The sequence below is a fragment of the Schistosoma haematobium genome, chromosome 3 (genome assembly GCF_000699445.3).
Source record: "Schistosoma haematobium chromosome 3, whole genome shotgun sequence".
Lineage (NCBI taxonomy): Eukaryota > Metazoa > Platyhelminthes > Trematoda > Strigeidida > Schistosomatidae > Schistosoma > Schistosoma haematobium.
In genome coordinates this window covers 45,548,122-45,692,300 of record NC_067198.1, presented here as the reverse complement: position 1 = coordinate 45,692,300, position 144,179 = coordinate 45,548,122, and the positions used below count along the sequence as shown (strand labels likewise).

At 36.1% G+C, this 144,179-nt stretch overlaps 1 protein-coding gene across 5 annotated transcripts; it reads right to left on the bottom strand.

Moving 5' to 3' along the window:
- Nucleotides 1–45,897: 45,897 nt before the first annotated feature.
- CBLL1_2 (Cbl proto-oncoprotein, E3 ubiquitin protein ligase-like 1) lies at nucleotides 45,898–133,441 on the bottom strand. Of its 5 annotated transcripts, XM_051213975.1 has the most exons (38): nucleotides 133,246–133,441; nucleotides 133,041–133,208; nucleotides 131,596–131,970; nucleotides 130,431–130,560; nucleotides 127,988–128,163; nucleotides 127,327–127,540; nucleotides 126,245–126,483; nucleotides 123,948–124,130; nucleotides 120,971–121,101; nucleotides 118,950–119,194; nucleotides 116,345–116,644; nucleotides 115,777–115,856; nucleotides 113,973–114,440; nucleotides 111,946–112,155; nucleotides 109,021–109,333; nucleotides 107,926–108,305; nucleotides 105,185–105,382; nucleotides 102,043–102,166; nucleotides 101,189–101,304; nucleotides 98,359–98,784; nucleotides 96,957–97,254; nucleotides 94,875–95,183; nucleotides 91,747–92,430; nucleotides 88,993–89,365; nucleotides 84,707–85,118; nucleotides 82,620–83,399; nucleotides 80,362–80,754; nucleotides 76,686–77,093; nucleotides 74,437–74,730; nucleotides 70,490–70,821; nucleotides 68,422–68,852; nucleotides 65,529–65,915; nucleotides 60,017–61,113; nucleotides 57,033–57,199; nucleotides 52,331–52,845; nucleotides 50,713–50,799; nucleotides 50,604–50,665; nucleotides 45,898–50,080 (listed from the first exon to the last, which is right to left on the bottom strand). In XM_051213975.1, the coding sequence occupies exons 1-33, from the start codon at nucleotides 133,417–133,419 to the stop codon at nucleotides 61,055–61,057; spliced, it is 9,810 nt and encodes a 3,269-aa protein (XP_051069997.1). In that variant the 5' UTR covers nucleotides 133,420–133,441; the 3' UTR covers nucleotides 45,898–50,080; nucleotides 50,604–50,665; nucleotides 50,713–50,799; nucleotides 52,331–52,845; nucleotides 57,033–57,199; nucleotides 60,017–61,054. The 5 variants fall into 5 exon arrangements, with proteins under 5 accessions (XP_051069997.1, XP_051069996.1, XP_051069998.1 ...); XM_051213974.1 differs by having other exon boundaries at nucleotides 45,898–50,665; nucleotides 50,709–50,799; nucleotides 57,033–60,891; nucleotides 60,937–64,264; XM_051213977.1 differs by lacking the exons at nucleotides 57,033–57,199; nucleotides 60,017–61,113; nucleotides 65,529–65,915; ... (29 more) ...; nucleotides 133,041–133,208; nucleotides 133,246–133,441 and adding an exon at nucleotides 53,265–53,293 and having other exon boundaries at nucleotides 45,898–47,631; nucleotides 49,090–50,080.
- Between the last annotated feature and the right edge of the window lie 10,738 nt (nucleotides 133,442–144,179).

The window sequence follows — 144,179 nt, the reverse complement described above, 5'->3', positions numbered from 1 at the left end:
CATTTCTTGTTTGCTCTAACATTATCAACTATGCTTTTTAAAGGAGATTCTCATGGACAGAAGACAAACTTCAATATGAATATAAAACACAGTTGGAACTGTTCAGATATTACCCCTTTGGGAATACGAACTCCAGCAAATTCACAAATCTATTTGACTACTATCATTATTGTTGATGGAAATCACACCATCACTCAAATGAAACGGATGTGAATAGAAACATTCACTGATGAGCAAACATTGAACCTCGAATCTGGGTAGTAATCCGTCATGTTTTCTTTCCACGGTGAAGAAGGAAGTGTGCATTTTCAATATCAACATTTCAATGAGACTTGTTTATTTGTTTTGATGAACAGAGAGAATTATATCAATACAATGGAGATTATTGTAGATGATTGATTAAGTTTCTTAGTTGACCTCTTGGAAATAACACATGGATCAGACAGCAGAAAGATCAGGTCAAAGATATCTGTTCACAGTTTGAAATATACATTTCATTCCTCTCAAAATATAGAAACAGTTGAAATTTCTGAGTAATCTATGAGTTCATTTGACGCAACTGTATGAGAAGAAATGGGAGAAATCATAGGTGAACACTATGTGGTGATCGTTATTCAAAATAATCCTTAACTCCCCATACTGTTTGTCCTGACAACTTTCACTAGATAACACTCCAACGGCATATTAATCATAAGGCAAATACAAAGGGTTAATTACGTTAATTACTGCACCACACACAGATAACCAAAATTACAACGATGTTAATCAAGCACGAAAGATTAGTGCCGAGAAGCAAGCAGGCAAGCGAGTGAGCGTGCGAGTCGAATGAGCGAGTCAGCGAGTCAATGAACAAAATTGAAATGTACATATATACACATAGTGAACTGAATGAATCATGGAATCAATTCAGCGACTAATAGTAAGGCTAGCAGCATGAATATATGCGTAGGCAGCAAGCAACGCTCAAGCATACATATTCATGCAAGCACAATAATAATAAAGGTCCGATGGCATAGAAACTTTGTTATTATACGAATGTCTCTATCCTGTAAAAATGTGTTAACAAAAGGGCTTAGCGAAATTAAATGCGAACAAACTCAATTACACATGAGCTGCTATCACTACGTCATACTGCCTACACAAAATGATTAGTCAGTCGAATTCCACTGATTCATACCGGACATATTCAAATTCACTTCAATGATATCCTACATCATCAAATTGATGGAGTGTTCATTAGCAGCTCATTGCATTCAATCCTGGCATGTGTGTTTATGAGATATATAGAACAGACAGCAGTGAAATCAGTGATCAATTAGACACAGTTTTATGTCACTTATGTGGATGATACATTTGTGGCGTGTAATACATAACAGTTTGCTTATTTTCCTTGCTTCAATCGAAAATACGAAATTTGTAAACCATTCACTATTCATTCAAACACAGTATTCGCAGTGATTTTCTCGTTAAACATTATGGAGTTTCACCAATTCATAAAGACCAGTATTTTGATCCATCAACGAACAACATGTCTGTATTCATTTTATCACAAGTAAAACAGAACAGACATTTTGGTTCTCACAGATTTCGCTCACAATCGTTTAAACAAAAAACAGGATGATTTCATCAATGGGGTGAAATAACGTTCTGTTAGATGTATCATTTCATTCTGGTTAGCGCTTTTTAGCGAGTTAGTTTTCTACGGGATGGGGACGCTAACCCCATGCCAAACCCTCCTCCTTTATCCGGGCATGAGATGTATCATTTACTGTTGAAGCATTCATTGTGTTTTGCCAGACAACATCACAGACGTGTATTCCACAATGAAATGGGAAACCAAAACGAGATTTTGTCAACATTATATTTATGAAAAACATGGCTTCCGAGATTTTAAGTTCTAAGATTGTGATGAACAGAACACCCAAGTTGATAGCAAAAACTCTGGAATCAATCAATGGATTCCAGAAATGTTTCACTTTATTGTCGGCAGTGTCACATGCTCAGATCCTAAAAATGTGGAATTAATAGATTTTACACAAAATGGAATACATATTACAACAAATCACATAGAATTCGAATATTTAAAAGAATTGTCTGCAATCACAGGAATTCATTCCCGTATGAACAATGAATTCATCATGTATTTTCGTCAATAGCCCATCTTGTATCCCATCTTGTTAAGTAAATGATTTCGACGAGGTTCGTTTAGAATTTGATGAATATGAAGATCGTCATAACTAAGAATAGAGAAATGCGTGGATTAGATCAACACGGACACACATAGGCTGAGATTGTGTTCTCGACTCTAAGAATAGGGTTACGAGAGAAGGACCGATGAGGATTTAGAACAAATACACGGTTCTTACTGATGTTTGAGGCGACATTGGTTTACCATTCGATTTTGTCACGTGATATTTGAAGACCCATAGGACATAACAATTTTCGATCGGAATTATTTGCTCTGACTGCTCAAAATTACGTATTCATTAGTCCCCTTTTATAAGACGTCTTACGTTCAACTAATTTGTAAATAACCAATAATTACAAACACTTTTCTCTGATAAACAAAGTCAGACAGATTAACATGTCTGTTGTTCCCAAGTCGCACTCAAAGCCATCACATATCCTCATTGCCTATTTTACCTCGATTTGTTTACTTCAATTTCACAGATGCCTGAGTTCATGTCACAGTGTTCGATTGACGCGTGGTACACACAAGAAGACAAACACTTCTTCACATCATCATCGACAGATGAAATGGAATCTATCAGTGCCTTCGACTGCAGTATAACAATCTAAAGCAATTTGACAATTTGCAGAAATCACGATTCATATGATTCCCTGTGTTCAGTCTGCAGATCTCTACTTGATTATGTTGTACAATCAAACAGTGAGATTCGGAACAACATCCATCCATGGAGTTCATACATTACCACTTATTATACACATAAATACGATAATCGGATCCAGTCAATAAACATATTTAAGCAAATTTACGCCATTTCCATTCACATTAACTCTATCCAATGAAGGAATTGAGACGTCGTTATTCATGAGTACGTGAGCATTATCGTAAAGATGTTCTCCTTTTGAAGTGTATTTGTAGCGTGGCGTCGAGTTGAGGTTAACTATGAACACCGCTACCAAGAAACACGTACCAAATAGATCAGAAGGCGTAAGAAGCTCGTTCCAAATGACTCCATAAAATCCCCGAGAAGCCGAATACCAGAAGGCAATTAATGGACCAAGTCGAGGTTTATTTGCTGGCGATCTCGTGGCATCGAAAGGATACCGAGATCGTGCCAGGATACAACCTTGGTTACAGAAGGTAACCGAATTCGCGCGAAGTTACAATTGAAGTGTGAGTATAATAATGGAAGCACAAAATAACTATCATTAGCACAGTCAAACAAAAGCACATTAAAACAGTCACTGGTACACTTGGTTATAATAATAAGCGTTTTTATTAAACCAGTCGTGTTCTCGTGATAAATATGAGTCACTACATATTTATGAGAAGAGAATATTTCAGTAGTCGATTCAATACTGGAAGTTTCAGTTCCTTCTCGCTCTTCGATCATGCCAATCCGGTTTATGATTTCCATTAAACTTCAGTGTTGTGTATGGTTAAACATTCGTCCAGGAATAATTTGTTACATTCACAAATCTGCATAAATCATAAAAAACAACACCGGACGCCATTGTTCTATTCGATCTCTTCAAACAAACACATGTGAAAAACCCATTTCACACTTATCATGAAACATTTCAAAATAACACCTCAAATTATCAAAGTAGTTCCAATCAGTCATTTGAACTTCCTTCAATCAACGTAGAAAACACAATGTTCAATTCTCACTAACACATTGCATCAGGTACATATACACACTGTGAACATACACATACTTGAGAATACATGTGTAGGGAATAACACACTCGCATACACACACACACACACTTGGAACTAATCATATCTCGTATTTCAATTATCAACTTTGAAAATCGTATGTAGAAATATTACATTTCACAGACAACAACCCACATCGAATTCAATGTTCCCTCATATCACGTTGAATAATGATCAGCTCATTATTATTAATGATCACGCAATGTTGCAATTAATTACTGAAGTTGTAACCTGAGATCGATCAGTCCATCAATTCGGGAAAGTGTACAATATTCAATGTGTTTCTGTAATCACTAATCCATCTCAGTAGATATATCAAACTAACGAGGATCGGAAGGAATTGTGGATCTACTGAACAATAGGAAGTGGATATGTGACTGGAATATATCTTCAATTGATTTCTTTCAAATATTTCAACCAGTATCTTTGCCACATGCACCAACTTACTGTACTCACACATCAAATTACCCTAAAGAATCTTCTACCCATTCATATTGCATACAGTGTTTAACAGACATCATCAGCATCATCATGCATACTAGATATTCTTGTTTCAATGCAGTCAATTAGTTGAAGGTGCTCAGTCAAGCACAGTGATCATTTGCACCGACCGCTACCTGAGATTTCTCTGTCAGGCTGTATGAATCCAGATGATTAGTGTAAAACCAGTCAACCACTATCCACTTCCAAACATATTGTTAATTCCACACGTCAACAACTTCTCACATTTTACTCAATCAGATTCGATGTTTGAAAGCACATGAAATCACCATCGTCTGATTGTGCTACATTAGGTCATCTTCACGTTTATCCATCTTTCTACTTTACACCATCTGGATATGTTCGTTGAACTGTCGATAAAAATGAGTAAATGCTTAAATGGATGAAATCAGAGATAATCAAAATACCATGTGAATATATCGAAAATTCATAAACATCAACAGTCGAGAAAATCATTATCTGAAACTGAATTTGTGGTGTCTAGTTCTATATGAAGTCCACAAGTTTTAATCTGTTTTCCAGATTGACCAACTCATTCATTCGTCTTAACTCACATTTTCAATTTGTCAATTATTCGCTCATTCACTTTGACTGATTTTATGTGAGCGTATGTTTGAGTATATCGTCCAACCCATTCATCATCATCATCATCATAATCATCATCATCATCATCATCATCAACATCATCATCATCAACATCATCATCATCATAATCATCATCATCATCATCATCATCATCATCATCATCATCATCATCATCATCATCATCATCATCATCATCATCATCATCATCATCATCATCATCATCATCATCATCACTGGTCTGCAGTTTACTCTTGTTTAGCCACAGAAAGTGGATCACTCTTTGAAAAAAGGGACGAACACACTTTCTGTGTCCAGTCTGCCTCTCCACTTCATTTATCTCATTCTGTTTCTGCACCATTATTCATTCTCATATTTCACTCACTTTTCACAATTATCATCCAATGAGAAGGAAGTCGATAATTGTATACGATGGTAGGCGGCATGCTTATCACATTGTTAGTTCTATTCATATTTAAATTGCACATTTCATTTCGCCAACCACACTACACTCTACCATTCAGTATATCAAATACTCTTCCGTTATGCTCCCAGTCAATGTGAAATTGATCAATCCTCTCATTGCATACAATATCAGTAGTGACTGGCATTATATTGAATGAATGTGTTTCACGGGCTTCCGTTTTCAATGTATATTGTCAGTTTGCTCCCAGCCGTGTGCGTATGGGTGTGTGTGTTTAAGTGATGGAGGAAAACAGAAAGAAATGTAGAGAGAAAGAGAGAGAGATTACCAGTGGTGTAGTTTGAATGATACTTCCGTTCTCTTCATTCGAACGTCTATCTATTTATCTATCTATCCATGTTTCTATTTAACTACCTATCTATCTATCTATCTATCTAACTATCTATCTATCTGCTTATCTACCATGCTTGTGACAATCTCATTGATGGAATACAAAGAAGGTAACAGATAGGATGAATTGATTTCCGGTTTATTCATTTACTTGTTTCAATCAATTCATATGAAAATTTCAATTTGAACATTTGTGTGGTATGCATGTTGAAGAAAATGTAATGTGATCAGATCACTCAGAGACTAAATCTCATCCCTTGTTCATGTATCTTTGAATAATGGATTGGAATTTCGTGATGATGCGAATTTTGATCTCAGTGCTCGAAACAATATCGAGAGTGGAAAGACACTAGATTTCCACTAGCAAGATTTTCACCACATTATATCAACTAAACACTCAACACCGTTTTCGACATTCCACTGATTACTCACAAAATATTCAACAACATAATAAGAATACTGAATGAACACTGTCCTAATTTACACTCCTTCCACTAACATCCATTCCACTGACACGAGTGTTGGATGGATGACGATGTGAAAATGGAATGATGGGGATTTGTAGCTGAACACAGTTAATCGATAGGATCCCCGTATGCCAAATATCAGAAGGCATTTGATGGCTGTAGTCGAGATGTATTTGTTGGCGATCTCGTGGTATGGAAATAATACCGAGATCGTGACAAAAGAGTACAAGTGGAACTACTGACCAAACGTAAGTTCGTTACTTACTTACTTACGCCTGTTACTCCTAATAGAGCATAGGCCGCAGACCAGCATTCTCCAACCCATTCTGTCCTGGGGCTTCTTTTCTAGTTCCGTCCAATTCTTGTTCATTTTTTCCATGTCTGTCTCCATTTCCCGGCTTAATGTGTTCTTTGGTCTTCTTCTTCGTCGCTTCAGCCTTGAGGATTCCATGTAAGGGCTTGTCTTGTGACGCAGTTGAGTGCTTTCCTCAATGTGTGTCCTATCCACTTCCAGCGTTTCTTCCTAATTTCTTCCTCCACTGGAATCTGGTTTGTTCTCTCCCATAGTAGGTTGTTGCTAATAGTGTCCGGCCAACGGATCTGAAGTATTTTGCGTAGACAATTGTTAATAAACACCTGTATTTTCTGGATGATGGCTTTCGTAGTTCTCCAGGTTTCTGCCCCATACAGTAGAACTGTGTTGACATTTGTATTGAAAATCCTGACATTGGTGTTGGTTGACAGTTGCTTTGAGCTCCAGATGTTCCTCAGTTGTGAATATGCTGCTCTTGCTTTGTCGATCCACGCCTTCACATCTGCATCAGATCCACCCTGTTCATCAATGATGCTGCCCAAATATGTAAAGGTTTTTACATCTTCCAAATCTTCTCCGTCAATTGTGATTGGATTGGTTCATTCTGTGTTGTATCGGAGAATCCTGCTTTTCCCTTTGTGTATATTGAGAACTTCTGCTGCTGAGGCTGCTGCCACACTGATCGTCTTCTCCTGCATCTGTTGTTGCGTTTGGGATAGAAGGGCCAGACCATCTGCGAGGTCCAGATCGTCCAACTGCATCCTAGATGTCCATTGTATCCCGCACTTCCCTTCAGATGTTGACGTCTTCATGATCCAGTCGATCACCAGGAGAAAGAGAAAGGGTGAGAGTAAGCAACCTTGCCTAACACCGGTCTTCACTTCGAACGACTTTGTCAACTCTCCTCCATGCACAATTTCGCAGTGTAATCCATCATATGAACTCTGTATGACATTGACTATCTTCTGAGGCACGCCGTAGTGTCGAAGAAGTTTCCATAGTGTTGTTCTGTCCACGCTATCAAATGCCTTTTCGTAGTCAATGAAGTTGATGTAGAGTGATGAATTCCATTCAATTGATTGTTCCACAATGATCCGTAGAGTTGCGATTTGGTCTGTACACGATCTATCCTTACGGAATCCTGCCTGTTGGTCACGAAATTGGGCGTCTACGGAGTCCTTCATCCTGTTTAACAATACCCTGTTGAAGGATTTTCCCGGTATTGAGATAAGAGTGATGTCCCTCTAGTTATTACAGTTGCTCAGATCTCCTTTCCTCGGTATTTTGATCAGAAGTCCTTCTTTCCAGTCTTTTGGTACTTGTTCCTCATCCCAAATCCTATTGAAGAGAACGTGAGTTCGTACAAGGTCACAATCAACGGAAGTATGTATGTATTTAGCACAGTTAAACAAACAAGTGCAGTAAAACAATCACTGGTACAATCGGTTAAAATATTAATTATTTCCATTATACCAATCGCGTTCTCTTCATAAAAGTAAGTCACTAAAATCGTGTTCGACATTCAACTGATTACTCACAAAATATTCAACAACATAATAGGAAGACTGAATGAATATTGACCTAATTTACACTCCTTCCACTAACATCCATTCCACTGACACGAGTGTTGGATGGATGACGATGTGAAAATGGAATGATGGGGATTTGTAGCTGAACACGACGATGAATATACAGCATTTTCATGCTGTCACTTTCGAGTTATTCAGCTGACCAAGTTTCACAAGTGATTATCTGTTCATCCACCATCTGTCTCATCGATTATTAATGTGTTTTCCAGTCAACAGTTGATGTTTAATTCAGGTCGCAAATAGAACCAGATCGATTCTGAAATCGATTCGACTGAACTAACCGGCTAATGATCAACATAATTTCCCTTATTCATCTAAAATCTATGAAACTGTGTATTCAAACTGTATTGTGCCATCTGAAACAACAACAACAACAAAACACATTCATATTGATCATGGTGGATAAGCGAGTGAGAATGAACATCTCGTATGTGTGTAACATCTAATTTGAAACAGCTGTTATTCTTATCAATGTCTATACATAGTTGATAATTATTGTATGTAGAAGAATGAATATATATCAGTGTGAAAATGTGTTTCACATTAACCAATTCACAGTAGGCATTATCATCAATTCTGTGATGGTGGTGATGATGATGTTAATAATAACAAGACATCACGCTTTTAATGTGTGTGTGTGTGTGTGTGTCGATATTCAGTTCAATATTCATTGAAGAGGAAGCTGTAACTTGCAGTAAGTCAAATACAACGGGTATTTATACCACAGTAGGTCAACAAATGGCAATTCATAGGATTACATATATAACAAAGTGGTGGTTGACATGATAACAATGTGAATAATCAATGGAGAAGTGATCGATTGGACAACAATTGCACTAGTTCATTGATTAATTTCCATTTCACTGTTCAATCAGACATAAGAGATCCGACACAGGAATACAGCGCAATTATTTGCACATCCAATATTACGTCAACATCACATCACTGACATCACTGATCAGTCACACAATTCGTATATGAAAACATGAGAGTGATGAACATGCTTCAAAGTTGCATACACGTGGAACGATTCTAATTTCAACTGGATTTTCATAACAGCAAAATTTTCTAACACAGGAACTACATGTGTCATCATCATTTGATAATATCAGAACAGCAATGAAATTTGATTAAAATACTAAACGATCCCGCCCTTCCACTGAACAATGTCGATCAACATGGAAATATTTGATGCTGATCGGTTGTGAATTCGTATCACGATGGATTCACTGACAATGAATTAACATCTAAACAGTCATTACCATCGATTTGAACGAACTCATTTAGAAATGATAATTTCCTATGAATATCACCGTCACACAATTCACGACTTACTTGTATCTCTTAACGATCTACAAGAAAATCGACACGATCATTTACAATCTGTTAAATAGATATGATAATTTGCAGCTGACAGATTTTGCATTGAAAGTGTTTCACTCTATTCATCAGTGCAACAATATATGATAGAAATACTTAGCTTTCCATTCTACATCAAGGAAAACACACATCAATCATCAACAAAACACTACACTACATTCTTATCGCTGTCCCACTCACTAAACAAAAACACACATTCAGTATTACATAGTTCAAAAATAAACAAGGCAAATCGTGAATTACACTTTCCAAATTCATCACCAATATTCCTGAGAGAAATTTGAATTTCCGAAACAAAATATGACTCGACTAATGCAATTACGCTGGACATAATGTGGGCGAGCGAGTGAGTGAGTCAGTTAGTCAGTCAGTGCGTGATGAAGATGAGGAAGGAATTAGGTGCAGAGAGTGACTGAGAGTGGGAGAGATGAACAGAAACAAGGCTGACTGATCAGAATTCACATGTTGACAAGATAACCATTTCATCTAAACTGTTGCATGTTGTGTATATTCAGATATAAATTGGTATCTATCCATCGAATCAACATGGGAATGAATCAATAGAGTTTTGACTATACAATTTTTTACACAAATGTCAATGTCACATTGACACACTGAAAACAGATGTGTGATACATTGCTAGTGGTGTCACCGATCTTGTGGTTTAATCAGCTGTAGTATGTCAGCATTTCTACACTACATCTACACCAAGTAGCATTCATTGCATCCACATTGTATTCCATATCAATGAAATCTTTTAGTCGAGAATTAATCAATTCAATACGTATCCTCCATACATCTGTAGCGTGGTGTCGAGTTGAGGTTAACTATGAACACCGCTACCAAGAAACACGTGCCAAGTAGATCAGAAGGCGAAGGTCGAACGTAACCAAAGAAACCCATAAAATCTCCGAGGAGCCAAATATCAGAAGGCAATTAATGGACCAAATCGAGATATATATTTGCTGGCGAACTCGTGGTATCGAAAGGATACCGAGATCGTGCCAGGATACAACCTTGGTTACAGAAGGTAACCGAATTCGCGCGAAGTCACAATCAAAGGGTGTGAATATCAATGGAAGCACAAAATAGCTGTCATTAGCACAGTCAAACAAAAGCACGTTAAAACAAACACTGGTACAGTTGGTTATAATAATGATTGTTTTTATTAAACCAGTCGTGTTCTCGTGATACATGTGAGTCACCACACATCTCACAAACTCACATCAATAATTCCTCTAAAATCCTCTAACATTATATCAAACTATAATCCACGAAAACTTGAAACATCTATTTTGCGTAGTGCAATAATCTCAGTGAATCTGAACACTTCATCACATTTGCGTTACTACATGCAATCAACATATACTGTCTCATTAAAGGTCACAATTTCTAAGAATACGTTAACACATCAAATTAAATAGTCGATTTCCTCTTGATAAACGTTGTCCCCCAACTTACAAACATACGTATTTAGATACTCACTCGCTTATGCCTGTTACACCTCATGTGTACGTGTAATCTTGATGGAACTTATGTTCCTTGACAGATTCGATCCCGTGTCACTCAGCTTTACATTCAGAGACGTTAACATTTGGCTATCTGGGCCATATGCATGAAGTTAACTAGTTGAACATTCATATCATTATAAACAACTAAGTTTAAGTTATAATTATTATACATTACAGTGGATATTACAACATATTGGTTTCATTGTATGTTATTTACTTGATAATTATTGAATAACTTGGAGTTCTCAGAAGTCTTACTAACTTACTTACGCCTGTAACTCCTCGTGAGGGAGCATAGGCCACTCTACTTCTAAATGATTTACAATTAAATTTTAATTAACATCTCTAGTGATAAATTTAACTATATTCTTTTACTAGAGTGTAGGAGAGGACAAACCAACTTCTAATGGAGGAGGAAATTAGGAAAAAACGTTGGAAGTGGATAGGATATACATTACGGAAATCATCAAACTGCATCCCGTGACAAGCCCTAACTTGGAATCCTGAAGGGAAACGGAAAACATGAAGAACAAAGAACACATTACGTCGGGAATCGAAAGCAGATATTGAAAGAATGAATAACAACTGAAAAGAATTACATACGGTTGCCCAGGATAGGGTTGGATGAAAAGTGCTAATGGGCGGCCTATGCTCCTCAACGAAGGGTAACAGGTGTAAGTAATTAAGTTTCTTCAGAGTGAGATGTAAATCACGTATTTAAGTAACGACGTTTTCAAAGGAAAATCAAGTCCCTTTCTCTAATCAAGTGTTTTCTAGAATGAAAAATCTAGGATTTTTCTATCCCAGTGAATGTAATTTTTAACATTCCTTCATTAAATTGACTTACACGATCCATTAATCGAAGAGATAATTGAATTATAATTCGATTTGAATATATCCCATGACCATTCAATATCTGAATGGTGATTTTAATAATTAAATTCATGAGTCAACCTAAGTTAGACTACCACTGAAAATCTGGAAGAACCGTTTCGTCCTGGTATAGGACTCCTCAGCAGTGTGTATCCATGATCCCACATGAAGGATCTGTACTTAAAACAATTATTAACGTTTTAAAAGTAATAGATTCAATGTATATTAGTATGACAAATCATCTTCAATTCAACCGAGATGATACATTAGTAGATACATACTAGGAGACATCTCTCTTAAATACAACAATCATTTAATAAGTTATTGGATTCAGATATATCTTCTTTAAGAATTAATCGTAAGTAACTAAGCTTACTCAATTAGTTGTAAGTAAGAAAGTCAGTGGCATAAAAAAACGAATCTTTGAATAAGTACCATTCAAACAAATATGCCCTTGATCTTTCTTATCAATGAGAAGATACTTTCAATTCTAAACGGCGAATCTCATTCACAAATCAATATTAGATTACTTTAAAAAGTGATGTCAGGCTTCATAACGAAAAATAGTAGTTTAAATAGATGTTGATGTTATAGCTTGTGGCCATGTGACCATATCAGTATATGAAGTAATGATACCACCAACTAGAAAACAGTGAATTATCGACCGGACTAACGACGTATAAACCCGTACTAGAAGTCTATGGTCTTTATCGGTATTTCTTCCTGTCTAGCTCTGCCTGTAAAGTCCAGAACACAAATCTCAACCTTCACGATATGAATCATGTATTTCGAACATACTCGGTTTATATACAAACCAAACAGACCACATTGTACTATAAATTTAGAAAATACACAGTTGTACAAGATCAAGCCAAAAGTGGCTATGAATATGGGAGACTGTAATTAATAAACTGGGCATAACTCGAGAACGGCAAATCGTATAATAACAGTTCACAGGTTAAAATAAAGCTTATAATAAGAGGAACATGAGTATGCATAGTTTAATTAGTAGTTGACACTATATATGATCATTGAAATGGTTAAGACATAATAATTCATTTAGTAAATGAAGTAATTATCAGTATAAGGGTTGTGGAGATTATTAAGCTTTTGATTGAGATCATGAACCGATTGATGTTAGACCACCTTTGGAAACCTGGAAGCACTGTGCGGCCGTTTCGCCCTATTGTGAGACTCCTCAGCAGTGCTCACCTACGATTCCACTCGCGAGATTCAAACTCATAGCCTACAGTCTCGCACGTGAATGCTTGACCTACTGGTCCACTGAGCCGGCACCCAATGCTGTTCGTGTCTAACATCAACCAATCCACGAAATCGCTCAACCATCTTCCATTATACTGAGGTAGATACCTGTCTCTACTCAACACTAATTAACTCCACTGATCACGGCTTCTCACTAGAACTCCGAGAATTCTCTCACGAAGCTAGTCACTAGTGAGTACAAGTACTTGTTTACCAACCAACTTAAACACACCTATCGTTTGTATTTAAATAGACAATTCATTCAATTCTATATATATATACATATATAAATATTTGATAAAACATCTGATAACTAGATGATTCAATTCAATTGTCTCCATCATATTGTTATAGATTGTTTTGATAGCTTATCTTCATCCATCCATTGACTGATTGACTGATTGATTCATTCATTTATTATCTAATTTAGTTTATTTACTCTCATGGGTAATCATTGTAATTTATTTCGATCATTTCCATTGAAATTCCATTTTACTATATTCACTCATTTACAATAAAGGATAACAGACAATTTATAACACTATCGACATTATTCTTCGTTTACCTACTAATAAGTTGAATGATAAGATCAATCATGACTTCTAAATAAATATTGAACCATATAAAAGTGCAAAAGAAACTACTGGAACATTACCAATCAAGGGAATTCGGGGACCAAGGAAAGATGAAGAGGTTGAATGAATCGTTTCTGCTTAAGTTCATAGATTGCCAATACTTTATGTAGGGCACATTACATTGGATGCACAAAGCGATCACATTCTAAACGCATCTTAGAACACTATCCGATTTGACTTTTGAAAAGGAGAATGTAAAACAATTACTAGTTCTATACAGGAAAATCTAATCAACTGTGGACATATCGCTCCAATGGATTTTACTTTTGAAGTAATATACAAAATCAAAGAACTTGGATTGAAGTGATGTCGAATCAAGCAACCCACGAAGTCAAAACCGAACTTCATGTGCAGAAACGTGCAGAAGTTATACTTCAAGACGTTTATTAAAAAAAAAATTATGATATTCTTATAACATTTTACACTCAGATTTAAAAGTATCCTTTCTAATATATACTTCTGTTAATTCGTTGTGACTGCCATCATATTTGCATGCTCTGTTCGAAACTAAACAAACTTGATTAATTATATAACTACGTGTGTTACTGTCTACTTACTTACTTACTTACTTACTTACTTACTTACTTACTTACTTACGTCTGTTACTCTTAATGGAGCATAAGCTGCCGACCAGCCTTCTCCAACCCACTCTTTCCTGGGCGTTCCTTTCTAGTTCGATCCAATTTTTGTTTATTCTTCTCATGTCGGTCTCCATTTCTCAACGTAATGTGTTCTTTGATCTTCCTCTTTTCCTTTGGTCTGCTTAGTGCTATAAAAAAGATATAATTACGATGACTGTAATAGTTATAACTTTGATCTTCAGTCGTCAGTAATAAGAATAGTAGGTTGGTAGACCAATGTTAATTCTGATAGTTAACCTTCTAGTGAAGGTTCAACTTCTCCTCGGAAATGTTCACTGATGGGACTGATACCACTTATTTGAGTAAAGCATTCTAATCATTGATCCCTTGATGATGATGATGATGATGATGTCTAAAAACTTCATATTTTCAACAAGCAAATATAAGGTAACCATCATATTGTAAAAGTCAATGATTCAAATTATAAACATCATTAACTGAACTGTCATATCACTTATTGTCTAATCAATGAGGTTCCGTCGATAATAGTTATTACTCATAAGACATTGATCAACTCATTCTAATACATTTCGTTTGTAGAGGGAGAAATTCAATCTATTTTTTTGTATGAAATAATAAGTCAACATGTAATACTGAATTCCAAGAAGTATAACCTCTTTGGTTTCAATCTGAGATGGCTTCACAACTTATAGGAATAAGTGGAAAGATCTTCTAATTCACAGTCAAGTGATGATATCATACTTTAATAAGAATCTATATTTTCAGTTGAAGGATTGTAGTAACTCATCGTAAGTATATGTGAGCACGTTTTGTAGTCACTTTCATACATCTAAGTTGTATATATATATATATATATTCCTAGATTGTATTCTAATATCAAGACAATAGAATAGTTGTTTACGTATTTAAACATCAACTCTGGAATGAAGGTACATCCGGCTGACGAGTCCTAAATAGGACAAAACATGCGTCTTGAATTCCACTGCTAGCCACTATTTATCTTTGCATAAAACAAGAAGAGTTTAAAGTATCAATGTTTGTTACTTCAATCTTTTTTTATCGTTTACACACAACTTATGTTACAATTATAAGATTGGTCGATATACACAATCGCAATTTCAGATAATTGTTTCATATGAACAGAGAAACGAGAAACCGTGACAAACTGTGGAAGCTATTTTTAGGGATGTTATTTCAGTTAATTCAAAGCTTGTGAAACATTAACATTTATTTTTGTTTCAATAGTAGAAATTATGAGTCAGTTGAAGCTAGATGACCATGGAAAGCCTTGGAGCACAATCCCGACCCCTGCGTGATTCGAACCCACGACCTATCAGTGTCGCACGCAAGCACTTAACCATTAGACTACTGAGCTGTCCGGCGTCCAACAGTGTTAATGTCTAACTTCAACCAATCCACGAAATTGCGCCACCGTACACCATTGTCTTCAGTGAGTTGATATCTTACAACAGACCTGCTTGAACTCCACTGGTCACGGCTTGTCACTAGAACTCTAGGAAATGCCTCTTGAAGTCAGTCACTAGTGAGCAGATGATGAAACCGCCATCCAGTGCTTCCAGGTTTTCATGATGGTCTAGTTTCAACTGACTCATGATTTCGACTAGTGAAATCACTAAAATCTCCACAAAACCCCTTCTGATATTTGTTTTTGTCCCTAGTCTATTCTACAGATCGTTTGATGTTGATTCACTGCCATAACCCTTTTGTTCCAAAGCTATGGTAATTCAAACGTAATATTTTGTACTCTATTTTCCACTCTAATTCCCAGCTTTGGGCATAATTATATTTTCCTAATTGTATGTGGTGTGTTGTGGTCTGGTTACTCATCTATTTATTCATGAATCTTTTTACACTGATCTGAAATCTGGAACCAGATAGGAATTGAAAATAAATCGAGTAGTGTTTCAGATGACTTGTCTTCTCTCACTCGCGTGCTTGTCAGCCAATCAGATGATAGAATAGTTTTCTTGTCTCTAACCCACGTCGAACTCACGCATACTAGCCACAACGTTAAGCCGGTCAGCGTATCGCGTCAAAGTATTAATCTAAATTAGATAAGTATCCTCAACACAAAAAATGGGTAGACAGATCAAGGACGTAACAATGTTGATGCGATGATTCCCCTTCTTTGATTCTCTTTGCTTACATAATTCATTTACATCATTTGAGATTCTATGAATATGTAGTTCAAATGGATATGAATAGCTCAGTAGAAAAGATTACCAGTAGTAGGTCAAAATGAAACCATATTAGTTAAGTTAACGGTTGATGAATCCAAATATTTATTCAACTAGATAACTTCACACAGACACACATACATACATACATGGAAGTATTTAATCTATTCTACTATGAAATCATTATCATCTCTACAATTACCGATTCATAATTATTTCCGGTCGTTTTATATAAATATTAATAATCATAATCATCATAATAAATTAAACCATGAATGGATATTCATTGAATGTAATTGATGACATTCTCCTCATTGTATAAACATTGTTGCTATCCTCATAATCTTTGATAACAATATTGATGAAGGTAAACGATGATGATGATGCTTCGGATGCTTCGGATGATGATGATGATGATGATGATGATGCTTTGGATGAAGATGATGATGATATTGTTGTATGTGTAAGTGAATGACTTCCTGTAACACTACAATCCTCATCATTTCACCACATATAACAATGAAAATGATACTGTGGAACAATCATTCTATCATCGTATTCGTCTTTCTGTTGTTTCATACACTGTGAATTGCATGAAGAATTATCCATATTGTTGATGACATGATAAATGTGAGTTTGTTGATAAGTGGTAGTCAGTTGTGTCTTATGAGAAGTATAGTTGTATAAATGTGAATGAGAATACAAATGAGTGAATAGGTGTTTTGGATTTCGGGTAATTAAAACTTGGATATCAGAACATATGTTTCAAATCGGTGTACATAATTGATTGACTTGAAATCGAATGTTCAGTTAATGGACTTCATTTGTGATCACACGTGAACATCATTTACTCGATTCTTGTTTATCGTGTTGAATGATTTCATCAGACATGATAATTTACTACACGATTCGACTGTCAAAATGTGGTTTTAAGAAGAAAGAATGCATCTGTGTAGAAAAACTGGACAGTATTTAAGAAAAGAAGAACAAGTAGAGAGCAATTCACGACAGCTGAACAGGATCATGAAATGTCGAGGCATATTCCGAATACATGGAATCCAACAAGCAAGTGAAGAATAGCATTAGAGCTGAGAATAGGAAATAGGTAGATGACCTGTCAACGACAACAGAGAAGGCTTTAAGAGAAGGAAACGTGGGTGAACTATATGACACAACGAAGAAACTGGTAGGGAAATTTCGCAAACCAGAGAAACCGGTGAAGGGCAAAGAAAGGAAGACAATCACTGAGATTGAAGAGCAGTAGAATAGGTATGTAGAACACTTTGAAGAATTTGTGGATGGATCAACCACACTGGATCCATCAGACATCGAAGCAGCACACACACACGTCCAACCTCTAGATCAACAACCTGAGTTCTTCTGTGATCTGTTGTTCACAGGCCACATCGTGACACTACTGACCATTATGTAATAATCAATTGAATGAAACTCGTCACAGCTGACAGATGCACTCGAAGTGAGGACAAGTGTGTGACAAGTTACCTTACTCGAGTCCTTTCGTTTTCGTCTCGTGTTTGACCAGATTACGAAGAGCACTATATCTGAGGTGAAGTGCTGAATACGATGAACAGCTTAGGATGAACAACAGGATTTTGGACTTCACATATCACCTAGATCTTCCATTACATATAAACCAACATATGCAAGTGAATCTAGTGAGCAATTGAGAACAACGGGAATGGAAATTCTAACACAGAATCGATTGGCGAATACTTATGGTTGGCATATGCTCCTACATGAGGTGTAACAGGCATAAGCGAGTGAGTATCTAAATACGTATGTTTGTAAGTTGGGGGACAACGTTTATCAAGAGGAAATCGACTATTTAATTTGATGTGTTAACGTATTCTTAGAAATTGTGACCTTTAATGAGACAGTATATGTTGATTGCATGTAGTAACGCAAATGTGATGAAGTGTTCAGATTCACTGAGATTATTGCACTACGCAAAATAGATGTTTCAAGTTTTCGTGGATTATAGTTTGATATAATGTGAGAGGATTTTAGAGGAATTATTGATGTGAGTTTGTGAGATGTATGGAGGATACGTATTGAATTGATTGATTCTCGACTAAAAGATTTCATTGATATGGAATACAATGTGGATGCAATGAATGCTACTTGGTGTAGATGTAGTGTAGAAATGCTGACATACTACAGCTGATTAAACCACAAGATCGGTGACACCACTAGCAATGTATCACACATCTGTTTTCAGTGTGTCAATGTGACATTGACATTTGTGTAAAAAATTGTATAGTCAAAACTCTATTGATTCATTCCCATGTTGATTCGATGGATAGATACCAATTTATATCTGAATATACACAACATGCAACAGTTTAGATGAAATGGTTATCTTGTCAACATGTGAATTCTGATCAGTCAGCCTTGTTTCTGTTCATCTCTCCCACTCTCAGTCACTCTCTGCACCTAATTCCTTCCTCATCTTCATCACGCACTGACTGACTAACTGACTCACTCACTCGCTCGCCCACATTATGTCCAGCGTAATTGCATTAGTCGAGTCATATTTTGTTTCGGAAATTCAAATTTCTCTCAGGAATATTGGTGATGAATTTGGAAAGTGTAATTCACGATTTGCCTTGTTTATTTTTGAACTATGTAATACTGAATGTGTGTTTTTGTTTAGTGAGTGGGACAGCGATAAGAATGTAGTGTAGTGTTTTGTTGATGATTGATGTGTGTTTTCCTTGATGTAGAATGGAAAGCTAAGTATTTCTATCATATATTGTTGCACTGATGAATAGAGTGAAACACTTTCAATGCAAAATCTGTCAGCTGCAAATTATCATATCTATTTAACAGATTGTAAATGATCGTGTCGATTTTCTTGTAGATCGTTAAGAGATACAAGTAAGTCGTGAATTGTGTGACGGTGATATTCATAGGAAATTATCATTTCTAAATGAGTTCGTTCAAATCGATGGTAATGACTGTTTAGATGTTAATTCATTGTCAGTGAATCCATCGTGATACGAATTCACAACCGATCAGCATCAAATATTTCCATGTTGATCGACATTGTTCAGTGGAAGGGCGGGATCGTTTAGTATTTTAATCAAATTTCATTGCTGTTCTGATATTATCAAATGATGATGACACATGTAGTTCCTGTGTTAGAAAATTTTGCTGTTATGAAAATCCAGTTGAAATTAGAATCGTTCCACGTGTATGCAACTTTGAAGCATGTTCATCACTCTCATGTTTTCATATACGAATTGTGTGACTGATCAGTGATGTCAGTGATGTGATGTTGACGTAATATTGGATGTGCAAATAATTGCGCTGTATTCCTGTGTCGGATCTCTTATGTCTGATTGAACAGTGAAATGGAAATTAATCAATGAACTAGTGCAATTGTTGTCCAATCGATCACTTCTCCATTGATTATTCACATTGTTATCATGTCAACCACCACTTTGTTATATATGTAATCCTATGAATTGCCATTTGTTGACCTACTGTGGTATAAATACCCGTTGTATTTGACTTACTGCAAGTTACAGCTTCCTCTTCAATGAATATTGAACTGAATATCGACACACACACACACACACACACATTAAAAGCGTGATGTCTTGTTATTATTAACATCATCATCACCACCATCACAGAATTGATGATAATGCCTACTGTGAATTGGTTAATGTGAAACACATTTTCACACTGATATATATTCATTCTTCTACATACAATAATTATCAACTATGTATAGACATTGATAAGAATAACAGCTGTTTCAAATTAGATGTTACACACATACGAGATGTTCATTCTCACTCGCTTATCCACCATGATCAATATGAATGTGTTTTGTTGTTGTTGTTGTTTCAGATGGCACAATACAGTTTGAATACACAGTTTCATAGATTTTAGATGAATAAGGGAAATTATGTTGATCATTAGCCGGTTAGTTCAGTCGAATCGATTTCAGAATCGATCTGGTTCTATTTGCGACCTGAATTAAACATCAACTGTTGACTGGAAAACACATTAATAATCGATGAGACAGATGGTGGATGAACAGATAATCACTTGTGAAACTTGGTCAGCTGAATAACTCGAAAGTGACAGCATGAAAATGCTGTATATTCATCGTCGTGTTCAGCTACAAATCCCCATCATTCCATTTTCACATCGTCATCCATCCAACACTCGTGTCAGTGGAATGGATGTTAGTGGAAGGAGTGTAAATTAGGTCAATATTCATTCAGTCTTCCTATTATGTTGTTGAATATTTTGTGAGTAATCAGTGGAATGTCGAAAACGGTGTTGAGTGTTTAGTTGATATAATGTGGTGAAAATCTTGCTAGTGGAAATCTAGTGTCTTTCCACTCTCGATATTGTTTCGAGCACTGAGATCAAAATTCGCATCATCACGAAATTCCAATCCATTATTCAAAGATACATGAACAAGGGATGAGATTTAGTCTCTGAGTGATCTGATCACATTACATTTTCTTCAACATGCATACCACACAAATGTTCAAATTGAAATTTTCATATGAATTGATTGAAACAAGTAAATGAATAAACCGGAAATCAATTCATCCTATCTGTTACCTTCTTTGTATTCCATCAATGAGATTGTCACAAGCATGGTAGATAAGCAGATAGATAGATAGTTAGATAGATAGATAGATAGATAGGTAGTTAAATAGAAACATGGATAGATAGATAAATAGATAGACGTTCGAATGAAGAGAACGGAAGTATCATTCAAACTACACCACTGGTAATCTCTCTCTCTTTCTCTCTACATTTCTTTCTGTTTTCCTCCATCACTTAAACACACACACCCATACGCACACGGCTGGGAGCAAACTGACAATATACATTGAAAACGGAAGCCCGTGAAACACATTCATTCAATATAATGCCAGTCACTACTGATATTGTATGCAATGAGAGGATTGATCAATTTCACATTGACTGGGAGCATAACGGAAGAGTATTTGATATACTGAATGGTAGAGTGTAGTGTGGTTGGCGAAATGAAATGTGCAATTTAAATATGAATAGAACTAACAATGTGATAAGCATGCCGCCTACCATCGTATACAATTATCGACTTCCTTCTCATTGGATGATAATTGTGAAAAGTGAGTGAAATATGAGAATGAATAATGGTGCAGAAACAGAATGAGATAAATGAAGTGGAGAGGCAGACTGGACACAGAAAGTGTGTTCGTCCCTTTTTTCAAAGAGTGATCCACTTTCTGTGGTTAAACAAGAGTAAACTGCAGACCAGTGATGATGATGATGATGATGATGATGATGATGATGATGATGATGATGATGATGATGATGAATGGGTTGGACGATATACTCAAACATACGCTCACATAAAATCAGTCAGAGTGAATGAGCGAATAATTGACAAATTGAAAATGTGAGTTAAGACGAATGAATGAGTTGGTCAATCTGGAAAACAGATTAAAACTTGTGGACTTCATATAGAACTAGACACCACAAATTCAGTTTCAGATAATGATTTTCTCGACTGTTGATGTTTATGAATTTTCGATATATTCACATGGTATTTTGATTATCTCTGATTTCATCCATTTAAGCATTTACTCATTTTTATCGACAGTTCAACGAACATATCCAGATGGTGTAAAGTAGAAAGATGGATAAACGTGAAGATGACCTAATGTAGCACAATCAGACGATGGTGATTTCATGTGCTTTCAAACATCGAATCTGATTGAGTAAAATGTGAGAAGTTGTTGACGTGTGGAATTAACAATATGTTTGGAAGTGGATAGTGGTTGACTGGTTTTACACTAATCATCTGGATTCATACAGCCTGACAGAGAAATCTCAGGTAGCGGTCGGTGCAAATGATCACTGTGCTTGACTGAGCACCTTCAACTAATTGACTGCATTGAAACAAGAATATCTAGTATGCATGATGATGCTGATGATGTCTGTTAAACACTGTATGCAATATGAATGGGTAGAAGATTCTTTAGGGTAATTTGATGTGTGAGTACAGTAAGTTGGTGCATGTGGCAAAGATACTGGTTGAAATATTTGAAAGAAATCAATTGAAGATATATTCCAGTCACATATCCACTTCCTATTGTTCAGTAGATCCACAATTCCTTCCAATCCTCGTTAGTTTGATATATCTACTGAGATGGATTAGTGATTACAGAAACACATTGAATATTGTACACTTTCCCGAATTGATGGACTGATCGATCTCAGGTTACAACTTCAGTAATTAATTGCAACATTGCGTGATCATTAATAATAATGAGCTGATCATTATTCAACGTGATATGAGGGAACATTGAATTCGATGTGGGTTGTTGTCTGTGAAATGTAATATTTCTACATACGATTTTCAAAGTTGATAATTGAAATACGAGATATGATTAGTTCCAAGTGTGTGTGTGTGTGTATGCGAGTGTGTTATTCCCTACACATGTATTCTCAAGTATGTGTATGTTCACAGTGTGTATATGTACCTGATGCAATGTGTTAGTGAGAATTGAACATTGTGTTTTCTACGTTGATTGAAGGAAGTTCAAATGACTGATTGGAACTACTTTGATAATTTGAGGTGTTATTTTGAAATGTTTCATGATAAGTGTGAAATGGGTTTTTCACATGTGTTTGTTTGAAGAGATCGAATAGAACAATGGCGTCCGGTGTTGTTTTTTATGATTTATGCAGATTTGTGAATGTAACAAATTATTCCTGGACGAATGTTTAACCATACACAACACTGAAGTTTAATGGAAATCATAAACCGGATTGGCATGATCGAAGAGCGAGAAGGAACTGAAACTTCCAGTATTGAATCGACTACTGAAATATTCTCTTCTCATAAATATGTAGTGACTCATATTTATCACGAGAACACGACTGGTTTAATAAAAACGCTTATTATTATAACCAAGTGTACCAGTGACTGTTTTAATGTGCTTTTGTTTGACTGTGCTAATGATAGTTATTTTGTGCTTCCATTATTATACTCACACTTCAATTGTAACTTCGCGCGAATTCGGTTACCTTCTGTAACCAAGGTTGTATCCTGGCACGATCTCGGTATCCTTTCGATGCCACGAGATCGCCAGCAAATAAACCTCGACTTGGTCCATTAATTGCCTTCTGGTATTCGGCTTCTCGGGGATTTTATGGAGTCATTTGGAACGAGCTTCTTACGCCTTCTGATCTATTTGGTACGTGTTTCTTGGTAGCGGTGTTCATAGTTAACCTCAACTCGACGCCACGCTACAAATACACTTCAAAAGGAGAACATCTTTACGATAATGCTCACGTACTCATGAATAACGACGTCTCAATTCCTTCATTGGATAGAGTTAATGTGAATGGAAATGGCGTAAATTTGCTTAAATATGTTTATTGACTGGATCCGATTATCGTATTTATGTGTATAATAAGTGGTAATGTATGAACTCCATGGATGAATGTTGTTCCGAATCTCACTGTTTGATTGTACAACATAATCAAGTAGAGATCTGCAGACTGAACACAGGGAATCATATGAATCGTGATTTCTGCAAATTGTCAAATTGCTTTAGATTGTTATACTGCAGTCGAAGGCACTGATAGATTCCATTTCATCTGTCGATGATGATGTGAAGAAGTGTTTGTCTTCTTGTGTGTACCACGCGTCAATCGAACACTGTGACATGAACTCAGGCATCTGTGAAATTGAAGTAAACAAATCGAGGTAAAATAGGCAATGAGGATATGTGATGGCTTTGAGTACGACTTGGGAACAACAGACATGTTAATCTGTCTGACTTTGTTTATCAGAGAAAAGTGTTTGTAATTATTGGTTATTTACAAATTAGTTGAACGTAAGACGTCTTATAAAAGGGGACTAATGAATACGTAATTTTGAGCAATCAGAGCAAATAATTCCGATCGAAAATTGTTATGTCCTATGGGTCTTCAAATATCACGTGACAAAATCGAATGGTAAACCAATGTCGCCTCAAACATCAGTAAGAACCGTGTATTTGTTCTAAATCCTCATCGGTCCTTCTCTCGTAACCCTATTCTTAGAGTCGAGAACACAATCTCAGCCTATGTGTGTCCGTGTTGATCTAATCCACGCATTTCTCTATTCTTAGTTATGACGATCTTCATATTCATCAAATTCTAAACGAACCTCGTCGAAATCATTTACTTAACAAGATGGGATACAAGATGGGCTATTGACGAAAATACATGATGAATTCATTGTTCATACGGGAATGAATTCCTGTGATTGCAGACAATTCTTTTAAATATTCGAATTCTATGTGATTTGTTGTAATATGTATTCCATTTTGTGTAAAATCTATTAATTCCACATTTTTAGGATCTGAGCATGTGACACTGCCGACAATAAAGTGAAACATTTCTGGAATCCATTGATTGATTCCAGAGTTTTTGCTATCAACTTGGGTGTTCTGTTCATCACAATCTTAGAACTTAAAATCTCGGAAGCCATGTTTTTCATAAATATAATGTTGACAAAATCTCGTTTTGGTTTCCCATTTCATTGTGGAATACACGTCTGTGATGTTGTCTGGCAAAACACAATGAATGCTTCAACAGTAAATGATACATCTCATGCCCGGATAAAGGAGGAGGGTTTGGCATGGGGTTAGCGTCCCCATCCCGTAGAAAACTAACTCGCTAAAAAGCGCTAACCAGAATGAAATGATACATCTAACAGAACGTTATTTCACCCCATTGATGAAATCATCCTGTTTTTTGTTTAAACGATTGTGAGCGAAATCTGTGAGAACCAAAATGTCTGTTCTGTTTTACTTGTGATAAAATGAATACAGACATGTTGTTCGTTGATGGATCAAAATACTGGTCTTTATGAATTGGTGAAACTCCATAATGTTTAACGAGAAAATCACTGCGAATACTGTGTTTGAATGAATAGTGAATGGTTTACAAATTTCGTATTTTCGATTGAAGCAAGGAAAATAAGCAAACTGTTATGTATTACACGCCACAAATGTATCATCCACATAAGTGACATAAAACTGTGTCTAATTGATCACTGATTTCACTGCTGTCTGTTCTATATATCTCATAAACACACATGCCAGGATTGAATGCAATGAGCTGCTAATGAACACTCCATCAATTTGATGATGTAGGATATCATTGAAGTGAATTTGAATATGTCCGGTATGAATCAGTGGAATTCGACTGACTAATCATTTTGTGTAGGCAGTATGACGTAGTGATAGCAGCTCATGTGTAATTGAGTTTGTTCGCATTTAATTTCGCTAAGCCCTTTTGTTAACACATTTTTACAGGATAGAGACATTCGTATAATAACAAAGTTTCTATACCATCGGACCTTTATTATTATTGTGCTTGCATGAATATGTATGCTTGAGCGTTGCTTGCTGCCTACGCATATATTCATGCTGCTAGCCTTACTATTAGTCGCTGAATTGATTCCATGATTCATTCAGTTCACTATGTGTATATATGTACATTTCAATTTTGTTCATTGACTCGCTGACTCGCTCATTCGACTCGCACGCTCACTCGCTTGCCTGCTTGCTTCTCGGCACTAATCTTTCGTGCTTGATTAACATCGTTGTAATTTTGGTTATCTGTGTGTGGTGCAGTAATTAACGTAATTAACCCTTTGTATTTGCCTTATGATTAATATGCCGTTGGAGTGTTATCTAGTGAAAGTTGTCAGGACAAACAGTATGGGGAGTTAAGGATTATTTTGAATAACGATCACCACATAGTGTTCACCTATGATTTCTCCCATTTCTTCTCATACAGTTGCGTCAAATGAACTCATAGATTACTCAGAAATTTCAACTGTTTCTATATTTTGAGAGGAATGAAATGTATATTTCAAACTGTGAACAGATATCTTTGACCTGATCTTTCTGCTGTCTGATCCATGTGTTATTTCCAAGAGGTCAACTAAGAAACTTAATCAATCATCTACAATAATCTCCATTGTATTGATATAATTCTCTCTGTTCATCAAAACAAATAAACAAGTCTCATTGAAATGTTGATATTGAAAATGCACACTTCCTTCTTCACCGTGGAAAGAAAACATGACGGATTACTACCCAGATTCGAGGTTCAATGTTTGCTCATCAGTGAATGTTTCTATTCACATCCGTTTCATTTGAGTGATGGTGTGATTTCCATCAACAATAATGATAGTAGTCAAATAGATTTGTGAATTTGCTGGAGTTCGTATTCCCAAAGGGGTAATATCTGAACAGTTCCAACTGTGTTTTATATTCATATTGAAGTTTGTCTTCTGTCCATGAGAATCTCCTTTAAAAAGCATAGTTGATAATGTTAGAGCAAACAAGAAATGATTCCGGTGTATACAACTCCAATCAACAGTTGATTGATTTAGTTCATTGACAGTTTTATCCAGTTGACAGATTGTTTGATTCAAACACATGAAGACGAACAATGAGGAATGTTGATCAAACAGAATAATCGAAATCTCACATTATCAAGATCAATTTGACAAGTGATGAAATAAAGTTTGTTCACTGTGTCCATATCATAAAAGAAAGTTGAGTTGGCATATATATTGAAACAAAAATAGATGATAAATGCAATCCATTAACTATTCATTATTGTTTCTTATCATACCCTGTATCTCATTGTATCGACTTCCGACTAATGGATTGAAACAACGATCATTGAATACATTGAACATTTGAACAATCTGTCATTAACTCTAATGGCCATGATTGTTACCATTTACAACACATGAATAACGATACTTAGTATTACATAACACATTTAGTAAGATCAGGGAATATGTGTAGAGGGAAATAAACGAAATGAATCTTTTCATATTTGACTACAGATTATGTGTGGGAAAGTGGAATGTGAACAATGAATTAGTTAGGTGATTTACAGTACTATTACTGTACCGACTTCAGTTGGTGATGAGAAACTTCTCGATCGTGAGTCCTATCATTGTCAATGTGATCTGTATGGAAACTGGGAGTTTTGCTAAACATGATGAGAACCAGACTGTTTGTGTGTTTGTTTTACGAAACATAGAATGGTTTCATTCGATGACTTGATCATATCTCAAATTATGGTGTTTTGTTTAAGGAACGGATTCAGTTGAGTCTATCGTGTCTCAGTGTTGTGAGAGAATTCTGGTGAGACATATTTCCTTTGATTACGTGTTAGGTGACAGCGATTGTTCATGTTAAAACATGAGGAAATAAATGTTTCTTGTAGAACTTAAACCTGTGTCACCAAGGATCATTCTTATTGGAGGATAAAAACATTGGGTTTGTGCGGTCACATAAAGTGCTCATCACACCAAACTCGAATACTTAAACATCAACTTCCATTGTTGAGCCTCTAACTAAAACCTCGAATTGTGAGTTAAACATGATGGCATTCATCGGATTATTTGCAGTTATGAAGCTGCAGAACATTCCTGTGAATGTTATTCAATTAGTAATTGTTCACTGATAACTGATCACGTATAAATTATGGGGAATATTTAGAATTAGTTCAGTTCACTATTTCCACACTATTCACAAAGTAATCAACATGAGTGTAAATCTACTGAAGAATTCATTTCGAGTGAGTTGATCGATTTCCACGATATGAACATTTCAGCTTCAGTTTACAAGAACAAAATGTTTCCGGTATCAACAATTCACAATAACAAACAATAATCTCAACATACTTTCAATCAGTTCATTCAACTTTCAGTAAATCTAAACGGTTCACTTCTTCATACTGACCATGATGCTTCTATTTTCAATCATCACAGTGTTTATATAAACGAATTTGTACATTTTTGTCACCGACATGCGTAATGCCTTCTCTCTCTCTCTCTCTCTCTCGCTCCCGCTCTCGTAACACATACATACATACATGCACAAATATGTGTAATAATACAGATAACCAGTTCACAGGAATAAGAGTTGTTCACACTGTATCTGAACTGAAAGTTCATCTTGTCCATTCACAATCATTCATCAACATACTCTCAGTCATATAGATCAAATTATTAGAATATTATCTTCATTCAAACACTGTGTTTTGTATAGATTGTAATGGGGGGCAGTAAATGAAAGGGAAACTGACTTTCGATTGTTAAATTCATTCAAGTTAAATGAGCGGAAGGAATTCAGTTTTTCGTAGCGACAAAATATAAAAATCTAAGCAAAAATTAGTGGTAGCTAACAGTGGAATCTAGGACGCTCATCTCATTTTGTTTGAGATTCATTAGCTGGATGTAACTGCATCCAAGTTGATCTTCACTCGATGACTCGAACCCAGTACCATTCGCTTCAAACGTCATTGCCATATCCACTTCGTTAATAGTTGTTGATTCCTTATTTTATTTTTCATTGAAAGTGCAGTAGTCAATGAATGTAAGAATATAATGACTTATCTTCGAAATAGAACGTTTAAATGTCAGATGTGTAAGACTCAAAGAGAAGTTTCCCCGTCTGTAATCCATGTTGTGTTTGAAATTTCATTCACAAACCGTTGTAGTAAGATGACTGGAAAGTGGATCTTCTAATGCGGAAGAAACCTAACTCATTGTCAGAACTCATTCCATTTTACATGCAGTATATTTTTAATATTAATCTCTCATATTGATTTTACATGCATGACTGGAAGCATTATGTATATAAACAAAGCTGCATAGATCCCTATGGTGAAGTCGTTTGTTAACATTTGCAACACTTATTGTGCGAACCTAACATCAAATGATAAACACCGTTATTTTAGACAAACAGTCCAACTTTCAAATAAGAAGAAATTTCAGCAGTTGTGACCGTACATCACGTCCTGACAAAAGACAATTCTGAAATATCGATTGTATTTTGTTTAGTCTCTTCCGTGTAAAAGATATGAAAAAATGTTTGTTCGAAATATCTACAATTGTATGAATAGCTGAAATCATTAGAGAGAAACGTGTGATCGGACAACGTCGCAGATGATTTCAAATAAGACTGAGTTTCAAGAGGCTTCGAGATTGCTATGCAAACGTTGCGTTATGTGTGATATGTGTTAAAATTCATTTGTCTCAAATGTTGGGCAGAAAACAACTACTCAGATTCAAATGAATCTGTTTGAGATGTTTCCTGGATGTTGATTCTAACCGACTTATGTAATTAATATGAGCTTTGAACTACTAAACGCTTTGGAATATTCCAACCGTATATGACGTATCATTTCATATCGCAACCAACCTACATTTCTTAGAGAGGAACGTTTTATGAACCCATTCGGACTCACTTAACCTTACGACTGATATGTGGTGCATAAAATTGTATTTACATAGAAGACCAGGTTGTTTGTATCGACATCACGCTTTGACGTAGCTAGTCGTTCTCGTATACCAGATAGAATGTCAGACGTTCCCACGTCTTTGCTTCACTCTATGAAGCCTGTCCTACCGGTGGAGATGGTGCACAAATCATCATAAACCATCATAGAACTTCAATGGAAATGTAACTGTTATTCTTCATTTCACTACTTATCCTCATCATGCAGTCAATCGACTGTCATATTTCTAATCAATTCACATACACGATAATGTTCCCGAATATCCGATTATCATCAATATTCTGCTTTACTCGAAATCTGATCGACACAATGCAGCATCCATGTCTAACAACCCTTTCAGATGAGAATACAACTTTGTTTTTCTTTCGTTTGATAGATCATGTTACATACACACGATTGATCAAATCGGTTACGTGATTTCAACTTCAAGTCTCAAATTGATTGTCACTAATTAACATGCGTGTTTCAATCAACGATAGGGGTAGAATGAGAATGGAAGTAGAGAATTAATTATTTGCCATGTGGAAATCTAACAGGGAACAACTCATCAATTAGTTTTGATATTTTTCAGTAAATAAAACAGACTGATCCAATGTGTTCTCCAATAGATTGCGTGATCTCTCTTATTCTCACTGATATTTTCAATGAACGGTGACATGAATGCGAGTAAATCGAATGGAGATGTGAGAGGAAACTACACTAACTAATCTGGTACTGATTCCCATGATTGATTTGAAGAGGAGAAAATGATAAAAATGAGTTGTTATTATCACAATATTTGTTGTCTACTGTGACCACAATGTGAGAAATCTGTGTTCAATAATGAAGTAGAGTAAGTGAGTTGGTAATTGTACAGTAGAAGTTGTTGAGTCAAAAATTGTTGAAGGGATTCAGTCCATTAGTTCATAGGAATTTCTCACTTGTCAATTCACATCACTTACAACAACATCGGATATAGATCAGAATCTTAGTCATGTTGTGTTGTGTGCTACTGATGTTGACAGATGTATGTAGTATGTATCACCAGTCGAAAGTGGAACGTCATGAGTTAGGTAGTTGAGAATTTTGATGATAAGAGAACATCAAGAGAGTGATTGATATGGAAATGAGTGAGCAATCAATTATGAGATAACTGGTGGACATTTTAGAAATGGAGTAACTACTGTATAGTTCACAAATTTTACGATTATGTTCTCTAATTTTGTGTTCAAATGCATTTGATTGTCTCAGTCTGTGTTCTCATTCACAACAATATCTCAACCTGTCCATCTCACGTGGAAACCTTCATCCAATTAATGGATGTGTGATAAATTGAAATCAGCATTCAGTAATCTCCAATGTCAGAGATGCTTCTTGAAGTCGGGATGTGAATCGACATGAACATGTTGAATAATCTCTGATCAGTAGTTGGAATAATGAGTCAATCGAAGCTGGACCACCATGGAAAACCACCCTGATCATCACTAGAAATTTATTAGAATCAACAATTCAGTTTCATTATTACTATTTTCATGAGATTTATTTCTCACCACCACATCACATTTGCATTAGATTAATGTGCTTTTAATTGTTACCAACATGAAACATGAAATTTATATCGTTGCGTGTCACACAAATAAAGAAGCACTAAGTTGATTCCACACTTGAAAACACCACATGACATGACATCCATCGAATTCATGCTTAGTTAAACAACCCGTCGTCAAACAGGTATGCACGTTAATCTGTCAATATTCTTACAAACTACTTGACAGTATGAAGCTTTGATGAGACTAGTAGTTAATCGGACAGGTTGATGAAATGGGACATGGAATGATGCTCTTCAGAGAAACACTGTTTAAGAAACTATGAATGAATATACCTGTTAACAATCTATGAAAAATTCATGTGTTCTATTATGATAGTATTCTGTAAGAACAAACATGTTTATCTCTGTGTATGTTCACGACTATCAGGGATTGTATGTGTGCGTGTGTTGCAAAATTGTTATCGTTGTGATGACCATGTAAAAACAAGTGAATAAAGCCTCGATTCATCATTGTTGTCATGACAATTCTTTGTCTGACTTTTTATCCCCAGTGTTTTTTTTAAAACAATTTCATTGCATGTTTTATCTGTGAGATTGTTTAAAATGAACTTGTAATTCAGAGAATAACTCCCGCCCCAATTTATTCCCTTCATTCAATTATTTAGTTAATGTGTGTGTGTGTGTGAATTATTGAGTGAGTGGATGAATGAATGTGTATAGATGTTGTGAAGACGAAACAATAATGATTCGTTCATCATCATCACTGATAGCGTTCATTCACTTTATCAACAACATAATGTTCTGTAATTGTTTATCATTAAATTATGTAATTGTTGTTTTAACATGCAAACTATTTTCATGTTAGAAGTTCAACACAATGTGATCATCAGTAGAGAGTTGTGAAAATTGTTGAGGTTTGAATGAGGTGATAAATCGATGAATTTTAGACCACCATTGAGAATCAGGAAGCAGTGGATGACTGTTTCATCCTAGTATTTGACTGGTGAGTAGTGTGCATGTACGATTCAGCACTTTGGACTCGAACCCAGGATCTTAGGCTTCGCATGTGGGACTGCCTAGTAGACCCATACTAGGACGAAGCGGTCGTTCAGTGATTCCAGGTTTTGATTATTGGTCTAACATAGATCGATTCATGATCTATAACCATTTGATCAATTATAAATTTATTTCTGAAATTGAAATTTATTAATACAAATAATGTTGCCGAATATTATATTTTCTTCAAGTGACATTTACTTGAGTTTCTAGTACTTTTGTGTGCATGAAGTTTACTGGAGGGTTAGGTAGTTTTGAGCTTGAATTCTTGCCAGCTTGTGTTTAGTAGGTATGGATGCTCTTCATTAAATCTGAAGATGAGCTATCACATATAACTTTGAGGAATGTTACAATTCAGGTAATCAGATAGAGACTACTTTTCTGTACTACTTAGATACCTTCACCGAATGATTAATGAGTAACAGATCAATGAATCTCATCATTACTGTTGGTAAATTCTGACCAATCAAGTTGTTTTATGATCACTAGTCATTATTTTAGTAACCTGATTCTCAACCGTGAGTTTGAATAAGAGAAGAAACCAGTAAAGCTACTATTTCAGTCTTTTGACATCTCTACCTTAACCATTTATTAGTTTATATACATGAGCTATCCAACTAGTACATATTCTAAACCGTAAACAGTACATGCCATTTAAGTCAGCAAACAATAGTTAGTGAGTCTAATAGAAGCATATAATAAGAAGGAATATAACCAGTAAAATATATTCTGAAAATGATTACAGAATGTATGGATGTTTATAAGCGCAAACAGTTTAATCAAGATAGTAAAATCAAATATAACAAATAGAGATATGATTTTAGATAGTTTCAAGTGTTATAGTTCAAAATTGATTTAAGTAGTATCCCAGCGGAGGAAGAAATCAAGAAGAAGCGCTGGAAGTGGATAGGACGCATATTGAGGAAAGCACCCAACTGCATCACAAGACAAACACTCACATTGAACCCTCAAGGCCAAAGAAGGTGGTGAGGAAGACCAAGGAACACATTACGCCGAGAAGTGGAGACAGACATGAGAAAAATGAACAACAATTGAATAGAACTAGAAAAGAAGGCCCAGGACAGAATGGGTTGGGGAATGCTGGTCGGCGGCCTATGCCGCATTAGCAGTAACAGGAGTAAGTAAGTAAGTTATTCATATGAATTAGACTAATATGAGATATCAGTTTAAGAATCATTCATTCTCTATAATGGATATTTAGCTAATGAATGAACAAAATACTCAAGATTATTTCCGGTATCATAAAAGATTGATTATTGTTATCTACAACTATAGAAAATAAAATAGAAACAGTAATCACTGAACAACAAAAAAGTAATAATTACCACTGTGATGTGACTTACTTATATCCATATAAGTAGTATATAATGGTGGTTAGACATAGAATGTATTTGAGTAGAAAATCGAGTGAAAAAGGATGGAAATGAAGAGCGATTGGTATGAAAATGCATTAACAATGAAATTTGAGACGATGGACTGAGATTTGCAAAAGGAACAGTCAATTTTGATACAATTGATTGATATTTTGCAAATTAACTATTTACTGTATGCAGTGATGGATAGTGTTTAGCAGTAGAATCCTGGATGCACGTTTCGTCCTATTCGGGATACACCTGCATCTCGGAGTTGATGTTCACTCTGGGACTCGGACCTAGTGCCGTTCCTTTCAAACGCCATCGCGTTGTCTACTTAGCTAATAGCCCTGATAGCCATTTGCTTCTGCAATAGGGTGAAGGTTAAGTCCACTTCTTGTTGTATTACTTGAATCTTCCCATTGATGTTTAAGACTTCAATTGATCAGTCTCTTATTGGCACATGTACATACTGTACGTATTCCCTCGATATCGCCCTAATTCACAAGCATTGTAAGCAAAGATGGGTAGCCTGTAGCAGTGCAATCCAGTTTGACGCGCGTTTCGTCCTATTTGGGACTCGTCAGCTGGAATCCACTGATCAGTTGCTGTTCTAGATAACAGTGAGAAGATTCAAGTAAAGTGACATCAAGTGAATTTAAGTTACGTACTGTTGCTCTATTATTAAGTATTGACAACTCAGAATGAATGACTTTTAACCTATGACTTACTTTAATTTGAAAAAAAATGATACAGGAATAATGTAGTTTGAGTAACATAACTACGGCTCTTAATGCTTAGATTTCATTGAACAGTGAACGTGTGTTCATAAGTGAGGGTCTGCGTGATCATCGTAACCAATGGTTGGAGACTCTGGGTGACATGGCTCAGAATCGTTTACAATGACGGCGGTGTATAAACTCCTTGCCTTCCCTTTAATAGTGAGATTAAAATTACTTTATACCTTTGTTTCTACCAACTAATTCTTTCTTCCTGTATCCTTATATCCTTATATGCCATCTTTCTTTTATACATTACTATCACTGAATTGACTACTTCTATGAATTCGGTGTTCATCTTGTTGAGCTAATGAGGTATGTCAACTTGGACCGATGTATATATGTACATGATCCTACGTTGTAGATCACTGACTGACTGAAGTTTAAAAGAGGAATTTGGCGTGCTTAAAATCTGATAACATCCTTATCGATGTAATGTGTTTTAGTTGTGATAAAACTATAATTTGGTCCAATTATTTGATCATTTAACTGGATAATTAGTTAAATCATCTATTCGTTAGGATCAAGTAGATAAATAGTATGAAACCTGATAGTCTATTTTATCCTTTGATAAATTGATTAAAGTTAATTATTAACAATTTGTCTAATTCTATATAAGATAATTTCATGTTCACTATTTAGATATATTCGCTTTTAATGGTTGAGATCATGAGTCAGTTGAAGCTAGAACACCATAGAAAACCTAGAATCACTAAACTGCCGTTTCGCTCAATTTCCTAGATTAGTTGAAGTAAGACATTAGAACCAATGGATGCCGGCCATCTCACTGATCTAGTGGTTAAACGCTTGCGCGCGAGACTATTAATTCCTGGTTTCGCCTCTCGCAAGGCGGGATCGTGGATGAACACTACTGAGGAATCCTACAATAGAACGAAACGTTCGTCCAATACTTCCAGGTTTTCCATGATGGTCTAGCTTTAGTTCATTCATGATCTCAATTATTAAAATGACTATAATATCCATAAAACCTCTTCTGATATATTCGTTTCTTACAATGAGTTTGGTAATTTCAAGTAACAGATTACCCTTAAAACTATTACCTCTATATATCTTTACAGAAATGCTTGTTGTTGTTGTTGTTGTTGTGACTAAATACAGTAAAATAATCAGTTAATTGTTTATTTGCTTTTCTTTTCAATTTATTTTTTTCCAAATGAAAAAAAACAGTGTAACCCCCTCTTCCGACACACACACACACACCCTGTTTTTCGTTTTTTTTTAACCGTAAATTTGAACTTTTGTATTTCAATTATTGTAATGTGAATAGAGAAAAAAAAATTTTTTGTTTTTCTTTTCTTGTTGTATTCCTTCTTCTAATTTTAATCAAGCTGTTAATATAATCTTAATTGGATTGTTTGTAAGCAGGAATAAGTTAATCAATCAGTTAGCTACAATGTAGGACCAAGTGTATATATACATTAGTCCATGTTGCCATACCTCATTAACACAACAAGATGAACACCGAATTCATAGAAGTAGTTAATTCAGTCGTGGTTATATATAAAAGAAAGATTGCATATAAGGATATAAGGAAACAGGAAGAAAGAATTAGTTGGTAGAAAGAGAGTTTAAGGGAAAACAGAGTGTGTATACACTTAAGACATTGTGATCGATTCTGAGCCATGTCACACAGAGTCTCTAACCATTGGTTACGATATTCATGCGGACCCCAACCAAGTAGTTTGCATTTTCCAACATGGCTCAGACTAGGAGTTAGTGACTTCAAGCATCGATGCCATGTTTTGGTTTGGCCACCCCTACCTTTCTTCAAAACACCCACAAAACTAGTTAGCATTGAGCGTCGTGGTAATCGGTGTTCAGGTATACGCAATAAGTTGTAAAAACAGATCCATTAACTAGTTAAATTTATCTTAACTTTCAATCAATTGATTATATAGTTGAAATTTACTTCACTTTAGTCTGAATAACTAAATAGTTGTCAGATTGTGGTATGTGTATATTTTATTTTATCTAAACACATAAATAATCGTACAAAGGGGCAGCGAATACATATGAACTACACAAGTCACTGGATTTGTATCTGGGCTGTGATACTGCCCGGGTGTTCAGACCGAAACATTTGGATTTCCTAAAGGGCCACACCCTGAACCTGTGACCTAAAGGTCTAGTCCACAAGGCAGTGGAGCAACGTAATGAGATGCAGTCCCATGGTTACCGGTGGCCAACAGTTGGTTCATACGCCATTTGTTACCTCAGGATACTAGAGCCCATGTGCACCATTGGTTTTTAATCAAGGTTTTTCAACTCCCCCTGGGTGGACCCTTCGTGTCTACAAACTGGGTTAAAGTGCCGGAAATTCGCTTTTCGTCCTCTCAATTTCGTAAACAACACCCATGATTCGAGAAGGCAGTGAGTATGACTTCTCTATCAGTGATTGTATGCACGAGCCATGTGAGAGCATTTCGAGAGGTAGAGTTAACCCTCCTCACTCTCGGCCGTACCAGAGCATTTGAGGGCTATAGATGTCGATAGATATAAGTAGTATGTATCATCAATTGAAAGTGAAATGTTTGGTGGCAGAAGGTTAAATGAAGATCAAAGAAAAGAGAACGAGAACAAAGAATAATTGTTATGGAAATGAAGGAACAATGAAGTTTGAGACAATTGATTGACATTTTGCAAATAAATAATTAACTTTATGGTTTTCAGGCTTTACCAAGATTTTCTGTGATTTTGTGTTCAAGTATATTCAATTGTCCCCACTAGTGTTCTCGTTCATTACAACATAAGTAATTTGGCTTAATTTCCAGTAAATAAACTGATACCTGGTCAATGAGTTGACATTATTAAATAGATATGGTCTGAGTTATACACCACAGTTGTCTCTATCCGATCAACGATGCATTGAAACATTGATTGCTTGTAGTCAAAGTAGTGAATAAACAATAATGAGACTAAATTAAGTGTTTTGGAGGAAAGGTATAAGGTTTAGTATCACCATCAAATTATGTAACCCGAACACACAATACTTCATCTTAGTGATCACTTACACTGATATATTATACTGGATCCCATCAAAATGTATTTACTTAAGATTACAGGTGACCAGACTAAAGCATGACACTAATCTATCCAATCACTCATTGTCATTATGATAAGTGAACAGCACAATTCACCTTGATCAAACAACATATAGTGTCATAATTGTTTGTTGAATGTCTAACAGTGTGGCATGTACTACTCTTACGGACAGATACAAGTAGTATGTATCAGGAACTGATTACATAATCCGTATAATGCATTGAGATGTAGATAATATGTATATTATCAACATGAACAACTGAAGTATATTACCATTAGTTAACAATGCTTGAAAATTGTGGTCAGTGTTATTAGTTAAGCAAATCTCCTTACTAGGTACACGCTCACATACTCTCTCTAGAGGTAAAAATTTTGTTACAAAGGCTAGTGAGATACTGTCAGGTTTCCTGAACTGAAATAGTTGCAGTGTAATCGGAACTTAAATTTCGACTGTGACAGTAATCCCTAATACTAACTCCAAAACTTGACCTGAACTAATGATCTTAACTTAAACTCTTAAACCTTGCTAATCCTAAATCCTAAACGTAAGTAAAACATTTAAGTTTAAACGTCTACGAGTTATTATGTAACAAATTGTTCTTTTATATCTAGCTTGGTATTTTATAACGTTAACCAACAAAGAGTCTAAATATATCAACCAATTACTCACCTACAACGAGCCCTAAGTTATGTATGAAATATCAAGATCGAAAGAATGAATCCGTATTGTCTAATAATGTTCAAATCTCGAATCACTAGATCCTTACCATTTAGAAAAAGTGCCATCCGATCAAAAGAGTAAATATGTACTATAAATCTGAACATAGAATACATAAATCAGAAGGGAATATCCATGGTTAACGAAAATAAATCAAGCTCTGTGATTCAGAATGAGACAAACTGTTCAAGGATTAGCATATACAAGAAAGAATAAACACTATTCAAGGTGTATTGTACAAGTTTTAGACAGAGTATAGACATACACAAACTACTGAGTATTATTCAGTAGTGTAAAGTAATACACAAAAACACCCAGAAAGAATCGAAGCAAGGAAACTGGGGATAAGTATAGTTTACCGACAGACCTATCAGATTCAAAATGTCATTTATTAGCACTTCTCGTGAAATTCAAAAGGCGACAATGAGTTGCTGATATCTCATTAGAAATTAAATTTTAGTTAAAGACGCTTACACTTAGGATGGGAAGAGTAGAATGTAGGGAACATGATTTTGAAGGAAAAACAAATATACAATTAAAGGATTAATTTCAGAATTATTTATTAATTTAACTAAGAGGCAATTTACCACTCTATTTCTACCCAATACTGGTATCTGGTAGTGAAAACTATTTTTAATCATAAGCCTTAACCGTAACTCTTAATCCTAATACTCACTCAAAAAACATGAGTAAGATTTTAAATCTACACACAAAATCAGCAGTAGGTCTCATCATACACAAAGGGAAAAGCAAGATTCTCCGATACAACTTAACATCCACCAATCAAATCACACTTCACGGAGAAGCTTTACAAGATGTAAAAACATTTACATATCTGGTCAGCATGATTGATGAGCACGGTGGATCTGATGCAGATGTGAAGGCGTGCATCGGCAAAGCAACAGCAGCATATCTACAAATGCAGAACATCTGGAAGTCAAAACATCTGTCAACTAACAACAAGGTCAGAACTTTTCAATGGAAATGTCAAGACAATTCTAATGTATGGGGTGGAAACTTGGAGAAGATACAAATATTTATTAACAGTTGTCTACGTAAAATACTTCAGATCCGTTGACCAGACACTATCAGCAACAACCTACTGTGTGAGAGAACAAACTAGATCCCAGTTGAGGAGGAAATAAGGAAGAAGTGCTGGAAGAGGATAGAACATATACTCAGGAAAGCACCCAACTGAATAACAAGGCAAGCTCTCACATGGAATCCTCAAGGCTGAAGCGGGTGAAGAGGAACACCAAAGAACACATTACGCCGAGAAATGGAGACCGACATGAGAAGAATGAACAACAATTGTATAGAACTAGAAATGAAGGCCGTGGACAGAATGTGTTGAAGAATACTGTTTGGCGGCCTATGCTCTGTTGGGTGTAACAGGTGTATGTAAGTAAGTACACATAAACCAATAATCCAAAATACTAACCCGAACTTATAATTCCGATTCTTAGCTCTAAATCTTAATTTGGACTTTTTGTAATAAATCATTTGTTTATATCATCTACAATCTGACCGAATGAATATTTGCTCTACATTCTCATGATCCTGTAGTGTGGGGTCGAGTCGTGTTTGACTATGATCACCACTGCAAGACGAGTGCGTACCAGAAAATCAGAAGGCGAAAGGAGTTTGTAACCAGATTTATTCGTTGGTGATCTCGTGGTATCGAAAGTATACCAAGATCGTGCCAAAGGAAATACAAGTGGAATCAATGGGCAAACGTGCGAGCGTACAAGATCACAATCAACGGAAGAATAATGGGGGAGTAATGGATGTTTTTAGTACAGTTAAACAAACAAGTACAGTAAAACAATCACTGGTACAATTTGGTTATAATAATAATTGTTTCCATTAAACCAATCGCGTTCACTTGATAAAAGTAGGTCACTACAATCCTATTAAGAACCATTGAAGTTCATCAACAAATTAATTGATAAAACATTCCATTTAAGCCACACACACACAAAACTACTACTACTAATTAAATATCAGTAGTACTACAAAAATAACTCAGAACGGTGATATATATATATATATATATATCAATCAGAATATCATTGAAACAGAAGAATTAACTATTTCACAATCCTTGTATAGATTGATCTGATTATAGTACAATATTTCCAATGTAATATAATATGAATACAACTAATTGCATGAATATATACACTGTAATTATGGCGACTTTTGTGATACAGGAAGTTATACATTTCCATATTACAATACAATAGAGAATCGCATTATCAAATTTAATTGAATTGATGCTTATTATTTAAGCACACTACCGGAAATACATGTTATCAAAACAAACAAACAACCCAACTGATAAAGGTGGAGATTATTATTTAATAATCATTTACACTAATGAGAATATTGATATTGAAGTAAATGAAATGGTTCATTAATTCAACAATTAATTAATTGAATACACTTTAATAATAATAATAATATAAATAGTTGAAATCATGAGTCAATTGAAGCTAGACCATCATAGAAAACCTGGAAGCACTGGATGGTCGTTTCGTCCTAGTATAGGACTCCCCCGCAGTGCGCATCCACGAACTTGCCCCCCGTTAGAGTCGAATCCAGGAGCTATCAGTTGGACATTAACACCGTTGAATGCCCCGACCGTTGTTGCTACCTTGACGTGGTGGTCGGGCTTGCCTATCGTGATGACCCAACCGAGCTATACTGGCTGGAACAACCGTTCCTCAAGGTCCTACCATGCCAGGCAGGTCGACTGGTGAACGGTAAGACTAAAAGCAGCAACTCAAGGTCTGAGGGCGAAGTCGTACTGCTGACTGTAGAGGCGTGTGACAGCAGTAAGGTGTTTCCCTCGAACAACCAGCATCTGCAGCGATGCTGCCTTCCCACAAGGAGGGGTGGGGTTAGAAAAGGTCAACCCTAAAAATGCACACCTCACCTCACCTCAGGGATTTCCGTGAAGAACGGAGCTAACACGTCAAAAACCTCCCACAAAAAGGCCACGCGCGACCGGCCTCAAGCAGTTGTCCCTTGAGCACTGCGGTCACACTCTCAGGTCACTGAGACCGCCTCTAATCCAATTTCCTTTTCAGGTACCTCCAGAAGAACTCTTCCTCGGTGTGGGCAACCGGGAAGTGATAACCGCCCTCATACCTCTAAAAGCACCCAAGACCACTGTATTCATAATCAACCCTCCTCTTCAATTCCTATTATTCCTCCTACATCGACTTTCAACTATAAACTTCCTCTTTTGGCTTCCTCCTCAAGTGTCACCATAGCCAACGATTCTAGTGCTCAAAACTCTGTCCCAGGTCTACTAAAACCTCGCTCCAAACTACACATTGGAGCCTTCAAAGTACGCACCCTATGTCAGATCGGTCAGCAGGCTTCCTTGGCTAAAACCCTAGAGTCTCTTTCCATTGATGTATGCTGTGTCTCCGAGACACGCATACAGGATTCCAGTGTGGTCATTCACTTGACCTCACCTCGGCAAAACGGAGAGCCAACGAGATACACCCTCCGTGTATCTGGTGACCCGATGGCCAGTTCTCGTGGACTGGCAGGTGTAGGCATAGCACTAAGCATGAGGGCGGAACAAGCACTGCTAGAGTGGATCCCCGTCAATAGTCGTCTATGTGCTGTTCGGCTAAACGGCTCCGTAAGAACTCGGAAGGATAGGGATACACGTCGTTGCCTTTTCGTCGTTTCTGCTTACGCTCCCACTGACTGCAGCTCAGATGATGTGAAAGATGAATTTTACAGAAAGCTGTCCGAACTTCTTCAGAAAGCTAAACGCTCAGACATAGTACTCGTAGGGGGTGACTTTAATGCTCAGATAGGTAGTTTAAACCAAACAGAAAGGCATTTAGGTGGATATTTTAGCATTCCGGCACAGTGAACAGATAATGGTGACCGTCTGCTGCAACTGTGCTCAGACAATCGTTTATTTTTAGCAAACACAAATTTTAAGCATAAGGAGGGACATCGTCTAACATGGCGACCCCCTACACCAAACCAACGATGGACTCAAATAGACCATATTGCCATCAGTCATACTTGGAGAGGGTCGGTTGAAGATTGTCGCTCATTCTGGAGTACCTGCTTGGACTCCGACCACGCCCTAATACGGGCACGCATCTGCTTGCGCCTCACTGGACGCAAAAAGCCACATTAAAAAGACCCATTAGAACTGAGTTGAGTAACGAGAAAACCAAAAATAGGTTCCAAGAACAACTGAGTTCACAATTAGGTAGTTCTGAAGACGAGGCTGACCCAGATGTTGCTTGGAAAGACATACAAGCAGCTGTGGAATCAGCGGTGACATCTATTAGCGACTTAAACCACAGGGTTACGAAGAACCAGTGGATTTCTTCAAAGTCTATCACACTGATGGATTCTCGCAAACTCGTCCCATCAGGTTCCGAACATGATGAAGAGCGACAACAAATCAGATCTAGGTTAAGAAAAAGTCTAAGAAACGACCGTGAGCAGTGGTGGGCAATGAAAGCAAAAGAGATGGAAAAGGCGGCGACTATAGGGAACACAAGACAGCTTTACAGACTAATAAGAGAAACTGGAATTAATAAGTCAAGTGTAAGTGAGATTATATCGGAAAAAGACGATACTCCAATCTGCTCTCAGTCCAGACGTTTAGAACGATGGGCGGAACATTTCAGAGAACAGTTCAACTGGCCTTCAGCTACTCTACAACTACCCTCCATTCCCAGACAGCGTGAATGGAACATTGAAGCAGGTCCCCCAACTCTCGCTGAAGTTCAAAAGGCCATAGTTAATCTGAAACGAAGAAGGGCAGCTGGTCCAGATGGACTGGCTCCAGAGGTCTTTAAGGATGGTGGTCCAATTTTAGCGATTAGGTTGACTAATATTTTAGCTAAGATCTGGGAGTTAGACGTTATCCCATCTAACTGGTCGCAATCACTTATCGTCCCAATATATAAGAAAGGGTCAAAATCATCCTGTGACAACCACAGAGAGATTAGTTTAACTAATATAATATCTAAAATACTAGCCTCGATAATTATCAGACGCCTAACTAAGACTCGTGAACTGCAAACACGAGACAATAAAGCTGGCTTCAGATCTGGTCGTGGTTGCATCGACCACATATTCACCATTCGTCAGATTCTAGAACACAGGCATACTTATCGGCGTCCGACAATGGTGGTCTTTCTTGACTTAAAAGCAGCATTTGACTCTGTAGACCGCGAGATTCTGTGGCAGTGTCTGTCATTGAAATGCGTACCTCAGAAGTACATAAACCTTGTAAAGGCTCTTTACTCGAACACTACTAGTCGAGTCAGAGCTTATGGCGAACTGTCATCTACTTTTGCAACCTCAAGTGGTGTCCGTCAAGGCTGTCCACTTTCCCCATTTTTGTTTAACTTCATCATAGATCTACTGATGGAAATAACTTTCTCGTCGACTGAGTTCTCGGGTATTGATCTCCTACCAGGAGGTCCACTTATCGACTTAGAATACGCAGATGATATAGTCCTGTTTGGTGAAGAGGCTGACAAAATGCAGAGTCTTCTGGTAGCATTGAGCAACAATGCCAGAATGTTTGGAATGCGCTTCTCTCCCTCTAAATGTAAGTTGTTGCTTTAGGACTAGTCTGCGTTAACACCTGAACTAAGGATAGGGAGTGAAGTACTCGAACGCGTTGACAACTTCACTTATCTTGGAAGTCTGATCAGCCCTAATGGGTTGGTGTCTGACGAAATCTCAGCACGGATTCGAAAAGCTCGTTTGGCTTTTGCCAACTTGCGTCACCTGTGGCGAAGGCGAGATATCCGTTCATCAATAAAAGGACGAGTATACTGCGCGGCAGTCCGTTCTGTTTTACTTTACGGCAGCGAAACATGGCCATTAAGAGTAGAAGACACTCGTAAGTTACTAGTATTTGACCACAGATGCCTTAGAAATATTGCTGGCGTCTGCTGGGATCACCGGGTAAGTAATAGTGAGGTTAGACGCAGGGTATTAGGGAATGATGGTAAATCAATTGATGAGGTTATGAATCTTCATCGACTGAGATGGTTGGGCCACGTGTTACGTATGCCTGAATACCGATTACCACGACGTGCAATGCTATCCGGTATTGGAGATGGTTGAAAGAAAGTTAGGGGCGGCCAAACCAAAACGTGGCATCAGTGCTTGAAGTCACTAACTTCTAGTCTGAGCCATATTGGTAGATGCAGACTACTTGGTTGGGGTCCGCGTGACTACCGTAACCAATGGTTGGAGACTCTTGGTGACATGGCTCAGAATTGATTACAATGGCGTCGGTGTATACACTCCCTGTCTTCCCTTAAACTAAGAGATTAAAATCGCTTCATACCTTTCTTTCGACGAACCAATTTTTTCTTCTTGTACTATATCTCTATATGCAATCTTTCTCTTATATATTACCACCTTTGACCTAACCACTGCTATGAATCCGGTGTTCATCTTGTTGTGCTGATGCGGTATGGCAACCTGGACCGATGCACATATATGCCTGGTCCTACGTTGTAGCTGACTGACTGACTGACCGTTGAATGCCAGCCGGTTCAATGGTCTAATGATTAAGCACTCGCGCGCGAGATGTCGTCCCAGAGAATCATTTACTATTAAGCTTAAAATTCATTTATACTAATTTGTTATTCAAAATTACCTTTTGTTTAAATGTAATCTTTTCATGTATACAGAATTTTCACTATCACTCTTAATTAACTGGAGAAATCATCATCAGAACAATAATAACTATGAAGCATAAGATCCTGTGAGAAAACTGTAACAATTGATTATTTATAATAAAACAGTCTCTGTTTCACAATTGATTGATCACTGGGTGGTGATCAATGTCATGCTTGTCTAGTTCTTATTAGTGCAGAACGAATGCTATCGATCATGTTGCAATGTGGTCACCAATCTAGGTGACTCGACACTGCGGGCACAATCAATTGTGATTACATTTCAGTCCTACAGCAGGTTAGTCACGGCTCGGATAGCTCAGTGGTAACGTCTCTGACTGTGAATCTGGGTGACACGAGATCGAGTCCGCCAGGGAGTACCAGTCCCCTCAAGATTACAGGTACACCTTGCTGACGAGTGCCAAGTAGCACGAAACAAGGCTCCAGGGTTTCTTGTTGACTACCTCCAATCACCATCTAAATCACAGTCTCAGTTTGTCATATAACCTAAAGATAAGAGGTATCAGTAATCAACTTATTGAGATATTAAATTCTATCAATAGGCTTGTCTAATCATCTATTACATAATCAATAGAAATACAGAAAAGAAACAGATCGAATCAATCAATAATTAATAACCAATAAAAAGATGAAAGATCAAATTAAATGAAAATGATAGTTACGATTGATTAAGGAAGTTTGGTTTAAACATATTAAGTGCATGTACTCACAGGAATTCTCAAGGACAAGATTTTAAACAAGTTAAATTACTAAATGATGCCATTTATGTACTTAGTCAAGGTATTAGACTATATACCCTTATCTAGTCCAAAAGGATAGATCTATATTGGTGCGATTTCCCTATAGAATCTTAAATAGTCAGAAAAGTGCTAAGATTATTTTTTTAACCAGCACACGCCTCGGAAACTTCCCGAGCACTGATGGATTATGTATTATACTCTGACTGGATGATTACTTACACTGTTAGGAAATTAGGTATGCTTCCAGGAATTTCTAGATACCAAGGGTTACAGATAAACCAATGAATACTGTTGTTTTCTGTAGATTGACAAGCCCTGGAGTAAAGCTTCTTTCCTCAATTATAGTGACTAAAGGTTTCCCTCTTAGATACACTGGTTGATATTTGCTTGAAATCGATGGTAATCGCAAGCAAAGATTGCTTTCACTTAGTTTGGGGCTTGATATAATTCCTTACTTATAAGTCCCGAAATTTTAATTGCATCATATAAGCTTAAATTGTCTCTACCTTTGTTATTTATTCCTGACCTAACGAGATCCGTACCAATTTATATTAACGTACATTGTGTCCAACATTGTTATTTATAAAACTGGAGAACACTAAATTTATTTCATACTACATAAGCAATTATTATTGTAAAGAGCTTTGAACTGAAACCGTTTCAAACGAAGCGTATGTGAATTACACCACTGTATTGTGTTTCTAACATGAATAAAAGCTAGCAGTACATACCGAAATGACAATGATGTCAAATCTAGGACTCATCAGTTTAACATACCTGAATCCCAGTATTGATTATTCCATTATAACTACTTCAGAGTAGTATGTATTTCATGGTTTTCTTTATGAAAAGAGTGATCCTAATTCTTTAAATTCCCAGGTACTTTTACAGCTGGTGATAAATAGTAGTCTACTTGAATTCACATAGCCACTTTGCTTTTAACCAAAGATCTCGGGTTCGAACCCCACTCAACTTAATTCAGTTTCTGTAACTTGAAGCCAAGTACGTAAACTGTATTCAAATTAACGACGAAAAGATAAGTACAAGTCAAATGGACTAACATCTCCGTGTAACATATTACTTTTTTATTGGGATTTGACTAGACAAATCCAATTACAACTTCATAACACAAATGTAGTGACATTGTTTTCTCCCTCCTAAGACTAGACAGGTTGAATTAGTCGTCCCATACCTCCTTACTTGTAAACACTAAGCAAATCCTGAACAAACAGAAATATAGTCATCTAGGGTATACTTCCATATGGCACAAGAATCTATTAAGACAAATGCACTAGCCAATAGTTCATAAAACCTTGATGGGAAACAATAATTGTGATAAAAATCTTGACTACTCACAGTAGTTTGTCTTATATTACACAAAAAATACTGAAAATTGTGTTACAAAGTTACATTGAGATAATAAAAAAATTTTATTAATGTAACAGTCAAATGTATACAAGCACATTTCCTTATTGAAATGGTAAACATCTTGAGTTAAAGTTATTCTGATTATTATTACTATTATTTGCATTATTATTATTATTGTTACTGTTATTCAATACATTCGATACACCAGTAGCCAATGGATTCCAATTGGGGTTAGTAGCTCGAAGTGCATTTGTAATTAATGATGAGGCATTCAATGGATTAGGTGGCTAGGAAAAGTATTTAGAAAATATATATCAGGAGATACATGAATTACATGAAATGTTAACCATATAAATTCGAAAGTCTAGGCAAATGAATAAAGATAAAGTTACGGATAGTGTCATGATCATTAATAATGGTCAAACTAAAAAAAACTGAACAAATGTTCCATCCTTGTTTACTGCTTCTGACCGACGTACACCTATGGTCTTATCATAGTGGGCAGAGCTGATGATTAGTAGATCTAAAATAAGCCATAACTCATTTATATTACAAAGTAAGGGAATTTATTGCTTCATATTTTTCAATTCTGTCAGCACGTAGTTGATGTGATCATTATCCAATGTTATGCGAGAATTACTGCTTTAATTTCAATTGAGTTGGCTTTATAAGTTTACCAAGAACTTGCGTTTGGATCACACTTTAGTTACTTGAGGGCTGGTCAAAGTAGGCGGAACAGTGTTCAAAATTTTAATCTACTAGGTGAGAACTAAATACTTTTTAATCATCAATAAGCAGATATCAATGACATTCGATCTAATATTCAATACCTTTTCATTGAATAATGTAACCCTTTTCTTTGATGATCTACAAGTAACCCTAACCTTATACACTACAGTCTATTTATGTAAAATTTATAGTTTATAAACTGTCTCAGCTGATCCTTTACCCAGTTTTCTTAACTAACAAATTTAACTCCCTTGAAAATAATTCCCTGTTGACAATAACAATACAACAGCACTCCTGACGGTAAAAATCCTTCCGTGTTACTGAAACTGTGTGGAGAAAGAAAATTAATTGGTCGTATTTATCTTAAAAAAGAACAATTGTTATATATGCTACTTATGACCAACAACTTATGTCGATGGAATTTCACAGCTTCATCAACTAACCGATAATCAATATTCACTATCTAGCCTATCGCTTCAACATTACACCATAGCCAAACAATGCTTCGAAAATATATCTGCTATTTAAATACTAACACTACACAAATATCTTCAGTTTTCAAAGGCTGAATTTCATTAAGACTAGATAAGAGCGAAGTTTCAGGTTCAACTATGATTAAGGTCAAATGCGTAAAAACATCCTGGGCTTAAAAGAAACACCTTCCCTGTCATTTTCAATGTTATTTTTACGCCCAACCCTAGTTTATTATGAAAATTACCACTAAATATAATGAAGACAATGGCTCAGTGGATTGTATGTAGACTGGTTGAAATGTAGGTCGTATTTTAGTGGCTAAGTGTTAGCCATGAAACCTGTAGGTCCTGTTTATCATCCCTGGTGATATCGTGAGTCCGTGCTGCCAAGGAGGCGAATACTAGGACGAAATAGTTGGTTCGCTAATTTTCAATACGACTCTAAATGAGTTCAATCTCATATGAATTCAACCGACAAACAACGATATCGGTCAAAATAAGTGATTAGTAAAATGAACGAATAAAATATTTATATATAATTACCTGCATTTGATTACTAGTCAAAGATTGTTGAATCGTTGCTCCAGATAGATTATTTGTACCACCAACTACTGTCATTCCAGCAGATTTCGACTGGACAGCTGCTGCTGCTGACATCGCCGCTGAGACAACAGCAGCTAAAGCAGCAACAGCTGAAGCACCACTAAAGTTCTGATTATGCTGTGTAGACGACGATGACGGAATGGAAAGTGAATTAGCAAGAAATGCAGACGGTGGTGGTGCTTGTTGTAGTGGTCCTGGTGGTGGCGCACGAATATTCGGTGCCCCGATAGATGGTGGAGGTGGAAGTGTAGGCGGAGGACAGTTTGTGAACTGCTGAAGTTGAGGAAAATTATTAGTAACAGTGTTATTACTGTTATTATTATTGTTAGTAGTAGTACTACAACTACTATTCAGGTTGTTTAGTCTAAGCGGTCGAGGTATCCCCATAGGAAGTCGATTTGAAAAAATTGTTGAGGATGAAGTCTGTGCAGGCGGTAATGGTAAAAGACCACTGTTTTTCTGATTATTAATATAAATATTCGGTTGAGTTGTTCCACAAGTTGGTGGAATCATCGTATTCATAACTAACCTTGGTGATGGACCTAACAAAGACATTGGAGGAGGCGCACCAGTCGTTGTCTTATCTATGGATAAAGGTGTAGTCACTTGATTAGCATTTGTTGTTATAGTTTTTACAACGCCGGAAAGTAGAGACGCCTCTTCCGTAAAATTGACTTGGTTTGGCAAAGGTGTAATTATTTCTGAATGTGCGACAATATCGTTTTTAGTTATCATCGTACTATTTACATTATTACTACTGCTATTATTAGCGACTGAAGTAATTACAGTTGACCCAGTACGATGTCGATGGTCAATATGGGCTTGAAGATCACGATGACTGAGATAAGTACGCCGGCAACCATCACTTTCAAAGCACATGAATATTCCTCCGACTAAACATCGTTCCACAGTTTGTATAGACTTTTGACATCTAATGAGAGAAATATACACATTAAATTACTAAGAATGCACTGTATAGATAAATAGAAATAACTAGATTAATTACTCATTGAATAGTTATCATTGTGACCGATCAATGGAGTATATAAACCATGTGAAAGCTTTCTACTTAAACACTACTGGTAAGATTAGTTAAGAGATTTTGCGGTGCCGTGATCTCTATCCGATTTGACCGTGCGAAAATGCTGTGAGCATAAATCTTCTATTTAACTCCGTATATTACCTCAGCCAACATTCTGTGTGACAGCGGTAATACGAATGGGAGAACAGTCGCATACTAAAACACTCGGCCTCTGATTAGGCCCTTAAGTAGTACCCCAGCTAACATATAAATATGATATTGTATAATTATGAGGAAAATGATCTACCTGCTCTGCTCCATAAATAGCCAAAACAATATCTGAAAGCCTGTGTTTACTTACACTTGTTAGTCAAAAGAATTAAAAAAACTACCGACGTATGTGAAGGACAGACATAAGCACAAATCAACTCACCTATTACATTTCTTCATAAGATTCATAGCACATGTATAACACAATACATGCTTACAAGGTAGCTATTTTGGAGAAAAAAGCACATTATTGACAAAATAGACCCACCTACCAAACGTCCATAGATTACAATTGGTAAATCACAAATATCACAGAAATGAAAAACTGTATCCTTTGCTTTTTCACCAACTAACCAAACCTATTTCGTAAGAAAGAAAAATAGAAAACGGGTGAGAGAAATAAACAGGATAGATTCTCTAACTAGACAGTCATCGAAAACCAGAGAGTAACTGATGTCAGCATGATCCCAGGAATCCATGAAAGTATCCACCCTTGATCCCATTGTGAATTGAGTATTCCGGATTAGCTTCAAATTGCTTACCTGAAACTCAATGTACCACATTTCCAAATCCAATCAATTTGCGATACTACATGATCATTACTCACTGTTATCAGTGAGATGTCTCAAATTCAACTATACTAGCTACAATTTCTTACTGGAACTCAAAGGACCCATTAAAAAGCTATTCACTAGTGGGAACTTGATTATCATTATCATTAATGGCACGAAGATATTTATGGAGACAAATTTTCAGAAATCCCTCGGGCTAACAGATTCTTTTTGTCCTGATATCTTTTACAATGCAATGATACTGAACGTTTTGGATCGACATATTATTGGGATGTGATTCGTAAGTCTATGGTACTACTGGAGACCTAGCTGATGAGTGGCGAAAAAACAGGTCAAGCAACAAAGCCGATTTAGAATCTAGTCGTCATGGACCTATTATGAGATTTGCGGATAACACTAGTTTCACATGCACCATCAATATATGTAGTTCAGCAGATAGCCATAGCGAACGTAGGATCTGGTACGAACGTGCATAGGTTCGATCCATATTTCGCACCTTACGTCAGCGTAACGATAGGCGAAATTAACAAGATGGGGAACAAAGATGAGATAATATGAATGTCAACTGTAGTGGAGACCTAGACATGAGAAATATGGTGACAGAATAGTTAATGACAACGGAAAGTTAAGAATGACAGCCAAATTAATTAGTCAGTTATAAGGAACAGAAACTGGGACATATTTGCACCGATTCATGTTGAGACATTATATTAGCAGTGAGATGAAATTAATAAACAATCACAGGGTAGTAAAAGTAATGACAATACCAACGGTAGTAGAAAAGATTATGCATTAAGAATATGATTTAAGCACTGATTACGATAATCGCTACGACCCCAACAAATTTGTCTGCACTTACCTACATGGATTAATCTAAAAGTTAATGACTTCACAGACATTTCATGCCTTTGTCTAGTCGTTCAGTCTTCTAAAACCTGTTATATCCCTATTGAATGGTTGAATGCCCACAAAAAATATATGACCCTTAATTTACATATCATATTGAAACAAAACAGGGATTTTCTCAAAGATTCATGTCAAAGAAAATGAATCCACTTTCCCAATCCAACACTGGTAAAAATCTTTTCGAAAAATATCTATTCAGGATTTCATTGTACTACATTAATCTATGTGATTCACCAAACAGGCTCTAAGCACGTGTGTAGGATACACAGAGTTACTAGTAGTAGTACAATTACAGTAGTTATTCAAGAAAAAATTATACAATAGAAACAAAAGCTTGAATAGCATCATGACGTCAAAAGTTAATTGAAATAATTTCGATGTTAACAAATAGAAAAATTCAATAGATAATTACATTATTTGTCCAATGTGCACGCTTAGAACGATCCCTCGGATCTTTGACACATTTGGCGCTTGGCGAAACGTTTCTTGAATTGGGGCTGTGTGATCGTGAACGAACTGAGTGATACGAACAACTTCTTGTTCTACTTCTAAAAAACGACTTTCTTCGACTACGATAAGATCTTGATCTGGAACGACTAGCAGAACGTGAACGTGACGAGTAAGCGGACCGACCATGAGAGCGTGAACGTGATCTAGACCATGATCTGGAACGTCGACTGCCAGAATGTGAACGAGAATAATTGGAGTGACTTTTTGACCTAGTACTCCGACGTGAATGGGAACTGCGTCTGGAAAATGATCTGGTTCCTGATCGACTACGATTCGAATGTGTATAACTTCGCCGAATACTGCCACTCCTAGATCGACTTCGGCTTGCGCTATGGGTACGAGCTGTACTTCGGCTTACAGATCTTTGGGAACCAGGCGAACAAACCATTGCAAGTTGACGAAAGCCGTTCTTATTGTCTGAAATAGAAAAACAGAGGGACAATTGCAAGTAAACCCATGATTGACCTTAGTACCTCAGCTAAATTTAAACTACATTCAATTCAATCCTTAAAACTTGAAGTAGTGTAATTACACTACTTCCGTGTGTGAAGTACCATACTAGCTACTTTTACTATAAATCCAGGTTACGACTACATTATATGGTCGAAGTTCCAGTGGCCGATGTAGCGATTATACAGAACGTGAGGCGCAATTGGACTGCGGTGGTGCTAACATTCACGAACATATTAGAGACGCTCCAAAAGTCAGAAAAGGTGTCATTTAACGTGTCCACTTGAGAAAAACATGTGCAAATACAGACTAAATTACAAGTCACAATATCCATAAATACAAGAAGTGACTGATATATCCCAAACCTTACAACCAAACGGACGTACCGCAACTTTGACATTTCCCGGTCTTTTACATGGTTCCAAATAGTTCTGAATGGAATAGAAGAAGCTTTCGCTTAGTTGGCTTTAGTATCTTATAATAGTGGATCATCTGTGTCGGTAGGTAGGAACATAAGTATATTTAATTATTAAAAAGAAAAAACATTGGCAAATCATAATGAGATTTTGTCCTTAGTCCTTATGAATGTGTAGAGTTTTCTCATAAAAGACTCTTGAAGAGTCTCTTAGACTGGCTCAGTGGAAAGAGGACTCGAGCATTCGATTACTTTTGGGGAGTAGGAAGTGTGACCATAGTCTATCTTGCTATGTTGTTTCCAGTTTCTGGGTGTTACTCCCAAGGCTTTTGTTGGGACTGAGCTTAATTAGATATTTGAGAGAATGTTTAGGAGTGTTAGGCATTCTGTAGGTCCATAATTCACTTCATTGCTCAAAGTTTTAGCGATTTGAGGCACCTTTCATAAGGTTTGGATTTGAGTCCCTGAAATTATTTTGTGGCTTGCGTTTCTATATGTTTCAATATACTCTTTTCCTTTTGGAGTGGGAAAGAAAACATTCTATTTTCATACTCCAAATGAGATCATATGAAATTGTTCAAGGTTGGGTGGGAAGTTTTACCGTTGGACTGACCAAAAATGAGCTTCGATGTTACGGTGCAAGGATTACTCGAGAGGCATTCTTGGTGAGGTTAGAGTAAAACTTCAGATCACTGGGTACCAACACTCTTAAATCTTATTCAACTTGATATTATTTTAGAGGGGACTCACCTAAGTTGTATTTGTGGTTTGCAATGTCTCAGATGGATTACTTTAAACTGTAGTGACTCACTTTTATCACGAGAACACTATTGGTTTAATGAAAACAATTATTATATATACGAATATTCGTCAAGATTAGAACGAATAGTTTGACAGTTATTGAGCGCCGAGTATAGAGAAGTCATTATATGTGAAAATTATATTTGAAATATTCTCAACGATTGAATATTTCAAATATAATTTTCACATATAATGAATTATTATTATAACCAACTGTATCAGTGCTTGTTTTAATGTGCTTTTGTTTGACTGTGCTAATTACAGCCATTTTATGCTTCCATTACCTTCCAACTTTGTTCCGCGGTTTTTGGCTATGTTCGCATCTACTCCGTTCTCCTGCTTTCGCTTGTACCATTTCTTGGCACGATCTTGGTATTCGTTCGATACCACGAGATCGCCAATTGAATAAACTTCATTCAATCCGCTTTCTGACTTATTTGGCACATGTTTCTTGGTAGCGGTGTTCAAGTTAACTGGGACTCGACGCCACGCTACAACACTTTCGTGAGTTTAAGATAACTGGAAAGTATATCCATCCTAGTTTCGATGACAGACAATCTAAAATGAATATTTGGCTATCCGTAATAGCACAAGATTTGGTATGTATTTGGACAAACAGTATGCAGTGCATTTTCACATTTCGCAACTGCAACGGATCAAATAATTTTCGCTAACACTTCTGGTTGTAATAGCCGAACTCTCTAAGTTTCATACTACTGATGATCACCTTATGTTACTTTCATGATTAAACGTAAGCGCATTCTCTGTACCAAGTACGTAGTCGGTCTGCATACAGTGCAAGGTGAATATTGACAATCCTAAGTTAAAAATCTGTTGTTTACACTTATATGTTCAGAAACAGAAATGAGTCTGGGGTGATTATTCAAGATGCACACTGTTGCCATCATTAAGGAAATGTTGTGGAATGATGCATATACGACGTAAATAAATGGGTGAAATAAGATACAGACGAGACGAGTTCGTAGTCATTCAGATTATAAAACGTTTATACCTAACGATGCACAGTTTCGACATCTTATCGAAAGTCAAATCACTTGTCAAGCAACTACCTACCGGAAATAGTTTACACCAGTGTCTTAAAAATTCGGTTTTCGTATTTACATCATCGTAGTTTCTACACAAAAGGAGTCTGGAATGAGTAACAACAGTTAAGGTCAACTTAAATAAACACTTTTGCCTAGTCAAAACAAAAATAGAGTAGTTAGACGAACGAATGTTCTAAAAAAATATTACCAATTAGTCATTCAACTAATAATTGCTTATTCCGTGACCAAACCAACCGCAACAAATGGGTATTCTTATCAACACGGTAATGTAATCCTATCCTTCCCTGACAGATCGCTTACAAAGCTTACGAAAAATAGAACATAAAATTTTGTTTAATTACGAACACTTATAGTGAAATAGGATGTCACGAATCAATGGTATTGATGTCGATTCCTTATGCTAAACGCTTCTCAGACGCGTACCTGTGGCCGTTAGATGTTTTCACTTCCTACCGGGAGATACTATTGCAAGCAAGACTGACCAATCACGCTAGATATGAGTTCACTCATGACTTTACAAAAGTCACAACAATAAAAACGACCCGTAATACTTTTGACGAGGAAAAGCTAGTTATCACTTGAACACTGTATTTCCCTTAACAAATTAAAGAAATACACATAATTCTGAACTTCCAGCTCCTTTAAATTCCTTCCATTTATGCAATGCTTCATTCAACACCAAACTGGTTTGTTTTCTTCAATTTGATGAGGTATACTTGCTTAGAAATTGGCCTGATAAAAGTGAATGAGTCTAAGAAGTCATACTCGGATCGCTCCATCACAAATGAGTAAACTTCGCCAGTTAAGAACACTGTCCGTCCTGCTTCTCCTCTTCCCTTTGCCTTCTTTTTCATCACCCTCATGTAATACCGCTGACAACATTTGTGGAACATATGACTTTGTCCTGCGCCACCACTTATACTTCCAGAATTTATCTGGGATCACTAACGAGAAGCGCAAACTAATATATCCAAGTTAACGTCTTCTGTTAACTGCTCTGGACTTCACTTTCAGTTATTCCCGACCACCAGTTGCTTGTCGTAACTCAACCTCCACAAAGCGTACCAACTATCATATTAGACATTAGAGTCATACTAAAATTAATATTTGAATGCATAAGAATTTATTCCGCTCTATATTACCTAAGTACCCTACATATCAAAAGAAATGAGTAACCTAATAAAGTAAAGCCTGTAGCACCTGTAATAAATTCATCTTGCCTGTGAACTGGCATGCCTCATGTAACATACTGTTACCTGAGAATACAATATCATCATGAGAGAATATTTAGTTCTGACATGACACCGATTGTCTGCAGTCCCGGAAGAGTGCTTCGATCCACAATCAAAAATATGAAACTCCATTCAAAAACTGCAATTGGATACAAATTGCACCATCTCAAAGGAATCAAAACATCGACGAAATCTACATATGTGATGCAACATCGAAGTGACTACTTGAGCTACTTAGTGAAACCAATGCCTTTCAATTATGTCGTACTGACTTTCGCAGAAGTCTCCGTTAAGGTGATAAATTTAAATAAGCTTTCATTTACTAAAATTTTTGTGTCTGATTTTTTTTTACTTTTTGAGTTTTGGACTTGCCTAAAATATCAATTCTCTACATGGAGTTACGTATATATAAAATGTCAGTAGCCGATTGTCTATTTTCAATACACCTCAGTTCTGGTTCCTAATAATATTCATGAGACAAGTAAATTACGAAAATTCCTTTAAATCCTGTTTATTATTTGGAACCTCATTTGGAGCTTCTAAAGGGATAATAAATTGAACCAGGTATACTTCGTCCTACTTTTACATCAATTCATGTCCAGGTTTGGATAACTTCTGCATATTCTTCTTATAACTTACCAAAATGATTATGTACGATCCAAACTAAGGTTTTGACTGAAAAATAGCTGTCCAAGTGAGTTGGATACGCGCCCTTGCCCGGTTGAAACAAAAACAAAGTGTACATTGTTACCTAAATAAATATGACCACCCAGCTATTCAACCAATAATTGTTCAATTCATCAAATCTAAATTAGAATAAATAAGGAAATTGATAAAGGATGCGAGAAAATTATCAATCGCAACAAATAAATGCTATTCTATAGTGTCTGGATAGACCACGCACAGATTCGTTCAAACGATAATATTTGGTTGCTTTATAACACAGAGTGTTTCCAATTCTGAAAGAGTGCCTCAATTTACAATCAAAAAATGCACAGTTCCAGTCAATACAAGCAACACAATCAATAGGAGGAACGAACCAATATCGCTGCCACTAAGACTAAGTATCAAGTAAAACAACACAAATGCAGTTCAGGAAGAAACATCAAAACTTAGTAAAGGCGTAAGAAACATAAAATCTACATGAAAATACGAATATTAACAACTCAAACACAATCAAAAAGACTAACAAAATGTGCAACTAAAGGAATCAATAGGAACAAACTGCAAGTGTATAGATGGGAGGATTTTCACACACAAACCATTCAAAATGGATCTTACAGATTATACTTTTATTCAGGTGCTTGTAATTCCCACCGTTTCTCTTGTACTATTTTTAAGACAAAATACTTAAGATCATGTTCTCATCCATTTACACAGTAACGGCCCTGTATATTATTTATCTAGTCTCACAATGGTTTTACAAAATAAAAATTATGCAACTCATATTGATCACGAAGAATAAATTGAATGCTGGTTTCCGGAAATATAATTCGGTACGAAGTTGTAGACAGACCTTATGCTAAAACCCATTTGACAGTCCGCTACACCCACAGGTATAGTAAAATATCAGATATTTACAGACAACATTTTCAACTCTAGTTTAACCCTGATTTTGCGTCCTAGAACGCAAAATCATTAACATCACAACCATAATCCCATGAGGTTGAACCATCCGCAAAACAGAAAACAAACTGCTTAAAAACCGAGTATTACCGAATGTTACTACTTGCTATAAAATTTGAGCCGAAATGACTACCATACGTACAAGTTCGCCCATCAACACTAGTGAAACTGTTGGATTAACGTCAAAGATGATATTAACCTCATCTCTTTTTGCCACTAGAATAATAGACTTAATCCTAAATTGTAGATTCACCATCACATGATTGCGTAATCTATAAGATCTTACGTGGAAGTCACATAAGCGTCTATATTGACTTGTCCTATCGTGACAATCAGCATAATACCATTTATAGCCTCTGAGGAACGCTTTTGAACTGGAAAGCAAATAATATATTTAACACGAAAAGAAGGAAGTTACGTAGAGTGACCATGTCTGCATGGCCAAGCTATGCCATACCAACTAAGTGTTTCTGCCTCCACCGTTTCCCAACCTCTCTAAATTCTAGATGTTGAGTGTTCACCTCTTAAGCCATTGGCTGTTATGGATTTTAGATTAAAAATACATGATGTATAACATTTTTAATACTTTGGTATTAGCAGATAAATCTATGAAGTAAACAGTTTTATTAGTCCTTGACATTGACAATGGTCTCAAAACGCTTAGTAAATGTATGTATATAGCGGAAGGCTCTCGGCCAGTCATCCGCAACGGACCACATTTGGTGTGACCGACCCATGTGTTCAGTAACTCGCAGTTTTGATGGCCCAACCACGTTAGTTCAGCAACTACTTCAAAATTAGTAGGTTAACCACTGATGTTTTAGAACATTACAAAAACTTAAGAGGGGTTATACTTGAAAGTGTAGATCCAACATTAAACGAATTATACATCAACTTCGGATTATGACATAAATCGGCAACGAAAACGTCGCTATGTATGCGAGAGGTCATTGGCGAATGAACCTTGACAACGCATATTTTAAATAACTTCTTTATCTAAGCTCTGTGGATTTCCTGGCTGCAGGTTATCCTTTGTTAAAGTCAAAAACGTAACGACTCAGATTTTCAAACGATAAATAACTATAACGACAAATATTGTGGACCATACAAATCCAAACAGAAAAAAATGTGTTAAGCCAGCATTTACAGGACCATCTCTATTCTTAACAGCTCAACGATTAGCTCCTAGAAAGCTAAGATTAGCTAATATGAAGTTCACACATATAACAGGTTGTGCAGTAATCCCGTGATCGAAGAGTCCATGAGCATCTCCTTTCTTTATGGTACTCTTAATGATGTCCAACTGGTCATAATCGAATTTGCATAAAAAGCACTCAAGACCGTAACCTGACAACCGCATCATCAATATCTCGACCTCGTCTCCCAACGACCATGAAAACACTCCATAGCTTTTAACATGATTAGCCACACACAGCTTATTAGTACACAAGTTTTGTGAAGGAATCATTTCGAGTTTCTATCAGTGTGAGACTGAAAATTATTAAGTTTTGGATTGAATTTGTGAGTCGGTGAATGTTGGACCACTACTGAAAACCTAGAACCAATGGACGGCCGTCTCATCCTGGTATGGGACTCCTCATTAGTGCTCATCCATGATCCCGCACAAGAGATTACAACCCAAGACATTTGCGTCCTCGTCGATATGATTCTACGACACTGAATTCAGATATGATTCTATGTTCAAGGAACGCCTAGTCATGTATTGTGCCATATCACACTTTCAATACTATGGAAGGCCGAGAATTCACTCTCTTCATAAATCATCTCACGGTTTACTTCAGACAAACAATATACTTCCAAAACAGACGACGAAGTTGTAGGTGCCTTGTCTTGTATAACTTATTTGAAGGGTTTACAAGGGATCTACTCCCTTGAACTTGCTCATGTTATGAAAAACATCGACCTATTGCAATAGTTATATTCTACAACCACAAAACCGCGAATCAAACACGTAAGAAAAAGTAGAGAAAACTTACCTTCTGACACATATGTAGGTAGTCTAGTTCCAAATTTTATAACACAGTCATTCGTGCAAATCATTAGTATAAGCAAACTGAAAACATCACCGTCAAATTTACTTTCATTCACTCACTCACGTTCGATGAACTTCCGTTAACCATCAGTCCGAAATACACATGAATGTCAGTATTTTCACGTAATAAATGAGTAATAGATCATACGAATTAGTAGTATTACTAAGTGCTGTCACGGTTTAGTAATAAAGAAGTCGAATAAATCTCCTCGTAACTAAACAAACCATATTAAAATGTTACCAAAAAAATATTCCAGCGATAATCCAAGAAAACATAAGATATACACGAATGGAATCTGTCACTGAGTGTTGACAATAGTGGGTTTATTTACAATGGTCGCAGACTTCCAGTAAGCCTGCCCTACATTGAAACTATAATTCAGTTCGAAAGCTTCACTAACGATCCTCCCTTCGAAAGTGGTTCGTTTCATCGATTCTATGTCGGTGTGATTACCAATAAGTGATGCAAACAAGGTCTAGTATCCATTTAATTGACTGTAAAATGAGGTAGAATTTCTAACATCTTACCTGTTTGAGTTTTTTCTTCTTAATGTAAGTGCCTACAATCCTTACCTACTTAATTAAGCCAGCTACCCCTCATGGAGGAGCATAAACCTCCCACCAGCACTCTCCATCCTACTCTGTCTTGGGAAATTCTTTACAGTTGTTATTCATTCTTTTAATGTCTGCTTTCAGTTTCTGATCCAAAGTCTGCCCATGTTCACACTAACTATTATCATGGTCGACTTCCTGATATTTTTGATAAATGTCCTTTGGGCTCCATCGCAACTCCTGACACTTGTTTTTAACCACGTTCATCTTGATTTAGTAGGATCGTTAGCAAATTTAAATGGATACTCTTACTTTTCAACGTGTATGAACCATTACACATGCTGGCCAGAATCATAGGCTATCAAGCACATCACTGCTGAAACAGCGCAAGACAAACAAGACTAATATACTAATCACCTCGCCATTTCCTTCAGCTCACAATCCAGACTCGTAGCTGCTCTGAAGTGCCGGGAAACATGAAAGATATGGCTGAAAAAAATATTCGTGTACAGCAAAGAAAGTGGAAAAAAACATTAAACATTCCAAATAAAACTATACAATTTCATTACTAAATTAGCGGAACAATGTACGATAGGAACATGTGATACTCGAGTGTCCCTTAATGTCTTGACCTAAAAACAAATAAGAGGGATGAAAGGACCATGATGGTCATTAGGAAGGTTCTATTTGGCTGATTGTGAAAGTTCATGTCAGAACTATAGATTAGGTACCAATCGAAGAGAAGTGCTCCATTTGAGGTGAAGCCGATTTTTGACTGTAAGACAGTGTATATCATAAAATTAGACACTGCTATGTAGTGGACGAAAGGAGTACATAAACTAATGACGATGAATACTCTGCTAATAACCTATCACTGGGAAATTTTATACTATTATCAAAGTCAGTATATTTTCTAAACAATCACAGTTACTATTGAAGGGTTTAGTAGCACAATAGGTGTTTTGAGGCTGATACGCAGATGACTAATTCTTAGCTTCGGGATGCTATTCTGCAAACTTCTCCAATTGTTAAGGTCAAAGAAACAAATGGCTTTACAATATAATTTTTTATTGCCAATAATCACAAGCCACGACGCCACTCACACAACGATAAATTTTTTCATATATTATCGAACGACAGTAATAAGTAGCATTATTAATTTTGTCTGTCATGCTTGCATAACCTTCGCTCTACACATGTTATGCGTATGCAATGACCAACCTGGAATGAAGAGAAACAAAAGGCAAAACCAGAAATGCAGTTGCCGAAAATTTAACTTTAGCAGGAACGAACAAACTACAATTCTTCCAGTGCTCCAACTTCATTAATTGGGTCAATTTTCTACTCCATTTATCTTTGGTTTGATCAGCTGTCAGAGAAGAGAATGGTGATTCCTCACACTTGTCGCTGCAAGTTAACTAGATTTGGCGCGTGATGTAAAATTATTGGTAAACAATCTAGCTCCAGGATTTCATTGCTGAAAATAAGAGCTGTATATTTAAAAATATTTTTCTAGAATTTCTCTATCATGAGCCTGGTGATACTCGTCAAGCGGACAGGTTATCCAAGAAAGAATTTTAAATATAGTCTATTTAACTTCGTCAGGGTCAAATCTGAATCAGAGGAAGGCTTTTAGGATTAGAATCAAGGATAAATTCTGGACTACTTGCTTATCAGAAACACGTATCTGGAATTCCGTTTTTTGCCTGGTTTGCACGGGAATGCAAGTTGGAAACGGACCAGTAGATCAATCCACACTGCATAATTGTTCACGTACACGGATGAACGTTGGAAGACACGTTTCATAGGATCATTTTGAATATTAATGACAGTCAACAACCAGTTTCTACTACAAACAGGACTTCATAGTGAGAAACGTTCTCTGATAAGAGCATTTCCGAATGGGGTTCAGTGATACGAAGTAAAATGTATTGTCAAAGATATAGGCTACTAAACACATAAGTATTCTGGTAGTATCAGTTTAAGGAACACCTCAAGGTTTAATCTGTCTAAAGTGGGTAGGATTATGGAACATAATGATCTCTTTATAACAAATCCATATTTCTCAATGATAAATAAGTATTCCCCTAGGCTTGTTGTAGAGGATAGTCCCTGTTAGTAACAGAGGTTGAGCTGGGAAAAGTGAAGGGAAACTTGGTTTGTCGAACTACAAATTTTTTTCCAACACATCAAATAATAGATGATAATTCGAACCACAGGGTGTCACAGTATGAATCTTGAGATTCATACAGCTAAATATGGTTTCAAGGCATTTTTCTGTCAATCCCGAGGCCTGACTATTTTACCCGACTCTGTGTCCGTAAATTATGGTGGCATTTTGTCATAATAATCCTTCCTGACCTATTGAGGAAAATTTACTCATTTGTAAAATCATAAAACTCTCAGGTGACTAGACATGGAAAAAGAATAATATCTCCGTTCATTGATCCTAACACATGTGCTTGCAGTATATATCTTGATGTCGAAGAACCCCAATTAAAATAGGATGGTATGTGTCCGTCTAACATATCACTGCTGAGACACACATAGTTCCGTTGACAATATAAATTTTAAACTTCCGCTACTTGTTGGAAAATACAACTGTCTACGCGAGACATTTCAGAACTATTTTCCCCACCCTACTAGTAATCGGTATATTTTGTATCCACCACTAGTTTCCCTCCCCCAATTCATTTCATCCAAGCTATACCCATGAGACATTGGAAAATTAGAGTTTAGAAGACAGATGGCCGGCGAACTTCAGTGATTGCATTTCAACTACTTAAAAAAGTCGTCTTTAAAATAGATTTTATAGGACAGTGTAAAACCAAGTTAGTGTTTTACATACATTGTTAGCTATTTCGAAGATACCTTCATTACAATATGTTGAAGTGATGAAGTTTAGACAAGCTATTTTGACGACCGACTTCATAAGTCTCATTTTTCGATGTTGAACTTGTAGAGTCTCATTATTAGACTATTATTCATCTTAAACACAAAGCTCAGTATTATCGATTCGGTTTTCCAACCAGGCTTAAAGGTGTAACAAAAGTCCATTCTACTGGAAAAATATTTTATCTGTTTATTTTTATCCACCAACAAGACTTGATGAAAAGCAAACCAAGACTAATTACAATGGATTAGGTTAGAAAGGGTACGACTGAATAGAATTTACAAGGGATTCATTTTATCCATTCACTTCGTAACAAAGCTAAGCATAAACGTATATTCACTGATTTCTGTCTGAGTACATTTGACAAATCTGGAATGTGAATAACTGTCGGAGCAGAAGCGATACGCATTTGGCAGAAATCTTGACTGTAATCATTTTTCCATATTACACGTAGTAAATGATAACGCCAACCTTGTTGTGAAGCACACAAAATTTCCGGTAATGAAAATTCAAAAAGATCAGTTCCTGAATTTAAATTCGTTTCACTATTATTACTATGTAGATTAGTCGAATCCATTGTTGATTTAACTTCAATGAATATAGGACCAACAGATAGCAAACCTGATGTTTCAGATGATGTACTATCTTGTTGTTGTGAAGGTCTACGAATAATTCGAACAATATTGTTATTTATTTCATCCTTTAAGTTTTCAATTAAGTTGTCCCACTTGTTCGCATCACATTCAACTATGAAAACGGGATACAAACAACTAGTTACATATCATTAAGTAGTATAGTCTAAACACAATTAAGTCGCCAGAATGGCGTAAGAAAATAAGATGAATAAAGACACATTTATCTCCAGTATATGATATTCGGCGTTATTCAGTCAAATTGTGATACAAAAGTAGGCGATATCTAGTTACTTTTCTAAACTTTCAAGTAATTGATTTAATATGGAAACGAAGTGTAAGCCATCTTCAAATACTTCAATACTAATTGCTTAAAAAATTACAAAACTTTTTAAAATGTCGTAACAGTAGTTACCAAAATGATTGTTATTATGAACTGACATTAGATGAATAACCACTGAGAAACTAAAGAGAGGATATTATTTATTTCAACACATAAATATTGGTACAAGAGGGTACCAAATATATATGCGTCACACCATATTTGTGTGTGTAGGCTGTGATACTGCCAGGGTGCCCAGACCGAGGGCCACACCCCAAGCCTTTGACCTAAAGGTCTGATCCACAAGGCAGTGGAGCATCATGAGGAGATGCAGTCCCATGGTGGCCGGTGACCAACAATTGGTTCATACGCCATTTGTTCCCGCAGGATACTGGAGCCCATGTGCACTCCGAGATAGCTACTTTGTTCAATCTTCTGTCTGGGTTGTACACCAACCGCTTCAAATCACGAGATGAAACTCAAACGAGACAGGTTTTAAGCTGAACACAATATCTCTAAATCGCTGGATCGAAATGCAGTGATGATCACAAACTGACAAGATTTCAGTTTACATTACATGATGAATTTAGTTAGACAACCATTAAAGACAAAGAAGGACTGGATAACTGTTTTTTTTTTAAAAAAAAAAAAAAAAACTAGTAAACTTAACAACAATGAACACCTACAACACAAATATTCGTGTTTCATAGTTAGTGTTTAACTTTTTGAAGCTCTGAGTTGGCATAATAGTTTACATTGCTAACTTCATTTGAATTAGCGATATGATACAGCACACAATAGAATGACGTTAGTGGGTAACTGGATCACACTGTACATAAGTGAATTCTACTGACAATGGTTTCGCATCAGAACTCTTTTTAAATTACTTCCTAAAATCAATCGTTAATGACTACAGAAGTGCTGAATTCTTCTCTACGTTCTCAGTGGTTTTCTTACTTAGCTAATGATATCAATATTTTTAAAACAGAAAGAAAAAACAAAAACAATAGACAATAATCGATGAAATAAGAAAGAATTAATATATGATTTCAATTACCTTGAACATCTACCTCAAAGTCATATGGTTTCATTGATTCCACATCGGAATTACACCAATTACATCGAATTAATCGTCCAATACCAAGTAAAGGATGCCCAGTAGGAAATTCACAACTAGTCATTTCATCAAAATTATTATGATGAATTTGTATACGATGAATATAATCAATGAATGTATGATAAATATATAATTCACCTATACGACCAATATTAGTAGATTTGTCAGTAGTATTTACAAGCATACGATTTAAACGAGTTTTTAAATTTTCTGGAATAACAGTATTCTCATCATTGAACCAAAATGTTGTTTTATCATGAATTTGATCAATTGATTGACATGTTTCTTTAGAAAGACGAATAAATGGAGTGGTACCAGTACTAATGGCTAAATTTATTTATTGAATAGAGAAGATAAAAAATTAAAAGAAAAATGAAATCAATAGGTAGAGTTATATTATAACATCTCTTATACAATTGAATTTGGATTACGGTTAATTTTGTTAAACCATTCAATTAACTTATTTAACAGATAGTGTTATTTGGACAGAGAGGATAGCTCACTGACTCGTTCGAAGTAAAGATCGGTGTCAGGTATAAGGTTGCTTACTTTCACCCTTTCTCTTTCTTCTGGTGATCGATTGGATCATGAAGATATCAACATCTGAGGGGAATTACGGGATACAGTGGACAGCTAGGATACAGTTAGATGACTTTGCAGATGATCTTGCTCCTCTATCGCACACGCAACAATAAATGCAGAAGACGACCAGTGTAGCAGCAGCCTAAGTGCATAAACCTCACCCTACCTCAATTGTTAATTGCTCAAATATCGCTCGATGAATCATTTGCTTTCCCATATATATATGAAGATTAAATCTTATTAATTGCTTGTCTTCGATCCGATTTGAATCTGAATCCGCTTGCTCGCGTGCATTAATCTTTCTGCTCAAAATGGCTTGGCGTGTTTGTAGCTTTGTTATCTGCGCCAGCTAATAATAAACTGTATTCGGCGCTTCGTGTTGCCTTCTGAATTCATACACTGTTGGGATTCATTTAATAACGGTTATCACGGTGACTGATAAACGAACCCTAAGAAATTATCTCGAAACCAAGCTACTACAGTATAATCAGTGTTAAGTGACTATAATAGAGGACTTGACACAAGTATAATCTCGATAATGCAATGAGAAGACGAAGCTTATCAGAACTATGTGATATATTTACGCAACACATTTCGAACAATCTGATCACACACATATACTTGTTAAGACATCTTTATATGAAAATGAAAAGGTCAATTAGACAGGTTAAAGGTAAGTCGTAACAAAGAAAAATAATAATAAGGTACACAAAAACAATGTGATAACCACTCTAGATAATAGATCAATATTACCAGGGTAGGTTAAGTGTAAGGACAAATTGTTTCTGACGCATTCAGTGGGTTTCAGTTTCCGTATAGCCAAGGCTTCAATAAACCTTAATATACGTCCTTGAAGGCTTTTGTATAACACTACAAATTCTGAATTGATGTCAACCTTATGACCAGTCTCGATTAAATGTTTTGCAATGGAGGATGATGTCTGTCTATCCTGTGAACGTATTTGACCATTGGAATCCATTTGTTTCTGCAACCATTTTGGTATGTGTTCATCCACCCTTAACTGCAAATCACGATTTCTCCTCCCTATGTACGTGTTTCCACATATACATGTAAATTGATAGATACAATCGCTTACGTGCTATTCGGAATTTTGGTGAAACATAGACCTTCGTTTTTCAATAATGACAAGTTGGGCTGCATAAAATGTCCGGTTGATGGCTTATTTAAGTCTCCGTTTCAACATGAGACTATTTGTGTCGCCTCTAAATGGTAACATAATGTAGACTCGCTTTTTGGGTGCCAGAAATGTCATAGGTTTAATCGTATTGCAACCCCTCCAGAGGTTTATAAACTTTAATGAATAATCATTATTCATTAACGTATCAGTTAAGAGTTTCGTCTCTACTTCAATCATCTGTCAACATTTAAATTAAATATGAAGAACCAAGTAATTATGAATTATAAACTGAATAAATAAAACTGTACCTGGACAATAGGGAAATTTTGACTAATCAATTGGTAATTTATCAGTTAAATTAGCTAGAAAGAAATACATGATAATTTCCTGCTAATTACCACTAATAATTGAATAGAGATGATAGTACACAATTCAGTCAGTCAGTCAGTCAAATACAAAGTCGAATCCGATATGTGTATACATTGGTTCAAGTTGCTATATCCTATTAGTACAGTGAGATGAAATTTTCAAGGCAAATTTCCAGAGTAATAAAGGTAGTAACACTATCAGTGATAATAGAAAAGATTAAGCAACAAAGGTATAATTCAACAAAAGATACATTAGTTAATAAAAAAATATGGGAAACTTAGGAACTTAGAATCTAGGGTAGAAGAGGCAAAGAGTGGATGCACTTGAGCTATTTCAAACAATTTTAAACCATGTCATTTATGGTCCCTAAACATTGGTTACAATAATCATCTGTTAACACGGTTCAGTACAGTGTCAGTGTCTTCATAAACTGATACTATGTCTTGGTTTGGTCGCTATTAGCTTTCTTCCAGACAAGTTATACACCAGAAAAAAATTGACCATCGAATTCGTCGGTGGTTGGGCAAACGTAACACATGTCTTATATACTCAATGAGTAGATCAAAGATCCACCAAACATCATTTTACTTTGATCGGGAGGATAATATCATTAATTATTGACATTTGAAGTGTTTTTGAAGTACATTATATCTTTTTAGATAGAAAATTTCATCATTAAACATGCACATACACAGACATATGCACTAATAATCAATAACAACAACAAGGAAAAAAACAACATACCTTGCATAGCACTAAGTGTTGTATCATATCGTGTACTTTGTCTATTAGTAGTAGTAGTAAATGTTGATGATTTCGAAGGTATTACCTCGAAAGAATTCACTGAAATCAACGGTTGATTGTTATTAATACTTTGACTAGTTAATACTATGTTATCATCACTATTAGTACTAATACTACTAACAGATGAATCAGTAGTTTGATTATTTTGATAACATTCCACTACTTTTGACGTTAATGTTGACGACGGCGGTAGTAATGGAGGGCATAACAAATGTAATTCATGTTTAGCTTTACGTTGTTTTACACCATGTGATACAAGATAATTCTCTAATTGACTTAGAAAAGTTGAATTTAAATGTGGTTGATTTATAAAAACTGTTATATCGGTTTGAATTGATAAAGCTAAATTAATGAAACCTTGAATGAATTGCCTAGAAAATTTTAAAAAACGTAGAAAAAAAACAAAAGACCACTTTTCAGGCAATCGATCAAAACACACTGAAATTACTAAAAACCAATAGACCTGAGAAGATTTGTAGTCCAGATGATGGTTGCTTTTAACTGTGTCATCTCTGAGCTTAGTGATTAAATTTAAACTCTTACATTGTCATTCTGGACAAGATAATAAGCGCTTACTTCATGTTAAAATGAGCTGCATAATTAATCGATAAACGATAAACCAATCTGTTTTGAATGGTTGCTCTCCGACGTTTTATTAGTTTTTCTGTTTACTTCTCTTTCATTTTTTTCTGATGACTATTGGTCAGGTGATTGGTTTATCATTTTCTTATAGGTTGGTATATTTGACAAACGTTTACAAGCTTACTGATTACAAGTTGACCTGAGTTCTATGCCTTCAGAAATTCTCTGTAATCGTTTGAATTTTCTCGATTTATAACTTTATAAGCTTTCTCAATCTAATTCATTTTTGTGCACATCGATATGCGCTGATACGTGTGATATATAGTTATACCGCTAGTTGATAGATATGTATAGACAGATATAGAAGAGATCCATTTTGTTCAAGATAGTATTTATCGCACTTGGAACAATTTATTTAGTAAATGATAGTGCATTTGTCTTTTTTCGCTGCTGTGTTTTGGTCATCACAAAACGTAAAAGTTTCGGTTAACTTGTGAGCAACTTTGATTTTTAAAGGTTTTTTAGAATCCTTGTGATGATTTTTTGCAAATTTCTCATATAAGAGAATCATTTGTTTTCATGGAGATAATTTTGCGTAGTTTTGTCGACTTTCTGAACACTTTTTGACAAAGTTGTGAGCATGGCAATTTTCTTTTTACTCAGGACGGATATGAAGGCTGCAGTGAGGTTTCGAGATATGCAGTACACATCTCCCAACCATCTCAGTCGATAAACATCTGATCAAGTTTTGTCGAATGATTTGTATTCTCTACCTAGGACCCTACAACTAACATACATACATTAGTAACGCATCGAAGATATTCGTGATTGAATACTAGTAGCATATCCATACGCTTTTACCTCAAGAGAAAATGTTTTATCGAATCAAACAGGTAGAACTGTTGAAGAGTATACTAATTCAGTGATAAGTAGACAGATATTTTGTCTACAATACTGCGGCATTATGGTAGAATTTTTACTGGTTCGAGCAAAAAAACTTATAAGTATGAGGTTGTGGAGATCATTAAGTTATTGATTGAGATCATAAACCGATTGATGTTAGACCACCATTGAAAACTTGGAAGCACTGAACGGCTGTTTCGTCCTATTGTGGGAGGTTAGACATTAACACCGTTGGATTCCAACTTAGTGGTCTAGTAAGTTGAACGTTCGCGTACGAGATTGAGGGCCCTGTGTTCGAATCCCGCGAGCGGGATCGTGGATGCGCACTACTGAGGAGTCCCACAATAGGACGAAACGGTCATCCAGTGCTTCCAGGTTTTCAATGGCGGTCTAACACTAATCGGTTCATGATCTCAATAAAAAAACTTAATTAATGTCTTATTTATTGTTAAAAACAATTAAATGAATGATTAAATCACAACGTCAATCAAATAAAATAACATTCAATTATGATTAAACTAACGTTAAGCTAATCTTTTTGAGTCCACCATATGGACAGATAAAATCAATAATTTGAGATAACAACGAATTATCAATAGAATCAAAACCAATGGAATGTTTCAATAATGGATCATTCATAGAACCCAAAAGAAGATAAATTAGTTGTGTACCATGATCTGGTTGTATTTGGGATAAATTGGCAAATATATTAGCACCTAAAGTGCTGTCAAGAAATAATTTCCCATTCAATAGACAACCAATAAAACGTTTTGATAGATCTATACCTGTATTAGATAAGATTTTTGAATATAATGAAGTATTGTTAAATGATAAAGCAATATGTAGATGATCAACCTGAAAAAAAACAACAAATGAACAAAATGTTGAAAAGAACAAGAACAATGTTATCAAAACTGTTAGGAGACAATTTATTGAATTAATTGTCGAAAAAGCTAAGACAATGATCGGGATGTACCAATTTTTTAATAGGTTCATCAGCGTATTTTTCAAACTGCCTGATTTGGAAAAAGACAACATATGAGGCTTTTTTATGGTCTGTTGCTACATTGACGTGGTGGTCGCGCTTGCCTATCGTGATGAACTAATCGAGATATACTGGCTAGAACAAACGCTCCTCGAAGTCTTACTATGACAGACAGGTCGGTTGAAGAACGGTAAGACTAAAAACAACAAACCCAAGGTCCGAGGACGAAGCCGTACAACTGACTGTACACAGGTGTGACGACAATAAGGTGTTCCCTTCAGACAACTAAGAATAGCAGCGATGCTGCCTTCCCACAAGGAGGGGTGGGGTTGGAAAACGTCGACCCTAAATATACACATCTCGCCTTATTCAACAGATATTCGTCTCCAACAGTTAGGTCTCAACAAGTAACAGAGCTAACACGAAAATCACTCACAAACAGGTCGTGTGTGACCGGTCTCAAGTAATTATGCCTTGGGCACTGCGGTCATGCTCTCAGGTCAATAAGACCACCCTTAATCCAACTTCCTTTTCAGGTACATCCAGAAGAGCCGTTCCACGGTGTGGACAACCGGGAAGTGATAACTGCCCTCATATTTCTAACAGCACTCAAGACTGACTGACTGATGGTCTGACTGGTCAAGTTAAAAATTTGTTACCTTTGTTAATAGTTTAAAGACTACTTTTAACTATATAGATACGCTGTAAAAGATGTAACCTTGGGAATGAAGTCTTTTCAATAATTTCCATTATATAATTTTACTGGCGGCTTAAGTTTTGAAAATTCTAATAATCTGGAAATCAACTAATAAGTTGGTAACTCACGTATTAAACGTACAGAGATTAGCCGGTGTAGAAGTGAAGGGTAGTTAAACCAAAATAATGAGATCAGTTGACAGTTGGTCTAAGCCTAACTAGTACACATATATTACTTGGTTGGAGTTAACAACAAAACTGTGGTTGGAGACTCGACACAATATATAGCTCAGAATCATTTACAATGGCGTAGATACATTCACTCTTTATCATCCTCACAAATCTGAATTCCTCTATACGAAATTTTCAATTCTATCTTTTTTAACTATACTCCCAGTGTTTAGTCTTTTTTATTATCATAGTCACTAGATTACTTCAATCTCTTTTGCTATTGACATTGTTAATCTCATTTCATCGCGTTCATGTGTCAAGGCAAATTGTCCGATGCCGAAGTGAATAAGAAAGCTTTAGGTGGTGAAGAAAAGTTACTTAATGAACTTATGTCAATAAAATAGACATAGTCACCCGTTGAAGTATAATATAATCAGAAAGAGTGGACATAAAATTCCTGCCTTCTCCAAAGCCCTAGAAACTAGTAGTGAAGATCCCATATGAAATATGCTTCAAAATACATTACTGTAGACAAAAGAGATAAAGTATTAATATTAAAATTAAGAATAAACTAATCAATGATTTAATGGTAATAAAGTTATCATCAGTGTCCAAAAGCTCACGATTCCATTGTATAAATTATCGTTAAAAAATAGAATACTGATCAATGTGTTTAAGGAAATTTGAAACCTAGAAGTTTGGATACAAAATTTATCATTTGAAACTTAGACACAAATAAATCACCACACATAGTCCGTCCAATGAATACGAAAACTGAACGTCAGCAACAAATCACGGCTTAGTTTAACAACCGACCGTAGCTGCTAATATGACGTGATGGTCTGGTTTGCCTATCATGATGACTCAACCGAGCTATACTGGCTGCTCCTTTAGGTTCTATCAAGCCAGGAAGGTCAGTTGAAGAACTGTAAGACCAAAAGAAGCAACCTACGGTCCGAGGACAAAGTCGTACTGCTGGTTAAAGAGAGGTGTGACAGCAGTAGGGTGACTACATCGGACAACCAGCAACTGCAACGATGCTTTTTTGTCACAACGGAAGGAAGGGGTTAGAAAAAATCGACCTGAAAACTGTCACACCTCATTTTACCTCATGGATTCCAGTCTACCGCGGTTAGGCTTTTTGAAGTGTGGAGCTAACACATCAAAACTTACCACAAAAAGGTCGTGCGCGACCTACCTCAAGTAGTTGTCGCTTTAGTTCTGCAGTCACGCTCCCAGTTCACTAAGAGAACCACTAATTCAACTTCGTTTTCAGGTCTCTCAATAAGGAATATCCTTCCACGGTGCGAGCGATCAGAAAGTGACATTCGCCCTAATACTTCTTACCAGCACCCGAGATCATCGTGATTGAATTAAAACCCCATTCAGTTGAGTAACGTTGATCATCATACCTTATTTTTTTTTTCCAGACACTAATCGATTATATTTGTTTGATGTTGGTGTAAGACTGATATATGATGACAGTGGGCTTGAACATTTATCAGAGACTGTCTGGATACGCGACATTTAATCGATTACCCCCATGGAATCGTTCATTTAAGTTAATAGATATAGCCTCTAAAGAACGGCATTTCGCACAGTGATCATCCAAAGGTTACAATTAGGCAGACATAAAACGACGACGAGATATCTGAAGAACTGGAAGTTTACGAACTTAAACAGATTTACTATTGGTTGGTTGCTAAGTGGTGACTTATGTTATATTTGTCGAGTTATTCAGTATTAGTCGGATTTTATCTATTAAATTACAATGTAGTTACCACCCTAAGTGTTTCAAAAACGCATGAATTACATTTTATTGTTAGATGATCGAAGGTAGTTGGCGGGAAACTACCTCCTAACATTTCTATCGGTAATTCAAGCAATTAGAACGGAAGTAAGGCAAATCCATCATAAGAATGGAGAGCATTTTAAATATTGATGTACCTTGAATTTTGTAAATTACAGTTTTTATGACCGCATTCTATAATGTTTGTTGTATGGAATATATAGATTATTAAATATAATGGTGCATGATACAGTGGGACAAGCAGTGTAGAAGTATGACTTTTAGGGTTACCATAAGGAGGACGATTATTTGTATTGTTATTGTATAATAAGTGTACGTGTGTAATGTATTTCTATATTTTCCTATTTCTAAGCTTTCGTTTGACCGAAAATTGTTGTCGAATATCTTATTGTTCAAGATTTACGATCAGTTAACTTTTCCCTCATTACTCCGGTTTTTTTTATCGTTTAAGACTAAAGTTAAGTACACATTGTAATTCCTTAATTGTCTTACTGTGAAGCCAGATATGTCAGGTATATTATTCTATGGGTTTTATATCATAGTTGAATTGAATACAATAGAGAACTGATCTGCTTTCTATCCACGTCTTCTGATTGGCCACTAAATCAAAAGAACTTCGAAGAACAACAGAAGTTAAGGTTTTGCTTGCCATTTATTGGAGGATGTGCGTCAATATATAATACAAATGCCTTTATATCGTCACATCCAGATCACACAGTATCACTTAATAGAGTCCAAGTAAGAAATCTTTCTTTTCCCGACATAACAGTAAATATAATTTAACAAATTTTATGATATAAAACCTTACCAGAAAAGCATTAATCTCTTTTGATTCCAAAATTCCATTCACTATAGTTTGATCGATTGAATTTTCTGATGTATTAGTATGATAATTGGTAGTATTTGATGAAGAATGAATGGTTGAACACCACCATAATAGAATTAAACGCATTAAACCCTTTAAAAACATATCTAATGCACGACATGGTATCATGAAGGTATCAGTTTTAAAACTGCTAGTTGGATTAGAATAATAATTAATAGTATTAACTTGATGATGATAATGATGTTTGATGGATAATTCACTGACATGATCAATGACCTGTGTATACAAGATAAGAAATTTTTAAAAAAAATGACAATCCAGTAAACATTTGAAATACAATGAAACAGTCTTTCTTTTTCTTGTAATGATTTTGTTAATGTGAACAACACTGGATTTGCTCATTTAATGAATGTACATACTCTAACAATTAATTACCAACGTAAAACTTCTGTCTGCTTATAAACTAGCTAATTAAGAACGCCATATCAACTAATTAAGTACTCTCTGTCTTCCCTTAAACTAAGAGATTAAAATCGCTTCATATCTTTCTTTCTACGAACTAATTCTTTCTTACTGCACTATATCCTTATTGCAATCTATCTTTTATATATTACCACAACTGAATTAACTGCTTTTATGAATCCAGTATCCATCTTGTTGTGTTAATGAGGTATGGCAACTTGGACCGATGCATATATGTGCCTGGTCCTACGTTGTAGCTGACTGACTGACTGATTAATTAAGTACGTTATATTTTTTGTGACCCATTAGACTCACGTGATTTATGTACATATCATACAATGAAGTAATCTAGTTATTAGATCTTAATGTGTATATAACTAAGACATTTGTGATACAAAACTGAGTAACACGTTTATGATTAGGTATTTATAATTTAAAAATGACACGAAAGAATTTTGTGTTGATGATGACGTTCAGAAGAAGAACGATGAAAGCTTCACGACCAAAACATCGAGATCAGAGAACAAAACTGCATCAAAAACGTCACGAAAATTAATGAGCCAAATGAAAGTATACAATTTAGATAATATAAGAGTGTCCATTGTTTATTACACGATATATAGAAAAAATATATAAAACTGATCGTTCAAAAAACAGTTTCCAAGATTTCACAATTTCATTTTTTTTTTAAGCACATTCATCTAACACTTGTAAACTATTAGCTGAATGGTTTTTTGATATCCTAATCTAGAGATGTGAATGGTCTGTTGATGGGAAGATGAAAACAAAGTTGATGAAGAAAAAACAAGTCAACTAGAAGTCTGTATAATCGACTCTACGTTAAACAGTGTTAGACAGATTTAATTGATTCCAATGAAAAATGAAACCTATGATTTAAGCACTTTAAACATTTTCTAGATTCGAAGAAAGATGAAGACATTCTCATTGATAATTATTGGCATAAAAACAAATGACACTGAAATGCTGAGTTATTTAGACTGATACAATACAAATTCTAGACAAATAGAATCTGATTCGTACGAATTTGACTGAAAAGCGTGACATTAATCAATATCTAACGCTATAAGCACTCAATAACTCCGCGGACGAGTTCTCCGAAGATGAACAAAGGCTGGAAATACTTCGTTCAATCAATGTTCGAAAGCATCTTCCTAGAGAAACTAAGGAAACGATGAAGTGCATTAACTATTCTGATCGGATAACTACAAATTTTGTTGTTAATTTCAGTATATTTCCAAAATACTCTGGGAAATCAGAACCACACATAACACTAAATATGTTATTGTTTTCTGCTCCTGAATTATTCTTGGATATAAGGTTCTTTTCATACTTCATCCTGGATTTTGTTCTTCCGTTTGGAGCTGAAGTGTAGGAGATTTATAGGGAGATAAGAAGCGATTGTAGAAAGTATTAAGAGTTTCAGTATCAAATAGATCACACAGAAATCAATTACTGTTAATATCTCATTCCTACAACATGAGGTCAATCGCTGTGTATACGAATGAATCGAAATACTAGTCAGTAGTTCATTTGTTGTAAGTTAAACGGTTCTTGTATACGAGGCAACACCTAAGCATGCAAAATTCATATCTTTCTATAATATGCTTTCTCATAAAGGATTTTGAGATAGTGTAGGAACTACAAAATCCAACAATCTTTGAAACTCACTGATGTTAATTAAAATTAGTGAATCTCTTCAGAATAATCATTGAGAAAAAAAAACAACAGAAAAACAAATATGAACTAACCGGTAGACTGAACAAATCAAGAAGTAGGCCATGTACAGTTCCTTCACGACAATAATACTGTACTGATGATGATGATGATGATGTAAGCTGATCCAACAGAAAAGAAGTAGAAGTAAATACTGATTTTGTTGAAAATGGAGACATTTTTAAACTACTTCCAGTATATCTTGCATTTAGACAATTTAAACTATGCGCCATTATACGAAAGATTGGATTGAATGAAACATTATTTCCATCGACATTATTTTTACTAGCATTCCATTGTTTCCAGTTCATTTCATGAATTAAACGAGCATGTATAGGTTTAGACCAGGCAAATAAATAAAGTTTATTGCTTTGATGATTTGTAGTATCATCACTGTTATCATCCTCATCATCATTCGTCGAAGTGGAGGTCAGTGTAACAATCTAATAAGCAAATGAAATAAATAAACAATTAATTCAGTTTTCATTACCGACATATACAACTGTAATTACTGTATAAATTACAACTGATGAATAAGTGTGATATTGATGATTATTTTTATTGTTGTCATTCTTAAAGGTTGTTTTTGTTGTTGGTTTTCTGTTGTTTGGTATTCAGGATTGAATTTCTTGAGTCTCTATTGGTAAATTAGATCTTTGAGTGTAACTGCCCATTACTGACTGTAGATATACGTTTTTGGTAATTTTCATAAATATGATTAGCGATGGCATTAAGAACGTGCGTTTTATCCTATTTGGGACTCATCAACTGGATCTGTCTACATTCTAATGTTGATGTTCATATTAAAAGTTGATCACAGTACCAATAGCTAACACTGTACCCATTAGCTTAATGTATGCCGTGATGGTGCTCGACGCGATAGGTACTGTGTTCAAGTATCAGTGTGAACATAAACATAATGTAAAAATCTATATTTGGTTAACGTAATATTTCTAAAGTCCATCATATTATTGTGAAATAAAATATTGCTTGGTGGTAAGAAAACCTATACGTGATTACTGAATTCCAGCCTACTACAACTAACTGTTGGGGAAGTTAGATCCCCAGAACTCACTTGGGAAAGAACCTAATTTTGTAATTTTATTTAGAAAATTTGAATTTCTTTGTTTTCGCGCCAAAGGCGCTTTTGTCACCTTCATGTCGTATTTCCCACTGGGAAATATCTTAAATGCTAATGGTCCATTGTGTCTTTTAGTATGCTATTCGGTAACTCTCCCCAAAGACGGTTTTGTACTATATATGTACGTTTTGAATTACGTTTGCTGTTATCACTCGTTTTTGGCTGTTTGCAGAATATACTTCCCATTCCAAGCTTGGACTTCTCCCTCTAGTTAGCGGGGCTTGGACGCATCAATATCTAGCTCACTGGTCTTTGGTCACCAAGTCTTGTTCTCGTTCGCAGATTAAGTGAACTCGTGATAGTTTCAAATCTAGCACTAACTTACAGAAAAGTAGTTAAAATGGTACTAAATACTCAACTCTGTGACGTAATTCTGTAATTAGAACAAATATATGAATCAGTAAACTATTTTTCAGTGTATATTTTAAACTGACTGTATTCATTCACTGTACTACTACTATTGAACAAAAGTGACTTAATTACGATACTAAGATTTACAGACGAATTAATAAAGTTGAAATACCTGAACGATGTGTACATCTTAAAGAATCTAAATCTTCATAATACAGCCTAAATGTATACTTAACATTAAACTGTTTTCAAGTATTATTTACAATTATCAATTTTTTTCAATGATTAATGAACCGATTGATATGATTTATAACAACAATGATGATAACCCAATGATACATTAAAAAGAAAAATGAGAACGTCTTAGCGAAGAGAATGTTCTTTTTGATGATATCATGTTCTTGAGTAGTACGATTGTATCTCTATGTAATTGTTTCTATGTAATGTAGTCCGTCTATAGTAAAATAGGGTAGTGTTACAAAATTTATTCGAATATTCTTAATTTATATATATTGGTCGTTTGGATTGCCCCATTGATGTTTTAAGACTACAATTGATTATCCAAGTGTCCAATGTGAACGTCTATACAAAAAAAACCAAGTGGTGTTTCATTATTTAATGAAGTTATCATAGGATTTTGATATAATGGATGGTTTAAAATAGTTTCCTCTCTCCCTCAGGTACAATACATTATTAAGACTAGTCACATTATATCAGACCCAGGATTCATGACCCAGGATAGAGTACCAGAGTATATACTAGATAATACTTCATATCACACAATTACAAGCGGTCATATTCATTGAGTCTGAAGAAGAAATAAATGAAAGGAAAACAAGTCACATATTTAATAGTCAGTAGGCTAAGCGCCTGTTTGTTCAGGCTCAGTGACCAGTGGTAACGTCTCTGACTGTGAAGCTGGGTGACACGGGATCGAATCTGCCACGGAGAACCAGTTCCCTCAAGATTACAGGTACACCTTACTGACGAGTGCCAAGTAGCACGAAACCCAGGTCCCGGGATTCCTGTTGACTACCTCCAACCACCATCTAATCAGTGGCCAATCATATTTTACTCTTACTATCCCACACATAAGATTTTAAGTATAGAATTAAAAGGTGTTATCACAGATTGAATAAAATGAGTGTTACATCATTTATCAAAGTAGTCAAAAATTATCAATAAACCAAGTTGTATGATAGTTCTAAGAGTAATGAGAAATAATGATCATTTATACAATAACTGTATAAGATAATTGTTTACTTTACAACGCAGATGATGAGAAAGATAATTTGTAGGTGTAGCGCACAAACCGACGAAATCACTACAATCAATCCTATGCAAATCAAAGGACGAAATAACAAAGGAAAACAAATCAAACATTATCTACAAAATAAATTGTACCAACTGCGAAAAACACCACATCAGACAAAGCGGACGCCCCCTTCACCTTCGCCTACATGAACATCAATTAGCAGTCAAACGCCATGATATTTCTTCACTTATTTCAATACACGCGGACAACAGCGGACACTCATTCGATTGGAAAAATGTAGAAATCTTAGACAGAGGAAATTCCAAAAACACAAGAAAATTTTTAGAAGCCTGGCGCTCAGGACAATCAGCAATCAACAAGCACATCAAAATCGATCCAATTTATCAACCAATCAGGAAAATTATGCACAAATATAGGAACAAAAATCAAAACAATGGAAGACACAACCAAAACAAAGGAGTAAACAATGACAAATTTAAGGTCAATAAGAACCAATCAACGTCGAGGTGTACAGAAGTTATGAAACGCATATGGAGAAATGCGAACACTCCAATTCTATCTGAAGGTTGTGCGGATGATGTCGTTCAGAAGAACGATGAAAGCTCCACGACCAAAACATCCAGCTCAGAAAACAAAACTCCATCAAAATAATTCGGTTGTCCTCACCTGTGATCTCCTTCACTACAATTTCGATATCCTTCTTTTGATGCAAACATAAATCATAGAAAAGTTTTCCATGAAATTTCGAAGGAAAAAATAAGAGAATTCTTTATAAATCTACGATCGACTTACAGTCAGTCAGCTACAACGTAGGAACCAGGCACATATATGCATCGGTCCAAATTGTCATACCTCATTACCACAACAAGATGAACGTCTGATTCATAGAAGTAGTTAATTGTATAAGGATACAGGGAAGAAAGAATTAGTTGGTAGAACTTACATCACATGGTTTATGCCATTGTCCAAATGAATCTAATATAATTGGAAATTGTTTAATATAATTTAATTGAGTACTTTTATTCAATTCAATATCAATATTTATCAAATTATTGGTAGTTTGATTCGTTTTTTGTTTATTATCATTTATTGATTTATTATTTTGATAAATATTGATTTCAGTTCTATTATGTAATCGATATTCAGTGAAATATTCTTCATATAAACAATAATCCAATAATGAATACCAATGTGATAATTTTTTATTAAATTCATATAATGATTTATTATATATTGAATATGTTCTATAATCTGTATTATCATTATTATGATGAGTGATTATTGGTAGATTTGGACGTAAAGCGAGAACTTCATCAATTGTCGAAGTCGATGGTAACTTTAAGAAGAAAAAAAAGAAAATGAATAAAATTATAATATCAGATGGGTTTTGTGGATATTATAGTAATTTCAATGGTTAAGATCATGAGTCAGTTGAAGCTAGACCACCATGAAAAACCTGGAGGCACTGGACGGTCGTTTCGTTCTATTGTGGGACTCCTCGGCAGTGCACATCCACGACCCCGCCCCCTGCGAGGCTCGAACCCAGGACCTACTGGTTTCAACCCGGTCTGTTGTGAGATAGTAACTCACTGAAGAAAATGTTGGATGTGTCGCTCAATTTCGTGGATTAGTTAAAATTAGACATTAACACCGTTGGATTCCGGCTCAGTGGTCTAGTCATTAAGTGCTCCTGCACGAAACCAGTAGGTCCTGGGTTCGAATCTCGCAGGGGGCTGGGTCGTGGATGCGCACTGCCGAGGAGTCCTACAATAGGTCGAAACGGCCGTCCAGTGCCTCCAGGTTTTTCATGGTGGTCTAGCTTCAACTGACTCATGAACTTAACCATTGAAAATTATAATAAACAATGATAATTATGATAACTTGAACAACTTAATGGTAACACTTAAGACTGTGAAATAGGGTTGACTTAAGTTCGAATCCCACAATCAATTTTTTTAAGAGTTCGGTTATCATTTGCTATTGAGTAACAGCTAACATGAAACTTAGAGGCTAAGGGTATCTTAATGACTATCTCCAACTATTTAATATTAAAATATTAGTGCATATGATGTTGAATCATTTAGATTAATAGTTAGACTGTAAATTGATGAGTAGAATTTGATCAATCTGAAAAATTAGACAAACATGATATTAGCCATTACTCAATGATCGACTAAGTAATGGTAATCACTAGGCCTTCCACTTAGAATAAGAATATGTACTCGATACACAAGCCGAGTATATATTATTTATTTAAACACATAAATCATTCGATTTGTGTGAGGGCTAGGATACTGTCCGAGTGCCCAGACAGCGGCAAGTGGTTTTCTTAGGGGGTCACACCCGGAGCCTTTGATCTAAAGGTCTAATCCACAAGGCAGTGGAGCAATGTCAGGAGATGAAGTCCCATGGTAGCCAGTGATCAACAATAGGTTCATACACCATTTGTTCTTTCAGGATCCTGGAGCCTATGTGCACGATTGGTTTAAAATGAGGGTTTTCCAACTCCCTTACGTGGACCTTCCGTGTCCATCAACCCGGTTAAAGCGCCGGACATTCGCTTTCTGTCCTTTCAATTTCGTAAACAACACCCCCGCCACGAGAGTCAGTCATTCAGCTACAACGTAGGATCAGGCACATATGTGCATGGGTCCAAATTGCCATACCTTATTAGCACAACAAGATGAACATCGGATTCATAGTAGTTAACTGCCTCGAGAAGGCAGTGAGTAACACTTCCTTGTCGGTGGTTGTATGCACGTGGCCATGTGAGAGCATTTCGAGAAGGAGAGTTGACTCTCTCCACTCTCAGCTGTACCAGGGCATTTGAGGGTATAAAATTCCAATATAAACCACCTTCGGTGTTCTTCAGTGTGTTCGACGTACTATCATGATCCACGTGATGAACTTAACGAATCATCTATTTGGTAGCCAATTATAAATTCATGAGCTTGAAACTCAAACACATACATAATACCCTTATCTGTGTTGTTTTCTTTTTAACTAACATAACGCATATGTTGAACATAGAATAGTGGTTAACCTTTTAAGATAAACTTTTTGTCATTCGGTCACTAACTTTCACATTACAAAATGATACTAAATGTTTACTATGTTAATGTATAGTCTTTGGCCATGGAATCTTACAATGCACACAAGAAGTACAAATGATCCTCATTATTAATAATAAAAACAACTTACACCAAGTTTTTCAATGAAAAATTGACGAGATTCTGAACCATAACATTTCGATAAAACAAATACACGTGGTCGATTTATAGTTTTTACAGGGATGTATGGTTGTTCGTTCCCATCAGACATAATACAATTGACCAGTATACATTGATCATTGAAATATTCAACAGTATCTTCTTCCTCATCTTCTGTGTTATGCACAGAATTGTTATTTCCTAGACCACTGCTACAGTTATCATTTAAATATTTCGAGTTGAGTAAATGATTGTCAATAACAACAGATTCCCAACAAACAACATCAATATCAACCAAATGATATGCAGGTGTAGACTGGTCTACTTCATCACTGCTACAGCCACTAATGTCTATATCAACATTTGACCGTTGACGTCGTTTTCCTGGTACTGTTTTCATTGAAGTTGATGATTTCGACATCGCCTCGCAAACAGGACATTTATAAACGTTGCTTTCATAGAGATCAATATTATCAGTATTGACAGTAGTAGTATCACTACGTGGACGCTTATGCATAGGTTTTCGTGTTATCATCGTATTTGGACATTGAACTAAAATACATGGATAGGTAGGATTTGCAAATACCAACCGAAGCCAATCAATTAATGAATGCTCCGTACTTGAATCAATTGTCCGTGAATAATCACCAACGACATCATGAAGATAATATTGTACAGCAGTACGATATATAAATAACATAAGATCTGGTGTTAGGTGTACAGAATCAATAGAATTGTCTCTAACTTTTTCACCTAAACACTTCATTAAAGCCTGTAGAGAAGGGAGTAGGTGGGAAAAAGAATGAGAAAAAATAACACTCACTGGAAACAAAATATTATGAGAAATATTTTCACGCAAAATTTTATGTCAATTTCATTTAATCGATTAATATCAGTCATTATCTTTAACGTTTAAGATAATTTTACGATTTAACTAGCCCGAATTGGTCAGCTTGGATGCAACTAGACGATTTAGACTTCGCATATCACCTAATCCCTCAATCCCATAAACGTCAACGAATGCAGGTCAACACAACCAATGTAGCAGCAGCAGCAACCTATGCATCAGTAGACCTCAACATTACACAAGGCAAAAAGCAACATCCTCAAATACAACACGGAGAACATCAACACAATCACACTTGATGGAAAAACTCTAGAGGATGTGGAAACATTCACGTACCATCATCAAAAGAGTAAATGCACTCATAAACAATTGTTTACATAAGATACTCAATGTCCGTTGATCGAATACCATCAGCAACAGCCTACTGTGAGAGAGAACAAACCAGCTTCCAGCTGAGGAGGCAATTAGGCAAATACGTCGGGAGTGGATAGAAAATGCATTCCGTAAAACATCAAACTGCAACACGAAACAAACACTAACTTGGAATCCTGAAAGGAAACGCCCAAGGAGTACGCTGTGTCGGGAATCAGAAGCAGACACGAAAAGGATGAATAGCAACTGGAAAGGATTGTCCAGGACATAGTTGGGTGGGGAATGCCGGTGAGAGGCCTATGCTCTTCCACAAGGGGTAACAGATGTAAGTTATTAAGTAACGTAACCTATCCTGGATTTAGTGTTGAACACGGAACTTTTGTGTTAGAATGGAAGAAGCAACAGACGAACTTGTTGTACTAACTAGATAGCCTCTATCTGCAAACACAGTTCAGTTCAACATCCACTTCGTGTAGTTACGTTAATTTCATATATTGGGTCATCCTGACGATGAAATCAGATGAAAATCGATTCATCGGTGTATTATGTATAATTTTAATCAATCCACGGTATTGAGCACCTCTTTCTCGTTGTTTTCACTGAGTAACTTACAAGATTGAAGATACTGGGTCTAGTTCCAGATTGCTGGGTTGTAAATGGGTATTGTCGAAGAGTCATAACACTAGAACGAAACGGTTGTCTGGTGCTTCCAGATGCTCAATGGTTATCTAACTTCGATCAATTCATCATCTTAATAAAATTCAACCATCTTTACAACAATATAATAATAACAACATATGTTATACACTATCATTTCAAAAATATACTTTATCACAAACAAACAACAATTACAAATTTACTTCAAATGTTGAACGATCAGGTTGATTAATAAGACCAATAGATTTTGTAAATTGACTATTCAATGGATTACTAAGAATATATGATCCAGGTGACCAAATATAACAAGTATCTTTAAGAAGTTTAAATAATTGAGTATTTTGTAATTGTATTTGATAAAATGCTGAAGGAGAATAAATCATTCGTGAATCAATAGGACACATAAGTTGATAGGATGATGTAGTTAATGTAGTTGATTCAATTGGTAACCAAACAGTTTCACGTAGTTTATATAACCAAGATGAATAATCTAAATAATGTAATGTATCATTAGTAGTAATAATAGTAGTAGGTAATTCATCATTTGCGCTTGAATCCAATTTATCCAATGAATCATTTTGAGATTTTATACGAGTGAATAATGCAGATTGAACTCTGAAAAAAATTAAGGCAAAAAGATAAGTGTATTACAAAATTTCCTAAATTAAATTTAACAAACTATACACTCATGATAATTAGATAAATGAATTGACTCGATTAATTTCACAATTTTACTGGTGGTGATCAATAAATGTGACTGTGTCATAAATATGAACCACTGAATTTCAATTCAATGATCTGATCCTTGACATGAATTGTAAGTGACCACAACTACAAAGGAACTGCAAGCTTGAAGATCAAGTATCCGCTGATCAATCAAATAAAAGCAACGTAGAACTGGGTACATATCTGTAACACTTGTAAATTCTCATGCCAAATCAGACTACCAAGATCAAATTATCAAGAGAAATGCTAGAATATTAGAAGTACTAAGAGTATAACTAGTAGTAAAGAGATTAGTAATTGAGAATATAATTTGCGAAGAGAGAATAAATCCGCGGAAAAAATTGTGTCTGGAGGCTCCCAAATGCCCTGGTACGGCCAAGAGTGGGGAGAATCCGCTCTCCCTCTAGAAATGCTCTCTCACAACCACGCGTATATAGCCTCTGGCACGGAAGTCCTACTCACTGCCTTTTCGTGGCACCGGTGTTGTTTACGAAATTGAGAGGACAAAAAGCGAATGCCCGGCGCTTTAACCGGATCACAAACCAATAGTACACATGGGCTCCAGTATCCTGCGGGAACAAATGGCGTATGAACCAGTCGTTGGTCACTGGCTTCCATCGGACTGCATCTCCTTACAATGCTCCACTGCCTTGTGGATCAGACCTTTAGGTGCAAGGCTCGGGGAGTGGCCCCCTATGAAAACCACTTGCTTCGGTTTGGGCACCCGGGCAGTATCACAGCCCTCACACATATCAAATGAGATTTGTGTGGCGCATATGTATTTGGTGCCCCCTTGTACTAATATCTATGTGTTAAAATAATATAAAATAAAATGTCCGGAGCGGGAGTAAAGAATGAATACGTTTGTGTTAGTGAGATCTATCCTAAAACATATCACACCAAGTCTCTGACCAATGATCATGATAATCGCACGAACTCCTATCAAATCGTCCGAAACTACTAACACAGTTTGCTTCAACAGCCGATAAATTCATGGACTAAAGCCAAATTTTTATTTGGTCACCCTTAGCCTTCTTTCAAACTACTCAAGTCTTTTTGATGGAGTTTTGTCCTCTGAGCTGGATGGTTTGGTCGTGGAGCTTTCATCGTTCTTCTGAACGACATCATCAGTACAAACTTCAGATAGAAGTGAAGTGTTCGAATTTCTCCATATGTGTTTCACAGCTTGTTCTGTGCACCTCGATGTTGATTGGTTCTTGTTGACCTTAAATTTGTCATTGTTTACTTCTTTGTTTTGGTTGTGTCTTCCATTGTTTTGATTTTTGTTCCTATATTTGTGCATAATTTTCCTGATTGGTTGATAAATTGGATCGATTTTGATGTGCTTGTTGATTGCTGATTGACCTGAGTGCCAGGCTTCTAAAAATTTTCTTGTGTTTTTGGAATTTCCTCTGTCTAAGATTTCTACATTTTTCCAATCGAATGAGTGTCCGCTGTTGTCCGCGTGTATTGAAATAAGTGAAGAAATATCATGGCGTTTGACTGCTAATTGATGTTCATGTAGGCGTAGGTGGAGGGGACGTCCGCTTTGTCCGATGTAGTGTTTGTCGCAGTTGGTACAATTTATTTTGTAGATAATGTTTGATTTGTTCTCCTTTGTTATTTCATCTTTTGGTTTGCATAAGATTGATTGTAGTGATTTTGTTGGTTTGTGTGCCACACCCATCCCGAAGGTTTTCAGCAGTCTCGTTGCAGTTTCTGATATTCCTTGTATGTACGGTAGGGTGATCCTTTTACTGATTTTTGTGCCTGACTTGGGTTGTGATGCTGTGTGCCGTTGGTGCTTTTTGATAAAGTTGATTGGGTAGCCGTTCTTTTGAAATATGTCCTTCAGGTATTTCTCTTCATTTCTTCGTGCTGCCAGTGTGCTGCAGTGTGTCCTCGCCCTCTTGAACAATGTGTGTACGCAGTTGATTTTGTGAGCCCTTGGGTTGTTGCTGTTGTAGTTGAGAATTTGATCTGTATGGGTTGGTTTCCTATATACTTGAGTTTCCAGTTTTCCTGTATCAGTTCTAGTGATCAATATATCCAAAAATGCTAGTTGGTTGTTTGACTCCTGTTCCATTGTGAACTTGATGTCATTGAAAACGTTGTTGATCAGTTTGTATGTGTTTTCCAGTTCATCCTTTTTGACGATGACGAAGGTGTCGTCTACGTAGCGAATCCAAATTTTTGGCTTGATCACTGGTAATATCGTGGCTTCTAGTCTTTGCATCACTGCTTCTGCGATCAGTCCTGATATTGGTGATCCCATTGGTGTCCCTTTTGTTTGTTTGTAGATTTTGTTGTTGAATTGAAAATATGTTGTTAGGCATAAATCGATGAGCTCCAGTATACTTTGAATTTGAAGCGTCGTGTATTTGGTGAGATTTGTGTCGTTGTTGAGTAGTAGGGATATAGTTTCTTTTGCTAACTGTGGTTCAATTGAGGTGAACAATGCAGTTACGTCGAAGGATATCATGAGTTCGTCGTTGTTGATTTGAATGTCCCTAATTTGGTCCAAGAATTGTGTTGGGGATTTGATGGAGTGTTTGGCTGAATCTACTAGATGTCTCAGTATTCGTGAAATTTCTTTTGACAAATTGTACGTTGGCGTTCCGGGGAGTGCTACTATTGGACGTAGTGGAATGTTCGGTTTGTGTATTTTGGGCCTGTCGTAGAATCTTCTCCACCATACTCAAGTCTTTCTTAGACTATTTTTATAAGGACTACTGATAACAATTCAGCTACAAGGACATAAGTGTGTTTAAGAGTTGAAATATGAATTCCATATAGTACTGGACATATAATATTACATAAATTTATTATTATTGCCATTACGAGTTGTTGGTACTGTTGTAGCATTATTACAATCTATTGTATAATTTCATGAAGGTTTGTTCAATTGAACAAATTATTTATTTCACAGGTTGAAATCATGAGTCAGTTGAAGCTAGACCACCATTGAAAACCTGGAAGCACTGGACGACCGTTTCGTCCTAGTATGGGACTCCTCAGCAGTGCGCATCCACGAACCCGCAAACTTTTGTCAATAGGAGAACGAAACGAAAACTAGGGAAGTGATGAACAAGTTAATTGTCTGTTTACGACTAAGATTATTCAATCTAGATAAAAAAAACTTAAACGTAGTTATAAAATTTGTGATACTAAACTTCAATTCAGGGTTACAGTACTGTAAGAATGAACAAAATGTGAAAGTTATCAATTTGAACTAGAATGAGAAAGATATTCACTAACGTCCCCGATATAAATCCACTTATTTACAGTTTCCAATTCAGTGAATATTAACTTGTCGCAAAATCTGTCTTCAAACTGTACAAATACCTACAACAAATAATTGAATAAACATGAAATAATAATTAAAATCAAATGATAGATGTTTGACAGAAGTCAGCAAGAAAAATCTGGATCTAGATCGTATGCTAGTTTCAATCACAGCTGTTCACACCTATAGGACTGAAATATTGAAATTGATTAATCAATGAGTCATGAATTTTGTTGACCAAGTTTGTAATGTGTCGGGTTGGAAGTTGTTAACAAAAGACTCTCTTTGTAGAGTATATCCAGTTTGTTAACTATTAACGAAAAGATAAACATGAAATTCATCACTAATGCTCAATGATCGATAGATATCACTATCAAATAGAACAACACAACCGCATGACGAATTCACTTACAAGTACAATATTGAACATTTTTAGTTATGATCGGTGAAAAACAAACATACAAGAAATTAGCTTACGGACTATATGAAGACCAATTATCATGTAGTAGACAGCTTAAACGTTCAGCCATTTCTTTTCCCATTAATTTACCTTGAAGTCGTGCAATACAGGTTAGAAGTAGATCAATACCAGGTGAAGTATAATCTTCAATCAAATATATAGTACTATTGTTAATTAATGGTGTATTCATGATTGACAATGTTAAACCCTGTTTGTGTAATGCATCAGTGATTGACTTTTGTAAACGATGATTTATTGGTAAAGATATTGCATCTTTTAATATACTTGATGATGTAACATCATGTTTAGAAGTTTTTACTGATGTTAAAGTTGTACCAGATACTTGATAAAAATACTTGATTTTGTGAACAGACAATAAAGTGCACACACCTAGTAAATGTAAGCAAAAAAAAGAAGGAGAAAAGGGACAAAACAATGTAACATAAAATTCAGCTATGCAAATTCAATTGTTAGTCAGAATAAAATTGTTATGACTTTTGCCCAGTTAATTTATCACGTAATATGATCTCAAATTGAACACTGACTTATACGAACTTGGCACTGTGCCAAACCAATGGTGCGTTACCCATCACGAGCAGCCTAAAGTCAATTCTGAGTCCATATTAGTTGTTCTTGCCTAACTCTGTCCGCTGAGTCCAGAACACAATCTAAGCTTCCACTATATAAATAATATATTTTAGATATACTTAGTTTATATACAAATAAATCAAACAGCATCATACCATAAGATAGAAAATAACAATTATAAAAGATCAGATCAAAAGTGGCTGTGAGTGGAAGAGACTGTAACTAATAAATTAGGTGTAAATTAACAATAGTAAATAGTATAATAGTGATCAGTATGTAAGAATATGACATTTGCAGTTTTTTATTTGATATTAACAGCTATCTACATAGTTACGAGTAGTCTTTGAATTATTAACAAAGGTAACGAATTTTTAACTTGATCAGTCAGACCATCAGTCAGTCAGTCTTGAGTGCTGTTAGAAGTATGGGGGCGGTTATCACTTCCCGGTTGTCCACACCGTGGAACGGCTCTTCTGGATGTACCTGAAAAAGAAATTGGACTAAGGGTGGTCTTATCGACCTGAGAGCATGAACGCAGTGCCCAAGGCATAATAACTTGAGACCGGTCACACACGACCTGTTTGTGAGTGATTTTCGTGTTAGCTCTGTTACTTGTTGAGACCTAACTGTTGGAGACGAATATCTGTTGAATAAGGCGAGATGTGCATATTTAGGGTCGACCTTTTCCAACCCCACCCCTCCTTGTGGGAAGGCAGCATCGCTGCTATTCTTAGTTGTTTGAAGGGAACACCTTATTGTCGTCACACTTGTGTACAGTCAGTTGTACGGCTTCGTCCTCGGACCTTGGGTTTGTTGTTTTTAGTCTTACCGTTCTTCAACCGACCTGTCTGTCATAGTAAGACTTCGAGGAGCGTTTGTTCTAGCCAGTATATCTCGATTAGTTCATCACGATAGGCAAGCGCGACCACCACGTCAAGGAAGTAACAACGGTCGGTCTTAGAAATATTGCTCGCATCTGCTGAGATCACCGGGTAAGTAATAGTGAGGTTAGACACAGGGTATTAAGGAATGATGGTAAATCAGTTGACGCGGTTGTGAATCTTCATCGACTGAGATGGTTGGGCCACGTGTTACGTATGCCCGAACACCGATTACCACGACGCGCAATGCTAACTGGTGTTGGGGATAGCTAGAAGGAAGTTAGGGGCAGCCAAACCAAAACGTGGCATCAGTGCTTGGAGTCACTAACCTCTAGTCTGAACCGTGTTGGTAGATGCAGACCACTTGGTTGGGGTCCGCGTGACTATCGTAACCAATGGTTTGAGACTCTTAGTGAAATGGCTCAGAATCGATCACAATGGCGTCGGTGTATACACTCTCTATCTTCTCTTAAACTAGCAGACTAAAATCGCTTCATATCTTTCTTTCTGCGAACTAATTCTTTCTTCCTGTACTATATCCTCATATGAAATTTTTCTTTTGTATATTACTACCATTGAATGAATTACTTCTAGGAATTTGATGTTCATCTTATCGTGCTAATGAGATATAGCAACTTGGACCGCTACACATATGTGCCTGGTCCCATGTTGTGATAGACTAACTGATTGAATTTGATAATAACAGTAAAAATAAATAAGTAACTGAATATCAGAAGGAGTTTATGGAGATTTTAGAAATTCCACAGATTGAAATCATGAGTCAATTGAAGCTAGACCACCATGAAAAACCTGGAAGCACTGGACGGCCGTTTTGTCCTAGTATGGGACTCTTCGGCAGTGTGCATCCACGATCCCGCACCCCGCGAGATTCAAACCCAGGACCTATCGGTCTCGCGCCAGGCGCGAGATACTCCTGGAGTTTTAATGAGAAACCGTTACCAGTGGAGTTCAACCAGGTCTGTTGTGAGATATTAGTTCACTGAAGACAATGGTATACGGTGGCGCAACTTCATGGATTGGTTAAAGTTAGACATTAACACCGTTGGATGCCGACCAGCTCAGTGGTCTAGTTGGCTAAGCGCTTGGCGCGAGACTGATAAATCCTGGATTCGAATCTCGCGGGGTGCAGGATCGTGGATGCGCACTGCTCAGAAGTCCCATACTAGAACGAAACGTCCGTCCAGTGCTTCCATGTTTTTCATGGTGGTCTAGCTTCAATTGACTCATGATTTCAATCTGTGAAGTAACTGAATAATTAAAAAGAAAAAGGAGTAAACTAACCAGCTTTTGAAAATAGATCATACCATCGAGAAGCTTGTTGTGGATTCGTTGAAAAACCTTGAAAATATTTTGGTGACACAGTATACATACAATCAGAATCATTTATTTGTTCAATTAAAAATGTGAATAAATCAACTTCTAATTGTTCCATAAAATTTCTATCCATATTTACTGATGATGAAGAAGATGATGATGATAATTCCATTGTACCATTTGATGAACATAATGATGAAGCGATAGTAAAAGTAGCTGGAGGTAAAATAATTGGTTGATCACGTTGTAATCCATTTTCATAATAATCACATAATGCTGGTAGAATAGAATTTTCTCCAAATTTATTTGAAACAACAATTGGTAGAATAGTTGAAAATTCATTAATATTTTCTATTTGATAATGACTTTTATTGAAATGAATTGAAGTATAAAATTGTGCTACAGTTATATACCAATTCATTTGTATCATTGATACATTCATAAAATTATCATTGGATTGTTTTACCTTTAAATATGGAATAATCCATTTTGTAAAAACAATAGAAGGATAAGCTATTTGTAAACCTAATCCAATTGGTGATTGATCAGTTAATAAAGTGGAATAATCTTTATGATAATTAATTTGATTAGATTGAAAAGCATCTGGTTCAATTAATGGTCCTAATTTCTCTATTAATTGAATATAATCATCTATAAAAAGAAGAGAAAAAAACGATAAGTGAAGGAAAAATTATGGTGAGATTATGATTTATGAATGAGACAATCAGAAGCGTTTGAGAGATTTGAAGATTATGGCGCCAAATTCAGTGCTTAATGCTAACGTACGATCGGTCTAAAACGTGATAATTGAGCGGCTATAACAAATAAAACAGCGAGACTATAATTTGTGGACGAATCAATCAGGTATAAGATAATAGATCTCGGATTTTAACGCGAAAGCTTTTCATCCTTTTGGTTAAATAAACTCCTGACATTATAGCTGATGTCAGTTCGTGATGAAAACCCCATATATAATTCCTAACTAAGGCAAATTACGACAATTAATGCGAACTGGATAAAAAAAAAAAGCACCAGTAACACTGGCTGCAGCCAGGTACTACAATATATACGGATGTTTGGAGAGCGTACAGACTCCTACATAGGCTTGGTTATGTACATCGTGTCGTTATCCACAAGTGGTATTTTGTGTACTCAACAACCGGAGAGCACACAAACAATATTGAAGCTATGTGGTCGAGACTGAGAGTTTCTGAGACTTTATAGTGGCTCCAGAGGCCGACTATTCCGTAGCCATATGAATGATTTCCTCTACTGCATGCATTGCGATTTTAGAACCTCTGAACCTCTTTTTAACCTTGACAAGTTTTTGAACCACGTTAAAGAAGTGTAACCAATTTATTTCTTTGAATTTGTATGATTTATTTTTACTCTATACCTACTGTTCGCTGATCGGCTAATATTTCCCAAGGTCACTTAAGATTCGTTCAAAGGGCGTCCATAAACTATAGTCTCGTCAAAATTATATATGAACGAATTCTAGTGTTGAAGTGCTGATTGATAATGAGAGTCAACCAGTTAATTGTCATCAACTTGGAGTCAGTGAAATTTATCATAATCATGAAGAGCCAGGTATATAGGTTATACTTTATCCCGAAGAATTTGAGGAGATTATCTGGCTTGGTTGAAATGAAGTGGAAACAGTTCACTAAGAGGCTCAATAATCGAATACCTTGTGAACATGGGACACTCAATCAAAAAGGATTCTATGTTCAAAGTCATCTTCAAGGTAAGTATAAGGTCGCCAAAAACAGTTACATTCCATTTTCTCAATATTGCAGAAGCAACAGCTACACATCTGGAAAAACTAGATTTATTTGTCTAACAGAATCTGGAACAACCTCTTCATCCACAATAGTTTTAATGTCTCATAATTGTTTATGATTGATTGAACTTATAATGCTTTGGGTTATCTCGTTGTTGATATTTTGGCTGAAATCTGATTAATCTTTGTTGGGATATATCACAGAATAATCATCAACTCTGAGATCCAAGTACACCCAACTGATCAGTATGAAATAGGACGAGTTTACCGCGCAGCAGTTCGTTCCATCCTACTTTATGGCAGTGAAACATGGCCGGTAAGAGTAGAGGACATCCGTAGGTTACTAGTATTCGATCATAGATGTCTTCGAAACATTGCTCGTATATCCTGGGACCACCGAGTAGGTAACACAGTTGTTAGGAAACGGGTACTAGGTAAGGATAGCAAATCAATTGATGAAGTAGTGAAACTTCATCAGTTGAGATGGCTGGGACACGTGTTACGTATGCCCAAACCAACGACTGCCTCGACGTGCTATGTTCAGTGGTATAGGAGTAGGTTGGAAGAAAGCTAGAGGCGGCCACACCAAAACATGGCGCAAGTCCATGAAGTCACTGACAAGTGGACTGAGTTGTGTTGGTAGGTGTAGACTATCTGGTTGGGATCCGAAGGACGATCGCAACCTATGGTTAGAGACCTTGAATGACATGGCTCGAAGCCGTCCGCAATAACACGGGTGCATCCACTATGTGTTCTCCCAAATTCTAATCTTCTGAATTCTTCATAGCCTTTTCTTTTTTTCTCTTTCCAAATTTATTTCACTGTATTATACTCCTTGAATAACATCTTCAAACCCTAATCTTTCCGATTACTGCTTATACTCTTACCACCTTTACCACTATGGGATTTGAATCAACAACTGCATCTCTGTGCTAATGTGGTGTGGCAACTCGAACTGATGTACGTATGTATGAAGTTCTACGTTGTTACTGACTGACTGACTGAAATAGGACGAAACGCTCATCCTGCACTCCAATGTCATAATCAGTTAGCCAATGACAAACACTTGATTGAATTCACCTTATCATAGCCTACATCTTCACTCCTTCATAGTACTAAATGAAGCTTGGAACAATGAACCCATTGTTAAAGTGTACAGTGTTAGAGTACATATGAGTACAAAGAAGAGGGATAAAAAACACTAGAGTTCAATGAAAAACTGTTAATTACAGAATTCATTGTCAATAAAACGGTTAAAACAATATTGGAGAAAAATCAACTGACTCATCTACAATAAGATCTTTTAACCTACCATATGTGATTCCAATCAACATGGAAGCGATTTCTGATGGACACGGAGGTAATAAAACAACTGGATGGATATCATTAGACCAAACATGTTTCTGTTTATCATTTAAACGAATACATTGTCCATCAGTTAATGGAAAAATAGGCAAATGTTGTAGAGCTGTTAGAAGACGACGTCTAGATACCGCAATTGACGGTTTAGATGATAATGATATTTGTGATGACCATTTAGAAGTAGGTGTATTGTATGTAGTTAAACAAGCATCAAAACTAGACATGAGTACTGAAAGTAAACCAGGACGATTGATATCCTCTGAAACACAAAAAAAACGAAAACCAATAATCAACATATCAATAGTTGTGACATACATAATTTCCATTATTATTATGAATGTGATCAGGAATCTTAGATCAAGACTTGGTTGTTGCCTATTTTGATTGATTACACACGTTTAATGAAGTTTTTTGAAAGAATAAGATATCTTGATAAACTTCACCTTGGTTTGGACACCCTTTATATCGTCTTGAAATGAAGTCCTTTAAAAAAAACTATTGAAGGCTATGAAACACCAGGTATCTAGTTCATTTTTAGTTCGGGACATATCGATAAGTAATGAGTGGGTAATTACAAACGTTATGTTTGTCAAGTCCTTTAGTATTAATCGAATCTTATAGATCAAGTGATCAATAAATGGTAAATATCTCAATTTTATAAGTCATTTACGGCTAATTTTAGATAAATTCTAGCGAGAAACTGTAAATGAAGGGCTTCAACAGTATCAAGGGTAAGACAGATATCACCGACAGCGTTTGTTGGTCGTTTTGCAATAATAGAAATTCACTGATGTTTTAATTGTGTAGAATTAGCTTTCAATAATTCTCTAGTTGATCTCAAGCATATAATCGTAACATCTATTGTCAACAGTTCAAACATGTGACATAGTATTCAAACTATTAAACATTGAAATACTGACTTAAAAGATCGAAAATAGTGCTCCAACTACTTTCCTTTGAGCACCCATATATAGTGTGTACATCCATCATACTAAATATTGCGGTCTAAAAAACTAAACATAAGAGTTTGTATATCACTAGTATAGTAGACTTTTAAAAAATCACTCATTAATTACAACGTATTTAATCTAATATCAATCTTCTCAAACTTATGGGCCATTATATTCCCAAACATCAGTTAATAGTGACATAAATTTCCCTGTTTTCAGATTTGTTTGTAACTAAGTAATTATGTTTATTAACCGTATACACTTGGTAATCTAATTACTGGAGTTAGGAACATTACAGGGGATTTTATACTTTCCATCTTTTCTATCCTTAGCAGAAATGATTGACAATTACTAAAGAATTCACACATCAAATGTAATAAGTTGATGAGAAAAAGATACCAAAAAAGGAATACTGATGATCGTAATCATTTAGAGATAACTGTGAATGGTGGCTAATCACCATTTAAAATTATTGTATACATATTCTTTTTAGAATATTTTTAAATTCCGTGTTTAAGAACATTTTCTATAATTTTAGGCATTTTGTAATGATAATTCTTCAATATAATCAAATATATAGTATTGAATGAATTTATTATTACTAACTGCCTTCTCGCAACGAGGGTGTTCTTCACCGAATTGAGAGGAGGAAAAGAGAATGTCCAGCACTTTAACCGGATTGGTGGACACGGAGAGTTCACCTAGGGGAGTTGGAAAACCCCAATTCCAAACTAATAATGAATATAGGTTACAGGATCCTGAAGGAACAAATGATATAGGAACCAACTGTTGGTCACCGGCTACCATCAGACTGCATCTCCAGACGTTGCTCCACTGCCTTGTGGATTAGACCTTTAGGTCAAAGGCTCTGAGTGTGGCCCCCTAAGAAAACCACTAGCTTCGATTTGGGCACCCGGACAATATCACAGCCCTCACACAAATCGAATGATTTATGTGGCGCATATGTATTTGGTGCCTCCTCGTACCAATGTTTATGTGTTTAAATAAATAAAATAAATAAATAAATTACCATTACTGTAATGAATAACAATAAAATAATTCATTAAACAAAGAGTATTTACCAGGTTTTAAATTTGTAGCTAAATTTAAAAGAGATTCAACAGAAATTGTTTGAGCACCCAACCAATGCAACGCATCTATTCTAATTCGATCTATTAAATAATCTGTAGATTGATGTTTATCAATAATCTCATTATCATTGGTCATATCTTTCACAGTATCTTCTACTTCAACTGGTTTCATTGATAAACGTCTATGATGCGATGGAAAGACTAACAATTCTGGATGTGGTTCATATATTTGTAGATAATCGATCAGAAGATGTAAGAGAATTAGTTCGCTATGATTGGATGAGGTAATCTATAAATAATCGAATGAAATGTATAAATTACATGGATAAGTAAAAAATAAAAAGATTATATGTAACTAAGGTACATCTTTGATAATATAAATGTATTACAAAGATAAGGATTTAAGTTGAAAGATTGCTCTATTTGAAAACTTCTAAGAAATTATCGTCTACAGAACCATTAGTAGAGATTCACTTGGTGTGACTGGTCACTATCCATCTTTCCTTGATAAGCTTGTGACTTAAGGCTATATCGAGGCTATCCGCACAGGATGTACATGTGCCAACAAGAGATTGATCAGTTGCAGTCCTAAATAAATATCCATCATTAGTAGAGAGGTTCACATGATACAATTGTAAAACTAACAAGTAGAAACTCAATTGTAAATTAGGTATTTATAGTTTTTCTCCAAACACAGTGTAGAGGTGGTTCTGAGTGTTAAATACAATTCTTTCATCTATTCAAACTAAATTCGACGGATATTAGGACAGTGAAGAGGCAATTGCAACCCTATGATAAAATTTATTCAAATAAAAGATGGATCTTTGGTTTACGTAAAGAAAGATTTCTTAGATTCGATTGCCAATTCCAAATACAATATTCCCACATCTACGTTCCAAAGATATATGCCGAAATAGGATTAAAACATTAGACTATAAAAGTGATCACCAAGTTAGTTGTGACCTGACATTATTCCCAGCATTCAGTAAAGAAATACACCCCTCAGAAACATTATTTTTTATTAAAACACACAATGCCAAGAGTGGAGAACGCATGAGTATCGCTAGTGAAAACTGGAATGTCGTTGAGGATCAGCGATTAAAAACAAAAAACTTCGAGAAGTCGAATTAATGTTCCTGAATGCGTCTTTGACATTTTGAAATTCAAATTAGTAGTCAGTTATCCTCATGACAGGCATTCCACTTCTTATTGATGCTACATACCAGTTATATCTGTCAACATAAGTAGTATAACACCATACTGCTCTAACTACCAATGTTTGGAGATTGGATATTGAACGCAATTTAACATCGAACTATGCATAAAGAACTGTATAAGCGAGAGTAAGAAACTTTAAACAGATATAAGTTGAATTAAATTTCACGTTGCTTACAGAGTTTGTCTCTTCGGAAGAATGGCTACATTCTTTCTCAATCAACATTGATGAAGATGACGTTGAGGATAATAATGTCGGAACAACTAATAACCTTGATGCAATCACGTATTTACACGAATCAATGTTCGGCAAACAATCAACTGTACGTTGAATACCTGGTAACCAGGCAAGATTTGATAATTTAGCGCGTAATTGATTTGGTAAGCCGAAGAACACATTGTCATTTGTTATCGTTGTGGAGATTGATGATGATGACGATGTGATGGAACGGTTTGTCAAACAACCGGCTGCCGTTGATGATGAAAATGATAAATTATATGGAAGACAAGAGATAATACGCCCAATCAATTCAATGCGTGTATATCCCAAATTGTCATTTGACTGAGATGAATCCAAGTCAATTGTAAAACATGATTCTGGCAACTAAATAACCAATAGACAGAAATGAAGAAAATGAGTAAATAAACAAATTGGTCAGAAACAATTACACTTAAGAATATTGATCAATTCAGAATGATAATTGTTCAGTAAAATATTCGTTTAATGTGATTAATCTTAATATGCTATGATGCCATATAGTGTTATGCATTGACATACTTGTGCTGATCCTATAATACTAATCGAATTTCATGAACCAAGTTGCAATGTAGTCATTTTAATTTAGGTGACTTGACATTTTTCACACTATGCTAAACCGTTAGATAGTCAAGAAACCCTGATGAGTATTGATCAATACAACATCTATGTCAACTGGGTCTGTTGACGATTATCTTCAACTATCCAATTATCTCAACAGTTGAATTCACGAGTCGATCAAAGCTACACCACCATTGGAAACCTGGAAGCACTGGACAGTCGTTTCATTTACTACTTAACAAGTTTGACAGCGTCAATACCGACAGCTGGATAACCAGATGGTTGTGTTACTACCTCTCTGGAAGTGAACAGTACACTGTATTTGGAAGAAAATGTTCGACGTTACAAGGCGTGCCATATGGAGCTGTTCTTTCCCCTCTTCTTTTCTCATTTTTCTGCATAATCTGAAGTCTTCTACAGAAGTTACCTTTGTTAAGTATGTGGGTCAATTTGCTGAATGCATGTCAATTTGTACCTCCTCACATCTTGAAATGAGTGAGTTCTTGTCTTTCATTGGACGATGATCTGTTGTAAATGGTCTCACACCTAATCCTTCTAAATATAAACCTGTTAACTTTAGATTGAGACATGAACAGCTCCCAAACACCCTATTTGAATCCCACGAAACTTATACTACTGGACATTCTTTAATGAAAACAGTGTCAAAGGTCATTCATCTTGTTGTAGGCTTCTATACTGATCTCTCTAGGTCTTCTCATGTTTTATTGTTATCGAAGAATTTTTTCCGTTTTACTACATAAAGAGGCTGCATGTTTTTTGCGTTACTCTACATTTACTCTTACGATTCATAGATTCTGGAACATTACCTAATGTTCTTTATTGTTTCCTATTATTCTTTCCCAGGATTTTAAGAAGATATTTTTCTGCATTGTGGAAAGTGTTAAAGGCAGTTAACAGGGCGCGCCCGTGAGTCTTTTGAGGTCATTATGGTTGTGGATAGACATCTAAAATCTTGCAAACTCTTGAAAAGCGTCTTTTTACCAGATACTAACTATCCATTTCACTTACATCTCTCTCACTTTGTATATCTTGTGGTAAAACGAGGCGTCAATATATTAGAATCCATGCACGCAAGCAAAAGTAGAAAAGCTTTACAATACCTTATCTAGTAAATATACTATGTGACGAACAATTTGTTAGAGATGACCTAGTGAATAACTTGTATTTGTAAACACAGTTCTAATTAATAGGTGTACAGATCCTTACTTACTTACGCCTGTTACTCCTCATGGAGGAGCATAGGCCGCTCACCAGTATTCTCCATGCAACCCTGTCCTGGATAATCATTTCCAGCTCTTTCCAGTTGTTATTCATCCTCTTCATATCTGCTTCTATTTCCCAATGTAATGTGTTCTTAGGCCTTCCTCTTTTCCTCTTCCCTTCAGGATTCCAAGTTAGGGCTTGCCTTCCAATGCAGTTTGACGATTTGCGTAATGTATGTCCTATCCATTTCCATCGTCTTTTCCAAATTTCCTCTTCAGATGGAAGCTGTTTTGTTCTCTCCCACAGAAGGCTATTGCTAATAGTATCCGGTCAATGGATGTTGAGTATCGTGCGTAGACAACTATTTATAAATATTTGTACCTTCTTGATGATGGCTGTGGTAGTTCTCCATGTTTCATCTCCGTACAGTAGGAAAATCTTGACGTTCTTATTAAAGATTCTGACGTTGATATTAGTTGAAAGTTGTTTTGAGGTCCATATGTTCTTCAATGGAAGGAATGCGCCCCTTGTTTTGTCAATCCTTACTTATAGATTCTAATCTTATAAAAAGTCATTTCATTGAATTCTAAATAGTTTATTTACTTAATTTATGTATATACGTGTGCAGTTATCTTTTTTTTTGTAGACGAAACCTGTTGAAATGTCGTGTGTGCAAAATTCAATATTTTACTGAACATATAATATTGAATAAAGCCATTAATATTAATAACGACACTTATAATTATCAAAGCATAATCCTTAACTGTGTATATCAACAACCTCAGACAGTATTGAATTCAAAGGTAAGTAAACATTGGGTCATCGAATCAGAATTTCCTGAAGGATACTTTATACAACTTCAAATATGTTAATGGATGTTTACAGCTGATGAGTCGTAATGGAAGGACGAAATAATTGCTTAGTGCTCAAAAATAATAATTAAAACAAAAGAAGGAAATCAGTTTACCTTTTCAATACATTCAATCATATCAGAAAAGATATTTGGTATTTTGCCTACAAGCCAACGATTCCAAGCACTTGTTGAATCAACGTCTTCACGTGAAGAAGTTAAATCGAAATCAGCTAAAGCAATCAATTACAAAGAGAAGAAAACAACAAATATTCGACTCGTATTATTATAATCAATTACTATTTTTGGCAGAAGCATATATAACACAACATGAAAAATTAATACAACTCCAATAACAATAAAATGTAAGACGTTATTTCTTTTGTTACATCATTTCCATGATATGACTGTTTAAACGAATTGGATACGGTTGTGATGTGAAGCCTAATCAAGTAGTCTGATTCGATCAACATGGTTTAGACAAACAGTTAGTGACTACATGTACCAGTGCTATATTTCGGTATGGCCACTCTCTCCAAGTTTCTACCAATCTATGCCTACACTAGATAATAAACGTGTGAATGTTTTTTTCACAGTTAATACACAGAACATAGCTACGTTATTCCTTATTTCATAATAGCATGACACATGGATAATGACGCTTTCTTGGATAAAATCAATAATCGAAGTGAAATGTTTTCCGAATATTAATCTTTCTACAGTAAGTATATAACTTCGCTAACTTCATCTCACTGACAAATATAAATTTGTGTACTTGGTTCTAACCCTCATTCTAGTGATACTACTAATTATCTCAAACTAAAGTAGGTGAGATTAGCTTGAAGTCAGTAACTTCATGGTTGAAAGTTGAATACACCAACCACCGAATTACTATTTCACTAACCGTCGAAGCACCAGTAATAGGTGTTAGTTACAATGTTTTTCTTCAAAATAAGTACAAAACAACTTACCATTTATAAAAAATCGGAACCCAACACTACGTATTGGTAAATAAGAAAATATAGGACATGGTTGTAGATTATCTGAATCATTCAATGAAATAGCCAATGATATTTCTGTCTGTGATGGAAGATTCTGTTATAAATTGTTTGGAAAGAAAAAAATTACATTGATCATTTGTCATATTTGTATTAAGAAGATATGAAAAACAAATAGGTTGTCGAAATTGAAAATGAAAGGCATATGAAATGTAAGTGTTATTTGATAATTCGTTATAGACTCAACCTCTCTATATGCATACATAATCGGACCATTAAACTAAACTAGGTAGTCCATAGATAGTATCTTCGGCTTCTTACCAAGAATATTGAAACTTAACAACAACGACGACTGAATCCCTTAATACGGATTAGTCAAACGCAGCCCCCTCTATCATAAACGATCGAGTAGGATACAAAAACAGTCAGACGAATTATTCTCTATTCTTTTCCATATATTGACTCAAAAACTCAAATGATAATATGCATCAATTATATGAGTATCATGCACTATTAATAGGAAACAACGTCATTTATAATACAAAACTGAATAATTGATGAATAACTAATTAACGGTAATTTACAAACAGTGAGAAATACATCAACTGCCAAGAAAGGAAGAATGAAGAACAGATTACAAACAATGATAACTAGCTACCGAGACATTGCTACGCCTAATCGGTAATCTATAAATTACTAAAAGCATTTAGTTTACAATTAATTTACAAATTACTGTCATATTCAGTGTCATTTTGAAATCGCTGTAATTTAAATATGGTTCCTTGTATCCTCATTTTTCTTATTCCAATGTCCTAGCTTGAATATGATTGTATGATTCTTCGAACGTTGTGTTTTTTACCTACTTACTTACTTACGCCTGTTACCTCTGTTGGAGGAGTATACGCCGCCCACCAGTATTCTCCATCGAAATCTGTCCTAAGCAATCGTTTCCAGTTGTTTTCGATTGCTATTCATTCTATTTCACGTCTGCTTCCTTGGCATTACTCTTTTCCTTTCTCCTTGAGGATTCTAAGTTAGGGTTTACTTTGTGATGTAGTTTGGTGATTTTCGTAATGTGTCTTAACCAATTCCATTGTTTTTTTTTCCTAATTCCCTCTTCAGTTGAAAGCTGGTTTATTTTATACCACAGTAGGTTGCTGTTGTTGTGTTCCCACTAGTCATATATTTATTAGTTTATATTTTCGAGTTAAAATAATCGGATAAATAGTATACACATTTTCCCAATATAGTTATCTTATCTTTTTGGCTTCCCAAACCCAAATAATTAGATCATAATTTATCAGCGATAGAACTGTTCTCTTATCACTACCGTCATGGACATTCAGTCACAAAATCGAACTAACCTGTTTCAGTTGTACTAAGTAACCTTAACATAGTAAAGCTGTAAACTAGTTTCAAGACAACCCCCTCTGTATAAGATAGTAAGTAAGTGATATCACAACATCAATAATTAACGACTTAACTAAAGCTTATCACCAAACATGTGAAGATAATCATCTTTCTTTCAGTGTTCAAACAAAGTGTGATATCTAACAGTTTTAAGCATTTTTAACATTCATTTAATGTGCCCGTGTTGTACTTAAAAATGTAATGTTTTAACTGAGAACTTCATTTTCACCATCATCATCATGAATAGGACACTGTAGCGCACACCAACTAGTCAGATGTAAAAAGCAAATAAAATGAAATTGATGACTTGGAATAAAATCTTCAATAAAAATCATCCACTTATATGCAGTATTCACTCATTATAAATGAACAGGAAAATTCTAGATATTAAACGTATATTAAAAATTCAAAAGTAGATGAAACACAAGATCATGGATGCATATCCTGCCTAATCAGAGCAATATAAGAAATATCATACACTAAATAATGACCATACAATAATAATTCTTTGTAGAACAGTTCTAAAACTTCTAAATTCTTTTCAATTATTCTTCCATATATTAAAAGTATTAAACTATAATTAAACTGTTTTTTTCTGGTTAGAGCATTTTAGCAAAGTTGTTTACTGAAGGATGAGGTTGCTGACCCGATATGCCTAACCCTCCTCCTTCGCCAGGGCTTGTGACCGGCAGTAACAATTGCCTACGCAAGATACTCAATGTCCGTTGACCGGATACCATCAGCAACAGCTCACTGTGGGAGAGAACAAACCAACATACAGAGGAAGTGGAAATTGGGACAAAAACGCTGCAGGTTGATAGAACATACATTGAGGAAAACACCAAACTGCATCACGAGGTAAGCTATAACTTGGAATCCTCAAGGAGAAAGAATAAGGAGATAAAGGGACACATTAAGTCGTGAGTTAGAAGCAGACATCGAAAGCATCAATAGCGATTGAAAACAACTGGAAAGGATTGCCCAGGACACAGTTCCATGAAGGATCCTAGTGGATGCTATTCCGCTCTTCGACGAGTGATAACAGAACTAAGTAAGTAAGATCATGAGGTTCAGTATCGCCCATAAAATACATTTTTTTTATTCATTCACATAGACATTGGTACAAGGAGGCACCAAATACATATGCGCCACACAAATCTCACTCGATATGTGTAAGGGCTGTGATACTGCCCGGGTGCCCGGACCGAAGTAGGTGGTTTTCTTAGGGGGCCACACCCCGAGCCTTGCACCTAAAGGTCTGATCCACAAGGCAGTGGAGCATCGTGAGGAGATGCAGTCTGATGGTAGCCGGTGACCAACAATTGGTTCATACGCCATTTGTTCCCGCAGGATACTGGAGCCCATGTGCACCATTGGTTTGGAATCCGGTTAAAGCGCCAGACATTCGCTTTTTGTCCTCTCATTTTCGTAAACAACACACCCGCCACGAGAAGGCAGTGAGTAGGAATTCCCTGGCAGAGGCTATATACGCGTGGCCATGTGAGAGCATTTAGAGAGGGAGAGCGGACTCTCCCCACTCTCGGTCGTACCAGGGCATTTGGAATGTATTATCAATGCTCACCCCTTTTCATTATCCTTTTTACCATGATATGATATAGAAAATCAACTTTTCTATCATAAAATACTTTGATTTTGATTAACAAATTGATTATGGTTATTATTATAATCAAAACTATGAACTAACTTTATTTGGCTCTTTATAGTCAACAGGAATTATTTCTTTAAAACAGAACCATTTATATATTGTATTGGTTTCACCATCTGATGATAGATTACATTGAGTTTCATGAACTGTTATCATTTCAGTAATATATTGAGTTTTTCCTGATATAGATGATGATAATGTTTTTATGGTACGTTTTACACTCCAATAAATATTTGACTTAAAAGAAAAGAAAATGAAAAAGAGAAGAAAAAAAAATCATCAAACTACCATTTTTCGGTTAATCAAAAAAGATCATTACAAGAAAATAAATAAATTTCATGAAAGAGGAAGAATGTTGTATTTGTGAAAATCTCAGCGAATGAATTTGAAGTCAGTCCACCGTTTCGCCTGGTTCAAGCTTTATCAAGGAAATATTGTTATAACTTGCAACCTATGTGCCCTGTTAATGTATAACGTAACGATACCGCCAACTAGGGAGTAGTGAATTATCGATCGGACCAATGACGCATAAGACACGTACGAGCAGTCTAGAGTCCTTATTGGTCTTGCTTCCTGCCTAGCCCTGACTGTTAAGTCTAAAAAACCAATCTCAGATTCTGCAATATCAATCATTTATTTTAAACATACTTAGTTTATATACCAACCAGATAGACTACATTATACCATAAAATAGGAAACAACATTTGTACAAGAATTAGCCAAATGTGGCTGTGAATGAGGGAGGTAGTAATTAATAGACTGAGCATAACTCAAGGATGGTAAATGGTATAATAATAGTTCATAGGTCAAAATGAAGCTCAGAATAAGAGGGACATGAATATTCATAGTTTGGCTATTTACCAATTAGACGATAAAAATGTACGCATAGTATGGGTCCATAAACTGATCCCAAAAGTTACCATTCATTATGCTTATCTGGACATAACAAATATAGAATCAAACATCGAAGTTATCGATAATTTGATATTTCCTTGAGGAACCTTGGATCAGATTGTCAGAGAAAACATTGGATTTACTTCCAATTCATTCGCTGAGATTTTCACAAATACAACAATCTTCCTCTTTAATGTTTCACATCAACTCGGCGCCCAAATACTGTGAAACTATTCGATCAAATTTAGACGAAAATTCTTATTTAAATAAATGTCATGTTTATAAATATTGAATTAGCATAATGTAAGCATCACCTGAAGCTTCGAATGAATTTATGCATTAAATGTTATATTATTTAATTGTATATATGAGAATGAAGTTTGATAAGTTAATGGTTTCAAATCAATCAGTTACTTGATTTATTTTCTTTAAAACTCAGTTAATAACCATCAACATATACATATATTCCCCGAACCTTTGACCTAGGGGTTTGATCTACAAACCAGTGGAGCGATGGTAGCCGGTGACCAACAATTGGTTCATACGCCATTTGTTTCTATAAGATCCTGGAGTTCATGTGCACCACTGATTTGTAATCAAGGTTTACCAGCTCCCCTAGGTAGATCCTTCGTCTTCACCGACCCGGTTACAGCTTCGGACATTTGCTTTTCGTCCTCTCAATTTCGTAAAGCACACGCCCGCTACAAGAATACAGTGATTAGGACTTCCCTGGTAGTGGCTATATAAGCGTGGCCATGTGAAGCATTTCAAGAAAGAGAATAGTCTCTTCCCACCATCAGCCATGACAAGGGCATATAGAGACTTCAAAAATAAAGCTAACAAATCCCATGATCTTAAGGTCATGAATTTCATTATGATAAGTTACAAAGAATTTACATAACACATACACATAGTCTTCAATCATCCACTTGCATTTTTCGGTATGTTCTGAACTTCCAACTGTCTTCTCGTTTGGTCTCCATGTGTTCTGCGTACTTTCGCTGTATTGCAGCTTTTCACTCGGTCTGACAACTGCTGTAACTTCAATGCCACGTTCTGTGAGTTACTACTTAGAAACAACGTTGTGAGTAGCGTTCACTATAGTAGTAACCAACTTTTACAGAGCTAATGGGGTTTTTTCTTATCAAGCTTATGATGTGATCATTAAGTTGGTAAATCCAATCTTATAATGTACTAATCGGTGTCATATATCAGTAACAATCTAGGTCATTAAGCAGTTTGCACAGTCGTATATGATTCCAGTTTGTATTTTAAAGTAAACACGAATTCCTTCCTTAGAGGATTTATCGACCTCAAAGATCGTTTTAAGGGTCATCCATTGTTTCCCATTTTGTTTAACTTCACCTAGAAGTAACACTTCGCCTATCTTTTAAGACTTTGATCTCCTCCCTGGAAACTCACTAACCAGCTTGGAGTATGCAGATGATATATCTTATTTGGTGAAATTGCTGACATAATGCAGATACTCCTAAACCCCCATGGTAATAATGAAAGCATAGCAAGGATTCGTTTTTATCCTCTCTCTCTCTATCACGGAAGAAAACTAATGGCGGCAAATACAAGACGTAGAAGATTTACTCTTTCCTACTAGCATTGGTGCTATGAATGATTAGACTCCTTTTCTCTTTATTCATCTATGCCAGTACGATATCGTGGCAACTTGAGTTGATGCACATTTGTGCGAGGCTCTATGTTAATTGTAACTGATTGACTGATATAATACAGAGAAATGAATCTAAGATATCATGAAATCTAGATCTGTAGTTTCTAATAGATCGTCTCAAATTAATAAACACACACACCACAATTACTCGATTTTTATTTGTCTATAATATATCATCGTAAAAAATAGGAAATCAACCTACTTCCATAGAGGAGAATCGAAGACATTGTAAACGTCTAAGAAAGAGCATTAAGCTAGGATGCAGTGTTGTTTGAACGAGCTGAGTAATATAGAGAGCGGGTGATTGAACTATTCTCGTTGAACGATTAATTAATGTTTCAGAATTCAACGGTAGAATAAATAAAGTTTTACACCATGATGGTATTTCATTAGAATAATCTTGAGATCTCATCAATTGCTCATTATCACACCATTCAGGTATGAGTATTAATGATGGCGGCGTTTGTGAAGTGTACTTTGTACATTTCGATTGTCGATGAAAACGAACATGAAATCCGTTAGAATGAACTTCTGGTGTATCTGTAATATTGAAGACTGATTTGAAACCGATTCCCTTACGTCCTGATAATAAGCAGAAAATGGAACATTTTATTTGAACAGCATATTAATACGTAAACAAATGATTATGTAAATATAGTGGAATCAATCGACAGAATTGTAATTTAGACACTAGTCTGAGTGACTCGACATTGTGTGCGATCTATTTTGATGTTAAGTAATTGGTTGGAGGTGATAGGTGGGGAATCGCCTTAACTGAAATACCGTGTATACGACTATCAGTCATTTGGACTAGTGATTACCTTTCAACTTGGTCGATGATCACCACTAACGATAAACTAGACAAACATGACACTACCTACCACCACTACTGAGTGATAAATCCATGTAAATATCTTAGTCCTACAAGGAGTCAACCATCGTCAAAATAGATCGGTGGCAATGTCTCCAACTTTAACATCGGTTCGAATCCCACGGTGAGGATCAGTTCACTCAAAGCAGCAGCCAAGCCCTTCAGACGTATAACATATAGAACGAAAACTGAGTCCGACAGGACTTTATACCACTTGTCTCTAAACACCTAAACAACTGTGTATAATATGTGATGGAACAGTAAGAAATAAGAACTGTCCAAGCCTTACACTTAAGTTATTTTACTTTACATTACTCTATTGAACAATAATGATACATTAGGATTATATAGTTTCTCTCAGAATCATAAACATTTTTGTTTTAAAATATAAAGAAGAATAGACTGAAATTTTGCGAATAAACCAACCTATTTTTGCATCACGTTGAGTCACTTTAGTACTTTGACCAATATCACATAATGCAGACATATCATGTTCAGTAAATCCAACAGATTCATTATTCATAACAAGTAAAGAGAATTTTTGATCATTAGTATTACTATTACACTCATTATTAATTGTAGAAATGGTGGATAATTGAAGTTGTAATGTAGGAACATCATTTATCCCATAGGTATTATCATCAGCATTTTGTATTAGTTCTAGAAGAAAATGTCCAGGTAGACCATAGAGTTCTTCAGATAATTGTACAAGACTACGTGATAATTTCCCTTCAACTCTCTTGAATTAAAAGATAAGAAGGGAAAGTTATTTTATTTAATAATAAAATTATTTAAAAACTTTTAGTCAACATGATAATAAGACGACTTATTAATTTTAAAATAAAACATACAATGCTGTTTTGATTCACATATTACACTATATATATAGGCCCTCAAATGTCCTGGTACTCTCCCTCTCGAAATACTCTCACATGGCCACGCGTATACAGCCACTATCAGGGAAGTCCTATTCACTGCCTTGTCATGGCGGGCGTGTTGTTTACAAAATTGAGAGGACGAAAATTAAATTTCTAGCACGTTAACTGGGTTAATGAACAAAGAGAGTTCACCTAGAGGAGTTGGAAAACCTTGATTCAAAATCGATGGTGTACATGGACTCCAGGATCCTGAAAGAACAAACAGCGTATGAACCTACTGTTGTTCACCGGCTAGCATGGGACTTCATCTCCTGACATTGCTCCACTGCCTTGTGGATTAAACCTTTAGGTCAAAGGCTCCGAGTGTGGCCTCCTAAGAAAACCACGTGCTTCGATTTGGGAACCCGGGCAGTATCACAGCCCCCACACATATCAAATGAGATTTGTGTGGCGCATATGTATCTGGTGCCCCCTTGTACCAATATCTATTTGTTTAAATAAATAAATAAACTACGGGGCTGTGGGAGATGTTGTTTAGGTCGCAGGCTTTAACAGTTAACTGTCCACTCTTGGCTAAACTAATATAGATGATATCACATCTAAGTTACACATTACGGATATATTTTATATTTCACACATATGACAATTCTATTCAGTTAAAATTATATATAAAATACGTCATGATTTTTAAAATGTTATTAAAATGTTGTCTTTCCTCATGTAATGGCGAGTCAGATAATAATTACAAGCAACACACAACGAGACACATATCTCCATCAACCCACCCATCAACAAATCACAGCACACAGGAACAGTGAGATGAAATCATTAAAAAGAATACCACAGTAACTGATTTTAACTATATTATGCAATATTTCCAACTATTGATAATGGTCGCTAAAGCAGACCCCAATAATGTAGTTTGTACCTCCCAACACTATTCAGACCAATCGTTAATGACTTCATGAACCGAAGCAATATCTTGGTTTGGTTATCCCTAACTTTTATACAGCCTACTTCGACGCTGATCAAGATCCCCAGCCGAAATAACATTATTAACCTAGTGTAATGTATGGAGAAAACCTATTAGGCAACTAACCTTCGTCTATCATTTTCTGACTGATCTATGAAGAATCTACGACTATAAAACAAGCTACCTAAACATACCACATCCATGTGTATCTACGAATTCAGCTGCTTCTGTGGAGAAAGCTATATTGGGTGCACAACAGGAAATTGAGCTAACAAGTTAGTGAATACCTTCTTTCATGATTGGGAAAGGGTATTTTCAGAACAATACGCAGCACCGTTCTATCACACTTAACTGATAGCGGTTGTTTAATAGACAGAAATAACCAGTTAGAGTAATTTATCGTGTACCTTCTACTTTTCCTTATGGGGTTAGATCTCTGCACACACAAAGAGTTGCACTGGTACTGTCCAAAGAAGCACGAAAAGCACTTATAGGATGAGAATCTCACAGATCCAAAATCATCAGAGCATCTTTCAAAACAAAGCAAGTGTGAGAAATACAGAGGTAACATACTACTATCGGTACCAGGAAAAGTTTTCAACAGAGTTCTACTTAACCGGATGAAAGACTGACGTATCTAAGTAGTATCATCAATAAACAAGGAGGGTTTGATGTAGATGTAAAGGCAAGGATCGGCAAAGAAAAGGCAGCACTCCTATAGTTGAAGAACATATGGAACTCAAAACAACTATCAACCAACATCAAAGTCACAATCTTCAATACGTCAAGACAGTCCTACTGTATGGAGCTGAAACATGGAGAACGACCACAGACATCCTCAAAAATGTACATGCACTCACAAACAATTGTTTACATAAGATACTCAATGTCCGTTGACCGGATACCATCAGCAACAGCCTACTGTGGGAGAGAACAAACCAGCTTCCAGCTGAGGAGGAAATTAGGAAAAGACGTTGTAAGTGGATAAGACATACATTACGGAAATCACCAAACTGCTCCGGGGGGCAGGCCCTAAACTGGAATCCTGAAGGGATAACGATAAGAGGAAGGCCAAGGGACACATTGAGTTGAGAATCGGAAGCAGACACGAAAAGCATGAATAGCAACTGAAAACAGCCGGAAAGGATTGTCCAGGACATAGTTCTATGGACAATGTTTGTGGATGACCTATACTCCTCGATAAGAGGTAAGTAAGTAAGCAATATAATTCCATTGTTGTACATGAGATCTTGTTGCAAACAATACTGTTCGTTTATATGTGTTGCTTCAATTTGCAGTAAAAAATGCGTTGTACTAAACCAGTGAAACTAACAAAACAGGAAGAAAAATGCACACGTTATCGAATAGTAAAATGAAAAGTTGGATTATATTATGTATCTATTACAAAACAATAAGCGTTTCTGTGACTTTTAGGTGAAAATGGTAATAGTCATAGTCTATACTTTATTTCGAAAGGAAGACCATTAAATTGTAACTAACCTGAATTAGATCAGTTGCTTCTTCACTTAATTCAACACCGACACCAAATTCTCGGCGTCTAATCTCTTCGATAAATTGATGGCGATCAGATGATAGATTTTTAGAATCAGCTATTGTCATGTTTTTATCCAAGTGAATTGTAGATTTGCAAATATCACTGGCGTTTGTATTGACATCGTTACTTTGAATGGATACATTGGTTGCAATATCCTACATAATACGATTTTTTAAAAGGTTGAATTTAAAAATATATAACTCCTTGATGCTTATAATGTGGCTAGACTAATAGCTCGATCTTACTGTAGCTTTTATTTGATGATTGGTTGGTGATGCAAGAAAATATACGAGTAATATTACTTTCAGGTCGTGTTTACAGAATCAAACATAATAAAGAGTATGTTAGTCCCCTTGTTACAAAAAACTCTCATGCCAATTAAGTTCGCCATCTGACTAGAATAAATTATGTAGAATGTGCCTCGAAACTTGAACCCGACGACTGAAAATTAACTGCTCTGACTACTAAGCTAGAGTTTAACATGGTGAGTTAACAGCTATGAAGATAAGGTTTATTCGAGATCAGTTTTCAACAATATCAACATCCAACTTCAATCACAAATCTCAATTATCATGTCGATCCAAACCAGATAATCAACCTGCACCTACTAACATATAGCTTAGATCAAACGTATATGACATCATGAACTTATACTATATCGTGTTTCAGAAACCCATAGTATTATTCCGCACACTACTCGAACCCCATTCAGGATTGCATTTAGGAAGTTTAAGATCGTGATTGTATTGCTTATTCTAACTAGTGAGGTTTAAATTTTTCACGTAATTGGTTAGTATCCTTCACTATCGTTGGTATGGTTTGGAGACTGAGTTTTTTTAATAGTTAATAAACTTTCATTTCCTACAGCAATTCTTTCTAATATCCTAAATTTTTCGATAGTATTGTCCAGAAAAATAATAAACTATTTTTTTGACTAAGTAGAATGCAGAATCAATTCTATACAATCACAGTAAAATTACTGTGATTAATCAATATAAATATCTTATTTCTGTACGATAATCATAGTCTGAGTAGTTCAGTAGTAAAATCTCATACTGAGAAACTGAACAACCCAAGTTTGAATCCATTAAAGAGGACAGATTTCCACAAGACTATAGATACCCTATACTGATAGACAACAACAACAAAAATCCGCAAAAATTGAAAGTCACATTTTCATAGGTATCATTATCAAGGTTTGATTTGACGATTTCGAATAAATTGAGCATTGGGTAGTGTTAAGTTTGTCTTACATTGTTCCTACTCGCCCCCTTTCCATTCTTTTGTATATTGTTTTATACTACTTATTTACATTCAGTAAACAGTTGTATTCCCAACAATTTTTAAACTTAAGTTGTAACGCAAGTTGTAATATTCTGAAATGTTCACATATACTTATAACGTTTATTGTACTTATCATTGTAATTATTGTACCTTAATCACTGTAGCAGTTATCCACAGTTTTGTGCATTTGTTTAAATGTAACAGTTTCCATATTGTTTTGCTCTTGGTTCGGGTTTCCATTGTTCATAAACTGTTATCGAATTTAGACACAGATATTAGCTGTCCTTTGTACTATCGTATGTTGTAATTATTCTTTATGTTACTGTTACAGGAAGCCTTTTATTTCATACTTGAAGCACGCGTTTAAACGCCCCAGACACCCCACAAGTTGAGGTTTGTAACTAAATTTTGTGTATTGTTCAATAAAAAACCGCTATTGTAGACAAATAGTTGTTTTGGAAACTTCGGTTTTGCGCGTATCTCAATCGGGTGACTTGGACGCCTCGATAGATCCAACAGGTAGATTGCTATAAATAAATAATATATTTTAAATATCCCAATGGGTAGAAAAAATAGATTTTCTGAATTTGGTTATTTATTCTCTGAAGTCACGAAACATCAGAAAATCTGGGGAGTTTTTTCTACCCATTGAGACATTGTCACATTTTCATACTTAATTTCAACTTACTTCATTATTCTCCATTAATTTTGAACAAGTCGATATTTGATTACTATCATTATTATCAACATTTTCAGATATGAATTGGGTCTCAGATAAAGATGAAGGTAAAATACTAATTGTTGATAATTGACAATTCATATCAATGTTTTTCATTTGATCAATATTCATCATAGTAACAGTAGTTGGGTTATCAATTAATTTAAAACGATTTTCTTCAAAATATTTAATATAAGCAGGCCATTTTAATTGATAACCAATACTACCAATAGCAGAAATTAAATAAATTCGATTCAATTGTGAATTATTCTCATCAATGAATGTATTCAAAGAAAGAAGTTCATCATGGAAGAAGATATGTAAAAGACTATAATTGATAGATGAAACATTATTATTCATGAGTGATATATCAGATTTATCTAATGGCCATGATGTAGAATATCGAATTCCTGCTGATTCTAAACTTGGAATAATAATCTGAAATATTAAATAAATTTTAAGAAATTGAATGATATTCAATAGGAAGTTATTGTCGATTATTCTGTGACAATACACTGTGTATTTACTATTCGATAATGTTAAGATGATAAATTTGTATTTACCACTTGTATTAGTTGAGTTCACTAGTTTGATGGTCGGTCGTCAATAATATGGAATCTGATAATAACTTTTGTACTGGTTCAAAATGAAAAATTTTACAATAAAACAGTGAATAAAAGATAAAGAGAGAAGGCATCTAATTTAAATTGAGCTCGTATCAATAGTCAATGACCTTATCATATGATCCTGTGTTTCACCGTCATCTCACTAATTAGGCTTTTGTAAATTTATTCGTATAGCAGGACAATATAGACCCCCAAATGACCTGGTACGACCGAGGGTGGGGATAGTCCGCTCTCCCTCTCGAAATACTCTCACATGGCCACGCGTATACAGCCACTATCAGGGAAGTCCTATTCACTGCCTTGTCATGGCGGGCGTGTTGTTTACAAAATTGAGAGGACGAAAATTAAATTTCTAGCACGTTAACTGGGTTAATGAACAAAGAGAGTTCACCTAGAGGAGTTGGAAAACCTTGATTCAAAATCGATGGTGTACATGGACTCCAGGATCCTGAAAGAACAAACAGCGTATGAACCCACTGTTGGTCACCGGTTACCATAGGACTGCATCTCCTGACACTGCTCCACTGCCTTGTGGATTAGACCTTTAGATCGAAGGCTCCGGGTGTGGCCCCATAAAATAGCCATATGTTTCAGTCTTCACACAGACAGTATCTCAGCCCATTTATAAATTCAATGATTTGTGTGGTATATATGTATTCGGTGATCGTTTGTACCAATATTTATGTGTTCAAATGAATAAATAAATCGAAGTAGACGGTGATTGGATATAGAAAGCACACAAACCAAGCATATTTGTCAGTGAGTTTTAACAGCTATATCAACCTATTTATAAAACTGAACCAGTACTCTAGGCCTACTTTACCACTACTTATTCAGTGGTTTGACAATATACAAGCTAAGGCCTTAAAGACATTATTAAACCAGTCATCATTCACTAAAACTGATAAACTAAAATGAATAGAAATCATCAAAATCTTATGGTTTACTTCTAAGAAAAATACCCAATGAGCCAAACACACAGCCAACATAAGATCTAGTTTGAACACATATCAACTACACTTACAATATATCCATCATTAAAATTTACAGAATATATCCTATCTGTGGTAATTTTCTAACACACTTGTAATGATAAACATAGTAAGTAAAACAGACTGGCATAAAATATGAACATTTTAGAAACTTACTAAAGAGAATACCAAACCTAATAGACTGTATGGTAACTTCATTAACAGACTGTATACAAAATAAATCCATTCATTTGAATCTAGAAAAAGTAACAAAACAAAATTAGCTCATTGAAAGCACACAAACTAGTCACTACAACTGATATAAAGAGATAAACGGATGATATTATTTCAGTCAATATTTTATATATTAATTCATTGAGAAATTCGTCCAGGGTGATAGGCGCAAGCTTTGTTCAGTGTAACACTTTGAGGTTCAAATATTTTCTTGATTCATAATTCAGTATAAACTTTGTTTTATATGAAAAGCGTGAATACTCATTCATTGTGACAAATTTATTTCCTGCATTAATTCAGATGAATTATATTCAGTATGTGTGCTTTTATAGTAACTATATGTACTACTCCTCTCCCCCCCCTATATGATGCTATTAAGTATAAACAATTGCAACGTGTTGCAACAGCGACGACTCCCCAGACATAACAGTTGACCATCTTGTTACAAGAGTGTTGATGGACCCTATTTTAGGTTAGAACATCGCAATTTCATTTATAACAATAATCATACCTGAGACATTTTTAGAAATGTTAGTAGTAGTAGTAGTAGTAGTAGTAGTGAAATGATTCGTAATAATGGAACATGCTTGACTAATTGTCAATCTACTAGCCTTGATAACTGAACCGATTAGATAATCTCCAACAAGACGAATTGTAAGAGAATCACGATTGTATCGCCATTTTTCTAATGCATCTTTTAAATCATTCGATGAAGGATGTGCAGTTAATCGTAAAAGTTGGCTATTGTTACCAACAACGGCACCATCAAATGGAAGTATACGTATAGCAAGTAAATTGAATTGGTCACATACTAAAAAGGCAGAAAAATAAATACTCGTAAATAAAATAATATCAAATTTAAGTGATAAATTTGTTTTTTTACGGGAACAAGGACAATAATTATTCCCAGATGCCAATAATGTATGGATAATATATGTTAGGACATCAACAATATTATGAATCAATTTAGAGCGGTACTTTCAAAGAGGGACAATTTTTCTCGCTCGCTCTCTCTCCAATATATATATATATATATATATATATATATATATATATATAGGGCCTCAAAGGTTCTGGTCGACCGTCACCATATACATTTATAGGGATACCGATTTCTCAAGTGTACAGCTTTTCTTGATATTTCCCTTTTGTTTACACCACTTTCTAAAGGACTGTTTCCTAATTTTGGATTAGGCCTAATAGTGATCAATTAATAGCACTGTCATATTGTCTATAGAACTTCCTGTTGAACAAAAAATGCATATTCATTACATATGAAGTCAACCAATTTTTCTGGCACATTCATGAGTAAAGATGATACATCATGTGGTACCATAAATTTATGATTTGCTCTCCAATTTTGTTGATAAATTCAAAATTGTAGTTTACACTGCTCTACGAATTCTTTTATGTAGTAACTCTCGAAGTTCTAGTAGTCACATCGCTGGCATATGGTAGGCTGAACTAACCATATCTAGGACTAGGTGAAGTGGTTAACTACTTCTATGTACTTTTGGTAGGCTATAAATTTTGGGTATCACAGTGCCAGTGGATCTGAGTGTTCACAATTGACATGTTCGTTAAGTAACTTGAAACAGGCAGGTACAATTTCCTAGCACCTCTTTGGAACACACTACAAGGAGAAAATTCATTATATGTACACTTGGATAATAGGTGTGCCAAAAGTTCGAGTAGGTTGCAACACAGAGAGGGTCGGTCTCCTACTGACTTTACAATTTTTATATGAACACTTTAAGCAGTATAGCCATTATACGAGTAAATAAACTCATAAATGCATCGAAAATCGAAAATATAAGAATAAAATGCTATTGAGATGAAATTATCTTTACAAATTAGTTAAAAACTCGAAATATAGGACTAATATTCTACATTTGTTCAATAGAATACACTACTATAAGCTTTGGAGAATTAGTGAATGATATCTGCTATAAATAGAATGGAATTACAGAGCTCACGCTACAATAAGTACGGGACTTGCTCAACTACTACAATTAGGGAAATACTAAGGTACGACAGAATGAAATGCCAATCGTTACATAATATGTAGTAAACTAGGGACGATCAAAACTCGAAACGGCATTAGTGAATAAAGTTACTACCTGTCGGTCTGAGTTTTGTTGATAATAATGGATAAGTTAAGAAATTCATTCACCAGGTAATTGAATATGAGCGACATTATAAGTGTGGAAACTAATGGTACTACACAGTCACTCGAAGTGAAGTAGGAGGAGCAGGGTTCAAACTGGCAATCTAGTGGCTAAGGGTCGTGCATCGTAAAAACTAAGCTATTATTATTTAAACATATAAACATTGGTGTAAGGAGGCACCAAATATATATGCGCACACCATTTGATTTGTGTGAGTACTGGAATACTACCATGGCGCCCAAACAGAAGCAGGTACCACTAAGCTACCGCACTGTCTATATCGTTAAGGTCCGTGAGATAATTGGAATCATTGGCTAGAGACGCTGGATAATATGGCTAAGAATCCGCCGTAGTGGTACAGACTCATTTACTATTTGGCTTTCTTTAAACCACCGGCTTTTTTATAAATCCATAGATTTTATTTCTCGACTTAATCCCGTTTTCTCAAACTATATTTTTAATATTTAATCATGTTAACTATCATTTCCACCACAATTATTTCGATTCGTTTGCCATTTATCTTGTTAAGCTCATCTCGCTGAGTTGGTGTGATATAGTAAATTAAGCTAACGCACATTCGCTTCAAGCTTTATATTGATCACGACCATGACTGATTGGTTAAGTAATACCTCAAAAGATGACCACTTTTTTTAGAAAAGAATATTTTGTCATTTTGAGAAAAAGCAATTTCATTTTAAACAAAACGTCTGTGTAACTAATTGACAGTGGACAATTGACAGGAAAAGACAATCCATAACTGATAGGAATGAAAGAAGAAATGCAATCTACCGGGGATTACGATAAGATTTTGGCGAGAAACAGTGAAAAGTCAAAAGAAAAAGGCTTTTCCTCCCTCTAAGATAGACACAGTATGGTATAAAAAAAATAGTTATGAAAGTGGGAAAAATAAACTTATTTTGATTTTCTAAACAAACAAAAAAGCCTCACCTTGTTCAGCTCCAGCCTCTATAAGAAATGAATCAAGACTACCCCAACGATCATAGAATAGACAATCTTGATACCATTGAGACCATGCTTCTAAATCCATTAAAGAAGGACAGGCTGACAGAAAGCTTAGGACACATTCACGTTGAGTAAGCAAACGCGAAATAATATCTGACGATGACGATTGTAAACTTATAGATTGTTGAGTTTCTTCCATAGTTAAAATGTTGGGTAAATGAACATGATGACTGAAAAATCGAATAACGAAATAGTATTTTTAGATATAAATAATAGGTATACATACTGCGATACTACGATGGGTAGACAATAAAAATAGAAATCCAGACAATGACAGGTTAAAGATCGACAATAATCAATCAAGATCGAGATCGACAGGACAAGCTGTTAGTCAAATGTGAAAAAAATTCGAATACTTCATTTCTACCTGACGTTTATGCTGATGATGTTGTTCAAAAGAACAATGAAGGCTCCACAACTACACCATCTAGTTCAAATAATAAGACTACCAAAATCATCCACCTGAGGTACACATTTTCACCATCTCATGGTCATCACGATGATAAATAACAATCTCAACTTAAAAACTTGACACAAAAAAAGGATGTAAAGTGTTAATGCAAAAATTCTAGGTAGCAACATTCGATCTAAGTTGATACCATATATCAAAACAGAAACTTTACAACCAGTAATATAACAGTAATTATTCATGATACGCCATTGCCATTAGTTATTTACCTTCCGATATTGCAAATTTAGAATAGAGTGGATCAATGCATTATAAGCTAGCTCGTCTTATCCAACACGTGGGGTGAAATCTTAAAATTCACTAAGCATAAAAAATAGTTTGAAGAAAAAGCAAATCCTATAAAAATATACTTTTTGCATAAAGTAATTCAGTAACTACGTGAATATTGGGCGATTTCAAATCGAGAGTTCAAACTAGTGCGTTTTTGTTGAAGGGGTTTAATGAATATAGGATTGTTATTAAAGTTGCATCCGACAAAATTCGATCTTAGTCTAGGTATCATTGAAAACCGAGGCGTACTACACGACCGGCAGGGATAGAGATCACGACTTTCAGGAAGAACGCTGTGACGAATAAAATCTACAAAGTAAACTATTCTCTACAAAACCTTTCCAATTGGACCGATAAAAGTCACCTCACTAGTGACTTGCTATAGGATGTTCTTGAAGCTCTAGTAAGAAGTTGTGACTGGTAAAGTTCAAACACGTTGAGAGTGAAACAGTTATCACCAATGAAACTGAATGGTTGTTGCGCTATATTAAAAACTGGTTGAAGCTGAAACTGGACCCTAGCCCAGTGGTTCTGACGGTTAGGTGTTCGCCAAGAGGCCCAGAAGTCCAGAACTCGACCCATATAAGAGTCATGAATATGCACTGCTGAAGAGTTCCATGCTAATACGAAACAGTACTCCTTAGTTTTCAATAGTAGCCAAACTGAGATCAATCTGTGAATACATCCTACAAGTTGAATCAATCTTCATAGAACCCCTTCAAGACATTCAATTGTAGATCGCTAATACCACCCAGTTACCCAAAGCGAAGTGGAGTCGAGTTTGAACCGGAAGTTTAGTGGCTATGAGTCGACCACCACAACCACTTAGTCACTACTTCCAAACTTAATATGCATCATAGTGTAGCTTCCGTTCGTGTACCATACTTTTTGAATACTGGCGCGATTCAGCTACCTTACATCCAATCACAAAGTAAGAAAATATAATTGAAGTATTCTATATTGACGAGTATTCTTTTTATACGGTAGAAACAATTTCCGACGACTTGACTATCCATGAACCGTGTTTTTTTAGTTACTTCTATTCATAAAATTAAGAGTAAACTTCTCAGAATATTCACTACCAAGTAAGGATATACATGTATAAATATAATTTTAGTAATAAACTCTACAACTTTAACCAATAACCGCTACAATCAATCGAATAACACATACAATAAACAAACAAAAAAGAAAACTACTAACTTACTGATAAACTAATGGTTTTACTTTATTGATTTCATGATCATCCATAATTTGTGATAAAATTGATTCAATCAACTGCTCCAATTTTGATGTGTGAATGATACGTAAATTTTCACAGACAAGTTTACACAATTCCTAAATTTGTATTTTGTTGGTGTTGTTGGTGTTGTTGTTAAGGAAAACAATAAAAGGATTAGATAACGTAAGTGATTGTATGTTATTCTTCTACTGAAAAGACATGTATGCATTTACAATAGTAGTAATCAGTGATTTAATTATTAAACATATACCTTGTTTTTTTTATAAAAAGAAAAACATGGATTATTGCTGGTGACAGTCAGGAAATTGTGTACAGAAATTTATTCAAAAGGTATTTCAGTCAGTCAGCTACAACGTAGGATCAGGCACATATATGCATCAGTCCAATTCGCGACACTTCATTAGCACAAGAAGATGAACACTAAATTCATAGTAGTTAATTCAGTGGTGGTAATATATAAAGAGAGTTATTAGGAGATGTAGGAAGGATTTGAATGTGACCAACTTGGTCTCGTTACGGGTATGAGAGTTGATATCACTTCCCGGTTTCCTACACCGTGGAAGGGTATTTCTTGAGGGACCTGAAAAGGAATTTGGATCAATGTTGGTCTTAACGATCTAGGAGCGTGACCACAGAGCCCAAGGGACAACTGCCTGAGGCCGGTCGCGCACGGCCTATTAGTGGGAGGTTATTAACGTGTTAGCTGCGTTCTTCAATGGGCCTTACCGCCGGAGATGGAAATCCGTGAGGTAAGGTGAGGTGTCACATTTTTAAGGCCGACCTTTTCTAACCCCTTACTTCCTTGTGAGAAGGCGGCATCGCTGCAGATGCTGGTTGTCCGAGGGAAACACCTTACTGCTGTCACACACCTCTACAGTCAGCAGTACGACTTCGCCCTCAGACCTTGAGTTGCTGCTTTTAGTCTTACCATTCTCCAATCGACCTGCCTGGCATGGTAAAACCTGCAGGAACATATGTTCCAGCCAATATAGCTCGATAGGCAAGCCCGACCACCACGTCAAGGTAGCAGCTACGGTCAGGACATGACACGGTTCAAAATCATTTGCAATGGCAGAGGTTTATCCACTCTGTGTTCTCCTAAATTCTAATCTTCTGAATTATTCGTGTCCCTTTTTTTCCCTTCCCAAATTTATTTCACTGGATCATACTCTTTAAATAGCATCTTCAATCCCGAATGTTCCCGATTACTGCTTATACTCTTACTACCTCTACCACTATGGGATTTGAATCGACAACTGCATCTCTGTGCTGATGTGGTATGGCAACTCAAACTGATGTACGTACATACGAAGTTCTACGTTGTTACTGACTGACTGACAGGTAATACATAAAAGAAAGATTGCATATAAGGATATAGTATAGGAAGAAAGAATTAGTTCCTAGAAAGAAAGGTATAAAGCGATTATAATCTCATAGTTTAAGGGAAGACAAAGAGTGTATATAATTAATCCAAATCGAAAAGAGATATCGTTTTTGGATGAAAAATAAGTTACCATGTTTGACTAAAATTAATTCTCATATTATCAGCTCATTTGTTCATCCAAGTTTAAGAAAGAACTATTATCAATTATGCTTCCCTGTAGATATTAACCAGAAGTGTTATAAATAAGTTAGATCATTTATCCTGAAACATGAATGAATTAATCATAATCAATATAGAGCGTGGTGTACAAATTCCCGTTAGTCTAAGTTATTATACCAAATAAGTATAGCAAAATGAAATTAAAAAGACGAATGGTAAAATAGTCAAAATAATTGTAATAGTAATGCTATTTGAGAAGAATAAAAAATTAGTATTATGGTTCGAGAAAAAAGAGTGAAACGATTTGTACGGGGAATATTGGAACTGGAAGATATAGAGGAAGGTATAGATTGAATGTATCAATACCGATGAGACCGATTCTGATTTATGTCAACCAATATCTCCAACCATTGATTGTCATTATCGTGTAAATCCCCACTAACACGACTCAGATGATTTGATGAACTAATGCAACGTCCTGAGATACAATGTACATTCGGGTCTTTCAGTCATTTATCCTGTAGTTTGTATTATTTATAGGATTTCTAAAAATCTATACATACACAGAAGCCTAAGAAATTTATAGTACAAAATTACAAGAATATGGCTTTACTTTATGTCTTTGGTTTTAATTTCGTCAACTTGACATTGTTTTAGAAAAAGCATAATTGTCTAGTTTACGGACTTCTATGAAGCGCGCAAGAATTATTCCGAAATAAAGGGTTGAATATAGGACGTTCATATGACTTATTAACGAATTAAGGATAAGTCGAAACAAATCTATTCATATTTGAAATCTTAGCTGATATGTGGAATCGTATGATTTATGTCATCAACAGAAAACGGTGAAGTTTTTCACCATTAACCAGTACATGTGTGTAATTAGAAGTACCCATAGCGGAAAAGTTACAAAGATGGAAAATCAAATGCCTGTGGTCCGAAGAGCTTAATGATAACGTCTCAGATTATTAAGCTGAACGACGTGGACTCAAATCCAATAGGAAGCATCAGTTCCCAAAGGATTGAAAGTATACCCTGCTGGTAAGTGCCAACTAACACGAAATCTAAGTTCAGGGTCTCCTGTCAACTATATCCAACCACGTAACATCAGTTATATAGTACTCCCTTTAACGGTTCTTTTCACCTAAAATTAATTTGCAATAAATAATATCTTGAAATCACAACTGTTTTTATATTGTACCAAGTACAATGTAACTTGTCTATGTAATATACATTAAGCAATATATACTTCTGTATGTTTCGGGGCGCAAAGATATTGACAATGAAAAAAGGTAATCAAATAAATTCTAAGAAAAAAAAACCCAGTTAACTAGTAGAAAATTTTGAAGGAAAGTAGCGGTTGAACTGTGATGAAAAACGTCATGAACAATAACTAACCTCTTTACTTCTCGAAGAGATACATGTCAATTTCTGTACGAAGTCAAATACTAATCCAGGATCTATATCTCTTGATGTTGATGATTCTTCGTGTAGTACACTAGCTTTACCTGGACTTGATTCATTGTAAATGTTTTCATCACGTATTTTATCTTTTCTGATATCAGTCACATTAACTGGAAACTAATAAAAAATAAACAATGTAATTCATTTCTGAAACTTTATTTAATTATATTACTCATGAGTAACTTGTATTAGATTTGACATTTTACTGAGTCACATTTCATTGGTTTGTCAAAATACTATTTGGTAATGTAAAAATTATCAATCTGGTCATGAGCTTTTTTTTATTAATAGTAATATTCCCCAAGTATTTAAATGTACATACTTAAAGTGGAGTTCGAACCTGAAACTCAATGGTTGGAAGTAGAGGGTGTTAAACACGAAGCCATAATTTCACATTCCTAGCCCCAAATGCCCTGGTACGGCCGAAAGTGGGGAGAGTCCGCTCTCCCTCTAGAAATGCTCTCACATGGCCACGCGTATATAGCCTCTGTCAGGGAAGTTCTACTCACTGCCTTCTCGTGGCACCGGTGTTGTTTACGAAAATGAGAGGACGAAAAGCGAATGTCCGGTGCTTTAACCGGATTCCAAATCAATGGTGCACATGGGCTCCAGTATCCTGCGGGAACGATTGGAGTATGAACCAATCGTTGGTCACCGGCTACCATGGGACTGCATCTCCTTGCGATGCTTCACTGCCTTGTGGGTCAGACCTTTAGGTCAAAGAGTCGGGGTGTGGCCCTTTAAGAAAACCACCTGCTTCGGTCTGAGCACCCGGGCAGTATCACAGCCCTCACACATATCAAATGATATCTGTGTGGCGCATATGTATTTGGTGCCTCCTTGTACCAATATCTATGTGTTGAAATAAATAAATAAATAAATAAAACTCCTATAGAGTTTGGTTCTAATTTATACATATTAGCGTAACCAGTGTGTGTTCAAACATACTTTGAACAGATCATTTTCTCTATATTGCTAATTAACATCATGTCTGTCGCTATCTTAACCATTTTGAAAAGAGATTTTAGAGTTTAAACTAGTCTACATTAAATTATTGTTTATGAGAAACCGAAAAAATGATTCTGATTTTCTCACTCTCCAATGTATTTATTCAGATGAAATTTAAGAGTACTAGAGAATGAAATTTCGTTTTGTACACTAACAAGATTTCCATCAACTTAGGAAGAAATCATCCATACAAACACATTCCACTAATTTGTAGAATCCGGGAAGCATTTTCTTTTTCTCAATTGAGATTAATCAGCTAAATGTGTCCACACGTTATTGATTATATTCTCAATGAGGCTCTATTCAAAAAGGCCATTTTAACTAGTCAGGGATGATCTAATCCAGTGAATAACAAGCCACATTAATCGCTTTCTGTCAAGTTTGGTTTCAGGAAATATACAAGTAGACCAGATATACAGACGAATGCATATTACCTAGTAAACACTTTGGTAAACGTTATCCTAAATACTGTCAATGAAGTTACAGAAAGTATGGACACCAGATATGAATGTTAATGAAAACATTAACATGAATACAACCACATTTAAATTAGGAGTCCTAAATGAGGCAAAATACGTATTTATTTGAGTTGTCAATCATCATTGAAAGATCCAACTGGTTGATGTGGTGAATTGGTAATTAAAGTGTTCAACATGTAACCATTAAGCGGTACCTCCGAACTCCACTACACGTACTTCAGTTTAGGCAGTCTGGTGTTCTCAGTCATTCTCATAGACACAAAGCTGTAGATTAAACCCGAGCACGCTAGTAGAACAAATGATCAGTCACAATTTACATAGAACCTAGAACATATGTTGCCACACCACATCACGACAGCTAGATGAAAGTATGAAAAATATACAACACTACCGATAATAGTAGTAGCGACAGCAAAAAAAATTAGACAAAGAAAGTGTAATTTAAGAGGAAAGTACTGATTCACGGAATAACTCAGGCGGCTCAGGATCTAGGTGGTAGACAAAAAGTGGAATTATCTGCGACACTGAGATAGATTTTTTAACTATATCACTCAACATTTTCAACCACTAATCACGATTATCAAGCGGACCTCCCAACCAAGAATTTTGCAGTTAATAACATGCATTAAACTAACAGCCAAAGAATTCATACTACGTCCTGATACACGAACGTGTGATATGTTGGTGAATTATAGGAATTAAAGTATTTCTTTAGGAAATAAGAAAAAAAGACTTGATGCTTACTAAATTCACATTGTTCACACCGTCATTTATAGCTTCAGCAAGTAGACTTAATAAAGATGGAGAATTCTGACCAATTACTTGTGGGAAAATTTCACGTTCCAATGATGCCAGTGATAACCACAAATTGTTGGATTGATTCACAACATTACCTTCTTCTTCGTGTTGCTGTTGTTGTCTTAACAAATCATTAAATTTGTCTACAATCTCTGTCAATTCGGGATACTTAGTTGTGATAGCATCTGCAAAAAGTAAACAATGATAGAGATATTGAAAATTTTATTTAAATAACAATTGTCAGTCCTTGAAGATATTTATAATTTATATTATAAAGTACATCCTAAAGACTTGTCATCATCAAGTTATCTACTAGGTATAGGTTAGTGTAATCTGACTTCAAGTCAAAGTCTTAGTGTGAAGGTTGGTGATATTAGTTAGTTGTCCAAACAGAAGTAGATAAAGCGATAACAAGAATCTGTAACTTTGTGGATGAAACTTGATTGTCTTAATTACAGACACAGATCCACTTGAGGACTAGTGATACTGTCCAGCTGATCGAAACAAACTAGGTTGGTGGATAAAAATCAATAATTTAATTGATAAGAATCGAGGGATTCAATCACTAACCTATGACTTACTAATACATTTGTACCATTGCCACAAAATTTATTTATCGATAGCCTTGTTTTATTTCATAAGGTGAATATTTTTTGTTAATAATTTAGTCTAATAACTAATTTGATGATTTTAGATTAAATCAAGAGGTAAGTTCCGAATATAGTCACATACAGAGTGTAGTTGACGGTTTATATGTATACAGAAATTGTCAGAAGACTTGAATATTTCACACATCTAGAGTATTAATATATAAGGCACTGGACTTTGAACAAGGGCGTTATGGGTTTGAAATCAACCTCTTCTGCTTTATTTCGGGCTGACGGATATTAAAATTAGCGATCCCAAAAACAGCATACCTCAAAATCAAGTGAATAAAACTACTTAATGAGTTGCACTAAGAACCATAGTTCATACATAAGTGGGAAATAATAAATTCAACGTTATTCTCTAGCAGTAATAACTCATACCGTCAAGTTTCGTTGAAATCTCACATAATTCATCGTCTGAATTAACTGTCAGGTCAATAAGTTCCGTATCATCTGCTGCTGTTGGTTGTGACGATGATTCCAAAACTCGATCCGCCTTACGCACAGACGATACGATTCGAGTCAATAATTCCTTGATATTCATTGATTCCGTATTGAAGAGTAGAATGAGTAAATGTACGAGAGTACGAAAAGGCTGAAAGACATGAAAAAGGAAAAAATATAAGTACTAAGGGAAAAATGATAGCAAATCTTAATTTATGTAAAATGTGCATCCTTATACAGAGCGTCCGTAATATACTACTTGACTAAGGTCTAGTGTTAGCTGATATTCATCATTAAAGTGTAGTCGGAATCTTGGTGGAAACGCAATTTGGTCGATTGAATTTATTCGGCACTAAGAAATTAGACAACTACAACATTGGTTATAGCTCAGTAAGCAACCAGTTGTACCATAGTCTGAAGACCAGTCGCATCCTGAATAAGTCAGTGGTAACGTTTCAAAATGTGAGGCTGGGTGATGTGGGTTCTAATCCCACAAGGAGCTTAATCTCCCTCAAGAGTGCAAAAACGCTCCACCATTATATATATATATATATATATATATATATATATATATATATATATATATATAATTTCTTACCCCAGTAGCAGCAATACGTTGCATAAATTGACCAAATACAAGTAGCGAATCTAAATGTCCTTTAGGCCATACTAAACTTCTCTCTTCAGCCCAATTTTGCAGTTCAGCGTGTAACTGTGTAGCACAAGTTGCCAAATGTTTAAGAACATTGACTGGTTTCATAGATCGATATGACTCTAGAAGAAATAGATTTAAATACATCGAATGTTAAAACAAGACAAGTTTCCCAAAGTTTTTGAGCAAGATGTCGATGGTTAGTACGGTAGAAACCTCCCTTCAAACTAATTGATACCCAAAAAATATATATGAGGAATCGTTAGCAATGTATGAATAAGATGACACGTTTGCTTATAAGCTTTAATTAATGAGCAGATGCCTATGTACCCTGGTTTTGGGGGCTAGTGATACCACTTGGCTATTCGCAGCAAAGTAGGCTGGGTGGGTTTAAGCCTGTAGCCTAACTATAAAAAGCTAAGTACTTTAACCAATAAATCACCCTATTCAATCTATTCATTATTTACAGGTTTTCAAAACTGTCTACAAGTTGTGCATCCATAAGTTTGGAAATAGATACTTCCTTATTTAGGATGAAAATTATCCTGAATATGACGTGAGCAGTTGTCGACCTTCAGTTGTTACTAGTTAATGACTTGTTAGATATAATGAACAAAACCAAGCTATTTATTGAAATCATAAATTGATATAAGTTAAACCGCCATTGAAAACCTGGAAGCACTGGAGAGCCGTCTCGTCCTAGTGTAGGACTCCTCAATATTGCGAATCCACGATCCCGCACACGGGAATCCAACCCAATACCTTCAGTCTCGCGTACGAACTCCTAGCCTCTAGACCACTGAGCTGACATCCAACGGTGTTAATATTTGACCTCAATCAATTCACAAGATTACGCAACCATCTCCCATTGTCTTTGGTGGATAACTACCTAAAACCTGACATAGTTTATTTCCACTGGCCACAGATTTTCACTAGATCTTCGGAAACTTCCTCTTGAAGCTAGTCAGTGGTCACATGATAACTGTCAGTTGTGGAGATTGTTGATTTTCATTAAGATTAGGAACCGATCAAGAGATAATTTTGTTACCTTTCACTATCTTTATTACTTGTATTTTGTTAAATTTTTAATTTCCACTACACTACAGACCAAATTGCAACACTACGGATCATCGTCGAACAATCAGTTGAGTGGAACTCGTCACTATACATCAACTTCATTGATTATGGAAAGGCATTTGACAGTGTAGATAGAAGAACGTTATGGAAACTTCTTCGACACTACGGAGCTCCTGAGATTGTCAACATTTTCCGGAACTCATACGACGGACTACAATGCAAGGTCGTGCATGGAGGACAGCTGACTGATGAATTCGAAGTAAGGACCGGAGTCAGACAAGGCTGTCTACTCCTCCCTTCCTCTTTCTTCTGGTGGTCGACTGGATTATGAAGACCTCGACATCTGAGGGAAAGCACGGAATACAATGGACAGCTCAGAACTAATTAGACGAGTTGAACTTCGCAAATGACCTAGCCCTCCTATCGCATACACAAGAACAAATGCATATGAAGACAGCCAGTGTAGCAGCAGTCTCTGCATCAGTAGGCCTCAAAATACACAAGGGGAAAACCACGGTCCTCAAATTCAAAGCGGAGAACAGCAATCCAATCACTCTTGATGGCGAAACTCTGGAAGATGTAGAATCCTTCATATACCTGGGAAGCATAATTGATGAACAAGGAGGTTCAGATGCAGACGTAAAGGCGAGGATTGGCAAACCAAGGACAGCATTCCTACAGTTAAAGAACATATGGAACTCAAAACAACTTTCAACTAATATCAAAGTCAGAATCTTTAATAAGAACGTCAAGATTTTCCTACTGTACGGAGATGAAACATGGAGAACTACCACAGCCATCATCAAGAAGGTACAAATATTTATAAATAGTTGTCTACGCACGATACTCAACATCCATTGACCGGATACTATTAGCAATAGCCTTCTGTGGGAGAGAACAAAACAGCTTCCATCTGAAGAGGAAATTTGGAAAAGACGATGGAAATGGATAGGACATACATTACGCAAATCGTCAAACTGCATTGGAAGGCAAGCCCTAACTTGGAATCCTGAAGGGAAGAGGAAAAGAGGAAGGCCTAAGAACACATTACATTGGGAAATAGAAGCAGATATGAAGAGGATGAATAACAACTGGAAAGAGCTGGAAAGGATTATCCAGGACAGGGTTGCATGGAGAATGCTGGTGAGCGGCCTATGCTCCTCAATGAGGAGTAACAGGCGCAAGTAAGTAAGTACACTTAAGCAATTGAGTAGCTTTAAATATATCGCAGCTTTCTTCATTAAATAAGTATACATGTAAATTAAGACAATAATGAAAAAAATGTGGGAAAAAAACCAATTTAAGCACTTACTTAGAGCTGATTTACTCACCAAGGAGGAAGTAAAGTCCTTATACAATTGACGGATATCATTATCTAATTGATCTTGTGCTAGTCTAGCAGCTTTATTTAGATTCTCAGGCCTTAGATTATTTGTTATTTCCTATAAAGAATAGAGGCAAAGAATTATGTTATAGTAACCTGATACCTCGTGTTAATTTCTAATTTTGATTAACTCAACTACCAGGTACAGATTCGTGTATTTAATTTCAAGTCACACCCTAAGTGTGAGGGCTAGTAATGCTGCCTAGTTGCTCAAATCGAAATAGGTGAAGCAGTATTCGAATGGTCATCTACTGACAATGACTTATCTACTTGCTGTTGAGAATAAATGGCTATTCGCCAAGACACTTCGAAAGATACGATGGAACAACTAGACACTTGTTAATAATGTATCTTTATGAACGCTGAACTGATTTTCATTTATTCCCTGATAAATGCTCAAAAACTTTGAAGAATTGAATAAATAATTAATTTCATTTTATCCTTAATGGTAAGTTATGAGGATGAATAACTTTTTCATGATCTGGAAGTTTAATCATTATGAAACTTAATAAATGTATCCAGTATGTAGGAAAACACAAACACTCAACTCTTAATACAGAAGGCGTAATTCGGGACTATTACGGGTCTGTGGATTTTCAATGTAGCCCCAATAGACATGCCTTGAAAAATCCATCTAGCTAGTAAATATTTTGTATATATCTTAATAAAAAAAGCTAAGTTAAACAGCTAGTGTATTATAAGGAAAATTTAACCTCAATAGCTCATTATGACCAACTGGTAAAACTTTTGCCAAATTTTGAGCCGCGGTGCTACATGTCACTTCATAATGGTAACAAATGTAGCGGTATAAAGAATGAAACATTCCCCACTGAAAAACAGTTTGAAAAGTGCCTTCGTATATTTTGACCATGGCCAATGAGTTGTCGAGGACTTTTTAAAAACATACATAAAGCTGACGACTAACTAGGGAAGTGTGTATTTCATTGCTGAATTTTGTTATAAACCACAAAGCGAAAGATAATGTACGTAGCTGAACAAAAACTAGCAAAGCTAAATTGATTACTTTTAAACTTAATGTGATTATATATACATACTACAGAAAAATTCATTAAGACAATAGGAAACAACCTACTTGGACAAGATGGGAGAACCCCTTAATTCTAATTCCATACTTGGCCAGCTGATTCAACTTTTGATACTGATTGCTATGTTGTACGACCCTGACATTATCCAAAACTCCCAGCATATGATTTGTAAACACTGATTCCCACCACGAATAAACTGATCCTCGACTAACAGTTGTAGGTAAACGATATCGATTTTTACAGATGCAAGTTTTTAGTTCTTCTAAAACATCCTCTGTACACATTTTCAGTGCTTGATTTGTAAATCCTGTTGTGAAACACGCCACTATATGTTGATCAAATTCACTAACTTGAAGTATTTCTAGTGCAGCTGGTAAACTTACGATTGGGCCAAGAAGTCGATAATCATTTGGTGCTTCCAACTTAAAACACAAAACGCAAGAAATTATTTGATGAAGCAACTTTTAAATTCCTTAGATATTCTAACGCAATTTCGAAGTTATTTTAAATACAACTAAATGAAAAGAACTCAATTCGGAAAAGTAGAGGGTTTACCGAGAATTCAAACTGAGAACCACTCGAAGTATCAAATAGAAAATTAGGATGTGCTTTGTAACTTGTGAAAAGTGTATATCTGTTGGGGACGATATATCCCCAAAACTCATATTTGTAGTTTTATCATATCGATTAAATGATTAATAGCAGTCAATTGATGAACTGATTGAGTAATGTTTAAAAATCTCCCATGACAATATCGATTATATGTATTTGTATATATACGTTTTAAATTGTGTTTGTGGGCTCGCTCGTTTTCTGGTTGTTTGCAGAATATATTTTCCATACCAAGCTTGAACTTCTTCTAGATAACGGGGCTGGGACTCATCAATAACTAGATTACTGGTCTTTGGTCACTCAGTCTTGTTCTCGTTCGCAGATTAAGTGAACTCGTGAAGCTTCAAACCTAACAATATCACACAAAATTTTTACGCCATCAATGGTCACCCCATAAACTTCTTTAAAAACTCAACCAATTTAAAAGTCCAATGGTTTTGTGTGATTAACGCAATTCAGTAATGAAGTACAGATTTGTGTTTAACAAATTCAATAGAAGAGTTAATGATGATACTTGGACGTACGAAGTAAAGTAGGCAAGACAAATTTTCGGTCTGCAAACTATTAGCTGAGAGTGCAATGACTTAAGCATTGCCTGAATTTCTTTCCTGTGCTAGAAATATTGTAGGTCGGATTTTATAGTAAAAAAGTCAATCATCAAGACGTTACTTGGACCTTATAGTTTGAGATGAAACACAGTTTTCCAATTAGAGACTTCAAATGATCTGGCATAGATGTTTATACGTTAATAGTTTCAGAAATGGGTTAAGTCTTGTCAGAAGCCACCGGGATTTCATGCTGTCACAAGTTAGATTCCAATAATCGCAACCAAACAAGTGACAGTACCAATTAAAAAATAAAAATAGACATCAATACATACCTGTATTAGCTGCTCCATGTCCGCCAAAGTTACAACGTTACGAGTAGTAGCATACGCCCACAAAAGCGTGTTAACCCTTTGAATTAACTTTTTGTGTTCTGCCAGACGGGGTATACAGTCTGCATTCATTCGAATGCTTGTAATAAAATTTATGGCTGACGGATAATGCTTAAAATTACATGTTTTATGATGAAAGTATAAATACCCTGAAAAGCTCCTCCTGTATGCAACCAACGCCAGTATACCGTTGTTCTTGAGAGACTTTCCATAACAGCATTTGGACAATATTGTTGACATCTTCGACAGACCTAAACTGATATGATGGTCCTGACGAAGGTTGTAAGTCAAAATAGGACGGTATCGGTTCAGGGAACGGCATTCTGCCTGACCTTCAGTTCCGCAATAATTTAACTTGCGATCCTAAAAGTTAAGGTGGTTAAATGGTTTTGAACGGAATGGAAGAAGCTTTTGTTTAACTGGCCTGTGTCTCTAGTATAAGTGGATCACTGATACCTGTATCTTCTGAATGATGGCTCTGGTAGTTCTCCAGGTTTCCGTCCCATAAAGTAGAACTGTTTTGATATTTGTATTGAAAATCCTGACTTTGATGTTGATTGACAGACAGTTGTTTCGAGTTCCAGATGTTCTTCAACCGTAAACATGCTACCCTTGCCTTGTTGATCCACGCGTTTACATCTGCATCAGATCCACCGTGTTCCTCGGTGATGCTGCCCAAATATGTACATGATCTTGGACGGCGTTCTTGAATATCTGGGCTACTTGTTCTTGCCATCTGATTATTTCAACAAGTTATCTGGGTTTTTCGTTTGTTTTAACTTATAATTATGTCCATCAATCGCATAACTTATTCAGCTACGTTTTTAAACGTAAACTGGTGTCGGTCTTCGTTTGTGTGTTTTAAGTTTTCAAATGACTTTATCGACTGTCTAACTCTAAGATGTCGTCCAAAACATCTGAATAAATACAAATATGTTTATGTTACCAATATCTACGTGACTTCAGATTGCACATCATCTGCACTATCTGTTTTCGCTGATGAATTCACTGAGTTCGCTGTTACTGCCCTCAGTGATTCGATTTCAGTTGTACGTGGTGATTTCAATTCATGTGACTGTAGATTCCTTACGTCACTAGGTCACCAAAACGTAGTAGATTTTCCTACCCGTCTCGATGCTCATTTAGACTTGGTTTTCATTAATGATGTGGGTATATATGCGACTCGTAAACGTGCCCCATTGTCTAGCTCGGATCACTGTATAATTCGTGTTCTACCTAAAGTATATGGAAAGCATGTGAAGAGTACATTCTTACATCAAACCAAGAAAGTCAAATATAGAAATTACTCAGAAGGAAATATTCGAAATCTGAAAAATATGTTTCATACGACTAACTGAGAAATATTTTCAGATGACTCACTGGAAAACACTACTGATGTTATCACTTGTTACCTTAAATTGTGTTTTGATATTTGTTGTCCTACTGAAACCATTTTTGTAAGTTTTGATCGAATTACATCTTCACAACTAAAACGACTACGGAGAATGAAAGAAAGAATGTACAAGGAGAAGAACTCTAATGAAGTTCATAAGCTAAACGGTCTGATAAACCTAGAGATTAGACGTCTCAACTGTATGTTTACTCAAAAACTCTTGTCTTGCAAAAACTCTCCAAGTATGTGGAAACTCTTTAAAGAACTTGCAGGTGACAGACAGATTAGGAGCGACAACCAGCTGAATGTTTGTGACTTAAATAAGTCTTTTGTACGTCAGTCATCTGATGTGATGCTCCCTCTATCCACGGGTTTAAAAAATAGCTGTGTTCCTACCTTCACTGAAACTGATGTACGAGGATGTCTCCAGTCGCTTAATTCATCTCGATGTTTGGGACCTGATGGTATCCCAAACCTCCTTTTTAAAAATTGTGCTGACGTCCTATGTTATCCGTTCACAGCTATCTTTAACAGATCCTTCTCATCTAATCTCATACCGAAAATGTGGAGAAAGATGAAGATAATCCCTGTACCCAAGAAAGTATCTGGTGATAAGAATGTAAAATTTGGACCTATTGCAATAACTTCATCCTACCTCAAAACAATAAAAAAATTATTAATACTGCCACTTCAACCTGCGACAAAAGGGCATATTGATCCATATCCGTTTGCTTACGGACGCGAAAGAAGCACTTTAGATGCTGTTTCTGTTCTGCATCACAACATAGTATTCAACTTAGAAAAGGGCAAGAAGTATGTTCGATGCGCTTTTCTGGACTATACTTCAGCTTTTGATTCTATACCAAGACAACTTTTAATTAACAAGTTAATCAGCGTCAACACTGACAGCTGGATAACCAACTGGCTATGTTTCTACCTCTCTGGAAGGGAACAGTATACTGTGTTTGGAGGAAAGTGTTCAGAGTCTCTACTGTCTCATGAAGGTGTACCACAAGGAGATGTTCTTTCACCTCTTCTATTCTCTTTTTCTCTGCATGACCTGCCATCTTCTACAGAAAACACTTTTGTGAAATATGCGGATGATTTTACTGTGTGTATGTCTATCTCTTCCTCTTTACATCCCACAGAAATGAATGAGCTTTTGTCTCGCATTGATTGTTGGTCTGTTGGTAATGGTCTCATACTTAATCCGTCTAAATATCAAGCTGTTAACTTTAGCATGAGACATGAACGGAATCTAAACACCATTTTGAGATCCCATAATGCTTGTACCATCGGAGACTCTTTGATAAACACAGTGTCGAAGGTCAATTATCTTGGTGTCACCTTTTCCTCTGATCTGTCTTGGTCTTCCCACGTTTTATTGTTATCAAAGAAGGTTTTCCGTCTGACTTACTGCATAAAGAGATTGCATGCTCTTGGAATTACTCGTCATTTACTCTTACAATTTGTCAAACCTTGCATATTACCTATTATTCTTTACTGTTCTCCATTATTCTTTCCCGGGCTTTTGAGGAAAGGCTTTGCTGTTTTGCGGAGAGTGCTGAAGGCAGTTGGCAAGATGTGTGGTGAATCTTTCGAGGTCATAATTAATATGGTTCTGGAAAGACATTTAAAATCATGCAAACTCCTGGCAGGTGTTGTTTTATCATATACTAGCCATCCCCTTCACTCTTGTCTTTCTCCTTGTATATCTTCTGGAAGAACGAGACATCAATACATTAAAATCTTTGCACGCAAGCAAAAGTATAAAAGTCCTATAATACCTTACCTAGCAAATATACTCTGTGACGAACAGGTTGTTAGAGTCAACCTAGTCAATAACTTGCATTCTTAACATGTCCTTTATTCCAAAAGTTGTACAGTTTTTCGGGGATTTTTTCTTTTTTTCTTTTTTTAAAAGAAACATTTCTCTTTTTTTGTATTCGTTACTGTTTTTTGTTGTTGCGTGAGTAACTTGTTGAAATAACCTGTGCTGAGAATTCTATATTGTACCAAAACTATAATATTGAATAAAGCCATTATTAATAATTAATAAAGGTTTTTACATCTAAATCTTCTCCGTCACTTATGATTGGATCGGTGCATGCTGTGTTGTGTCGGGGAATCTTGCTTTTCCCTTTGTGCATATTGAGGCTGCTGCTATCCTGGTTGTCTTCTCCTGCGTTTAGCGATAGAAGAGCCAGATCATCTGCGAAGTCGTCCAGCTGTATCCTAGCTGTCCACTATATCCCGTGCTTCCTCTCAGATTTTGACGTCTTCATGATCCAGTCGATCATTATGAGAAAAAGTTGTGAGAGTAAGCAACACCGCATAACACTGATCTTTACTTCGGACGAGTCTGTCAATTATCCTCCATGCACGATTTTGTAACTTGATCTATCATAAGAATTTCGTATAATATTGACTATCTTCTCAGGCACGCCGTAGTGTCGAAGAAGCTTTCATAGAGTTGTCCTGTCCATGCTGTCAAATGCTTCCTCGTAGTCAATGAAGTTGATGTAGAGGGATAAATTCCATTCAGTTGATTATTCCACAATTGCCGGTAGTGTTGCGGTTTGGTCCTCTTGCTTTGCCGCTCTTGATTTGTCTGATAGCCATGCTGATCTCCTCAATTGTTAGTGGGCCAACATTGATTGGGAGGTCCGTGAATGTTACTTCGATGTTGAGTGGGTCCAGAGGGGCTGGTCGATTCAAACGTTTTTTGAGGTGTTCTACCCACCTGTTTCGCTTTTTTTCGATTTTGGTGATTACTTTGCCCTACTTGCTTTTCAGTGGTTGTTACGGGAGAACTGAAGACATTTGGCGGATTAAATCCTTTTATTGTACATTAATAATTTACTGTGTTTTTGGATGTAATTGTTTTACTTAACTTTTGAACTTGTTTGTTTATATCATTGTTTCGGACATTTTGGTTTGTCTTTGGTTTGGTATTTTGGTGCTTTCTTTATCTTTGGTTTGGTATTTGGGAGTTTTGCTCCGGGAACCTACAAAATTGAAGAAAGACATTCGGTCGATTATTTGTGAATTACGAATAAATTTGGTATCTAAATTGGAGCTTGGTTCTGTTGTTAATTTGGGTTCGTAATTTGCAAGTAGATCGATAGTCCGTACTTCAATAACTGGAACGAGCAAAACTTGGACGTAACAGTGGTCGTTCTGGTTTACGATGTTTTCCAGAGAGTTTCTTTGTTGTGTCATACAGTTCTCTCATGTTTCCTTCTCTTGCAGCCTTTTCTGCCGTCGTTGCTAAATCCTCGACATATTTGCGTTTGTCGGTTCTGATGCTACTCTTCTGTGTATTCAGCATGTGCCTTGACTTCTTCTGCCCTTGTTCGGCTGGTATTGATTGCTGCCTTCTTGTCCCTCCTTTCTTGAATCTTATCCAGTGTATCAACAGTGATCCATCCCTTGTGATGGTGCTTCTTGTGGCCCATCACCTCATGACATGTTGAAGTGATTGCGTCTTTTATCCCTTTTCAGTTGCTTTCTATGAGGTAGATCACGAGAAGCCTCGAACCTATTGCCACGGACTCTCCAGAACTTGTTGAGTTTGTCAGTATCCCGAATTCGACGTTGACCTTAAAATGTCGATTTTTTAGATATGGAGTAAACCAATCAATTGAAAGTGATCTGAAACCTAGTCGTTTCAGCTTATTGATAAGACATTTATGCTTGACCCTATCAAAAGCTTTCGAGAAGTCAAGGTAAGTGGCGACAACATTCCCTTGCGACCAAGGATGGTTGTCCACCCGTCCAACGCGACCAGTAGATTGGTTATACATGAGTGACCTTTTATGAAATCGCGCTGTTGGGGTGAAAAGAAGCTTAAGGATAGTAATTGGTCACGTGTAACGTCGCACGTCAGAGACTCCATAATTCTTGAGGATAATGAGAGCAGTTCTTTCGGCATATAGCTTATAGGTTCACTGCGACGACCTTCCTTGAAAATTGGTGTAATAATAATGTATTTCTGCATGAGCAGGTAAACACCATTTTTACAGGCATGATCTACAAATTGCAACATCTGTTGGCTAACAGCATGCTTCCCAAGTAGAGTCGTTAAATAAATGAAATCGATAAAATTGAACAGTAGTTCATTCGTGGAGATGTCTTGCAGCCATAATGATTAGGTTTATGCTTCAGTAGCACACTATGTGCAGTCTTCAAAATAATTTTCATAGCGACATTGCGTTCACGCTGCACACCAATTCCAATCTCAACATAATTGTGTTAAAATTCTGGTCGTGATAAGTATTTACGCAATACAACCTTTTAAGTTTATAGTTATTATAAAGTAGACTCGTATAGCGCTTGCTGTAAACTATGATCTTGACGGGACGCGTACGTCAAGTTTGTCCCAGACGTCAGAATTTCCATAGCTGTGCCCTCAGAGCAAAATTCTGAAGAAACTAAGAAGAGAAACAGAAGAGCAACAAGGCACTTGGATATGAACGCCAAGCATTACTTAACATTGTGTAGTAGAACAGACAGATGTATAATAAATTAGATTAAATTCATATTATCCCTTGTTAGAGTGAAATGAAGTCAGAGGCTCAATATAAGGGAATGTAGTAACAAAGAACAATGAGTTGTGATGTTTAACAAGGTAGAGTAAGCTCACATGAAGGAAGGAAGGTCAAGGTTGCTACAAGGAAAGCTGTTTATTAGAAGGGAGTGTGCAAATAGAAGGTGAAGTGTTAAGAATACTAACAACTATATCTTTTATTGTCTGATTTTTTTAATAGAGAAGCGGACCATGATTCCACATGTTTATGCTTTCAATTTGAAACTCATGACCTTTCCCGTCCTGTTTGTCTATATGAGCCCTACGTAGACAGGTTAGCATCACTTGTCTTTTCTATATTTTTTGTAGTGTTCACAACCCACAAGCGGGATAATCAGATTCAACTTACTCATGTGCATGATTCTGACATCGTGTAGCCTTTCCGGATGCATATGAATTCCTGTTGACAAAACATTTTTCCTGAGCTGCATCAAACCGCACAACATAACGCCACAGATTTTTGTCATACCATCCCTCATTATCCCAATGATCATCATGATCGTACACGCCTCCAATCTCCTCGAAGAAGCCCGTCACGAGAATGACTCATAACTAAACCACAAGAGGAATGTAATCCTGGTAGGTGTTGATATGTTTTCTAGAAATTGCAGGAAACCCTGCAATTTTCCAATCTCCAACCGTCAGACGCTGTAAACGTTTCGAGAAACGTCCTCACCGGCACGCGTCAGCGGTGCCCATAGCTGGCGAACATAGCCATACGTAATACATCCCTGGTATGAAGACGAAAGTTCGCTGTCTAATGGACACTAGTTCACAAGCAAGAGTCCTTTCTGCGAACAATAATGACCGTCTACAAGAACCGGTCTTCAATATATAGGCGGCAAATAGAGAACCCACCGCCACATACGGTAGGAGAATTGTTTGTTTTAACCATAGCTCACAAAAACGCATTCACTAGATTTTCGTTGTTGAGGGTGTTTCTATGTTAAGCATTGATATAGACCTGCTACAACGCCGCAACCTGCAAATTTACCTTGTGCAGCCAGAGATGTCGCACACCACGTCACGGCTACAGGACCATCAGTACTTTTTAAAGCGCGTCGACTAGCCCCCGTTGAGCTAAAGTTGATCAAACTGGAATTCATTCACATGTTAGACTTCGGAATATCTGATCATCAAACAGACCACTAGCATCTGGAATCTCCTGTTGTTTATTAGAAAATACGCGATTCCGAACGACCACACAAGCTATCGAGTTAGTAGAACTACTTCACTGACGGTTGAAGACTTCACCCTCATCTGAAAACATTTCACAGTGAACTATTGCTCTTGGTATACGTAAAGCAGTGAAAGCTGACACAGGATGCACTCCAGACCAACTCGTTAACGGAACGACATTCCGATTTCGAAGAGAATTTGTAGATCATTCACCTTTTTCTATAAATACATATCTAAACTCTTATACGAGCAGTCTTACAAACGCCATGCGTTCAGCTAAATATGTTTCCGATTGGCCTCAGTCAACTGATGTTTTCGTTCGAAGCGCTTCACAACTTAGCAAACACGTTTTCGAACGTCACGACTCATTGCGACGACCTCTCGAAAGGGAATACGAAGGATCCTTCAAAGTCCTTAATCGTCAACTTAAGTACCATATTATCGATAAAAATGGAACTGACGATAACGTCAGCACTGAACGTTCTAAAGCCGATTACTAAAAACAGTAACAATACTCGTTTTCTTCTCATACTCTCGAGTGAAACGAGCCAGACGATTACGTTGCCATCCTTGATTGTTAACGACAGCGGAGAAACTTCTCTGGCGTCCAGAAATCGGCAAAAAACAACACACCTTGGAATAAGGATGAGGTTCTCAGAACACCTAAACGGCCACTGTGCGTAGGACAATGCATAACTTTTTGTTTTATTTCATTTGTATTGTTGCATCAAACATGAAAAAATCAACTTTGTGCTCTTGCTACTATGCTCATATATGCGTATATTTTAGTCCTCGAAAAACGTCCAAAAGATCACCGCGCAAAATATTCTCGCTGTGACATGTTATCTATGCTCATGCATAACAGCTTTTTTCGGACGCATCGTGTCCTCAGGCACAATGACATGCATCTTCACCTTCATTTTTTTCCTCTTTAAGGATGGCTGAAAATGACGGAAAACCGACGAAGAATGAGGTGAACAGAAATGTTTCTGTTGCTATATTGTAACACATGTCGCTCTATATTAAAGAAAGATGAATAGATGCTGCTGAACATAACAAGCTATTAGTAGAGTATTTACCAACGAAACGCTCGTAGGGTTTAAACTGCTGACTGACCGTGTCTTAGGGTCATTAATATCTTACTAGGGGGGGGGGAAGTGAGCTTTATGGCGGCAAATAAACACCCAAAATAAATAGTTCTGCAGGTCACCAGCATTGCTGCTGACCTCACTAGTTTTACTGAGCACAATTCGGCTGAAGGCGCTCGGTCACGCATATGCAGCAGATCACGAGTGGGTGCGCCGTGCTACGAATCCCTTGCAGCTGCTAGATATCTCAGAAAAACACCTCGATATATTGATGGCTTTCCTCGACTAAACGGGTATATGATCGTCTGAACATGTAATTCAAAATTCACGGAGGGAGTAAGGTGTATGCAAAAACACTTAGCTCGCTAGATATGTCAGGTTGTCTCACGTAGTTAGTCTCCGCTTGAAATGCAAGGGACAAGAGCTACTCATTGGTTTGGTCTATCGCAGTCCAAGCTGTGAGGTAAATGAAGTTCTTCTGAGCAGTCTCAATACTTGGTCACAAAGTGGTCGATGTCTAATCCTAGGGGACTTCAATGCACCTATGGTAGACTGGGAAAATCTGAGAACTGAATCGTCAGAAAATTCCTTCGAGCAGGAACTAGTTGACGCGGTTACCACATGTGCTCTAGTACAACATGTGAAAGAAGCAACTAGGTATGACCCGGACACTAAATCATTCTTACTAGATCTGATACTCACTCATTATGTGAATGACGTTGCGAAGCTTCATTATATGCCACCCCTAGGTAAAAGTGGTCACGCAGTTTTAATTTTCGACTTCCATATAACTGTCAGTCACGAGCACGCGTCAGCCCAATCCAGACCTAACGTCTGGAAAGCAAATATACCAGATATCATGCACTCAACATCGTTAGTAGATTGAACAATAGAACCAGAGTCCTCAATTGAAGTGGCTTGGGACGCATTTCGAAATTCATACTTAAAAGTTACCACACCCCATATCCCTTGGACTATACCAAGGGGACCGAGAAACTCCCCACCATGGTTCAGTAGGGAGGTCCGCATTCTTCTCCGTTATAGTTATAGTTAGTGATGATCTCAGAACCACGGATGATTCAAGGGAGGCTCTGGCAAGAGGTCTTGGATATTATAGGCTATTTGTGAAGCGTTTCATAACTTTGATGAAACAATGTCCAGAATATACTGCTTGGCGTAAATGAGTCAGAAAATCAGCATGGAATTCAAATGGGTTCTTGTTTCAAATACGAAGCAAACATACATGAGTAGATTCGACCGCAAGAAAAAAAGACTATTTATTTTCGTTTGAGTTCGTTTTATGAAGGCAAAATGGAAAGTCTCGAATAAATTTTGTTCTACTCCTTTACATTAGGAAGTATCCTAAAATCAGTGTGTGGTTTTGACTATAAACTTGAAATTGTTGTCTTATCCTTCTCCGTAAGGGAAGGAGAATGTGGGATAGATTTAGGTTACTGGGGACTGATGAAACTAAATCCCAGTATAAAAAAGTCCGGAATACCTGTGCCTCGACCCTCCATAAGTCTAGAAAATTGTACGAAGAAAAGATTGTTAAGGAATCCATAGAATGTCCTAAACGTTTGTATTCTTATATAAACCCAAGGACAAAGAGAAGAGGAAATATTCCTGCACTATGAGGAGACAGTACTGCCGCGTCACTAGTGGAGGACGACTTTGATAAGGCTCAAGTGCTCTCAAACTACTTCAGCAATGTATATACCATAGAAGCACCCTTACCATCAGCACATACAGATCCCTCCACACATACACTGGATAGCGTGACCATTAAAGAAGTTGATGTCTTTGGTCTACTAAATAAGCTTGACATAGGTAAATCCATGGGGCCCGATGAATTACATCCTAGGCTACTGAAGGAATTATCCAACTTCGTTGCGAACCCTTTAAATATATGCTTTAACCTATACGTAACTCAGGATCGTTTACCCAAAGACTGGAAAAACGCCATAGTAAGTCCTGTCTTCAAAGCAGGTACGAAACACAAACCTGAGAATAACCGCCCCGTTAGCCTAACTAGTGTGGTTGTTAAAATCTTAGAAAAGATTATTCGGAAGGAGCTGTTTAAGTATCTCGATAAAAACCGGATACTTTCGGAGAAGCAGCACGGTTTCAGAATAGGTTACTCTTGTCTCACTAACTTATTAGTGGCTCGTGAAAGCTGGTGCGCTCTTAAGGACCAAAAGTTACCTGTAGACGTAGCCTTCATTGATTTCAGCAAAGCTTTTGAAAAGGTTCCACACAACCGGCTGTTATATAAGTTAAGAAATGTCGGGATTGGAGGCAATCTATTTATGTGGATAAAAGACTTCCTAGTTGGGCGTCAGCAAAGAGTTCGGGTGAACTCAAAGTTATCTAGCTGGGAAACTGTGCTTGGTGGAGTGCCCCAGGGTACAGTTTTGGGGCCAGTGCTATTCCTCTTGTATGTAAATGACCTTCTTCGTCTCCTATCATCATCGGTCTTGCTATAAGCTGACGATGTCAGGATATGGAGAACGTTACGATGCGAGGGTGATAGCTAAGAACTCCAAAATGACTTGAAGAAATTATCTGGATGGTCTCAAACCTGGCAGTTGCCGATAAATACTTCCAAGTGTGTTGTGATGCATATCGGTCATCAAGGTACGTATACATACACGATGAATAACACTGAGCTACCTGTCATCCAGACATATGATGACTTAAGTGTCATCGTTAGTCAAGACTTAAAGACTACTGCACACTGCCGTGCAATAGCCGCCAAAGGTTTTAGAACCACATGGTCAATACGTAGGGCTTTTAGTCATGTCGGCGCTAAGACGTTTTTGAATTTGTATACA

Excerpts from the sequence above, each read along its gene's own strand:
- CBLL1_2 (XM_051213974.1), bottom strand. The coding sequence starts at position 133,419 with ATGCCGTTCCCTGAACCGATACCGTCCTATTTTGACTTACAACCTTCG. Across the intron at positions 124,131-126,244 it reads GTGTGAACAATGTGAATTTA|TTTCCAGTTAATGTGACTGA; the intron begins GTAAGCATCAAG and ends ATTTTTTATTAG. Across the intron at positions 116,645-118,949 it reads AGAGGCTGGAGCTGAACAAG|TATGTGACCAATTCAATTTA; the intron begins GTGAGGCTTTTT and ends CTGCCTTTTTAG.